General features: G+C 36.4%; 1 non-coding gene across 1 annotated transcript; it reads right to left on the reverse strand.

The window, feature by feature from the left end:
• Positions 1-63,709: 63,709 nt before the first annotated feature.
• Positions 63,710-63,813, reverse strand: LOC112719463 (small nucleolar RNA R71). Its single transcript, XR_003161765.1, has one exon. It is a non-coding gene; the product is annotated as a small nucleolar RNA R71 (small nucleolar RNA).
• Between the last annotated feature and the right edge of the window lie 80,366 nt (positions 63,814-144,179).

Here is a 144,179-nt window from a genome sequence, read left to right on the forward strand (position 1 = left end):
TGTCATAACTTAGTGTTTAGGGTTTCATTTAATTTTTCGACCCTTTTTGTTAATTCTTTTATTTCAGAATTTTCTTCTTTAATTTTTAACTTAGATAAACTTAAAGGGCTATTAATTTTGGATTCTCTTATTTGAAAATTTGATGAAACTAATTTTCTTGATGGTTCTTTTAGTAAAAGAACTGGGTTTTCAATAGCTTTATATTTTGGTATTTCTGTTTTTACAATTTTCTGAAATAATTCATCGACATAAATTCTTTCTCTGTTTTTAAATATTATACTATAATGGCTATTTGTTAAAGCATAATTTATTGCATATGTAATGGTTCATCGTCTTGTTCCATTATATTTTTTCTGTGAAATTTATAAGCCAAGCTTATAGATCTTCCAAGATTTTCAGTTGATAAAGGTATAGCATATCCAAGATGGGCATTGAATTTAACATTTACGTTTGCCAAGTTTCCATGAACAATTCCAATTATTTGATCTATTGGGTCATCAGTAATTCTTTTGTCACAGATTGCTAAGCTTATTAGTGAATTAATTCCTTTCATATATGTAGATTTGATTAAGACTTGTATAGTACTAATATGAATCCATCCAATTTTAGATCTTTTTTGTTGATCCTTAATTTTCTCAATCTGTTTACTCAATTCTTCATCATTTATCAAAGCTATTTCAAGTTCTCCATTAGCATATTTTATCTTTATAGGGGCTTCAAGTTGAATTTTTCCATAGTATATTATATTTTTTCTATTAAAAACTTCTTTTAAAAGATTTTGTTTATTAAAATTTTCATTTGATTTGAGATTTAATTCTGTTTTTAGAACAGCCTGTTTTTCATTATCTAATAAGGCAGATAATCTATAATAATCAGATTCTTCCGTTAATTCTAAACTTTCTAAATAATTCATAACTATGAGATTAAGATAAATGCGTACCTTTCTGGAGAAAAACTTCCTTTATTTAGAATATTTTACATAAGATGTTTTTATCTCCAGAGGGGAGATTGTGGATACTAACTCCAGAGGGGAGTTTAGAATTGGTTTTTCCTAAGGGAATTCTTCTTCAAACTATAGAATCGCCTCGGCCGCTTCCTCCTTGCTCTCCTAGCATATGAGTACTCTTAGCCTTCTGCTTTCTATTGTTTGATACTTCTACAATTGCCTAAGCAATCTATTTATAATGGTTGGGTCTGATGGACAATTCTCATCCTTACCCTTCTTATGACATTATTGCTTACGTCATTGTTTATTATCTTGCACCAGCTACATTGTTGGTGCTCTATGACCTAAGCGCTTACGTCATTATGCAATAATGTCGAGAGATACTTCAGATGCGCTGTCCTCTTCTTTTATGTGGGTGGATGAGCTGTCTTCTTTTTGTGGGTGGATCCCATTTCATTATTGCCTTCTTCAGATATTTCTGAGACACACAGCTGGCACTTGTGGTCTTCTCTATTTTTTATCAAATAGCAGAGATTCCTTTTTATCCCTTCAGGGAATTTTTCTAAGAGCCCGGATAGATTGTAGAATGCAGATTCAAACTCTACCAAGAGTCTCATCTCTCTTTCTTCAATTTCATTTCTTTTACTGGACACAAGCAGAGTATTTCTGCTTTTATAATTGATTCTTGTGTGAGATTCCCTTGTTATCTTTTGAGTTCTTTCGAAGACCCTTGCTAGTGTGCTGGCTAGTCTTCCTTCATGACTGTAAATTGTTAAGTCTTGCATCTGATCAATTGGTTGAAAATTTCCTGAAAAGACGGACATGAATATTACATAATATTTTTTATCTTGGGTGGATTTTTTAATGATTTCAGCAATTGTTTTGTTTTCTAAAATTTTTTCTTCACCTGATTTGTCCACCACGCTTAGCTGGCTGAACTCTGATGGTTTTGCTTGTTGTGTTGATTTCATTGCTTCAATGGCCTTCTTGAGGGATTGGATCTGTGTCCTTATTTGCTGACAATGCTTGCATTTTTCGAGTTCTTGTTCATATTTTTGAATTTCTTGATCTAATGCGTTGTAGACGAACTCCATTCTCTCGTTAATGTATCTGCAATAACATTTTTGTCACCCTTAATATATTCAATTTTTATTGGATATTGTAACAAAAATAATTGCCATCTTACCAATCGTCCATGATTATAATCAACTTTTAAATTATATCGTATAAAACCTGTTAGGTAACTTGAATCTGTCCTTAATGTAAATTCTCTGGGTAGTAAATTAATTTTTCATTTCTTAAGAGATTTAATTGCTGCTAGAGTTTCCTTTTCATGAGTGGTATACCTCTGTTCTATTGGAGTAAAAGTTCCTGAAATATACCTGCAAAGTAATTCCTTTGGGGAATATTTAGAATCTAGTGATTCTTTTTCTTGTTCCAAGCTTTTTATAGCTTTCTTGGCTTTTAGACATCCTGACCAAGTTATGTCTGAGGCATCTGTTTCTACTATTAAGTAGTCATTTTTTCTGGAATATAAAGTTCTGGAAGTTTTTCACATAATTTTTTAATTCTTTGAATTTGCATACTATCTTTTTCATCCCATTTCCATTCTTTTTTAGTACTTATTTTTGGAAATAAGCTTTTAGTATATTCTGTTATATTCTTTAAAAATCCTTGATCAGAAATATAATTTATACACCCCAAAAATCTTTGTAATTGTTTTCTATCTTCTATTTTATTAGGAAATAAATTTACTTTTTCTAGAACATTTGGTTGAAATTTTAGCTTTCCTTGGGTGGATAGAATTAATCCAAGAAACTCTATTTCTTGTTTTGCTATTCTTGCTTTCTTTTTGCTAAGAACTAATTCTTTTTCTTTACATCTTTCTAAAACTATTAATAATTTTTGAAGATGATCTTCTTTATCTTGTTTTGTAAAAATTAGTATATCATCAATGTACACTAAAACAAATTCATTTAACTCTTTTAGATTTTCTTCCATAAATCTTTGATAAATACCTGGGGCTTGTTTTAATCCGAATGGTAATACATTCCATTCATAAAGCAACACACTTGTTGATTCTTTTTTTGGGCAAGTAAAAGCAGTTAATTTCTTTGTTTCTTCGTCTAAACGAAGTTGCCAATATCCTGATTTTGCATCAAGAGATGAAAACCAAGTTGCTCCTTTGATTTTTTCTAAAATAGAATCTTTTCTTGGAAGCTTATGAGCATCACCAATAGTTGCTTCATTCATCTTTTTATAGTTAATAACCATTCTTCGTTTTCCCCTTTTAATTTCATTATTGTTTTCGACATAAAAGGCTGGAGCCGCATGAGGACTTTTACTTAATCTTATAATTCCTTTTTCCAAAAGATCTCTACATTCTAATGAGAATTCTTCTCTATCTCTTGCAGAATAAGAAATTTTATTTGGAACATTTATCTCTTTTGTAAGGTCTTTTAATTTAATACTTACTAATTCGTTATTTGTATTTTTAATATCTAAAGGATTTTCAGCACAAATTTCATCCAGAAGTTCTTCTATCTTTGTTTCAAGATTATTTTTTGGAATTTTTATCTGAAAGTATAAATTTAAATAACATGTCTCTAATATAGAAAATATTTTAAATTTTAAAATCTTATCTATAGTAGTGGTTGGTATTTTTATACGTTTCGATTTTTGATTTATTGAAAAATCGTGTAGAGCTTTTAAAACTATATATGTTAATTCTTGAATGAATGGATGATATAGCTTTAAAAAGTTATTTCCTATGATAAAATCCATTCCAGAATCTAACATATATATAGATGGAACAATGAACCTATAATTTTGAATAAAAATTTCAGTCATCTCTGCTTTTTGGTCAATTTTATGTATTGATTTGTCAGCTATTCTAACTCTTAATGGTTTCTTTAATTTTTTCCAATCAAGTTTTATGTTTGAACTAGCAAAGCATTGTGTTGCTCCAGAATCTATGAAAGCATTTATAAACTTTTCTGTTATTTTTATAGTAATAAATATGGCATTATTACTCAATCTCTGAGTCTGTTTCTGAGACATATTCAAAAATATAGTCTAAGTTACCATCAGATTCCTCTAATGGTTCCATGAAACAAGACTTAGCGATTTCTATTTGTTTAGTAAGATTCTTTTTATCCTTCTTTTTCGGACATTCATTTGCATAGTGTCCTTCTTCTTGGCAATACCAACACTTACAGTTTTCTTTTTTATTCGGGCAATAGTCACTTTTTTGTCTTTTGTTTTTATTGTTATTTCTTTTTCTAAAATACCTCTTTTTTCTCCAGTTTGGATAGTATTTTCTTTTTCTAAATTGGTATTTTCTTTTTCTTTGAAAATTTTTATTAAACCCATATTTTTGGGGTATCTCTTCATTATCCTGACAGCAAATTCTAATTATATTTGCAAATCTTTTTTGAGTTGCTTCTTGCATACAACGTTCTTTTATTTCCTCTCTTATTGCAGAGGTTGCTCCACCAAAATTATTTTCAATTGTCCCTCTATTTATTTCTCTTATAAATCTTCCCATTATAAATTCATTAGCAGGATATGGAAGTTTTGTTATATACATACTAAGATAATGATTTTTATCTTCTTCTTTTAATTTGTAATAATGTATTCTATATTCACATATATAAGACTCTACATTACATAGATCATATAGACTAGATGATTTTTTGCTTCTTGATATTCTTTATTATAGACTTCTTGTCTATGATCTAAAATATTTTTTCCAAAAAATTCTTTATATAGAATCATCATTATATATAATATCTTATCGTAAGCTGTTGTTTTTGTTGCTAAATCTTCTATTATTTGGTTTTTTATTGATGTCAGATAATCTCTTATAGTTCCTTTAGTATGAAACCCTATGTAATTCCAAATATCTCTTTCAGACAATTCACTAAGCTTTGGATTAGTAAAAGCTTCTAATAAAAAGGAATTCAACCAATTTTCGAAAATTTCTTTTTCATTCTTTTTACAGTCTAAGTCGAGCATTCTTTCTCCTTCCATTTCCTGGATTTTAGGAACGTATTTTGATGGTATTTTTGTATATTTTGAATCTTTATTTATAAACCCTTTTTTAAAGGCATAATTATCAAAACCTGTTCCCATTTAAATTGAGATTGATTATCCTTAGATGTTCCAGCTTCATTTTTTACTTGTATTGGAATTGCTGGTTCTTCGTCACTTGAATAATCTAGAATGTGTTCTTTATTTTCTATGTTTTCAAAATTTACTAATTCTTCTTCTATTTGAAAACCATGTTCCATAATATTATTTTCTTGAGCCATTTTTAATTGTTTAAAAAGCATTGTAACTTCTTCTAATTTTTCTTCAATATTCATAATTTTAATGGTGGTTTTACTTTTAAGTCTGTTATGTTGATTATATTTTTAAAATTTTCTTCTTTGGGATTCTCTTTTTCCTTATTTCTTTGAAATTTTATGGATACTAATATTTCTTCAAGCATATCTACTATAGAATTTAATTGTGGGTTGAAGGTATGATAAAGATGCGGGGAGTCATTTCCATGGTAACATTTTTTAGAAATTCCGTGTGAAAAATAAGTTTTTTCAGGTTTTTGAAGTCCTTCAATAAAACTTATAGTAAAATAAAGATTTTGAAAAAAATCATTTTGTATTGATTTTAAGAATTCGGTGTCATTACAATTAACATTAGTTAAAATCATTAATTTTTGATCTATTAATTTTGATAACTTAATTATTTCTTCTCTTAAATCTTCTAATTTACTTTTTTTCATTAGGTGACGCTTTTCTTTGTGAAGAGTTACAGTTTTAAGTGAAAAGTGTAGTTTTAAGATGTGTGGTTTAGATTTTACCACATCTTTAAATCTTTAAATCTGTACAGATTTAGATCTGTACCATATAATTTTTTTTTTGATAATGATTACATGTCACGTCACTAATGTGGTTTTCACATGCATTTGAGCATACTACACTGTACAAAATGACAATATAACAAGATTTTCTTCTGCCCATATAACTTAAAACTGTATAACTAAGTATCTTTTTAATATTATCTTTTATTTAGTTTTTAGAAAAAAAAATAAAAAACAAATAATTTTTTTAACTTTTTGAACAATTAGTACCTAAAAGTGGATATTTAAATTAAATAATAATAAATCTTTAAAAAGATTGATTAAAGGTCGAAAGTTAAAGGATAATTAGCATTTTTAAACTTCAAATTAGCATGAAAATAAATTTCCGTATTGGTCTCAAATTATTTGATTTAATGGGTCAATACATTGTGGTTGTTATCGAGCCGTGATATAATATTTTAAAGAAAATGGAAAATAAATCCTTAATCTTTTATGTTAAATACAAATGAATTTTTTAAGTTTTGTAAATAAGGGATATATAGATTTCTCTGTATTGAATTCAAACCATCTGATAGAAAAATCTGTGTCTTCTATTTATTTAAGTCAGATATTTACTTGTATTTTAGTTTGATAAGTGATTTATTTGTCTTCTATTTGTATTTTTATACTATAGAATCTAACATAAATCACACTCATTTCATGTGTCACACGCCAATCAATAATCAATCCATTCTTTTCACGATATATATATATATATATATATATATATATATATATATATATATATATATATAGAGGATTAATAATCAAATTTATTTATAAAATATCACTCATTTTTTAAATTAGTTCTCAAATAATTTTTTTAGTCATATTAGTCCTTAAAAGATAAAACATAAGTCAAATTAGTCTTTCTATTAGTTAGATAATGACGTGTCACATTAAGTGCCACGTGTCATCAGATGATTAGTTGACGTGTGACATCTAGCACACCACGTGTCACTTGACATGTAAAAAAGTTATTTATAATCAAAATAATCCTTGAAAGTTCATAATAAGTCATTTTCATTCCTAAAATATTAAAAATTAATCAAATTAGTCCTTAAATATTTTTTTCATAATATTAAATTTAAAATATTTTTTGATAGTATTAATTTTAATATTATTTTTAGACCTTAATAAACAAAATACCCTTTACGTAAAATAATAAAAATAATTAAATTATTATAAAGTTATTTTGTCATTTATATTTTAAAATTTTATCTTTTTAAATTGTAATTTTTTTAGTCAAATTTTTTATTTAAACAAATTTATCAAATTATTGTTGATTATATATTTAAAAATTTAATATTTTAAATCTCATTAAATAATATAATAGTTATTTTAAAATTTAAATCTTTTAAAATTTTAAAATTATCATTTTTATTATTGTTTAATTTATATGGTAGAACTCAATAATTAAAAAACCGATTTGTCGAATCACTTATTGAATCTTAATATTTTAATATAAAATATTTATATGATAGAATTCAAATTATTGTTGAATCTTAATAATTAGTATAACTAGTATATACTAAAAGTTTTAATATTTTAGATTACATTAAATAAATATAGTAGTTATTTTAAATATTTTAATCTTTTATTCAACAAGTGATCCCACAAATTGGTTTTTAAATTATTGAGTTCTATCATATAAATTAAACAATAACATAAATTATAATTTTAAAATTTAAAAGATTTAAATTTTAAAGTAACTACTATATTATTTAGTGAGATTTAAAATATTAAATTTTTAAATACATACTCAATAATAATTTGATAAACTCATTTAAATAAAAAAAAATTTACTATAAAAAAAACTTACAATTTAAAAATATAAAACTAAAATACAAATGACAAAATAATTTTATAATAATTTAATTATTTTTATTATTTTATGTAAAGAGTATTTTATTTATTAAGGTCTAAAAATAATATTAAAATTAGTACTATTAAAAAATATTTTAAATTTAATATTATGAAGAAAAAATAAAAAAAAATTATATAAGGACTAATTTGATTCATTTTTAAAATTTTAGGGATGAAAATGAGTTACGTCTGAACTTCCAGAAACTATTTTAATTATAAATAACTTTTTTACATGTCAAGTGACATGTGGCGTACTAGGTGTCACTGACCTGACACGTTAACCAATCATCTGATGACATGTGGCACTTAACATGATACATCATCATCTAACTAACGAAAGAATTAATTTGATTTACGTTTTATCTTTCAAGAACTAATATGACTAAATATCATTTAAAGACTAATTTTAAAAATTGGTAATCTTTTAGGGATGAATTTAACTATTAACCCTATATATATACTCACCTAATGCTCAATCAAAAACCCACATCAATACATTAGATAGACTTTTCAGATTTTTTTTTCTAAACTTTATTAAAAAAAATTTTAATTTAAAAAAAATATTCTATCTTTAATTCCCTTAATCCATTTTTTTTTGTTTAGGAGAAGTTCGCCTAACCCTCAAACTTCACATAATGCATGAAATTCGCTTAATTTTCGACAAATTTTATCACACTCATTCAATTAAATACACGTTATAAATAAAAAGATGATATCTTTTATAAATAAAAATATCATCTACTTTTATCAAATATCTATAATAATTTTTTTTTATTTTTCACGTGTGTTATTGATCATTGATGTATACTATAAAATTCTTTTAACTGTACTCTTAACTATATTTTATCTTTTTTATTATGTTTACGCTTATTTTTTTGTTATTCTCATTAATATATTTTATTATAGTATAATAGATATTTAAATATAGTGTAAAATAAAAGAATAACAGTGAACATAATAAAAAATATAATTAAGAGTCGGGTTAAAGAATTTTATAGTATATGCCAATGGTCAATAACACACGTAAAAAAGTGAAAAAAAATTATTATAAATATTTAATGGAGGTAAATAATATTTTGTTTACAAAAAATATCATTTTTTTTATAACATGTATTTAATTAAACGAGTATGATAAAGTTCGGCAAGGGTTAGGTGAATTTCACGCATTATATAAAATTTGCCAATAGTTAAGGAACTTCTTCTAAACCAAAAAAATAAAAATAAAAATTGAATTCTAAAACTTAAAGATAGAGTTTGAAAAAAAAAAGAAAAATTTGAAAAATAATGTTGAATTATTCTGAATCATATAAATAACAAATGGAAGTCTTATACAAATAAAAGATTGTGGGCAAAATGTTTTTCACGTTTTTGCATTGAGCGCCATATGAAACTCTGCACTTTTGAGGGATATTCAGATGCCAAATAGATGACCAAACCTTGTCATATGAATTAGCAAGAGAATTGGTTCCTTCAATTATGTTAGTGTGATTATTCATAATCATATTGAATTATTGACGTACATACTGTATTCTCCATTTCTTGACCATTGCCAGCAGAAGACATCCTCCTTATTGAGAGATGAGATATTGATAGAGCAAAGATTTATCTTTTCTCAAATTGTAGGAAATTTTTCATCACCAAATTTTGATCCCAATAGGATCTATTAAGTATTAATTGATTTCTATTGAGGGCCAGATTGTGCAATATGTAAAACAAAATAGTAAAAAGAAGATATAGAGAAAGAGCAGTGTAGTAAAACTATATGATCATATAGCTAAATGCATTAGCTCAATACAAGTTATGACCCTCCAAAGCTAATATGGTACGACACTCCAAATTCTGAAAAAATACAAGACATAAAAAAAACTGATAAATGTTCATATCAATAGATTTAAGCGTTTTGAAATATGAACATTGTAGTTTCAGGAAAAGTGTTGTCAAAAGGTGTAAAAAAATTATTAAAGAACTTCATTTCGCATTTATACTTAGGTTATAATCAAACACAGTTTAAATTATACTTCAAAATACGGTTATAATCAAATCCGCTAAGAATAATAATCAAATTCAAAAATCTAAATCAAAGCAAAAAAATCAAATTATAATCAAATTCACTTCAAATCATAATTTAAAATTTAACTATAATCAAACACTAAGACCTAAATCAAAGTTCAAACTCATGTTAATCAAACACATAATAAAGAATTGTAGATTATAACCATTAAAATAAATTAGCTCCAAATAAACCATGAAAAATTCTAAACCAATTAAATAAGTAGTATTATTAAATGCAACTTTTTTCGCTTAGTTTTAAGATTATTTGTGATATGCGATTAAATTCCCATACCTCTATGCTCCCACACCCCTCAAACTTGAAGTAATCTAATGTGTGTTTGATATGAAACAAGATTAGGCCAAATTTAAAATGTTAAAAATTAAAAACATAAGAAAAAAAAGACATATCATTATTTAAGTATTTTCACAAGTAAGTGGTTCTCAAGTGTAATGAGACACTCACAATAACCAGTATAATTATTAGTGTTATCATTTTTCTTTAGGTTATTCTAAATATTACGGGTGATGTTTATTTTGTAACTTATATAGCCCATTGTACACATTGTACAAATAAGTTATTGTCTCCCTAGCTGAACTCATACAAAATATATATTTTTAGGGTCTCTTTTTTGAATCGAAACATTAACATACAACTTATAAAAAATAAAATTTTACATTTTTATTTTTTTAATTCTAACTATATCCCTAATTAATCTAACTCTAATTTCTTTTCTCTTATCTTCTCTATTTTGTATTTATAACCCCAAATTCTTTTAACCTCCATATTCCTTCTTCCATCCTTCTTCTTTTATGACCATGTCTCTCCTTCACACCACTGTTGTAGTCATTGTCTCTCTTATCTTTCTCATCTTTTTTTTTCTTCTTCTCTTTGCATCGCTACATCTATCACCTCTGCTTCCCCCTCCAATGTTGTGTCCTTTCACACCGCGCGCTACCGTCGACCGCTACTATTGACGCCTCTTTCCTTTTCTTCATCCTCTTTTCTCTTTCTCTCTTCTCACCGTTGCGCCAATCACTACCATTGGTCATCATTTTCTATTATATTTATTTATTCTTTTTCATTTATTTCAACATGTTTCAGTTTTTTTTAAAGAAAAAATTGAATTATTAAACTGATGAATAAATAAAATTTGAAGATATTATTTTGTGATAAAGTTAAAAAAATTACCGGTAATGGTGATAGTGATAGAAAGTTATAGTGGTGGAAACATTAGTATTGGTGGTAGATGATAGTAAAAAATAAATAAGAATAAAATAGACATTTAAATTAAATTATTGTGTCTTAAACACAATTTTTAAGTACGTTTAAAAATTTGTGTCTATTTATATTTATGTCTAAAAAGCATGTGAGAATACGTGTAGGAGTGAGACTAAGATTGATTTTTGAGTTCTTTGAAAATTATGAAATATATTTATACTTTTATATTTGTGATTGATTTGACTGTACATCTAATATTTTTTTTTACAAGTCTATGGTCTATCCACTCACCAAAAGTTAAAGCAATGAGCATACATTTTGCTACAATGAGAAGTTAGAACTTAGAATTTTAATACTAATAACTCAGTTAGATAACCAACAAGAGGTGGAATTAATTTTAGCTAACTCCTATTTAGACTGTACCCAAGGCTCATGAAAAAAAAATCTACAATATACCAAAAAAAAATCAAATTATAAAAAGTCAAATTATATGAAAAAAATTCAAACCACATCGAAGAAAAAATTTAAAATCATATTAAATTTATTCTCAAGAATTGTGGTTGTTTTTTATCTGTAATTATAAAAGAAATATCCACATCCTAAACATCAATACATTTTCAACTAAATGACGAAAATACAACCAAATTATATAAAAAATATCTAAATTATATTGAAAAAAACATTCACTTTACATAGAAAAAATAAATAGAAAAAATATCCAAATCACGTTAAAAAAGTCCAAATCACATTAAATTGATTATGGATGTTTTGTTGTTCGTAATTGAATGTGTTATTTGTAATTGAATGTTTCTTTCTTTATAAAAGAAATATCTACATTCTAAACTCCAATATATTTTCTACTAAGGGACAAAAAAACATCCATAATATATCAAAAAAATATCTAAATTATATTAAAAATTCAAATTATATGAAAAAAAATCTAAATCACATCAAAAAAATTCAAATCACAACAGAAGAAGAAGAAACAAGCAGCAGAGAGAGGATGGCGACGCCCCACTGTGGCCCGATGGAGGAGTGGGGACACGATCACGTTACTTGTGCGACTTCTCCCTACAGCAGCGACGTGAACGGAGTGAAGGACCGCACACGTAACTCGCGCAAGGACGGTGACGTAGAAACAACAGCTCGATAGAAGAAGAAGTGGCAGCGGAGGGAGGATGACGACGCGAGGGAGGACGGGCCCACTGTGGCATGATGGAAGATAGGGGCGTGATCGCGTCACTCACATGACTTCTCCCCCGCAGTGACGACGTGAACGGCGTGTAGGACCACACACGCAACTCGCACGAGGATGGCGACGTAGCAACAACAGCTTTGGAGGGGGGTAGCACGATTGCGTCACTTGCCGACTTCTCCTTGCAGAAGCGACGCACGCGGCATACAGCGAAGGTGGAGATACGACAGTTTGCGCGAAGAAGGTTGACGTGAGGAGAGGGAAGGTTGCAATGAGAGGCTGTATTTAAAAGAGGTAATTTGCCTAATCTTAATTTAAAGGAGGCCACTCAGATAAAGATGTTTAAAATGGCTTTTTTTTAAAGATGTTTTCATGTTGTATTTTAATTGGTTTCTGTATAATTTATTCGATATTCCTCATCACATATTATTAAATTCCTCAAAAGATTTTCTTTCCAAAAATAATAAAAAACATTTAATTTGGACTAAAAAAAAGGTAATAGATTAACTATTAGATTTTTTTAAAAAGATTATTTACATAAAAAAATATATCACATTCGTCAAAATATATATATATATAACAAGCTCAAGTCTCTTAAAATTTTTATAAATAAAGAAATAATTAATTTATATTCGTACAATATATAAAATAATTACTATATTATTATTATATTATAGATTAAGATTCACTAATTTAATTTTTTTATTTTTAATATAAGCATTAGAAATAAATAAAATTTTTATAACTAAATATAGTGTAACAAAATATATATAATATTAATTAGTTCTTAAAAAATTCTAAAAAAATATTTTCTTTCATTTTAGTAAAATAACTATTTATTAAAGTAGACAAATTAATTATTTTCTTCTCATATACTTTTTTTAAGACATAAAAGTAATTAATTAAGACATTAGTTAAGATAATTAAAGTCACTATTTCATTAAATTTTTAATTTAAAGAAAAATCCTAGTTAATTTTGGTATAAAAATTTCGAATTTGAAAACATTGATAAAAATTATATTGCATTTTGATTTATTTGATTTTTATTTAAATTAATCATTACATAAGTTAAAGTTCTGTTTTGAAGTTATATTCGAGCTTTAATCTGATTTTTAAAGTTTTAATTTATTTAGTTTTATTTTTTAACTTAGGTATCCGTGACTCATATTAGGGTTTTAAGTGTTTAGTTGAAAAAAAAGGTAAAAAATTTTAATTGTCACATCAAATAGTCGCTAGAATGTATAATATAGTAGTCGTTAGTCCATCTCAGCATGTCGTTAACGATTTTGTGAGACAGTGACAAAAATAAGATTAGGAACCAATGTGAGTCATAACTATTAAGTTGGGAGACTAAATTGAGTAAATCGAAATTTTTGAAATTAGATTGAAACATAGTTGTTAGAACCGAACTAGTGATCGAACCGGTCAAGCTACTGGTTCACTGGTTTATTAGTTCAACCGATAAATCACTGGTTGAACCGATAAAACCGATCTCACGTAAATATAAAATATAAAATAGTTAAAAACTTAAAATTAAATTTGAAATACATATCTTCACTAACATTTTATGAAGAATCAAGTCTCAACTTCTAAAAATAACTAATATAAAAAGACCATAAAATTTTAATACTACAATAGTATCTTATTTTGACACAATAAAAAAGAATTAATTTACAAAGCCTATCATCTAACTATAATATCAGTAGATTTTAACACTAACATCAAAACAAATAACCTTAATCACAATTCTAGCAATAAAATAGAACAAGTAAATTAATAAATTTTTAGTGAAATTTATATTTATATTAATAATGGTATATAATTAAAATATAATTAATTTTAAAAATAGAAAAAACAAAAATTAAATTAAATTAGATATTTATGTATACTATATAATTAGTATTTGTCAAATATAGTACTTAGAAGTGCAATGGCAAAGTGGCAAGTAAAGGTTGCTTTTGCTCCAAGGTTCTTGGTTTGAGACCTTGTGGAGACATTTTAAAAAATTTTTCAAGCAGACCAGTTCCGTTAGACTGGTTTGCACCGGTTCACACTAGTTTTATTCCTTAAACGGTCCAAAGAGTAAACCGAACCGGACTAGGATCCAATTCTAGTCCGGTTCACTAGTTTTTCGGTCGAATCATCCGATCCAGTTCGATTTTTATAACTATGGATTGAAATACGAACATAATTTCAGAGACCAATAAGTATTATCTCTTTGTTGATAATTAAGTTGTTTTAATGGTAATTAAGATCTAATAATGGTTTATAATAAAAGAAGCATTCTTTTACAACAATAAACCTATAGTAGTAGTTAGGGGTGTTCATAGATTAGATCATATCTATATAAATCCACAGTATTTATCCGTATCTAATCTGTAATTTGAGGATATGATCTGATCTATAAGATGATCGGATCCACACTCTAATAAGATAGAAGTAAATATGTTTAAAAAAGTAAACAAAAAAATTATTGACTTTTTTTATAAAAATAAATTTTTTTAATATTTTTTATTTTATGGATATATTTTATATCTGATCCAAACATAAAAAGTGCGAATATCGAATTTGATCTAATGAGTTTAGTGCGGATTGGATCGAAATTTCAGTCATATCCCATCTGTAAACACCCTAGCAATAATAACTAAAAAATTATAATGATTATATTTTTAACTAAGAGGAAGTGCAAAAAAAAGGACTAAATACAAGAACATTTAATCAAATATTAAAAGAAAATTTTACTTTAAAACAGTTGGATTTTTTTCTCATATATATAATAATAATAATAATAATAATAATAATAATAATAATAATAATAATAATAATATGATAATTATTTTATATATCACACAAATATAAACGTTTTTTTCTATAATTTTAAGAAAGGTTTTGTAAATCCCTAACCTTGTTATCGATTTTTGTAGTATTAGCCCTCAAATTATCAATTTGATTCATATATAATTCAAATGATAAATTATTTGGTGATGTGCTTCCTTTTTTACTGTGATATACTTGTTTATTATTATTATTATTATTATTATTATTATTATTATTATTATTATTATTATTATTATTATTATTATTATTATTATTATTATTATTATTAAAAAATAATAGGCTAAATTATTGCCATAACATAATAGAAGTATGGAAGTTTATCATTCTTCTCTAATGGAGGAAATAAAATTCTTTTCAATAGTTTATTTAACGTTTAGTAGAATAAAAATAAATTTTATTAGAATAAATTTTAGTACAAGTTTAATATTTTTATTCATCATAAAATATTTATAGAATTACTCGTAGATAAATTTTAGAAAAAAGAAAAAAAACATGATTTTTAAATAAACTTTATTTTTAATTTTAAAATTAATTTTATTTTTATTTTTTAATAATATTAATTTTTTACCTTATATAATTATTCAATTATTTTTTAATCATATATAAATAAATTACTCTTAATAAGACTTTTTTGTGTTATTCAATTATATTTTTTAAAAAATAATTAATTATTAAAATAATTAAACTTTTCACAACAAAAATAATAAAAAAATTATGAACGAAAAAAATTAACTATCCTGATATTTTTTTGTATTTTTATTCATATTTTAATTATAAACATAAATATAATTTAATTATATTATTTATGAAATATGACTATAAATGTAGATAAAATTTAGTTATATGACTTATATATAGTTTCATTGTATTGTATTGCTTATAATATAAAGTTAGATTATAATTATGACAATAGAATTGTTCTTGTATTTTTATATGTGTGACTAATTGGTGGTGTTAAAATATTACTCTTAATTATAAATAAGGTTTATAATTTAAAAAATTAAAGACTCAATTAAAAAGATATGAAAAAATGACGATAAAATATTCGAAATTCAATTAAAAATTATTTAAAATTTAAACTCAATAAAAATTTATATTCAATGTGTTTTATATTAAATATATTTAATAACCTATTATATCATATTGGTTGAAATTAGTTTTTATAATGTTAATTTTTTAATAACACTTTATTAGAAAAAATCATCTTTTCAAAAATTTTTAAAAACTAATTAATATTATATATATTTTGTTACATTACAAATTGTTATAAAAAATTTATTTATTTCTAATGCTTATATTAAAAATAAAAACAAAATATAAATTAGTAAATTGTAATCTATAATCTAATAATAACATAGTAATTGTTTTATATATTATACGAAAAAAAATTAATTATTTTTTTATTTATAAAAATTTTAAGAGCTTGTTTTATATATATATATATATATATATATATATATATATTTTGATGAATATGATATATTTTTTTATGTAAATAATATTTTTAAAAAAATTTAATAGTTAATCTATTAATTTTTTGTTTTAGTCCAAATTAAATATTTTTATTATTTTTAGAAAGAAAATCTTTTGAGGAATTTAATAATATGTTATGAGGAATACTGAATAAATTATACAGAAATCAATTAAAACACAACATAAAAATATCTTTAAAAAAAGATGTGTTAGGCATCTTTATCTGAGTGGCCTCCTAATTTAAAATCTAGTTAATCTTATTTATTCAAATTTTAATTTTTTAAAAAAAATTTAAAATAATTATTAAAAGAGTTGTTTAAGTTGGATGGTTTACTTGTTGACTCCTTGTACTTTCTTTTATACTAAAAACCACACGAAATGACAAACGATAATTCTACGCTAAAAATTTATTACATCCATATAAAAAATATTGGAAGCAGCATGGCAGGCTAACCTGTTTGCTATCTCGAGAGTTCATTGGGTCAATTGCATCAATTCTCATTAGTAAACCTATTGTTAATATCATGGGTTTAATTCTTTTGAAATGTTAATTTGAAGGGAGAGAATGAATGCTTTAAAAGTATTGAAAGTCAAAGTCCTATTTAAAAACTACATAACTAGATTTAGATACAAAGAGATTAAGTTGTAGATAAATGTTATTTAGTACTTCCTCCATTTTGTATTAATGGTTTCTTTTTAGTTTTGTATAAATATTAAAATAATTATTAAATTTTATTAATATCAAAAGAAAAAGACAAAAATATCTTTATATTATTTTTTTTCTCTTTATTAATTATTTATTCTTCTAACTTTTTCCTTCAATTTAATAATAGAAGACATAAGAGGTAAAATTTAATTATTGATTTTTTGAAATTAAAAAATGATATTTAATTTACAACAAAATTAAAAATGAAAAGAGATACTTAATATGAAGTAGAAGGAGTGCTGAGCAAGGTTTTGAAAATCGAACCGGACCGGCCGGTCGAACCGGTTCAACCGGGAACCGGCAATGCAAGCGATCCGATTCTCCCCTTATAACCGTTCGCAGGAAAATCGCTGGAAAATCGTCGAACCGGCTAAGAACTGGTCGGTTGGGCCGGACCGATAACTGGCCGGTTCAGAGAAAACGACGCCGTTTTAAAATTGCTAAAAAAAAAAACACGCGTGACCCAACCCCTCCCCCCTCCCCTCTTCCCCCAATCATTTCATTCATGTACTGGAGAACAGAGAACTCTGATCGAAGAAACCCTAGCTGCCTAGCCCTCCATTGTCGTCGGCTAACCCAGGTCCTCAGGCCCGCTAGCGTCCCAGGTCCCAGCACCGCCGCTTCTTCCTCTTCCCCATGTCCGGAACCCAGTAACTCGGTAGGTCCTCTTCGGCTCTTCATCTTCGCTGGCTTCTCGGCACGGACCCAGGTTAGTGGCTTCTCGTCTTCATCTTCACTGAATGTTTGGTCTTCTTCTTCAATTTTTTGGTTCTTCTTCTTCTTCTCTGAACCCTAGTCTGCTTCGGTCTTGGTTTCAACTGTTTCAAGTTTGGTTTTGAAGGTTGGTTCTTCAATTCTTCTTTTGGTTCTGTCTTGTATTTGCTGGTTGCTAATGGTGGAAATTTTTAAATTTGCAAATTTTTATGTATGGTTCTGGTCGTATGGTTCTGATGGCAGTTGCTGATAGTGTTTTACTGATTCTGATGGCAGTTGCTAATAGTGTTTTACCAGTTTTGATGGCAGTTGCTGATAGTGTTTTACTGGTTCTGATGGCTCCTAATTTGTTTGTTGCAATATTGTTGAATGCTGTAGGCATAATTCAGATATGGTCTTGTTGAGGATTTTTTTATTTTTCATTGTGATTAGTGACTTGTTAAGCTGCTGTTGTTGTTATGCTGCAAGAAAAAGGATACCAAAATATAGAGGGTGAGCTCTATTATTAATGATTTTGAAAGAGGAGTAAGACCAAGAAGATTCTCTTATGAAGAAATTGTCTTTGCTATCAATGATCTTTCCCCAAACAGGAAGTTAGGCCAAGGTGGATTTGGTGTAGTGTATAGAGGCTACTTTGCTGATCTAGATTTGGTTGTTGCTGTTAAGAAGATATCAAGTGGATCAAGACAAGGGAAAAGAGAGTATGTAATTAAAGCCAAAGTCATCAGCAAGTTAAGGCATATGAATCTTGTGCAACTCATAGGTTGGTGCCATGATCAAGGTGAGTTCCTTCTTGTTTATGAGTATATGCCAAATGGTAGTCTTCATGAAGAAAGGGAACAATGTGTTGTTCATAGAATATCAAACCAAGCAATGTGATGTTGGATTCTAGTTTTGAATTTGGAATTTGTGATTAATGACTTGTTAAGCTGCTATTGTTGTTATGCTGCTGTTTTGTTATGTCAATGTTGTTATGCTGCTGTTTTGTAATGGTTGTTGCTGAATGCTAAAAATGGAAATCAAATCAAATGCTGATTGTTACTGAATGAGTAGGGTAGCTACCTGCCAATGCCATATATAAATAAATTGATGAATGATGATTATGGTAGTGGAAGGAGAGTCAAAGTGTATAGGTAGTTGGTGATATCTTATGCTTTCTTATTCAATGACTACTTGTTATGTTGATACCTCAACTTGGAAACAACACTAGATTCCGATTATGGCTTACTCAGCAAGAAGAATCTGTTGCTAAGAGATCTCTCTTACAACAGATGAACGCAACGCTGCCTAAGATTAAACCAAAAAGGTCATCTTGCAAGGTTCAGGTTCATGTTCAGTTAGCATAATACCACAGAATGATCAACATTTTCTAACTGAACTAGCTCAACATTCTTTCGAAATTGATAATCATTTGTCTCCTGACATTTCTAAATTAGAATCTGAGGTGTTAAGTGATCCTGTTAACCCTCAAAGTCAAAATTTAATATTTAGTTATTTTTTTTACTATTTAACTTTTGAGTTTGTATTTTGATAAGATCATATGAATTTGGTTGATGATTTTTTGTGTAGTGTTTTAAATTTGGAAGATATTTTAGGATGTTTATTTATAACTTATTTATTATTTTATTCTAAAACAGTTTTTTTGGTTGAACCACTGGTTGGACCGGTTAGACTAATGAACCAATAAACCAGTGACTAGAACGGTTTGATAACCGGTCCGGTTTTCAAAACCTTGGTACCGAGTAACTTACTAAATGTGTTCAATATTTTCGCTAATTACTCCTATATGCCTAAAAGTTATATCGATAATATTAAATAACTTTAACGATTTTATTGATTCTTATAGTTTTATTAAATTTTTAATTAGATCTTTATATTTTTATTTTTTTAAATAATTTTTTATATTATTTTTAATTTTTTAATTATATTTTTTCAATATAAAAATATTAAAATTAATTAAATATTTTTTGTAAATTAAAAATATCTAAAATTAAGAATAAAATTAAATTTTTTATTATATATTTTTTAAAAAATATTTTATTAATTTTAATATTTTGTATATAAAATAAATTTAATTACAAAATTAAAAACTACATAGTGATTGAATTAAAAAATATATATAAAAATTTAATTATAAATTCGATAAAAGGACAAAAGATCAAGGGGGAGAAAGAGTGAGAACAAAGTAACACTTGAATTTAAATAAGATTTCAGTGAGTAGGTATTTGTTCAACTATAATCCATTATCAAAAACAAATAAATAAATAAATTAGAATGAGCACGTGCACTGACTTATTCCTTCTTTATTAATTAAGTTTAGACTTAATTGGTCAATGAGTCAACAGTTTCGGCTGATTGTGACGCGTGTCTCTATCTACAGCTAAAAGAAAGGGTTTACGTAACTTAATTCTACTCGTATATTACTGTATACATATACGGTATACGGTATACACGGTATATAATGTCACAAGGAATCGCCGCTTTTGGCTTAGTGCTTTATTGATTTGCTAACTTTATAGTGTTATCCACTTTGGACACATAATTTCAACTCTTAATCCAACTTAATTAATTACTTATATGTCTCCAAAGTAGTCAAAGGAGTGCTGTCTAAGCTAATGTAGTAATAATAAAAAAAAATATAAATAAATAATACAAATATTAAATAATATAAATAATAGATATATTAAATATTTAATTTATTAAATATATAAATAGTTATTCTAATATTAAAATTAAGTAATAATTAAAAAAAATAATGTATTTTATTTAAATTGAATCAATTTTAAAATTTATTATTCATATTGTTAAAAAAAATTATTAATTACCCAACATAATCTTAATCAAAATCTAATATGATATCTCATAGGACGGGTAATGATATGTTCCGGGGTGAATGGTAATGAAAAAGCAATGAGTTTTCTTCGTACTTAATTAGTAAGATGTCTTTACAAAGAAAACACGTGTATAACAAAAGGTTTTGTAAAAGTAAATTTTATTATATCTTCATATCTTGTGGCCGCAAAATGATGAAGTCAAATTAATTATGATCGGGCATTATTAGTTAGTTCCTTTAATTAATTAGATAATTATTTTTCAACACATTAAGAATTTAGTTTTAACACATCAAAATATCTAGAGTCATCTAACTATATATTGCTATCATATCATTATCCAAAATTCACATGTATGATAGGATCATTAGGATTTGAGCACAATTGGTAAAACAGTATAGCATTTTTAATTTAATTATTTTACTAGCTAATTAACAACAGAGAAAATAATAATTTTTTCTAGAGATGTCTAAATAAAATTTTTTTATTTTTAAAAAATTTTTTTAAATAAATAAAATAAATATTTTATTTATAAATATAAATAATTAGTAGCATTTTTATGAATTTATATTATTACTTATAACAATGTATATATCTTATTTACATTGTAAAAAAAATAAGACATAATATGTGAACAACGGGTTGAGACCTCCGTCCTTGTCAGATGCAAGTGCCAAACCAAACACGCAAGCAGGAATAAATTCACGATCTTATCACACACGCGAGACAAATTTCTGACCTTACCAATCCAGTCATTCAAGCCACAATCAATCAACATCAATGTCTTTAACCAATATCACAAGTTATTATATTTATTAACCACAATACTTTATCAATTTATCAAACTAAGATTCATTCATCTCAATTCTTTATTAAGTAATTAATTTATTTTCTTATGAACGGGATAATACCACCGTCCTCACTGTGGGTGGGACAACGACACCATCCCCACATAACCCAGAGCAAATGAGACGGAGCCATGATCTTTGCATCTTACCGAGGTGCTTCAAATTCCAACCCGAAACAAATGAGACAAACCACAATCCTTTGCATCTTACCTAGGTGCCTCAAATCCTAACCCAAAGTAAGTGGGACAAACCACCATCGTTTGCATCTTACCCAGGTAGGTGTTTAAAATCTTAACCTGGAGCAAGTGGGACAACCCACAATTCTTGCATTTTACCTAGGTAATTAATCAATAATAATTAACTTTAATGAATTTCATAACTTATTAGATTCATTAAACCCATTCATTCATTAACAATCAACTTCATTATTTCGTGAGTAGGGTGAACTAGCGTTTTTACTGCGGGAGGAACAAAGCCACCATCCTCGTAATATTTCATCCGGTTAACTAAGTATAGTTCAATTTAATTTGCCATATCACTCCCCAGCGTATTCAAGGCTTAATTATCTGTTATTCAACTCCATACAGAGTTTAAAGGGGTTACAACATCACCCAAAAGGCAAAACTGTCAAAATAGGGTTCGTGCATGCGTACGCATCATGTGTGCATACGCACAAGTGTGCAAACTTCTCTTGGTGTGCGTACACACACTCTTGTGCGTATACACGAGTAGGAATACTCATTTTGAGTGGTGTGTACGCACAGCCCTATGTGCGCGCACGCAGGCCAAATTTCTAGTTTTTCTGCATAATATCAGAATTCAGTTTTTTATACTAGTTTTTAAATGTTCATAATTTTTTCTATAAAATTATGTTTTTCTCTGTTGTTAGACAATTTTAAAGTTTTCTTCACTAGCTCTAATTCAAGATAAATTTTTTTATAATTTCAAGCTTTGAGCACTAAGTTATGCCCCATTGAAGTTGGTCAAAAATCTATTTTTACAAAAAGTTCATTTAAGTGTCGATTTCTTAAATTCTCTTTTCATTTCCCTTCAAAACCACCTCAAGCCATTCCTAGGCATCCTCAACACTCAATTAACTATTCTCAATCACTTTCTACCCATTCAAAGCCTAATCAATCAAATTCCTCATTATTAATATCAATCAACAACACCCATTTTAATTTCACAATCCATCACACATATACATCCACAAAAATTACCACATACAATTCAATCTTTCAATACTTTAATTGAGGTTTATACTTACCAAAATGGAGATACCTCACCCAATCATAGCCTCAGGCCCAAATTCTCATATCATAGCCTTTCATAGGTAATCAAGCATAATTTTTATATCCAATTTCATATATATATATATATATATATATATATATATATATATATATATATTTATGGCTCATCAATACTTCATTTCACACAATCATGGCAATTCATATTATTTCATACAAGCATTCACACTAATTAATTACCATCAACAACAACCCATTATCCAACACTATCTTAAAGACAATTAACCTAGAATTTCACATAATCTTACTGGTGCGAGCTAAACATCAGTTTAGAATTTCTCAAAAAGAATTGTTTCGTCAGTAGTATAGTTCCAAACCAACAAATGACCCAAATCAGAGTTTAATTTATTTGTCACGAATGCAAACCAATAAAAACCGAGAATATTTGATCTCAAGTTGTCTTTCAAAAAAATTACAGTGAGGCGTGCGTATAATCAATTATGAGACTAAGGGGTTGAAGAACAAGGACAAGAAAATAAATTGCAAGAAAGTAAATATAACAACCAAAGGAAGATAAACGCTAAAAAGACACTCCTGGCAAGGATTGAGAATCAAAGCTTCCTAACCAAGTAATTGACCACAAACATGGCGATTACCTAGAGTTCATCTTATTTCGTCATCCCCAACATCAACAGAAAGTCAAATAGGCATGGTCAATCGTAATCCATAGGTCTTACTCGTCAATGGAAACAAGAATAACTAACAACCCTAAATTAACGACTCTTGTGTCACTAACCACGATATGACAATTACAAGAGTAAACCAATTAGTCAACCTCTAATGGTGAGATAAGTCAACTGGGCTTAATCAATCTTAACTCATAGGTCTTACCCGTGAATAGAAATGAGATTAATTAAAATCTCTAAATTATCAATTAATTCGGACATTAGTGACTCAAAGTCATTTCAACTACTCAATTCTAAGCCAAGAGTGTAAAAATCCACCCTGAAACTAAAAGAAGCATTTTCACAAACACTTGGAAGGCATAAAAGTAAAACATGGTAAAATTGCAATAACAATAAAATTTAAAACTACAAAATGCAAGAAAGTAATTGCAACAATTAAAAGGAGCAACAATAAGCATGAAAACATAAATTACATTAAAGAAAATAAAAATTCAACAATAGTTCATAAACATGAAAGTAACAAAATAGAGAAATAAACAAATAAAACTAAGAAAATTAAGACACTAAAATAAGAAACTATAAGGAGAATTAAACTAGATCAAGAATTAAAACCTAAACTAAGGGAAAAAACTAAATCTAAAATCCTAATTTCTAGAGAGTAGAGAAAGCTTTTCTCTTTAGAATTCTAACCTAAAACATGGCATAAAACTATCCTAATTGCTCCCCCCTTGATTTTCCTTGAGTTTGGCTTGAAATACTTCATAAATGAGTTGGAATTACACTTGAAAAGGCCCTGAAATCGCCAGACACGTGTTTTCTTAAGTGAACCACGTGCTGTTACTCATGCATATGCATAAGGCATGCGTACGCACAAGCTGGGCGAAATGCTCAAAAACTCTATTTCTTCATGAATTCTCCACTTTGCACGCTTTTTCCTCATTTTTTCAATCCAATCTTTGCCTTCTTAACCTAAGATTACTTAACAAACATATCAAGGCATCAAATAAAATCATGGTAAATTGAATTTAGCAATTTAAAGGCCGAAAAATATGTTTTTAATCATTAAGCACAATTAGAAAAAATTCACAAAATCATGCTATTTCAGTAAATAAATGCAAGATAAGTTGATAAAATCTACTCATTTCAATCCAAAATTTTACCATAAAATATCAATCTCCGAACACTTAAACAATAGCATGTCCTCATACTAAACATCAAGAAAGACAAAAAAAGGGTATCAACATTTATTCGATGCAAGCTATCTAAATACAATCTATCTAATTCATGCAATGAATCTACCTAATACTACCTACCTCTATCAGCTTCATTTACTTCTATCTACTGGTCACAATAAGTCAATTTCCAAGAAAGCATGTAAATACTCAAGGGCTAATGACAATAGCAACCAATTCAAATCCAACAATTGATTAGAGTCATTGAAAAGAATTTATAACTTGCAAGATAAGAGATAATACTAGCTGAAAACATAGAATTGAGCAATCGAAACCCTCACCAGATGTGTATACTCTCTAATTACTTAAGTGTATAGGGTTCATTCATTCAATTCTCTTCTAATCTTGCTTTTTAAGACTTGTTTTTCATCTAATAATCAACAATTATTCAATTTATGCGTACATGTATCATGAGGACTTTTCCAAAGACTGTAACGGGGCTAGGGTAAAAGTAAAGATGCATATAGTCAAATGAGCTTGAAATTTGAATATTTGATTAACTTAAACTCTCACCTAATCATATAAAAACTTATTCAACTCTAATACAAAGCCTAGCTACCCATTATTCACTTTTTCTTCCACACACTCATGCATTCTTTTCAATCACAACACATATGTATTGTTATTATTACCTTCCTTTAGGAAATTTTTGTCCCCTTTTTATTCTTTTTCTTTCTTTTCTTTTCTTTTTTTAAGTGAAATATATACAACAAGTGTCAATGCATATGGTTTACACAATTAATACATGAGTATGTACCTAATTTTTAATATTTTCAATAAAAATACAAAACTTTCATCAACCAATGTTCACAAATTTTCTCACACTTAGATATTACACACTCTCACTAGCCTAAGCTAATCAAAGATCCAAATGAAGGATATTTATTATTTTTTACTTAAGCTTAATAATGTGATGAAATTAAGAACAAAAGGAAATTAATAAGGCTCAAAGTTAGCTAACAAAAGTAGATGAAATGATAAGGCTATATGGGTAAGTGAGCTACAACGGAATAACAATCTCAATCACATAAATGTATTCATATACTAAATAATGGACATAAAGAATCAAACAAATTAAAGATTACAATTATAAAAAGAGCATAACACAAAAAAATAAAATAGTAGTTAATATGATGTAACCACACATTAAGGCTCAAAAACTCACAACGTTGTGTGTTTTAGCTCTAAACCTATGTTCCACAATATTTTTCAAGCAAGTTCAATGAAAAAGATAAACTCTAATATGATTGGATGAAAAATCATCAAAATGCCTAAGTTCATTTGCTATTCTCAATCAAAACAAAATCATCAAATGCATATAGGAAACTAAATTAGGTGCAATTATCACATTATCTAATCATAACCAAAAACTAAAGACTAAAGACATATAGAAAAGCCAAAATAAAAGTGCAACAAACTATAAAGATACTAGTTATGTAGAACCCAAACTAATAAAAGGGCAATAAACTAAAACATATACAAAATATCAAAATGCTAACAGAATATCTAAAAAGCATAATAAAAACTAAAAATGAAGTGTTTGGAATAGAATATATATCACCAAAATTCACCGATTTAGTTGGATGATATCTCCACACATAAAATCCAACACTGTTTTCGGTGCTCATGAAATCATATGGAGTGGAAGTAGTCATCAAAATCTCCACCTTCATCTAGTGGAACCTGCTTCTCCTCTTCGCTGTGCTCTGAGGGGGGGTATCCAACTCCTCTATCCTCTAGTCCGAAGCCAGGTTCTATCTCTTGATGTTCTCATATCATTACTTGGAGCGACGCTCCAAACGAGCTATGTCCTTAACGAGCCAGTGGAGTAGACGATAGAGCGGTAGCTGTGATGATGATGATGGTGCTGTTGGAGCTGATGGCGGCTCTGCTGGTGCCATTGATGCTGAGGGACTTACCTCTGAAGCAGATGCCGCCCAACGTCTGCCTCTGTGTCTGGATGTCGGCTAAGGCCCGTACCAGTCACCATGTGGTGTCACCTCTTCCTTCCTGTGACAGTCAATCTCTCATCAGTGGCCAGCCAGACAACTCCAGCCTCCGTAGCTAGCTCAGTAATCAAACACAGGAAGGCCAAGTTGCCAATATAGTGATCCCGCCCTATGTGCTTTCTGATGAGCCTTGGAAGGTACAACTGCTTACCTTCCAGGACACACTAAATCAAGACCACCATGTCAGTAATAATGTAGGTCTCATGGGTGCTTAGCATCACGTAATTGGCTAAGATCTGCTGCCAAATCCAAGTCTCAATAGTCAAAGTGTGGACTGAGATAGTGATGATTAGATTTTTGACGGTTTAGAATTTCACTAATGAAATCTCGTTGTAAAGTATAGTCTCTAAACCAACAATAATCCTTTCATACAAAAATTTGTTTGTCACAAGTACAAACCCCTAAAATCTATAAACCGAAGTATTTAAACCTCGGGTCGTCTCTCAAAGGACTTGCAGGGTAGTGTTTTTGTTATTGGTTATGGACTTGTTTATTTTGGAGTTTTGGATAAGAAATATGAATAGTAAATGGTAAGAAAACTTTATTAACAAAATGGTCTTGGCAAGGTTTGGTTGTCAAGGGTCTTCATCATTATCACTAGCCACAAGTATGGTAGTTGCAAGGATTAATCCCACTTAGTCATCCTTAAATCAATTAACAAAGGAAAGTCAAGTGAGTTATATCAATCCTAGTCCATAAATCCTAGCTTTCCACTAATTGGATTAATGAAGGCTAGAGTTAATGGCTATCAACTATCAATCAATTGGACACTAGTGACTCAAGAAATCCTAAGTTACCTTCTCAAGCCAAGAACATAAAATTCTAGTCTAACATTCTTCCAAGCATTTAATCAAACACTTGGAAGGTAATGAAACAAAGCATTTTTATTTGTAAGAATAAAAGGAATCAACAACTAACAATTACAAAGAATTAACAAAACAACAATCAACAATATCACAATCACATGAATTATCTCAAATTGCATTATTAAAAGAAAACAAAAGAACAAAAATATCTCAATTACAAAACCTAGAAACAAAATAAGAGAAATTACAACAAGAGAATAGAGATAGAGAGAAGAACCAAAGTGTAGCAATCACCAATTGAAGGTAGAAGTAGAAGGAGACTTGAATTAAACCTAGAACTATGAGATCCTAATCTAACCCTAATTCCTAATCCTAATTCTAGGGAGAAGAGAGAGCTTCTCTCTCTAGAAACTACTTCTAAACTATGATTAATGATCAAAAGTGTGAAAAGTATCTAAAGTATCTTGATTCCCCTTCAATCCTTGGCTTAAATAGCATCAGAAATGAGTTGGATCAAGGCTTCTAAAATCGCTGGCCACGTGTTGCATTAAGTGGGTCATGTGCCACCATCGGCGCGTCCGCGTACCGTGCGCGTGCGCGCCCCTATGCGCGATGCAACTATGACAAATCTTATATCATTTCGAAGCCCCGGATGTTAGCTTTCTAACCCAACTGGAACGGCATCATTTGGACCTCTGTAGCTCAAGTTATGGTCAATTAAGTGCGAAGAGGTCAGGCTTGACAGCTTTTTGGTTCCATCATTTCTTCATGAGTTCTCCAACTTTACATGCTTTTTCTTCATTCCCTTGATCCAATCTTTGCCTCCTAAACCTTAAATCACTTAACAAACATATCAAGGCATCTAATAGAGTCAAGGTGAATTAAATTTATCTATTTTGAGTCCTAAAAAGCATGTTTTCACTCTTAAGCACAATTAAAGGAGAATATACAAAACCATGCTATTTTATTGAATAAATGTGGGTGAAAGGTGATAAAATCCCCTAAAATCAATACAAGATAAACCCTACAAATGGGGTTTGTCAGATAGCCCTGGAAGCCATCTTGTCTGCTTTATAGATCCATGAACTCCCAAGCCTAGCAATTACTGCCATCACCTTATCGCAAGCACATATTCAACTTTACACATATGCATTATGCTAAAATGAGTGATTTAAAGGTACGTGTAGATCATATATTCAACAATTAAGGCTGAGCACATCATTAAAGCACAAGCACATCAAGTGGTGATGAAATAATCAAGAATAATGTTGAACAAGGCAAGTATAACACTTCAAACAACAAAATGCCTTACAATACTAAATTCACAAGATTGAAGTAGGAAATGGAAAATTTATGCCCCATGTAACTTAAGTTAGTTAAGCATGATGAAACTGAATAAAACTAGTTACATAGGTTAAAATACTTTAACCTTGTGAATATAGGTTGGTGGACGAAATTGTGATCTTTAATTAATGGCTCCTTGGCATGTGCCAAGGAGAACTAATTTAACTAACTGATTAGAGAAGCTCACAAATCCGTTCAACTGACCAGCAAGTGTACTGGGTCGTCCAAGTAATACCTTACGTGAGTAAGGGTCGAATCCACAGAGATTATTGGTTTGAAGCAATCAATATTTATTTTATTAATCTTAGTTAGGATGTCAATAGGATTATTTGGATTAAAAGTGAAATTACTGGAATTGATAAAAGAGGGAACAATGTTACTTTGATTTGCAGTACTGGGGAATATGTTGGAGTTTTGGAGATGCTTTGTCCTTTGACTTCAACTCTTCCTTGAGATCCTCTTCTCACACGCAGGTTCCTTCCATGGCAAGCTCTATGTAGGGTGTCACCATTGTCAGTGGCTACTTCCCATCCTCGCAGTGAAAACTATGCTCACGCACTCTGTCACAGTACGGCTAATCACCGGTTGGTTCCCGCTCCTACTGGAATAGAATCACTCTTTTGCGTCTGTCACTAACGCCCAGCAGGTTAAAGTTTGAAGCACGTCACAGTCATTCAATCCCGGAATCCTACTCGGAATACCACAGACAAGGTTTAGACTTTCCGGATTCTCATGAATGCTGCCATCAATCCGGCTTATACCACGAAGATTCTGTTGGGGAATCTAAGAGATATTCATTCAATCTGATGTAGAACGGAGGTGGTTGTCAGGCACACGTTCATGGGTTGAGGAAGGTGATGAGTGTCACGGATCATCACCTTCTCACAGTTAAGCGCGAATAAACATCTTAGATAAGAACAAGCGTGTTTAAATGGAAAACAAAGGAATTGTATTAAATCATCGAGACGCTGCAGAGCTCCTCACCCCCAACAATGGAGTTTAGAGACTCATGCCGTCACAAAGTATGTAATTCAGATCTGAAAATGTCATGAGGTACAAGGAATGTCTGTAAAAGTTGTTTAAATAGTCAACTAGTAACCTAGGTTTACAGAAAATGAATAAACTAAGATAATTGGTGCAGAAATCCACTTCTGGGGCCCACTTGGTGTGCGCTGGGGCTGAGACTAAAGCTCTCCACGTGTAGAGGCCTTTCTTGGCGTCAAACTTCAGGTTATGACGTGTTTTGGGCGTTCAACTCCGGATAATGACGTTTTTCTGGCGTTTAACTCCAGACAGCAGCATGAACTTGGCGTTTAACGCCAAGTTACGTCGTCTATTCTTGCGCAAAGTATGGACTATTATATATTGCTGGAAAGCCCTGGATGTCTACTTTCCAACGCCGTTGAGAGCGCGCCAATTGAACTCCTGTAGCTCCAGAAAATCCATTTCGAGTGTAGGGAGGTCAGGATCCAACAACATCAGCAGTCCTTTTTCAGCCTAAGTCAGATTTTTGCTCAGCTCCCTCAATTTCAGCCAGAAAATACCTGAAATCACAGAAAAACACACAAACTCATAGTAAAGTCCAGAAATATGATTTTTTCCTAAAAACTAATATTATTTTACTAAAAACTAACTGAAACATGCTAAAATCTACATGAAATTACCCCCAAAAAGCGTATAAAATATCCGCTCATCACAACACCAAACTTAAACTGTTGCTTGTCCTCAAGCAACTAGATGAATAAAATAGGTTCTAACAGAAATAAAGAAATAATAATATTCTCGAGTTTTAAATGAGGCTCAGATTCGTATTAGATGAGCGGGGCTTGTAGCTTTTTGTCTCTGAATAGTTTTGGCATCTCCCTGTATCTTTAAATTTTCTGAATGATTGGCATCCTTAGGAACTCAGAATTCAGATAGTATTGTTGACTCTCCTAGTGTAGTATGTTGATTCTTGAACACAGTTATTTTATGAGTCTTGGCTGTGGCCCTAAGCACTTTGTCTTCCAGTATTACCACCAGATACATAAATGCCACAGACACATAACTGGGTGAACCTTTTCAGATTATGACTCAGCTTTGCTAGAGTCCCCAGTCAGTGGTGTCCAGAGCTCTTAAGCACACTCTTTTGCTTTGGATCACGACTTTAACCACTCAGTCTCAAGCTTCTCACTTGGACCTTCATGACACAAGCACATGGTTAGGGACAGCTTGGTTTAGCCGCTTAGGCCTGGATTTTATTTCCTTGGGCCCTCCTATCCATTGATGCTCAAAGCCTTGGATCCTTTTTATTCTTGGCTAGTGCCCATGGCTTGTGAATATTGTGTTTTTTTTTTTTTTTTTGAACTGCTTTTTCTTGCTTCAAGAATCAATTTCATGATTTTTCAGATCATCAACAATATTTTTCGTGTTCCTCATTCTTTCAGGAGCCAATATTCATCAAATTCAAAGTACATATTATGCACTGTTCAAGCATTCATTCAGAGAACAAAAAGTATTGCCACCACATATAATTAATTATAAATTTTATTATTAAGAACTCGAAAAATATAAATTACTTCTTTATTCTAAAAGAAAATCTACTACTTTATTCATGTCTAATGATGATGAGAAAAATAAATTATAGCTTAATTGGAAATAAAATCAAAATAGACATCCTAATTACTACTAAATATCTTCTAAGGTCAATTTCTAAAATAATACTATCACAGAGTTAAAGCTGGAATTAGAACTTAACAACCTGTATTTTGGGAAGTAGATGTTCCTCTAGTCTGTGGGGTGTCTTCAAGAATTAATTTCTGACGCTTCAGCTCCCTTAAGTTCACATCCTTGCTCTTCCTGTTCTCTTAGGTGCCATGGTCTTAATGAGGTTTAGCTCAGTGATCATGGCAAATCACACCAAACTTAGAGGTTTGCTTGTCCTCAAGCAAAAGAAAGGAAAGGAGAGGAGTAGAAGGAAAGGCATTGTCAAATAAAGATAAGATGAGTTGAAAAAGATTTGAAAAAGATTTTAAAAAGATAATTGAGTTTTTAAAACAAACTTAAAAGAGTTTGATTGGATTGAAAATTAATTTGTTTTTATGGATTAAGATACATGTGATAATTTTTGAAAAAGGGATTTTAGAAATTAGGATTTTTAGAACACTAATTTGATTTGAGGGATGATAATTTGAAACATGTTTATGCAAGAAAACATGAATTGAAACATAAAAAAATTAGAAAATTTGTAAAGAGAGACGAATTTTACCTCCTCCCCACCATCCTGGCGTTAAACGCCCAAACGATGCATGTTTTGGGCGTTTAACGCCCAAATGCTGCTTCTCCTGGGCGTTCAACGCCCATGTGATGCTTCTTCCTGGCGTTGAACGCCAGGAGGTCCTTCTTTACTGGGCGTTTTTCTAAACGCCCAGAATGCTAGCAGATTGGCGTTTTAACGCCCAGAAGGCTACCCTTACTGGCGTTGAACGCCCAGTGGGTGCTTCTTTTGGGCGTTTAACGCCCAAAGTATTTCTTACTGGCTTTTTCATGCCAGTGAGCTTCCAAATTTCTCTGTAACTCTTGGGACTGCAATCAATTACTAATTCACCTTTGAAGATACTTGGACTCAAACCTGTAAAGAAAAGAAAATTTATTTAATCAGTAAATAAACTTTGTAAATGGCTGGGTTGCCTCCCAGCAAGCGCTTCTTTAATGTCATTAGCTGGACTGACACTGATATTCAATGTAATCTCAGTCTTGAGCATTCTTGCTCGAAATTATCTTCAAGATAGTTTTTAACTCTTTGTCCATTGACAATGAACTTTTTGTTAGAGTCACTATCCTGAAGTTCTATGTATCCATATGGTGATACACTTGTGATCACATATGGACCTCTCCACCGGGATTTTAACTTCCCAGGGAATAATCTGAGCCTAGAGTTGAATAGCAGAACTTTTTGTCCTGGTTTAAAGACTCTGGATGACAATTTCTTATCATGCCATCTTTTTGCTTTTTCCTTGTAGATTTTCGCATTTTCAAAAGCATTGAGTCTAAACTCCTCTAGCTCATTTAACTGGAGCAATCATTTTTCTCCAGCTAATTTGGCATCAAGATTCAGGAATCTGGTTGCCCAGTAGGCCTTGTGTTCCAGTTCCACTGGCAAGTGACATGCCTTTCCATACACAAGCTGGTATGGAGAGGTCCCTATAGGGGTCTTAAATGCTGTTCTGTATGCCCACAGAGCATCATCCAAGCTTCTTGCCCAATCCTTTCTACGGTTAATTACAGTCCGTTCCAGGATTCTTTTAAGTTCTCTATTTGAGACTTCAGCCTGCCCATTAGTTTGTGGGTGATATGGAGTAGCCACCCTGTGGTTGACTCCATAACGTACTAGAGCAGAGTAGAGCTGTTTATTACAGAAATGAGTACCCCCATCACTGATTAACACTCTAGGGATACCAAATCTGCTAAAGATATGTTTCTGGAGGAATTTTAACACTGTTTTAGTGTCATTAGTGGGTGTTGCAATAGCCTCCACCCATTTGGATACATAATCCACTGCCACCAGAATATAGGTGTTTGAGTATGATGGTGGGAAAGGTCCCATGAAGTCAATGCCCCATACATCAAACAACTCAATTTCCAAGATTCCTTGTTGAGGCATAGCATAGCTGTGAGGCAGGTTGCCTGATCTCTGGCAACTATCACAGTTAAGCACAAATACTCGGGAATCTTTATAGAGAGTAGGCCAGTAGAAGCCACTCTGGAGGACTCTTGTGGCTGTTCGTTCACTTCCAAAATGTCCTCCATACTGTGATCCATGGCAATGCCAAAGGATTTTCTGTGCTTCTTCTTTAGGCACACATCTACGGATCACTCCGTCTGCACATCTCTTAAAGAGATATGGTTCATCCCAAAGATAGTATTTTGCATCTGTGATTAATTTCTTTGATTGCACCTTACTGTACTCTTTGGGTATGAATCTCACTGCCTTGTAGTTTGCAATGTCTGCAAACCATGGCACTTCCTGGACGGCTAGTAATTGCTCATCCGGAAAGGTTTCAGAAATTTCAGTGAGAGGGAGGGACGCCCCTTCCACTAGTTCTATTCGGGACAGGTGATCTGCTACTTGATTTTCTGTCCCTTTTCTGTCTCTTATTTCTATATCAAACTCTTGCAGAAGCAGCACCCATCTGATGAGTCTGGGTTTTGAATCCTGCTTTGTGAGTAGATATTTAAGAGCAGCATGATCAGTGTACACAATCACTTTTGATCCTACTAAGTAGGATCTAAATTTGTCAATGGCGTAAACCACTGCAAGTAGCTCTTTTTCTGTGGTTGTGTAATTCTTCTGTGCATCATTTAGCACACGGCTGGCATAGTAAATGACATGCAGAAGCTTGTCATGCCTTTGTCCCAACACTGCACCAATGGCATGGTCACTGGCATCACACATTAGTTCAAATGGTAATGTCCAGTCTGGTGCAGAGATGATTGGTGCTGTAACCAATTTAGCTTTCAGAGTTTCAAATGCCTGCAGACACTCTTCATTAAAGATGAATGGCGTGTCTGCAGCTAGCAGGTTGCTCAGAGGTTTGGCGATTTTTGAAAAATCCTTTATCAACCTCCTATAGAACCCTGCATGTCCCAGAAAGCTTCTGATTGCCTTAACATTAGCAGGTGGTGGTAATTTTTCAATTACTTCCACCTTAGCTTGGTCCACCTCTATCCCCTTGTTCGAAATTTTGTGCCCAAGGACAATTCCTTCAGTCACCATAAAGTGACATTTTTCCCAGTTTAAAACCAGGTTAGTCTCTTGGCATCTTTTCAGAACAAGTGCTAAATGGTTAAGGCAGGAGCTGAATGAGTCTCCAAATACTGAAAAGTCATCCATGAAGACTTCCAGAAATTTTTCCACCATATCAGAGAAAATAGAGAGCATGCACCTTTGAAAAGTTGCAGGTGCATTGCACAGGCCAAATGGCATCCTTCTGTATGCAAATACTCCAGATGGACATGTGAAGGCCGTTTTCTCCTGATCCTGGGGATCTACTGCAATTTGATTATAACCTGAATATCCATCCAGGAAGCAGTAGTATTCATGACCTGCTAGTCTTTCTAGCATCTGGTCTATGAATGGTAAAGGAAAATGATCCTTTCTGGTGGCTGTATTGAGTCTTCTGTAATCAATGCACATACGCCACCCTGTAACTGTCCTTGTAGGAACCAGTTCATTTTTTTCATTATGAACCACTGTCATGCCACCCTTCTTAGGGACAACTTGAACAGGGCTCACCCAGGGGCTGTCTGATATAGGATAAATAATCCCAGCCTCTAGTAATTTAGTGACCTCTTTTTGCACCACTTCTTTCATAGCTGGGTTCAGCCGCCTTTGTGGTTGAACCACTGGCTTGGCGTCATCCTCCAACAAGATTTTGTGCATGCATCTGGCTGGGCTAATGCCCTTAAGATCACTAATGGACCACCCAAGAGCTGTCTTGTGCGTCCTTAGCACTTGAATTAGTGCTTCCTCTTCCTGTGGCTCTAAGGTAGAGCTTATAATTACAGGAAAGGTTTCACCTTCTCCCAGAAATGCATATTTCAGGGATGGTGGCAATGGTTTGAGCTCGGGTTTTGGAGGTTTCTCCTCTTCTTGAGGGATTTTCAGAGGTTCTATTATCTTCTCTGATTCCTCCAAATCAGGCTGAACATCTTTAAAGATGTCCTCCAGCTCTGATTCGAGACTCTCAGCCATATTGACCTCTCTTACCAGAGAATCAATAAGATCAACACTCATGCAGTCATTTGGGGTGTCTGGATGTTGCATGGCTTTAACAACATTCAACTTGAACTCCTCCTCATTGACTCTTAAGGTTACTTCCCCTTTTTGGACATCAATGAGGGTTCGGCCAGTTGCTAGGAAAGGTCTTCCTAGAATGAGAGTTGCACTCTTGTGCTCCTCCATTTCCAGCACCACAAAGTCAGTAGGAAAGGCAAATGGCCCAACCTTGACAATCATGTCTTCAATCACGCCTGATGGGTATTTAATGGAGCCATCAGCAAGTTGAAGACATATCCTGGTTGGTTTGATTTCTTCAGTCAAACCAAGCTTTCTGATAGTAGATGCAGGTATTAGGTTGATACTTGCCCCAAGATCGCATAAAGCTTGCTTGGTACAAACACCTTCTAATGTGCATGGTATCATAAAGCTCCCAGGATCTTTAAGCTTCTCAGGTAAGCTTTTTAGAATGACTGCACTGCATTCTTCAGTGAGGTAAACTGTTTCAGTTTTCCTCCAATCCTTCTTATGACTTAAGATCTCTTTCATGAACTTAGCATAAGAAGGTATTTGCTCAAGTGCTTCTGCAAACGGAATCTTTATTTCAAGAGTTCTGAGATAGTCTGCAAAGCGGGCAAATTGCTTATCCTGTTCCGCTTGGCGGAGTTTTTGAGGATAAGGCATTTTGGCTTTGTATTCCTCAACTTTAGTTGCTGCAGGTTTATTACCTACAGAAGTGGGTTGGGAAGCCTTTTTAGAAGGATTGTTATCAGCACTTGTATGTGACTGATCACCCACTGGCGTTTGAATATCAGGGGTGGAAGCTGGGGTGGCGTTAAACGCCACCTCCCTGCTTGTTTCTGGCGTTTGAACGCCAGAACCATGTTTCTTTTGGGCGTTCAACGCCAGATCCATGCTTGTTTCTGGCGTTGAACGCCAGGAATGAGCATGGGTTGGGCGTTCAGCGCCAGCTTTATCCCTCTCTGGGCTCTGCTTGTCCTTAGAGGGATTTTGAGTAGCTATTTGTTCATTTCCTGTCTTCTTGCTGCTTTGAAGTGAGGTATTTAATGTTTTCCCACTTCTTAATTGAACTGCTTGGCATTCATCTGCTATCTGTTTTGACAGTTGCTTTTCTGTCTGTTTTAATTGCACTTCCATGTTCCTGTTAGCCATTCTTGTTTCCTGTAACATTTCCTTGAATTCGGCTAGCTGCTGAGTTAGAAAGTCTAATTGCTGATTAAATTCATTAGCCTGATCCACCGGACTGAGTTCTGCAGTTACTGTTTTAGCTTCTTCTTTCATGGACGATTCACTGTTCAGATACAGATGCTGATTTCTGGCAACTGTATCAATAAGCTCTTGAGCTTCTTCAATTGTTTTTCTCATGTGTATAGATCCACCAGCTGAGTGGTCTAGAGAAATCTGAGCTTTTTCTGTAAGCCCATAGTAAAAGATGTCTAATTGCACCCATTCTGAAAACATTTCAGAGGGGCATTTTCTTAGCATCTCTCTGTATCTCTCCCAAGCATCATAAAGGGATTCATTATCTCCTTGTTTGAAGCCTTGGATGCTTAGCCTTAGCTGTGTCATCCGTTTGGGAGGGAAATAGTGATTCAGGAATTTTTCTGACAGCTGTTTCCATGTTTTTATGCTGTTCTTAGGCTGGTTGTTTAACCACCTCTTAGCTTGATCTTTTACAGCAAATGGAAACAGTAGTAATCTGTAGACATCCTGATCCACTTCCTTATCATGTACTGTATCAGCAATTTGCAGAAATTGTGCCAGAAATTCTGTAGGTTCTTCATGTGGAAGACCAGAGTACTGGCAGTTTTGCTGCACCATGATAATGAGCTGAGGATTCAGCTCAAAGCTACTAACTCCAATGGAAGGTATACAGATACTACTTCCATATGAAGCATTAGTGGGGTTAGCATATGACCCCAAAGTCCTCTTGGACTGTTCATTCCTACTTGCTTCCATTATTGAATACAAGTTGAGAATTTATAGTAATGGAATAAATAAAAAGAAGTTAAAAATATTTTTTTTTCGAAAGAAAAATGAAATTAAAATCTAAAAATTAAAAAAAATTCGAAAAAGTAGTTGGAGAATATAAAATTTTTGAATTTTGAATTTTATGATGAAAGAGAAAACATGCAAAAGACACAAGACTTAAAATTTTTAGATCTAATGCTCCTTATTTTCGAAAATTTTTGGAGGGAAAACACCAAGGAACACCAAACTTAAAAATTTTAAGATCAAGACACAAGAAAAACTCAAGAACACTTTGAAGATTCACAAGAACACCAAGAACAAAAGAAAGAACACCAAACTTAAAATTTTTAGAAAACTTTAATAAAATTTTCGAAAATTATAAAAATTAACAATAAAACACCAAACTTGGAGTTTGGCACAAGATTAAATCAAGAAAAATTATTTTTGAAAAAGATTTTCAAAAGTACTGGTGCTCCCTTATCAAGAATATAAGCCAATGCTTTAGCCAATTGGGAATAAATATGACACTTGATGCAGATGTTCTTGAAAAGAAACTATCCTATCAAAATTTAATGACTCTATAACAATAAAAATAAAAATAAAAATAAAAATAAATTATTCCTAATCTAAGAAATAAAATAAGCCTTCAATTGTCCAAACTCAATAATCCCCGGCAACGGCGCCAAAAACTTGGTGGACGAAATTGTGATCTTTAATTAATGGCTTCTTGGCATGTGCCAAGGAGAACTAATTTAACTAACTGATTAGAGAAGCTCACAAATCCGTTCAACTGACCAGCAAGTGTACTGGGTCGTCCAAGTAATACCTTACGTGAGTAAGGGTCGAATCCACAGAGATTATTGGTTTGAAGCAATCAATATTTATTTTATTAATCTTAGTTAGGATGTCAATAGGATTATTTGGATTAAAAGTGAAATTACTGGAATTGATAAAAGAGGGAACAATGTTACTTTGATTTGCAGTACTGGGGAATATGTTGGAGTTTTGGAGATGCTTTGTCCTTTGACTTCAACTCTTCCTTGAGATCCTCTTCTCACACGCAGGTTCCTTCCATGGCAAGCTCTATGTAGGGTGTCACCGTTGTCAGTGGCTACTTCCCATCCTCGCAGTGAAAACTATGCTCACGCACTCTGTCACAGTACAGCTAATCACCGGTTGGTTCCCGCTCCTACTGGAATAGAATCACTCTTTTGCGTCTGTCACTAACGCCCAGCAGGTTAAAGTTTGAAGCACGTCACAGTCATTCAATCCCGGAATCCTACTCGGAATACCACAGACAAGGTTTAGACTTTCCGGATTCTCATGAATGCTGCCATCAATCCGGCTTATACCACGAAGATTCTGTTGGGGAATCTAAGAGATATTCATTCAATCTGATGTAGAACGGAGGTGGTTGTCAGGCACACGTTCATGGGTTGAGGAAGGTGATGAGTGTCACGGATCATCACCTTCTCACAGTTAAGCGCGAATAAACATCTTAGATAAGAACAAGCGTGTTTGAATGGAAAACAAAGGAATTGTATTAAATCATCGAGACGCTGCAGAGCTCCTCACCCCCAACAATGGAGTTTAGAGACTCATGCCGTCACAAAGTATGTAATTCAGATCTGAAAATGTCATGAGGTACAAGGAATGTCTGTAAAAGTTGTTTAAATAGTCAACTAGTAACCTAGGTTTACAGAAAATGAATAAACTAAGATAATTGGTGCAGAAATCCACTTCTGGGGCCCACTTGGTGTGCGCTGGGGCTGAGACTAAAGCTCTCCACGTGTAGAGGCCTTTCTTGGCGTCAAACTTCAGGTTATGACGTGTTTTGGGCGTTCAACTCCGGATAATGACGTTTTTCTGGCGTTTAACTCCAGACAGCAGCATGAACTTGGCGTTTAACGCCAAGTTACGTCGTCTATTCTTGCGCAAAGTATGGACTATTATATATTGCTGGAAAGCCCTGGATGTCTACTTTCCAACGCCGTTGAGAGCGCGACAATTGAACTCCTGTAGCTCCAGAAAATCCATTTCGAGTGTAGGGAGGTCAGGATCCAACAGCATCAGCAGTTCTTTTTCAGCCTAAGTCAGATTTTTGCTCAGCTCCCTCAATTTCAGCCAGAAAATACCTGAAATCACAGAAAAACACACAAACTCATAGTAAAGTCCAGAAATATGATTTTTGCCTAAAAACTAATATTATTTTACTAAAAACTAACTGAAACATGCTAAAATCTACATGAAATTACCCCCAAAAAGCGTATAAAATATCCGCTCATCATAGGTAGAAGAAACTTCAATCAAGAAAAACATCCAAATCTTGGTCAATTTTGAAATCGATTCAATCTGTTGAATGTATATGAATAAATCAAAATGAAAACAAGAAAAGAACTATAAGGTATTAACCAAAATTGGCAGTAAAGCTCCTTTGAGACAAAGTTTCCTTGAATATCATTGGAATGTCTGGCCTCGTTGACACAGAAATTTGTCAATAAGATCTTGCATTACTAATTGATGGACATGCAGATCGGTGAAACAAAATAGCAAGAAATTCAACAAACAATAAATCCAAATAAGTCCAGCACAGTGTAAACAATTGTGCAAAAATTCAGTAGCAATCACACAAGAATATAACATTTCACTCAATCAAATAATATTTCCCATATAAGCTCAACGTTAATTAGTTTTCAATTCATCAGAATCAAACAAACAAATGCAATTGAGTGAAGTAGCAAATTCACAATTCAATCAAGAAAACGGTAAAACCATCATCATTCAATTAATTACAAATTAATCCAAACACAATTGGTAAAAAATTTCCAGACTTAGAATTCACTACAAACTAGGTTCAATCTACCTAACAACCTAAGAATCCACTAAAACATGCATTCTAACTAATCTAACTAAACAATATTAACTAACTACCAAAATGAAATTAACAGAAACACAAATAAAGAAATGAAAGAAAACCTGGCAATAGACAAAGAAGAACAGAGAAGAGAAGGGAAGGCTACAGATGTTTAGCCATGGCAGTAATGGAAGGATAAGAAAATAGGGAATACCCTGCTCTGACTGCCTCAGAGACGGAAAGAAATGGAGTAGAGTTATGCGAGACTGTGAGAGAGGCAGTGAGAGTGAGTGGAAGAAGGAGTAGCGTGGACGATTATAATGGCACCACAGAGCTACTGCGATGATGGCCGGCCAAGGGAGGCGGCGTCGGCAGGGTGAAGCAGGGGCAGTGAAAGGGGAAAGAGAGAAGAGAAAGAGAAGAGAAAGAAAAAGAATAATCAGGAGAAGGGAAGGAGAAGAGGGGTTGATACCGGCTGTGGAGGTCGACGATGGTGCTGGAGTGGTGGGATGAAGGTTAAGGTTGGCAATGGTGATTAGGAGTTAAAGAGAACCAAAGATGAAGAAGAAGAAAGGTTGGGGGGTTTGTGCGGGTGTGAATTGGGCTTCACACAAAAGGGGTTGGCCTTTTGAATTTGCACGTACGTGATGCGGATTTTATAAACCACAAAACACTGGCAAGTGCATTGGGTCATACCAAGTAATAAACTCAGGTGAGTGAGTGTCGATCCTACGAGGATTAACGGATTAAGCAAACAATGGTGAATTAATTACTCTAGTCAGACAATAAAAAATAAGGGTTTCAATGACAATTGCATATAAAGACAGCGAATTGAACAAAAGCAAGTCATAAGTAATTGAGAAAAAATATGATTCAAGAGAGTTAAGGTTTCAGAGGTGTTGAAGCTTCCGGAAAAATACTTTTTCACTTTCCACCTTGAATAAACAGTGATGTTTCTATGGCAAATCATAAGTAATTAAACTCTAATTCCTTGGTAATTCAATTTCTCTAATCTTAATCAATTATCAATTCCTTGATTAATTAATTGTGACAAGAGGTTAAGGATGTTCACTGGTTTAAAAACCACACCATTCTAAAAAACTTAATTCAATTTCTCTAATCTTAATCAATTATCAATTCCTTGATTAATTAATTGTGACAAGAGGTTAAGGACGTTCACTGGTTTAAAAACCACACCATTCTAAAGAACCAAATTTAGTTGATTCAATGCCACTTATCAAGTCCAAACTCAAAATTTAAGAATCATGAGTAGAAATTTTCAAGCTCAATTCAATTTTTTTTAAGATATTAAAAGAATTCAAATCAAAAGAGAATTATTTTTCAACGCATTCAAAGCCTTGGGATGAAGAATAAAAACTTTTTCTTAAGAAAAATTCAATGAATTAATCAAGATAGAAAAGTTATAACATTAATCCACAGGAATCAACCGAGCTCCTAACCTTAACTTAGGAGATTAGTGACTCATGCTTCAAAATAAAAAACAAAGTATGAAAAATGGCAAGGGTTCCGAAGGTGTCTCAAAGTGTTTTTAGGACCCTTATATACTAAAGAAAACAAAACCTAATTATTAAATTAAAACTTAAATTCAAAACAAGACAAATTAAATATAATCCTCTGCATTAATTCTTTAACTTTGTATCTTTTGTGGTCCTAAGTTTTTCATCTTGAATGGGCTTGAAGAGAGGCCAACGTGGCTTGTGGGAGTTGGGCTAAAAAATTAAGTGGAATGCCACACTTTGCATGCAAAAGACCACACTTTCCTTAAGCACATTCCTCTGGCATTTGAAACTCCATGCATCAACATGTAAAATGCCAAGCTTTCTTCACTGGGAGTGCTCCCTTTTCTTGGCGTGTGGAACGCCCATATGTGGCATTAAACGCCCATCTTCTATGGTCCCTGGAACTCTTCTTTCCTTAATGTGTGACACGCCCTTGTTGTGGCGTATAGAACGCCCAATTGGGTTTTTAAAATGGTCTTCTGAAAACTTAGCCCTGCGTGTAATGCCGAGATTCGTCATGTGGAATGCCACTCAATGTACAAGATCCTGGGAGTGTGGTATTTGGCATGTGACATGCCAATAAATGGCGTTTAACGCCCATGCAACTTTGCTTCATTTAGGTTGTTGAAGACTTTTCAATCCTTAAAACCCATATAACTTGGCGTTTGGAATGCCAACCATTCATGGGGTCATGCGTACACATGAAGCATGTGTACGCATGACTATGACAAAAAAATTTTCATCGCGCATACGCATGCATCATGTGTACGCATGAGCCCTCATTTTTTCAGCTTTTGTGCGTACGCATGCAGCATACATACACATGAATCCAAATTTTTTAGATTTTACGCATACGCATGAGGCATGCGTACGCACGAGTCCCATATTGAAGGCGTTTCTATTCTACACGCCCATTCTCCTTGGTGTGTAAAATGCCATGCATGCACATGTCCAGGGGGTCTTCTTTTCATGGCGTGTGACGCACCACTTCCTTGGCGTGTTGTACACCTATTTCTTGCTCAAATTGCCTTGTATCTAATCCTCTAGAAAGTTAGCCCAGCGTGCAACATTGTGTCTTAGTGTATTGCACGCCAGGTTCTACAGTGGGCGTTTGAAATGCCGATTTCTCAACGTGTCAAATGCCAATATAAGAAACTACTAGGAGTGGATCTTTAGGGGTGTTTGAAACGCCATGAATGGCATGTGAAACGCCCACGCATGCACCTTCTCTGGAACTTTGGCCTGGCGTGTAACGCCCGTCCTCTGCTTTTGATTCATGGGTGTGCTGCACACCCCTTGTCTAACATGTAAAACGCCAGCCCTCTGCCTTCTGTCGGATGCTTTTCTAGTTGCTTTCTTTTGTTTGTATTTTGCTCCTCTTTTTCTATTATTCCCGTATTGAATCAAAGATCAATGGACTCAATCTACTAGTAAAATTTCATATAAAAGAATATGATACATAAGTGAAAAATCATAAGTTCTATCTAGAAATATCCAAGAAAAGTACTTAAGATGCTCATGCATCAGTATGCTTAAGGCATGCGTACGTGTGAGTTGTTGTGCAGAAAGGGTTGTCTGCGTATGCATGGTGTATGCACAGCACCATTTTGGTTCTGGAAATGGGGTCATATGTACGCGGAAAGGATACGTACGCATGAGTAAATTGGTTTTTTTAGAGTGTGCGCACGCACAGCACAAACAATGCATGTTTATTTCATAAAGGGTGTCATGCGTATGCATGATTTGGTGAACTTTTGGGAATCATGCGTACGCATGAGGCATGCGTACGCATGATCTAGTGCCTCTGTTTCTCAAAACTTTTCAACTCCTTGCACCAAACCAAGCATTTCAAATGCCCGACAAGACACCAAAACAATATCAAACCTTATTAAACAAGCTAAACTCCCAATTAAACTAAACATACCTAACTAAAAATAGAAATTCAACTTAATCACCAATATGTAGAAAAGAGAAAATAGAAAGAATTTACCATGGTGGGGTGTCTCATAACTAGCACTTTTAGTTAAACTCCTTAAGTTGGATATTTTGGTGAGCTTTTTGTCAAGGTGGCTTGTACTTGAATTCATCCTTGAACTTCCACCAATGCTTGGATTTTCAATATGCTCTAGAATTCTAAATTAATTGCACTAAGCTTTGATGAAGCTGTGAACAAGTTAGGAGCTCCCAAAATTGATCCTCTTGTATGTCGGGATCCTAAATCTTGTTCCTGCACCCATCTTCTAATTGATCATCATGATTCTATCTGGTGGTAAGTATTCAGAATTTTCACTTAAGCACCAAAACATACTTCTAAACCCACTCAATTGAGCTGTATGCCAACCATTCAACTTAAACCTTAAAGATTCAACCTTAATGAACCTAGAATAGTGTTTTCAACCACTACACAACTCTCTCTTACTCTTCAATCCACAAAGAATCCTAAGTTGACCATCCGTCTCTAGCAAATCGTATTCAAGTGGAATAAGAAAGTTAAGGATATTAGTTTTACCCACTTGAATGATATAATAGATGATGGTGACTTAGGACGATACGTTTCCAACGGTCTTGACAAAGTAATTTCTGCTCCTTTTCTACCTTCGTGAAGGACTTTCACCTCTCGACAAGATCGCTCGTATTTAGTTTCTTCCTCACCATCTTCTTTGAACTCTTTCCCATTACTCAAGTTATATCTCAGAGGTTGCGTAAAGTCTACGTCAATATCCATTTCAAATTTAATGGAGGAATGTTCATCCAACTCAAAGAAATTATTGGTTAGTGTGAAACTATCGTTAATAATGAAACTTGTCGCTTGCTCATCTTCTACTACTTTAGAATCCACCTCTTGCTCAGCTTCTCCTAAATCTTCAACTACTTTCTCATCTTCAAGGATCTCAACTTCCTCCACTTGTTTCAATACATACATCCACTATGCGTTCTCCAACGGAGATTCTAACCTCTCTTTCATACTACACTTTTCGGTTGATTCTCCTCGTTCGTCAACGGGAGTGCCTTGATTGCGTGAACGATGTAAATTCCCAATTAAACAAAAATTAAATAAATAATAAATTAATTATGGGCTGACGAGGGTAGAAAATTTTGAATCATAATTAGGAAATATAAATGTGATATGTGGATTCAGAGAATTTTTCTGAGTGGAAAAATATACTTTTCTGCAAAAAAATGACTAAAAATGCGTACTGGTATTGTAGCCAATTGTACTGGCTTAAATCTGTCCGTTACTATGAGTGAGACAATTAATTATGAGTGACAAGGGTTAAAAAATTGAAATTTATAATTTGGGGAGGTGAAAATAATTTTTTTTATTTACAGAGGTGAAAATAATTAGAACATAAATTAAACACTAATCTTAAAGGTTTTGGCCTAAAGTTAGTCCAACGGGCTAAATCGAGTGAATTGAGACCAAGTGAGCCCAAGCCCACATATATAAGGCTTCAACTAAAGCCATTACAGCATCATTCATCCCTCCTTTCATTGTGTTCCATGCTGAAATGAGAAGAGAGTGAGGAAGAAGAACACAAACCCTAACTCCATAATCTTTAATCTTCCAAAACTTTTAATCCAAAGCTCTGATTGATAAGTCATTTGCAACCACGGGAAGCCCAACTTATCCTCTTCGATTCTAACTAAACAAAATGGTGAGTAATTTGAAACCTATACCCCAGTTCTCTTCCCTAACAGAATTCACATTTTTGGCTTTAGGTTATTGAGTTTTTTATGATTTTGATGGTTTAGGAGTGCTCTAGTATGAACTATAATTAGGTTTTATCAATAATTTTCATGGGTTAAGATAAGAAACCTCTAAAATCTTGTGGTTTATCAAATTTTATGAACCTTAGATTGATATATGTGTGAATTGGTTATATTAAAATTGTTGGGTGATTTTGGTACACGTTGGGAGCTTAAATTTGGCTTGCAGAGCTTTTGGGTGAACCTTGGTAGCTTGTTTGGAGCTTGGGTATCATTGGGGTGGAAAATCCATGTGTTGGAGGTGAACTACCATCATCAACGCACGGTTAAAGTTTCATTTAAATACCATGTAATGTGATATAAAGTCCTAGGCTAGATGATCCTAGGATATTGTTGAATTTTGATGTGGCTGGTTGTTATTGGTTTAGTGTGAATCTTAAGATGGAATGTATGTTATTGATTGAATTTTGTAGATGATTTACTATAATGATAATGTTGATAATTATGAATTAGGTATTGAAAGAGATTATGTCGGAGGCCATGAACAGGTGAGTCTGGGTACGTTTTGACGGTATGAAATAAGTGAATTGATGTAGTTGTAAATGGTGTGATTATGATTATGATTGTGACAGTGAATTTAGAGTGATTAATGTTTGGAAATTGTGTTTAATGTTTGAGATGTGTTTGAATTGGAAAAGTGTCGAGAAAGATAATTAATAAATAATATGGTGTTGTGTGGATTAGATATGGTTTGATTTGAGTATGGTATTGAAAAGAGATAATGGTTTTGGGTGTCAAATACAAGGGGATTGAGAATTGGTATAAAATTGAAAGTGCAGAGTTTTTGGTAAGAAAAAAGATTTTTAGCCAACTTCGGCGGGCTGTAACTCGGTCCTCGGAGTTTGGAATTTAATGAAAATAGATTTTGTAAAAGTTTATTCAACAATCTTTTCAATGGTTCAAGAATGGTTGAAAAATAATTTTTTGTGAAAAAATTATGATATCAGAGTAATTTGTCCTCATGAGCCTGAGGGATGGACTGCTTATGCTTTGATGCATACTCTGAGTCTGTGCTTGTTTGGTATGGATAGGACCCGAATAGAAACTCATAGACATGGTCGAACCCGTATTCAGAGAGAAAATGAGGAAGGTGCATTATTGGACAACCAGACTATGCTCTTAGCTGCTATGGCCACTCTTGTGAACGATATGTGGTGCGGATTTTCAAACCCACAAACTAACTGGAGAGTGCACTGAGTCGTACCATGAAATACCTCAAGTGAGTGAGGGTCGATCCTGCGAGGATTGATGGACCAAGCAACAATAGTTAAGTGATTCACTTAGTCAAACAAGTAGAAAAGAGTATTTTATGTTCAAAAGCATTAAGTAGAAATTCAGGAATTAAGAAAGCAAATCGTAGATTTGGTGTGAAAGATATATGAGAGAAACATTAAGGTTTCAGAGATATTTATTTTTCTGGATTAATGGTTCCTACCAAATACTTTAATCATGCAAGATTCAATTCATGAAAAACTTTAATTGATTAAACCCTAATTCCTTAGTGATTTAATCTCTTCTAACCTAATCAACCGCCAATGCCATGGTTACTTGAATTAGGTTAAAGGTTTAGGTCCAATTCTAGTTTGTTAGCCAGATAAACCCTAATTACCCAAATATAAGATGATTATATGTCATGTATCATGATAAGTCCAGGTAATTAGAGATTTAGGAGGAATTACTTTCAAGATGTTATTCAAGTGAGTTAACTTTTCCAAGAATCAATAAGAATCCATGTAGAAAAAGAGCTATCTTCCAATATACTCAAATTCATAAGATGAAGAACAAAAGTAATTCTTGAACATAAATCAGTACATTAATCGAAAGTATAATGATAATAATATTAATCCATAGAATAAACAAAGCTCCTAACCTTAACAATGGAGGTTTAGTTGCTTATGGAGAAAATAAACCCTAGCAAAGAAAAGTGTAAAATGCGGAAGAGGAGAAGAAGGAAACCCTAGGCCAAGATCTCTTCTCCTTTTATATCTAATCCTAATTAATGTAAAATATATTTTCTAACGACTAAATGATATCCTTTTATAGACGTGTGGACCACTCTGGATCCTGGAGCTGGCACTAAACTTGAGCTACATCAAGTTTGGCACTGTGGTGGCCGAGAAAATTGGGAACCAAGTGATGATCCTGGCGCCAAATTGAAACTTCACCAAGTTTGGCGCCACGTTGTACGTAACTCTGCACGCATTCCAATCCTCTCGTCACCAAAAGCTAGTGATGCGGCATTTGGCGCCACCATAGCCGTATGGAATTGTTCTTCATGTGTTGATGCCAAACTTGGAGTTCCCAAGTTTGGCGCCACCTTCGGCATGCAAGTGGTTTTGTTTTTCCTTTCTGAACTCTGTCAAATCCGTCCAAACGCTACCTGAAATAATTCAAATTGCACACAACTCAAAGTAGAATTCATAGTGGCTTAAATTTCCTAAATCTTAATTAAACTTAACAAATTAAAATAAATTTCACTAAGAAAAGATAGGAAAGATGCTAACACATCAATATGTATGCAAATACTATGGCAACTAACCAAGCCATGGAGAGAATAAATGGGAATGGCAATGGACTGGGGAACCATCACACTAATGGAGGTCCGATGACTTTGGTGACCTTTTTGAAGGTTAATCCCTCAATCTTCAAGGGTTCAACTAATCCAATGAAAGCCGATAATTAGTTGCATGAGATAAAATAGGTAATGCAAGCACAACATGTACCTAAGGATCAATTGGTGGAATTCGCTGCCTACCTGTTGGAGGGTGGTGCGGATTTCAAAGTCCACAAACTAAACCGACAAGTGCACTAAGACGTACCAAGAAATACCCCAGGTGACTGAGGGTCTATCCCACGAGGATTGATGGACTAAGCAATAATAGTCGAATGACTCACTTAGTAAGGGAAGCAGAAGGTGATGTTTTAGGATTCAAAAGCATTAAACAATAATTTATCGAGTAGAGAATGCAAACAGTGGAATTTGTGTGAAATATATATGAGAAAACAGTTAAGGTTTCAAAGTTATTTATTTAGTTGGATTAAGTTTTCTTACCAACTATCTTAATCATGCAAGATTCATTTCATGGCAAATTGTGAGTAACTAAACCTTAATTCCTTAGTGATTTAGTCTCCTCTAACCTAATCAACCACCAATGTCTTGGTCACTTAATTTCAATTAGAGAGTTAGGTTCAATTCTAGTTTATTCGCCACAAAACCCCTAATTACCCAGATATAAGAGGATTATATGTCATGTATCCCGTTAAGTCCAAGTAATTAGCAATTTAGGAGGAATTTACTTTCAAGAAGGTGTTCAAATGAGGTAACTCTTCCGAGAATCACATGAACGCAAATAGAATAAGGGTTAATTTTTCGATCTACCCAGATTCATAAGATGAAGAACGAAAGTAATCCTTGAAACTGAATCAATATATTAATTAAAATAGAACAATAATAGTCTTTGTCCATAGAAATAAACAGAGCTCCTAACCTTAACCGAGGAGGTTTAGTGGCTCATGACTCGGAGAGAAAACTCGGGTTCAGAAAATATGAAAGTGCAAAAGTGAGAAGATCCCCCCCGGAGGGCTGAATCTTTTTCCTTTTATATCTAACCTAATTTGATTTGAAACTAAAATACAAATAATAAATTCTAAACCTAAAAGATTTTTTTTGTAATTAAAAATAACTAAAATAAAATAAAATAGAGTAATTAAAAGCTAAATCCAATTAAGGATGCTTCATTAGTGAGAATGTGGTCTGGATCATTGGCGCTAAACGCCAGATCTAGCAGTTAGCGCCCTTGTGGGCAGAAAGCTCCCATTCGTCTCAGGCTTGCTGGCACTAAACGCTAGGATTGGCGTTTAACGCCCTAGTGGGTAGAAAGCTCCCTAACGTAGCTGAGTTGCTAAGGTCCGCGTTTAGGACCAGCTTGGCAGATTCAAATTCTTCTTCTCTTCTTGCACACAAACTCTGCCAAACTAATCTGAACATCACCTAAAATAATTAAAACACCAAAGTAACTCAAAGTAGCATCTAAAGAGGTTTCAAACACTAAAATAAGATTAAAACTCATTAAATTATAATTTAAAATAAACAAAAAATAAGGAAAAGATGCTCATGCATCACAACACCTAACTTGAATTGTTGTTTGTCCTCAAGCATCTAAGAACAGTATAGGACTGAGAAGAGTAATTGCCTAAGACTTGAGTGTTCATTTAATCTCCTATCTAATTACTGAGTGGGGTTAATTACACTGTGATTCTGAATAGGTTTGGCATCTCACTATCCTTTGAAGTTCAGAAATATTGATATCCCTCAGAACTAGAAATCGGATGATATTATGGATTCTCTTTCTTTTTAAGCTCTGATTGATCCTTAAACACAGTGTTTTCGTTTCTTTTTTTTTGGTGCTTTACACCTTGAGTCTAGTCATGACTCTAAGTGACTTGTCTCAATCTTAGCTTGACACAAAAACACCACAAGCACTTAACTGAGGAACTCTTTGAGTTCTAATTCTTTTCTTTTGATTCCTCCCAGTCAGTGGTGCTCAGAGCATTTGGCATACTCTACAATTGCACTTGGTCTCAACTCTTAGTGCTCTCTCTCAAGGATTACTTGACACATTCACACCACAAGCATATGGTTAGGAAAATAACTCTTTGAGATTTTAATCATATTTGACCTTCTTAACCATTGATACTCAGAGTTTTGGACCTTGCTTTTTATATTTCTTTTTCCTGTTTGTTTTGCTTCAAGGATCAGTTTCTTACTCAATTTGGAGAATCCATAATATTTTTCTAAGTTCTCGTACCTCAGGAATCAATATTCTAAACTTTAATATCAATTATGCACTGTTCACTTCATACATTCAGAATCATTGATAATACCACCACATCAAAGTAACCAGAATAACTCAACATATAACTCAAGTCTCATGTATTTTCCTACTTCTTTTTTTTTCTTTTTGATTTTTCAAACTCAGTAAACAATACATGAGAAGATTTTCAAAGTAAACATAAATACTAAATTAAACAACTAAGCTAGAAAAGCAATAAATACTACTAGCAATCATGCAAAGGCTTTCAAATAGATAACAGGAAACAAGACATAATATACTGAAAAATAGAAAATTAAAAAAGCAGCAGATAATGAAACTCAACCACCTTAGTCTTGGTGGATGCTCCCTCTTGGGAATCCCCTCCAGCACCTCAACTCCTCCAGCTCTCGTCTTTGGCTCTACTGTTCCTCCACTAGCTGATGGAAGGCAGAGTAGTCTTGACGCTCTATCCTCAACTGATCAACAGAAGACGTCAGCTCCCGAATAGATGTGGTCAACTAATCCCAATAGTCGTGAAGAGGGAAATAATATCCCTGAGGCATCTCAGGTTGCTCCTGCTGAGGAGGGGAAACTGGCTCCTGAGGGGATGCTTATCCAAGCTCCTTGGCGTATTCCATACCCCTCCTAGTAATCAGTCTGTCAACATCAATAGGGATATTGCCATCAATGCGGACTCGGGCGGCCTCATACAGATGGAAGATGGGGTGAGGGAAGGCCAATCTAGCAAAGGTGGAGGCCTTCGCAGCTATGCTGTACAGCTCCTGAGGAATCACACGTTGTACCTCCACCTTATTACCAAGTATGATGCAGTGAATAATCACAGCTCGTTCAACGGTAACCTCAGACCATTTAATCGTAGGGATAATGGAGCGATGAACGAACTCCAACTATCCTCGAGCAACCGGCTTCAGATCATGCCTTCCCAGCTGGTACGGTTGACCTATAGCATCTCTCCTCCACTGTGGTCTGGGAAGGCATATGTTAGTAAGAACCTGATCTAGTCTATGTTCAGTATTGACCCTCTGAGTATTAGAGTGAAGGTTGACTCTAGATGTTGGCAACTACAGTACATCCCTCACCCTTTCTAGGTCAAACTCTAAGATCTTCGCAAAGTACGCCAGTTCTTTGGGTCGAGGTTCATGCCTTTGACATGCTTGTAAGTCACCCAAGCATTGGCATAGAAACTCTCTGACCATCAGCACACCCACATCAGTCACGGGTTGCATAGAACTTGCCAACCCTCCTCAGAATTTATTCCCGGATCTCCAGATACTCGTCCGACTGCAGATCAAAGCGGGCCTCCGGGATCACTTTCGTTTTGCATCCAATCTCATTAAAGTGATTCTCGTAGGTCGAAAAGAACTGGATAAAGTCAAATGAACCGGCACTATAAAAAAATGGAACATTTGTAACAAAAATTTTGTAACAAATTTAAAATTGTTACAAAAAATTACTTTTTTGCAACAAAAATTAGTGATTGTTACATAATAATAATGTTTTGTAACAACAATATAATTTGTTACAAAACGTTTTGTTATTTTGTAACGATTTGATTTTTTGTTACAAATTATGTTGGCTTTTGTAATGAACCGATATTTTGTTGAAAAATTTTATAATATTTTGTAACAAAAGATGAAGTTATTGCAAAAGTTCAAAATATTTTGTAACAAAATATTCATTTGTTTCAAAAACTCTAATTATTTTGAAACAAAAAATTAATTTGTCACAATTCAATATTGTTTGTAACAAGTTATTTGTTTGTAACAAAATACAAGAATTTTTGTAACTAAAAAAATATTTTAAAATATTAAAATATTTAAGATAATTTTATTTTTGTTTTAAAAATTTAATTTTTTAAAATATTATTTGTATTAATTAATTATTTTTTATAAAAAAATTAAAGGTTAAATAATTAATTTTTAAAAATGGTATATATTATTTTATATTTTTTAAAAACTAATATATAATTTTCACTAATAATCAACTCTTAAATGTTAACTAAAAATCACTTTTTTAAATTAAAAAAATTAATTGTTAAACATAAATAAAAATAGTTAAAATTGAAAAATTAAAATAAATATAAAAAGTAAAATCCTAATTCTTACACTCACTTTCACTCTTCATTCTACTGTTCGCTGCCCTCGTCCACTCTCACTATCTTTACGGCTCCACTTCTTACACTCAAGGTAAGGAAAAACCACTCGTTGGGTCACTCTCCTTCTCTTATTTAAAATAAATTTATAACAAATATTATTTTTTATTTCATTACCACTCTAAAATTTAACGTATTTTTACATTTAAATAAATTTTTGAAAAGCTTTTTTAAAAACAAAATATAGAATTCTAGTTTTTTCCTTCTTTCTACTAAAATCCTAAACCCACCATAACCCAACACTCATTATTAAGCCTTTAAAATTCTTGGTTGTTAAAAAATAAATAATAAATTATTTGTGATTTATTATAGTTATTCATGATTTTATTTTTAAAAAATTATTTATCAAAAAATAATTAAATTAAAGTGATGAGATTTTGAGTTTAAAATTAATTAAAACTTATATAATTTTCATAAATACTTAATACTTTATACCCTAATTTAATTAAAATTACTAAATCTCAATTTATCTAAAAATATCTAATTTTACATTTTTTTTCCAAAAACAAATCCTAATCCTAATTTTACACTAACCCTACTGATGAGCGGATAATTTATACGCTTTTTGGCATTGTTTTTAGGTAGTTTTTAGTATGATTATTTAGTTTTTAGTATATAATTATTAGTTTTTATGCAAAAATAACAATTCTAGACTTTACTATGAGTTTGTGTATTTTTCTGTGATTTCAGGTATTTTCTGGTTGAAATTGAGGGACCTGAGCAAAAATCTAATTCAGAGGCTGAAAAAGGACTACAGATGCTGTTGGATTCTGATCTCCCTGCACTCGAAGTGGATTTTCTGGAGATACAAAAGCCCAATTGGCGCGCTCTTAAATGCGTTGGAAAGTAGACATCTTGGGCTTTTTAGCAATGTATAATAATTCATACTTTACTCGAGATTTGATGGCCGAAATTGGCGTTCCAATTCACCATAAAAATTCCGGCATAAAACACCCAAACTGGCATAAAAGCTGGAGTTAAATGCCCAAACTGGCACTAGAGCTGGCGTTTAACTCCAAGAGAGGCCTATGCACGTGAAAGCTTCAATGCTCAGCCCAAGTACACACCAAGTGGGCCCCGAAAGTAGATTTTTGTATCATTTACTTATTTCTATAAACCCTAGGTTACTAGTTCTCTATAAATAGGACCTTTTACTATTGTATTTTCATCTTTTTGATCATCTGTGATCTTTTGATCATCTTTGATCTTGGGATCAGGTCTTTGAACCCTTCTTCGATTGTTTCATGTTAGTTGGGATGCCTAGACCATGTTCTTATGTATTTTCAACGGTGGAGTTTCTACACATCATAGATTAAGGTGTGGAGCTCTGCTGTTCCTCATGAATTAATGCAATTACTACTGTTTTCTATTCAATTCAAGCTTATTCTTGTTTTAAGATATTCACTCGTACTTCAACCTGATGGATGTGATGATCCGTGACACTCATCATTATCCTCCCCTATGAACGTGTGCCTGACAACCACCTCCGTTCTATCTGTGAGAGCTTGAGTGTGTATTTCTTGACCTCCTGGTTCACGATGCATGGTTGCCTCTCCTGACAACAGAGCTTCCATTCCGTGCGATCAGAGTCTTTGTGGTATATGCTAGAATCAATTGGCAGCATTCTTGATATCTGAAAAGTTTAAACCTTGTCTGTGGTATTCCGAGTAGGATTTGGGATGGGATGACTGTGACGAGCTTCAAACTTGCGACTGTGGGGCGCAGTGACAGTGCGCAAAAGGATCAATGGATCTTATTTTGACACGATCAAGAACCGACAGTTGATTAGCCATGCGGGAAATCGTAGAGGACTATTTTCATTGAGAGGATGGATGGTAGCCATTGAAAACGGTGATGCACCTATATACAGCTTGCCATGGAAAGGAGTATGAATGATTGGATGAAGGCAATAGGAAAGCAGAGGCTCAGAGGGAACAAAGCATCTTCATACGCTTATCTGAAATTCCCACCAGTGAATTGCATAAGTATTTCTATCCTATTTTATGTTCTATTTCGTTCTTTTAATTATAAAAAGCCCTATAACCATTTGAATCTGCCTGACTGAGATTTACAAGATGACCATAGCTTGCTTCAAGCCAACAATCTCTATGGGATCGACCCTTACTCACGTAAGGTATTACTTGGACGACCCAGTGCACTTGCTGGTCAGCCGCCCAAATGCACACTAACATCACAAACACACACAGCAAGAGAAAGGGAAGAATAGAGAGGAAAAGAAAGAAAATGAGAGGGGAAAGCTGGAATCAAAGAGCAAGAGAAGGAGAGGGAAAAGAGGGAGGACGGCGCTAGCGGGCATCACTACCACCATGCCATCGTGTCGCCGTCAGGAAGGGGAAAGACGTTGAGCGAAAGGAAGAGTTGCGCGAGGAAGGAGCCGATGTGCCTCCATCGCCGCCGTCAGTTTGCGTTTTACTTTCGCTGAGGGAAGTTGCCGCTGTAGTCATCTTCATCACGAGCAGGTCGTTGCCAACTTCCACCGCCGAAGCATCTCCCATCACGAACGATGCTGAGGACGTGCAGGAGAGACAGATGTGTGGAGGAAGGAAGACCGAAGAAGAAGGAGGAGGCGCTGTTCGCACTGCTGCGCCCAATCGCCGTTCGTGGATTCACCATCGTCGCCGCTGTTAGGGGTTGCGGCACTGAGCCCCTGTCACCGAAAACAGCACTGCCTCATCGGAATCCACTACCGGTAAGGGCATTCTCCTCTGATTTCAATTTCCTTTAATTTCTGGGAATATTGTTGTCATTGATTTTTGTTACAACCGTGTCATTGCATCTCTGGTCTTCGGAAATCCATTACCGCAGCTTTTGGTAGCTGTCGTCATTCATGGCCCTGTGCCAGCCGTGATACTTCGTCGTTCTCAGTCCCTGGGCCCCATGGTTGCATCTTTCAATGGAGTCTCAGGTATCACTTGTTCATTCCTTGTTATGATTTCTTGTTTATTATGATTTTTAAAATTTTCAAGCCTTAGGTTTTTATTTATTTTACTCTGTTTGTAAATTGTGTTTACTTGCTAAAACTTGCAAATTCTTTGTTCTGATTTCTTAGGATTTTTTTAGGTTTGTTTGTAAATTCTATTTTATTTGTTGGAATTCGTTTTTATGGTTCTAATTTTGAAAACAATGCAAATATTGAGGCACGGGCCCTGTTATCCTACTTTGAAAATTGAGATTAAAATAAGTTAATGATATTTCAAACAAGTTTCTGCACATGTTATAAGTTAGAAATTTCTTTGATTTCCATTTTAAAGGTTAGTTAGGCCAAGAGGGTAATGATTATCCAATATAACTTAGTTTCAATGTCTATTAATCACATATTTCAAGCCTATGTTGGATTATAACTATCTTTTTGTTAAGTGGTGTTCGTTATGGTACTTAATGAAATAAGTAAATTAAAATTTGAAACAGAGGAAGTAGCAGAAAATAGAAAAAATGTATAGTATTGTTGTTTTCTTCAAAAAAAATGATTGGTACAATAGCTATATATAGAACTTGCTATTAGTATTCACAAAATATGAATGGTACTAACAAAAAGATACAAGGAGATTTGGAGAAGATTCTGGAATGGTCTTACTGGCATATGCTGGATATGCATTTCATCTTAAAATTTTGCATGAAAGGGGACTTAATCTGTTAAACAAGGAAGGTATGGGCTTCCACTACTTATATAAATTTGATGACTTATTGGAAATCTCACTTCAATCCTACTTATCAAACCATTTAACATGCAGCAGGAAATGATCAAGCAAAGTGTGTTCATTCTACTAACAAGAAACTTTTTATTCATAGTCAACATGCAAGCTTGATCAGTAGTTTACAAAGTCATCACCTAAATTAGAAGATACATTAACTTGTTTGGTAGATACAATAAACTGAATTTATTTATTGAATTTTTTAGTTGAATTTTGCTTGTGTAATAGATGTGCTCAAAGAAAAACTTGAAGAGAAACAAACACGGCAAGAGAAAGAATTAACTCGAGTGAAAGCTTAATTGGAAGCTCAACAAGCCATTGTGAACTCTTTCATAGTGCGCTTTGACAATGAAAGAAACTAGACAATTAAAGGTACTTCTAAAATTGCTTATGATTTTAATACATATTCATAGATGATTCATATATTATTAGTATAGTTTAATTGTATATGAATCTATTTATTACATTTTACTTGTGTCATGGTTGATAAATGACAAATGTCCTATTATTTAGTTTAATAAATTTGGTTGTGTATTAGCTGTAAAATAAGTAATGAATTGGTTGTTATTGATGGAACCGTAGACAATAAAAATATCCAAGTTTTAGGGGAGGTTCTGTAAAAGAATTTCTAAAAATTTTAAATAAAAGTTAATGGAAAAAATTGTAATTGGTGTTATATGTTGTTTCTAATTTTTTTGTTTCGATTTTTCTCATTTATAGGAGTGCTAAAATGGTGACAACATGCTACCTAAAGGACTCAAAAATATTTTGATTCATAGAGACACTAATCTATGTTAGACTTTTAACTTTTGGTTGAACTTGTGTAAAAAATATAACTTGTAGAACTAATTATGTAAACATTAATGTTATTTTATTTTAAAACAATTGTAGTTAAATGAAACATATTTGAGTTATCTATGTTTTTATATATTATATAAATGTTGATTTGTTCAGTAAAGTAGTTAATATATCAATTAATTAAAAAATAATATTAAATTATGTATTAAATTTGTATTAAAAAAAGTTTGTTACAAAATAAATATTGTGCTTTTGTAAGTAAAGAAAACAAAATGTTACGAAATCAAGTTATATTTTGCAACAAAATTTCATGATAGGAAAAAATATATTTTCACAAAAAATATTTTGAAGATCAAAATTTGTTATCACTTTTGTAACAAATTCTGATTTTTGTATAAAAAAATTGTTACAAAATATTACTTTGAATTGTAACAGTTTTATTTTTTTTACTGCGGGACATACTACAACAGCCTTTTTTTGTTACAAATATTGCTTTTTCTTGTAGTGCGGTTGCAGGAGCTTTTTCCTTTCTCTTCCTTGAAGATGATTCACCAGTTTTGGGTACCATGTGGAATATGAAAAAAAATCAAAGCGGAGAGTCGTAACACTTAACTTAAAGGGTTTGCTCATCTTCGAGTAAAGAAAATGAGAAATAGTAGAGAGAATGAGGTAAAAGAGTTATAGAAAATGCGGATGTATGAAGAGAGAAGAACAAGGACGAAGAAGTTGTGGTTGAGGGGATTTAGAAAGAACCAAATATGGTGGAGATAGAGGGGGAATGGGTTCGGTTATTTGGTGGAAAGTGGTAAAAATTTAAAAAATATTAGTGGATGTAGAGAGGGGAGCGGCCTTTGGTTAGGAAAGAATTAAGAGGAAGGGGAAGAATGGATAAAGAGAGGAAGGGTAATGTAAGATGGTGAAATGTAATGTGGTGTAGTGAAAGTGATGATGGTTGGGATTTCATAGTGGAGAGGGGTGGATTACAGGTTGGAGGGATGGGATGAAATAAAATGAATTGGGGTTGAATGGGGGAGGAGGTATGACCATTGGCAAAGAGAGAGGGAGGGAGAAAGAGAGAGAGAGAGAGAGAGAGAGAGAGAGAGAGAGAGAGAGATTAATGGGAGATGATTGGGTGATATAAAAAGTAGTTGGTATAGGGGTGAATGAATGAGAATAGAAAAGTGGGTAAGGGGTAAGAGAGAGTAGGGTTGAATGGTGAAAGGGGAGGGGGGAAAATTAACCGTTAGTAATGGTGAAACTTCTTTTTCAAATTCGAAATCTGCGTTGCTGGCATTAAATGACAGCCTCAGTGTTTAGCGCCACAATGCTATGTGACATGTGCCATCTAGGGCGTTAAACGCCCTCCCTGCCGTTTAACGCCAGTAATGTAAAATATTTTTTTGGGGACGAGGCCTGGCGCTAAATGCCTAGGTGGCATTTAGCGCCCTATGAGGCATGGGTTGTCTTGAACTTGGTGCCATTCAGGGCGTAAAACGCCTTCCCTGGTGTTTAACGCCAGCACCTTAGTTGCCAATCCTGGTGCTAAACGCCCAACCTAGTGTTTAGCACCATCCTTTCAGCGAGCTCCTTGAGAATTGTGCCATCTCTGGCGCTGAATGCCCATTCTGGCGTTTAGCGCCAAGGAACTCGAGTAAAATGCTCTCCAGGATGTTCTGTTTCTCTTCCAGATTCTTCCTATCCCTGTTTTACACACTTTGCATGACCAAAAACATAAGCAAACCAAGGAAAACTATGAATGTAAATCATAAATAAATGAAAATCAAACTGAAAGAAAAACCAAAGGATACCCGGGGTTGGGTTGCCTCCCAACAAGCGCTTCTTTACCGTCACTAGCTTGACGGTCAGCTCTGCTAAAGAGAGGGGTGGTCATACGGCCTTAGCTCATCGCCTCTCACTGTGAATCCTTTTCCTGTGCTCTCATGAATTAACTCTATATGTTCAAGAGAGAGGATCTTGTTCAGTGTATATGGCATGATTGTACTTCTAGTAAATACCACCTTCATTCCTAGTGAGAAATCGTCAGTGGGGATTTTCTTGTTCTTCCAACCCTTGGGTACCTTCTTCTTGGGGCACCCCTCCTTGGTGGATGATGCACACCCAACACCAAATTTAGGTTTGATGTCAATAGAAATTGTATTGGTTTCCTTTAAAGAAGGTTTGAGCTGTGAACTTTGCTTTACTTTAGTCAGGCATCCTTGGCAGCTTGGGTTAGTGAGCTCACTCTTCATGCAAGTGCTTCCTTTACTAGAGTGATGTAAGGGTCTAAAAACCTTGAATACCAAGTAATCCTCATGCATCCTCAAAACTAATTCCTTTTTCTCCACATCTATCAGAGCTCTCTCAGTGGCTAGGAATGGTATTCCCCAGATTATAGAGTCATTTTCATTCTCCCCCGTGTCAAAAAACACAAAATCTGCAAGAAGAAAGAATTTTTCAACCTTAAACAAGATATTTTCCACTATCCCATGTACATGTTTCAGATACTTGTCTGCCATTTGTAAGGCTATCCTTGTTGGTTGTTGATGAGCGGATAATTTATACGCTTTTTGGCATTGTTTTTATATAGTTTTTAGTAAGTTCAAGCTACTTTTAGAGATGTTTTCACTAGTTTTTATGTTAAATTCACATTTCTGGACTTTACTATGAGTTTGTGTATTTTTCTGTGATTTCAGGTAAATTCTGACTGAAATTGAGGGATTTGAGCAAAACTCTGAAGAAGGCTGACAAAAGGACTGCTGATGCTGTTGGAATCTGACCTCCCTGCACTCGAAATGGATTTTCCGGAGCTGCAGAAATCCAATTGGTGCGCTCTCAACGGCGTTGGAAAGTAGACATCCAGGGCTTTCCAGCAATATATAATAGTCCATACTTTATTCGAATATTGACGACGTAACTTGGCGTTGAACGCCAAGTACACGCTGCTGTCGGGAGTTAAATGCCAGAAAAACGTCATGATCCGGAGTTGAACGCCCAAAACACGTCATAACTCGGAGTTCAACTCCAGGAAATGCCTCAGCTCGTGGATTAATCAAGCTCAACCCAAGCATACACCAAGTGGGCCCCGGAAGTGGATTTATGCATCAATTACTTACTCATGTAAACCCTAGTAGCTAATCTAGTATAAATAGAACATTTATCTAATGTATTAGATATCTTTTGACCACTTTAAGTCTTTTATCATTCGGTCGCTTGATCATGGAGAGGGCTGGCCATTCGGCCATGCCTGAACCTTCCACTTATGTATTTTCAACGGTGGAGTTTCTGCACACCATAGATTAAGGGTGTGGAGCTCTGCTGTACCTCAAGTATTAATGCAATTCTATTATCTTTTATTCAATTCTCTCTTATTCTTATTCCAAGATATTCATTCGTACCCAAGAACATGATGAATGTGATGATAAGTAACCCTCATTATCATTCTCAATTATGAACGCGCGTGATTGACAACCACTTCCGTTCTACATGCAACAGAGCTTGAATGCGTATCTCTTAGATTCCCCAACAGAATCTTCGTGGTATAAGCTAGATAGATGGCGGCATTTATGAGGATCCGGAAAGTCTCACCTTGTCTGTGGTATTCCGAGTAGGATCCTGGGAATCCGGAAAGTCTAACCTTGTCTGTGGTGTTCCGAGTAGGATTCCGGTAATGAATGACTGTGACGTGCTTCAAACTTGCAACCTGCTGGGCGTTAGTGACAGACGCAAAAGAATCAAGGGATTCTATTCCAGTAGGAGCGGGAACCAACCGGTGATTAGCCGTACTGTGACAGAGTGCGTGAGCATTAGTTTTCACTGCGAGGATGGGATGTAGCCATCAACCATGGGTGATGCCTCCAGACGATTAGCCGTGCGACTGACAACCGCATAGGATCATTTTCCCGAGAGGATTGAAAGTAGCCACAGCTGATGGTGAACCCCTATACAAAGCTTGCCATGGAAAGGAGTAAGAAGGATTGAGTAGAAGCAGTAGGAGAGCAGGCGTCCTTGAGCCATGCAGCATCTCCATTCGCTTACCTGAAATTCCTACCAATGAATCTGCATAAGTCTTCTATCTCGTTTATTATTTCTATTTTCTTATTTATATTTTCGAAAACCCATAAACCATTTTAATCTGCCTAACTGAGATTTGCAAGGTGACCATAGCTTGCTTCATACCAACAATCTCTGTGGGATCGACCCTTACTCACGTAAGGTTTATTACTTGGACGACCCAGTACACTTGCTGGTTAGTTGAACGGAGTTGTGAGCTTCTCTAACAATGCCTGAAACTCTTTTATCACAATTTCGTCCACCAAGTTTTTGGCGCCGTTGCCGGGGATTGTTCGAGTATGAACAACTGACGGTTCATCTTGTTGCTCAGATTAGGTAACTTTCTTTTCAAAAACTTTTTCAAAAATTTTTCTTTTATTTTTCATTTTTTTTCAAAAATGTTTTTCGAAAAAATCAATAAAAATACAAAAAAATTAGAAAATCATAAAAATAAAAAATATTCTGTGTTTCTTGTTTGAGTCTTGTGTTAATCTTTAAGTTTGGTGTCAATTGCATGCTTTTAAAATTTTTCTTGCATTTTTTCGAAAATCTCATGCATTCATAGTGTTCTTCATGATCTCCAAGTTGTTCTTGACAAGTCTTCTTGTTTGATCTTGATGATTTCTTGTTTTGTGTTGTTTGTTGTTTTTCATGTGCATTTTTGCATTCATATTTTCCATGCATTAAAGATTTTTAAGTTTGGTGTCTTGCATGTTTTATTTGCATTAAAAAAATTTTTCAAAATTATGTTCTTGATGTTCATCATGATCTTCAAAGTGTTCTTGGTGTTCATCTTGACATTCATAGCATTCTTGCATGCATTCATTGTTTTGATCTAAAAATTTCATGCATTGAGTATTTTTGTTGTTTTTCTCTTTCATCATTAAAAATTCAAAAAAAAATCAAAAAAATATCTTTTCCTTATTTTCCTCCAAATTTTCGAAATTTTGGGTTGACTTGGTCAAAAATTTTTAAAATTAGTTGTTTCTTACAAGTCAAGTCAAAATTTCAATTTTAAAAATCTTATCTTTTCAAAATCTTTTTCAAAAATCATATCTTTTTCATTTTTTTTTATAAATTTCGAAAATTTCAAAAATCTTTTTCAAAATATTTTCAAAATCTTTTTCTTATCTTTATATTAAATTTTCGAAAATTAGCTAACAATTAATGTGATTGGTTCAAAAATTTGAAGTTGTTACTTTCTTGTTAAGAAAGGTTCAATCTTTAAGTTCTAGAATCTTATCTTGTAGTTTCTTGTTAGTTAAATAATTTTTAAAATTAAATCTTTTTCAAAATATCTTTTTCAAATATATCTTTTTATCTTTTATCTTATCTTTTTCAAAAATTTTATCTTTTTCAAAATTTGATTTCAAAATATCTTATCTAACCCCTTATCTTCTTATCTTTTTTAAAATTTTGATTTCAAATCTTTTTCAATCAACTAACTAACTTTTTGTTTGTTTCTTATCTTTTTCAAAACCACCTAACTACATTTCCCTCTCTAATTTTCGAAAATTCTCCCTCTCTTTTTCAAAAATTCTTTTTGTTTTAAATTTTAATTTCAATTACATTTATCTTTAATTTTCGAAAATCACTAACCCCTTTTTAAAATTATTTTCGAAAATTCTCTTCTCTTCTCTTATTCTATTTAATTATTTAATTACTAACACTTCTCTTCACCTCTCTTCATCTAAGAATCCGAATCCATCCTTCTTCTTTCTTCTACCCCTTTCTTCTTCTACTAACATAAAGGAATCTCTATACTGTGACATAGAGGATTCCTCTTTCTTTTCTTGTTTTCTTCTCTTTCATATGAGCAGGAACAGGGAAAAGGGCACTCTTGTTGAAGTTGATCCAGAACCTGAAAGGACTCTGAAGAGAAAATTAAGAGAAGCTAAATTACAACAATCCCGAAATAACCTTTCAGAAATTTTCGAACAAGAGAAGGAGATGGCAGCTGAAAATAATAATAATAATAATAATGCAAGGAGAATGCTTGGTGACTTCACAAAGCCAACGTCCAAGTTTGATGGAAGAAGCATCTCCATTCCTGCCATTGGAGCCAATAACTTTGAGCTTAAGCCTCAACTAGTTGCTTTAATGCAACAAAACTGCAAGTTTTATGGACTTCCATCTGAAGATCCTTATCAGTTCTTAACTGAGTTCTTGCAGATCTGTGAGACTGTAAAGATGAATGGAGTTGATCCTGAAGTCTACAGACTCATGCTTTTCCTTTTTGCTGTAAGAGACAGAGCTAGAATATGGTTGGATTCACAACCTAAGGATAGCCTGGACTCCTGGGATAATCTGGTCACTGCCTTCTTGGATAAATTCTTTCCTCCTCAAAAGCTGAGCAAGCTGAGAGTGGATGTTCAAACCTTCAAACAAAAAGATGGTGAATCCCTCTATGAAGCTTGGGAAAGATACAAGCAGTTGACCAAAAGATGTCCATCTGACATGTTTTCAGAATGGACCATGTTAGATATATTCTATTATGGTCTCTCTGAATTTTCGAAAATGTCACTGGACCATTCTGCAGGTGGATCTATTCACCTGAAGAAAACGCCTGAAGAGGCACAAGAACTCATTGACATGGTTGCAAACAACCAGTTCATGTATACCTCTGAGAGGAATTCTGTGAATAATGGGATATCTCAGAAGAAAGGAGTTCTTGAAATTGATGCTCTGAATGCCATATTGGCTCAGAACAAAGTGTTGACTCAACAGGTCAACATGATCTCTCAAAATCTGAATGGATTGCAACATGCATCCAACAGTACTAGAGAGGCAGCTTCTGAAGAAGCTTATGATCCTGAAAACCCTGCCATGGCAGAGGTTAATTACATGGGTGAACCTTATGGAAACACCTATAACCCATCATGGAGAAATCATCCAAATTTCTCTTGGAAGGATCAACAAAAGCCTCAACAAGGCTTTAACAATGGTGGACGCAACAGGCTAAGCAATAGTAAGCCATATCCATCATCTTCTCAGCAACAGACAGAGAATTCTGAACAAAACACCTCTAATTTAGCCAATATAGTTTCTGATCTGTCAAAAGCCACTTTCAGTTTCATGAATGAAATAAGATCCTCCATCAGAAACTTGGAGGCACAAGTGGGCCAGCTGAGTAAGAAAGTCATTGAAACTCCTCCCAGTATTCTCCCAAGTAATACAGAAGAGAATCCAAAAGGAGAGTGCAAGGCCATTGATTTAATCAAAGTGGCCGAATGCACTAGGGAGGAGGAGGACGAAAATCCTAGTGAGGAAGACCTCCTGGGACGTCCTTCAAGCAAGAAGGAGTTTCCTATCAAGGATCCAGAGGAATCTGAAGCTCATACAGAAACCATAGAGATTCCACTAAACCTCCTTCTGCCATTCATGAGCTCTGAAGACTATTCATCCTCTGAAGAGGATGAAGATGTGACTGGAGAGCAAGTTGCTCAATACTTAGGAGCTATCATGAAGCTGAATGCCAAGCTGTTTGGTAATGAGACTTGGGAAAGTGAACCTCCCTTGCTCATTAGTGAACTAGATACTTGGATTCAGAAAACTCTACCTCAAAAGAAATAAGATCCTGGCAAGTTCTTAATACCTTGCACCATTGGCACCATGAGCTTTGAAAAAGCTCTATGTGATCTGGGGTCAGGGATAAATCTTGTGCCACTCTCTGTAATGGAGAAGCTAGGGATCATTGAGGTACAACCTGCCTTGTTCTCATTACAATTGGCAGACAAGTCCATGAGACAAGCTTATGGAATAGTAGAGGACGTGCTAGTAAAGGTTGAAGGCCTTTACATCCCTGCTGATTTCATAATCCTAGACACTAGGAAGGAAGATGATGAATGCATCATCCTAGGAAGACCTTTCCTAGCCACAACAGAAGCTGTGATAGATGTCAACAGAGGAGAATTAGTCCTTCAATTGAATGGGGACTACCTTGTGTTTCAGGCACATGGCCATCCCTCTGTGACAAAAGAGAGTAAGCATGCAGAGCTTCTCTCAGTTCAGAGTCAAGAAGAACCCACACAGTCAAACTCTAAGTTTGGTGTTAGGCCACAACCAAACTCTAAGTTTGGTGTTGAGATCCCATCTCCAAACTCTAAGTTTGGTGTGGACAACTATACAACATTGACCTGATCACCTTGTGGCTCCATGAGAGCCACTGTCAAGCTATTGACATTAAAGAAGCGCTTGTTGGGAGGCAACCCAATTTTATTTATCTAATTTTATTTTATTTTGTTTCTTTGTTATTTTTGTGTTTAATTAGGTGCATGATCATGAGGAGTCACGAAAAAAATAAAAAAAAATAAAAACAGAGGCAAAAACAGAAGAAAAAATTTTTCACCCTGGAGGCAGCACAGACTGGCGTTCAACGCCAGTAAGATGCATCTGGCTGGCGTTCAACGCCAGAACAGAGCACCATTCTGGCGCTGAACGCCAGAAACAAGCAACAACCTGGCGTTTAACGCCAGGATGTGCACACAGAGGACAATCTGGCGCTGAACGCCAGAAACAAGCATGAAACTGGCGTTCAACGCCAGAAACATGCATTACATGGGCGTTTAACGCCCAGAACATGCACCAATGGGCGTTTGAACGCCAGAATGATGCATGGAGGCATCTTACATGCCTATATGGTGAAGGAATGGTATTTCTTTTCACCTCAGGATCTGTGGACCCCACAGGATCCCCACCTCAGGATCTGTGGACCCCACAGGATCCCCACCTACCTTTTCTTTTAATCCTAATCACACTCTCCTAATCTAAATCCCATTTTCACTCTTCCTCATGTCACTCTTCCCAAAAACCTTCACCAATCACCTCAATTCCTCTTCCCAATTACCCCATACACCATTCACATCAACCTCCTCTTCCCCATAAACCCCACCTACCTCCATAAAATTCAAATTCATTTTCCCACCCATTCCCACCCAAATTGGCCGAACTCCCACCCTCCCTCTCCCTATAAATACCCTTCTTTTCTTCTTCATTTTCACACAACACAAACCCCTTCTTCTCTCCTATAGCCGAACTCACTCCTCTCCCTCTCTTCCAAATTCTCTTCTTCTTCTTCTACTCTTCTTTTCTTTTTTTGCTCGAGGGCGAGCAAAATTTTAAGTTTGGTGTGGAAAAAGCCTAAGCTTTTTGTTTTTTTTATTCACCATCAATGGCACCTAAGACCGGAGTATCCTCAAGAAAAGGGAAAGGGAAGACAAAAGCTTCCACCTCCGAGTCATGGGAGAAGGAGAGATTCATCTCCAAGAGCCATCAAGACCACTTCTATGATGTTGTGGCAAAGAAGAAGGTGATCCCCGAGGTCCCTTTCAAGCTCAAAAAGAATGAGTATCCGGAAATCCGACATGAAATCCAAAGAAGAGGTTGGGAAGTCATAACCAACCCCATGCAACAAGTCGGAATATTGATGGTTCAAGAGTTCTATGCCAATGCATGGATCACTAGGAACCATGATCAAAGTATGAACCCGAATCCAAAAAACTATCTCACAATGGTTCGGGGGAAATACTTAGATTTTAGTCCGGAAAATGTGAGGTTGGCGTTTCACTTACCCATGATGCAAGGTGATGAACGCCCCTACACAAGAAGGGTCAACTTTAAGCAAAGGTTGGACCAAGTCCTTACGGACATATGTGTGGAAGGCTCCCAATGGAGAATAGACTCCAAAGGCAAGCCAGTCCAACTAAGAAGACTGGATCTCAAGCCTGTGGCTAGAGGATGGTTGGAGTTCATTCAAAGATCCATTATCCCTACTAGCAACCGATCTGAAGTTACTGTGGATCGGGCCATCATGATCCATAGCATCATGATTGGAGAGGAAGTAGAGGTTCATGAAGTCATCTCCAATGAACTCTACAAAATAGCCGACAAGTCCTCACCCATGGCACGGCTAGCCTTCCCTCATCTTATTTGCCATCTATGTTACTCAGCTGGAGTTATCATAGATGGAGATGTCTCCATGGAAGAAGACAAGCCCATCACCAAGAAAAGGATGGAGCAAACAAGAGAAGTTCCTCACGGCCCTCAAGAAGAACATGAGGAAGTTCATCATCAACAAATGCCTCAAGGAATGCACTTTCCTCCCAACAACTATTGGGAGCAACTCAATACCTCTTTAGAAGATTTGAGTCATAATGTTGAACAATTAAGGGTGGAACATCATGAGCACTCCATCATTCTCCAAGAAATAAGAGAAGATCAAAGAGCAATGAGGGAGGAGCAACAAAGGCAAGGAAGGGACATAGAAGAGCTCAAGGACATTGTTGGTTCTTCAAGAAGAAGACGCCACTAAGAGGTGGATTCATTCCTTGTTCTTTATTTCTTTCTGTTTTCGGTTTTTAATTATTGTGTTTATCTATGTTTTGTGTCTCTACTTCATGATCATTAGTATGTAACCATGCCTTAAAGCTATGAATAAAATCCATTAATCCTTCACTTCTCTTAAATGAAAAATGTTTTAATTCAAAAGAACAAGAAGTACATGAATTTCGAATTTATCCTTGAATTTAATTTAATTATATTGATGTGGTGGCAATACTTTTTGTTTTCTGAATGAATGCTTGAACAGTGCATATTTTTGATCTTGTTGTTTATGAGTGTTAAAATTGTTGGCTCTTGAAAGAATGATGAACAAAGAGAAATGTTATTGATGAACTGAAAAATTCATGAATTGATTCTTGAAGCAAGAAAAAGCAGTGAAAAGCAAAAGCTTGTGCGAAAAAAGAAATGGCGAAAAAATAGAAAGAAAAAGCAAGCAGAAAAAGCCAATAGCCCTTAAAACCAAAAGGCAAGGGTAGCAAGGATCCAAGGCTTTGAGCATCAATGGATAGGAGGGCCCAAGGAAGTTAAATCCAGGCCTAAGCGGCTAAATCAAGTTGTCCCTAACCATGTGCTTGTGTCATGAAGGTCCAAGTGAAAAGCTTGAGACTGAGTGGTTAAAGTCGTGATCCAAAAGAGTGTGCTTAAGAGCTCTGGACACCACTAACTGGGGACTCTAGCAAAGCTGAGTCACAATCTGAAAAGGTTCACCCAGTCATGTGTCTGTGGCATTTGTGTATCCGGTGGTAATACTGGAAGACAAAGTGCTTAGGGCCACGGCCAAGACTCATAAGTAGCTGTGTTCAAGAATCAACATGCTTAACTAGGAAAGTCAATAACACTATCCGAAATTCTAAGTTCCTAGAGAAGCCAATCACTCTAAACTTCAAAGGAAAAAGTGAGATGCCAAAACTGTTCAGAAGCAAAAAGCTACAAGTCCCGCTCATCTAATTAAATTAATATTCATTGATATTCTGGAATTTATAGTATATTCTCTTCTTTTATCCTATTTGATTTTTAGTTGCTTGGGGACAAGCAACAATTTAAGTTTGGTGTTGTGATGAGCGGATAATTTATACGCTTTTTGGCATTGTTTTTATATAGTCTTTAGTAAGTTCAAGCTACTTTTAGGGATGTTTTCACCAGTTTTTATGTTAAATTCACATTTCTGGATTTTACTATGAGTTTGTGTGTTTTTCTGTGATTTCAGGTAAATTCTGACTGAAATTGAGGGATTTGAGCAAAACTCTGAAGAAGGCCGACAAAAGGACTGCTGATGCTGTTGGAATCTGACCTCCCTGCACTCGAAATGGATTTTCCGAAGCTGCAGAACTCCAATTGGCGCGCTCTCAACGGCGTTGGAAAGTAGACATCCAGGGCTTTCCAGCAATATATAATAGTCCATACTTTATTCGAATATTGACGACGTAACTTGGCGTTGAACGCCAAGTACACGCTGCTGTCGGGAGTTAAATGCCAGAAAAACGTCATGATCCGGAGTTGAACGCCCAAAACACGTCATAACTCGAAGTTCAACTCCAGGAAATGCCTCAGCTCGTGGATTAATCAAGCTCAGCCCAAGCATACACCAAGTGGGCCCCGGAAGTGGATTTATGCATCAATTACTTACTCATGTAAACCCTAGTAGCTAATCTAGTATAAATAGAACATTTATCTAATGTATTAGATATCTTTTGACCACTTTAAGTCTTTTATCATTCGGTCGCTTGATCATGGAGAGGGCTGGCCATTCGGCCATGCCTGAACTTTCCACTTATGTATTTTCAACGGTGGAGTTTCTGCACACCATAGATTAAGGGTGTGGAGCTCTGCTGTACCTCAAGTATTAATGCAATTCTATTATCTTTTATTCAATTCTCTCTTATTCTTATTCCAAGATATTCATTCGTACCCAAGAACATGATGAATGTGATGATAAGTAACCCTCATTATCATTCTCAATTATGAACGCGCGTGATTGACAACCACTTCCGTTCTACATGCAACAGAGCTTGAATGCGTATCTCTTAGATTCCCCAACAGAATCTTCGTGGTATAGGCTAGATAGATGGCGGCATTTATGAGGATCCGGAAAGTCTCACCTTGTCTGTGGTATTCCGAGTAGGATCCTGGGAATCCGGAAAGTCTAACCTTGTCTGTGGTGTTCCGAGTAGGATTCCGGTAATGAATGACTGTGACGTGCTTCAAACTTGCAACCTGCTGGGCGTTAGTGACAGACGCAAAAGAATCAAGGGATTCTATTCCAGTAGGAGCGGGAACCAACCGGTGATTAGCCGTACTGTGACAGAGTGCGTGAGCATTAGTTTTCACTGCGAGGATGGGATGTAGCCATCAACCATGGGTGATGCCTCCAGACGATTAGCCGTGCGACTGACAACCGCATAGGATCATTTTCCCAAGAGGATTGAAAGTAGCCACAGCTGATGGTGAACCCCTATACAAAGCTTGCCATGGAAAGGAGTAAGAAGGATTGAGTAGAAGCAGTAGGAGAGCAGGCGTCCTTGAGCCATGCAGCATCTCCATTCGCTTACCTGAAATTCCTACCAATGAATCTGCATAAGTCTTCTATCTCGTTTATTATTTCTATTTTCTTATTTATATTTTCGAAAACCCATAAACCATTTTAATCTGCCTAACTGAGATTTGCAAGGTGACCATAGCTTGCTTCATACCAACAATCTCTGTGGGATCGACCCTTACCCACGTAAGGTTTATTACTTGGACGACCCAGTACACTTGCTGGTTAGTTGAACGGAGTTGTGAGCTTCTCTAACAATGCCTGAAACTCTTTTATCACAATTTCGTCCACCAGTTGTGCCTCTTGAATTTGTAGCTTCTTCATCACAAACAAGGGAATTAAATCAATTCTTGCACCAACATCACATAGGGCTTTGTCAAATGTGATACTCCCAATAGTGTATAGAATCTGAAAGCTCCCTAGATCTGGCATCTTCCTTGGAAATTTTCTCTGAATTATTGCACTGCATTCCTTGGTTAGGACCAATGCTTTATCCCCCTTTTAAGGTCTTCTTCTTTGAGAGTAAGCCCTTCATAAACTTGACATAGGGAGTCAGTTGCTGCAAAACCTCAACAAAAGAAATACTGATTTGCAACTTTCTAAAGATTTTCAAGAACTGTGAGAATTACTCGTCCTTGGTCTCCTTTTGGAGTTACTGAGGGTATGGCATTTTCGTCTTGTGCTCAGGTGCCTTAGGTGGGCGTGAACTATGGTACCCTCAGTCTTTTCTGGAGCTTCTATTTTCTCTGATTCTTCAGCAACCTGTACTTTCTCCTCTGCCACTAGTTCACTTACCAATGTGATAGCCATGAACTCTTCTCTTGAATTAAGTACTGTGTCACTAGGAAGAGTGTTAGGGGGTCTCTCAAGTATTTTCTTACTCAACTGACCCACTTGTATCTCCATGTTCCGAAGTAAAGCTCTGGTCTCCTGCATAAAATTGTGACTGTTATTGGAGAGTTCTGCAACTATAGAGGCTAAGTTAGGAGTCCTCTGAGACTGAGTAGTGAGTAGATGCTAGCTGTAGTTGAGAGGCTTGAAATTGACAGTCGTTGAAATTATTTTGATTAAAACCACCCTGAAAATTATTGAAGTTTGGTTGCCTCTGAGATTGGTCTCTCCACCCAAAATTAGGACGATTCCTCCACCTCTGATTAAATGACTTAGAATAGGGATCATTATTGGAATTTCTGTAGGAATTGCCCACGAAATTAACCTGCTCAGGAGCATACTGGCTATAGTCATAAGTCTCACCTTGGGAAAAGCTACCACTCATATAATAAGAAGTATCTTGAGTACTGAAGCGGGCAGAAATTGGCGAATTAAAAATTATTAAAATATATACGTTGCAAGTATAGTTTTTAACTCACCAGAAATCCACTTATCAATTTAGAAAGGTGTCATAGAAATTTAAAATTAAAATACTGGGAGTATGAATCCCAGGTCGTCTCCCAACGAGTTGCAGAAAAGTGTGCTATTTTATTAATCAGATGTTTTCAAAAAGGTTTGAGTTGAGTAAACAGGAAATTAAATTGGAGAATTTGAATAATGTAAATAAAAGCCTTGACTGGGAGTTGATTAGTTGGAAGCCCCATTATTGTTGGATTACTCTCTAGATTAATTTATAATTAAAGGTTATCCTGTTTAGTTATCTCTTACTAGGTAAGGGAAAGTCAAACAAGTTGGAATGCTACGTCCGTTCACAAATTGCAACCCACTTAATTAAAAGGGATTGGTGTTAGTGACTAGAGGGCAATCCAACAATAAACCCAATTACAATCTTTCTTTTAAGCTTTCCAACTCAAGGGTTCCTTTCAATCAACTCCCCCATCAAGTTAGGGAACTACTCGCTCATTGTGAATGTAAAATTCATAACATATGAAAAGGAATTAAAGAAAGACATTGTAAATAAAAATCAAAATAATCAATTAAAAATAAAAGTAATCCTTGTATTAAATAATCCTAAAAATATTCCAATGGTAAAATTAAATAAAGCAAAGGACATGGAAGAGTAAAGCCAAGTAAAGAAAACGAACTAGAATGACGAAGTCTTGATGAGGTAATAACTCTTCTCAGTATCCCAATGCAAAAAGTGGTAGAAAAATAAAATCCTAAGAACTATGAATGTGTAGAGAGAAAAACCTAGAGGAGGAGTAAAAACTAGATCTAAAACTAAAACTGTGTAGAATGAATGTTGTCCCTGGTTTCTGCATGTTCTCTGGCTCTAATCTGCTGTTCTGGGCCGAAAACTGGGTCAAAATAGGGTCCAAAATCGCCCCCAGCGAATTCTGCAGATTATGCAGATCGCGCACGTCACGCGATCGCGTGATCCATGCGGACGCGTCATTCGCGTTTTTTCCTGCCACGCGTTCGCGTCGTCCACGCTTCTGCATCACTTGTGCTTTTCCAATCCGTGCGGTCGCGTGAGCCATGCGGCCGCGTCACTGCGATTTCTCCTCTTTGCGCGAACGCGTGAGCCATGCGGACGCGTCACTTCTCGCTGGTTATCTCCTCAATTTCTTGTGTTTCTTCCATTTTTGCTAGCTTCCTTTCCAATCTCCAACTCATTCATGCCCTATAAAGCATGAAACACTTAACACACAGATTACGACATCGAATAGAATAAAAGAGAATTAAAATACATAATTAAAAGTCTCTAGGAAGCAGTTTTCAATCATGTAATAATTTCAGGAAGGAAATATAAATGCATGCTAAATTAATGAATAAGTGGGTAAGGATCATGATAAAACCACACAATTAAACACAATATAAACCATAAAATAGTGGTTTATCAACCTCCCCACACTTAAACATTAGCATGTCCTCATGCTTAACTGAAGGAGATAAGATAAATAAGTATGAACATGTAGAAACTCGTGCAATGCAATGCAACCTATATATATGAATGCAACTATATGATTCTTGCCCACTTGATCAAAAGTAAATAAGCTCTTCAAAACAATTACAAATCAAATTCCACTAATTCTATCATTATACAGTAAGACAGATAAAAGTGCAAGAAGATAGCTCATGAAAGTAGGGAACATGGAAATTCAAGCATTGAACCCTCACTGATGATGTATGTACGCTCTAATCTCTCTAGTCTATAGGGTAATCACTCTATCCTTCTCTAATCATGCTCTCTAACTTTTGTTCTTCTCCTAACCAATCAACAACAGTTAATATACCAATGCAAACATCATGAGGTCTTTTCAAGGTTGTAATGGGGCCAAGGTAAGGGTAGGGATACATATATGGTTAAGCGAGCTTATAAATTGAATCTTTAATTAACCCAAGCTTTAACCCAACCTATATATTTTATATAACCTTAGAATTCATACCTAGCTACCCAGAATTCCCTTTTACATTCCATACTCATGTATCAATTTTTTTTTAATTTTATCATATGTGCATTGATCTTTGAATTCTTAATTCAGCATTGGGGTAATTTTGTCCCCTTATTTATTTATTGATGTTTTTTAATATAGACATAAAAATAAACATAGCTTATCAATGCACATAGATTTTTAATTCTTATAGTTTCACATGAGTAGGTATCCAAATTCCCATTGTATTATCATGACACATTCCCTTAATAACTTTTGTTCCCACAATTTCCCATACTTAACTAGCATACACAATTCTATCTTAAGCTAACAAAAGATTCAATTTGGGATATACAATTGTTTTTCCACTTAAGGCTAGTAATGTGGTAAAATATAGAACAAATGGGATTTAAAGGCTCAAAGTGGTTAACAAAGGTAATTGAAAAGGGTAGGCTTAATTTGGATAAGTGAGTTTAAACAAATAATGGCTTCAATCATATGCAAGCATACAAACATAATAAATATTGGACATATAGGATGAAACAAAATATAGATTACAATCATAGAGAAGTAAACACACAAGAATAAAATAATTATGGTTAAATAATGTAACCATGCATAAAGGCTCAAATCTTCACAAGTTATGTGTTCTTTAGCTCAAAAATCATGTTCCAAATACAACTTCAAGCAGATTTATCATAAATTTTTTTAATTAAAATTAGTGAAATTTTGTTCCAAAGATAGAGTCTTAGAAGAAACTTATTGTCTTTTCAATCAAGTAGAACATGCATGCAACTAACCTATTATTATGCAATTTATCCTATTATATAAAAGAAAGAAAATCTAACTAAAATATCCTAATTTATTGGTGCTAGGGAAGAGAAATTACCTCCGGAAGTCAGGTACTGACCGACCTCCCCACACTTAAGGCTTTGCACCGTCCCCGGTGCCATCTGTCAGGAACAGGGGTGGGCTGGTAGCAGTATCTCCACAGTCGGGACCATCATGGCTCCTTGTGCTAGTAAAAAAAGGATTCCGGGGTGTCTGAGTCTCTGCAATCTCCCCTAAGTAGCTCCCTGAGGTGTTTGAATCGGCGGTTGTTACGGCGCTCTCTTAATTTCACTTTCTGTTCTTGCCGATCCAACCTTTCGATTATCTGCTGGAGCAGTTCGTCTGTTGTAGGTGCTTGTGGTGTTGAAGAAGGAATATCTTCAACCAGTGCAGTAGGAAGGCTTGTAGTGGCTGCTGGAAGTCTGAGGTATTTCCCGTTAGGGACATACTGATCATCCCGTGGAAGCATGGCTTTGGTGTCCCCAGCTCTGTAGGAGACTCCGGCTGCTGAGACAAGATCTGAGACCAAGGTGGGAAAAGGTAAGTTGCCCACAATTTGTACGTGTCCCATGGCATTCCGGATATGTCTTGGTAGATTCAGAGGTTGGTCTGTAAGGATGCACCATAGTAGAACAGCCATGTCCGCAGTGAAGGAGGACTCGTGAGTGCTCGAAAAGACGTAATGGGACATGATCTGTGCCCATACGCGAGCCTCCAAGGTAAGTGCTGAAGCCGATATTCCCTTAGGGCGGGTACGATGGTATCCGTAGATCCAACAGCTGCCAGGTAATGTGATAACTCTGAGAATGGCATCCCAGTCAAATTGGTACTTCTGGCGCTTGAGTGTGGCTTCTTGAAAGGCATCCATTCCTTCTAGAATAGGGGGAAGACCTAGAGCTTGTTGAATGGCCTCTTCTGTAATGGGGACTTTGATAAACAACTATTTTATGGTTTATCTTGTGCTCAATTGAGTGGTTTCTATCTACTCTTTACCCACGTATTCATACTATTTGCATGGTTTTACATTTGCCTTCCTAATTATGTGCTTTAATTGAAAATATACTTCTTTGATCTTATATTTGCTTATTATTAATCCTCTCTTATTACCATTAGATGCCTTGATATGTGTGTTAAGTGTTTTCAGATATTATAAGGCAGGAATGGCTTGGAGGATGGGAAGAAAGCATGCAAAAGTGGAAGGAATGCAAGAAGTTGGAGAAATTGCTAAGCTGTCTGGTGCACAAAATTGCAATCACACTTTGCAATCCCGCACAACTAACCAGCAAGTGCACTGGGTCGTCCAAGTAATACCTTACGTGAGTAAGGGTCGATCCCACGGAGATTGTCGGCTTGAAGCAAGCTATGGTTACCTTGTAACTCTTAGTCAGGATATCAAAGATTATCAAGATTGATTGTAAAAAGCAAAAGAACATAAAACAGGTACTTGAATTGCAGTGATGAGAATAGGTTGAGGTTTTGGAGATGCTCTGTCTTCTGAACCTCTACTTTCCTACTGTCTTCTTCTTCAAACACGCAAGGCTCTTTCCATGGCAAGCTGTATGCAAGGGTTTCACCGTTGTCAGTGGCTACCTCCCATCCTCTCAGTGGAAATGTTCAACGCACCCTGTCACGGCACGGCTATCCATCTGTCGGTTCTCAATCAGGCCGGAATAGAATCCAGTGATTCTTTTGCGTCTGTCACTAACGCCCAGCCCTCAGGAGTTTGAAGCTCGTCACAGTCATTCAATCATTGAATCCTACTTAGAATACCACAGACAAGGTTTAGACCTTCCGGATTCTCTTGAATGCCGCCATCAGTTCTAGCTTATACCACGAAGATTCTAATTAAAGAATCCAAGAGATATCTACTTAATCTAAGGTAGAACAGAGGTGGTTGTCAGGCACACGTACATAGTTGAGAATGATGATGAGTGTCACGGATCATCACATTCATCCGGTTTAAGAACAAGTAATATCTTAGAATGGAAGCAAGCATGATTGAATGGAAAACAGTAGTAATTGCATTAATCCATCAAGACACAGCAGAGCTCCTCACCCCCAACCATGGGGTTTAGAGACTCATGCCGTAGAAGGTACACAAAGAAACGTGTAAAGTGTCATGAGGTACAGATACAGTGTCAAAAGATCCTATTAATAGTGAACTAGTAACCTAGGGTATACAGAAATGAGTAAATGACATAAAAATCCACTTCCGGGCCCACTTGGTGTGTGCTTGGGCTGAGCATTGAAGCATTTTCGTGTAGAGACTCTTTCTGGAGTTAAACGCCAGCTTTGGTGCCAGTTTGGGCGTTTAACTCCAATTTTTATGCCAGTTCCGGCGTTTAACGCTGGAAATTCTGAGGGTGACTTTGAACGCCGGTTTGGGCCATCAAATCTTGGGCAAAGTATGGACTATCATATATTGCTGGAACGCCCAGGATGTCTACTTTCCAATGTCGTTGAGAGCGCGCCAATTGGGCTTCTGTAGCTCCAGAAAATCCACTTCGAGTGCAGGGAGGTCAGAATCCAACAGCATCTGCAGTCCTTTTTAGTCTCTGAATCAGATTTTTGCTCAGGTCCCTCAATTTCAGCCAGAAAATACCTGAAATCACAGAAAAACACACAAACTCATAGTAAAGTCCAGAAAAGTGAATTTTAACTAAAAACTAACAAAAATATACTAAAAACCAACTAGATCATACTAAAAACATACTAAAAACAGTGCCAAAAAGCGTACAAATTATCCGCTCATCACAACACCAAACTTAAATTGTTGCTTGTCCCCAAGCAACTGAAAATCAATTAGGATAAAAAGAAGAGAATATACTATAGACTCCAAAATATCAAGGAAACTCAGCTCCAATTAGATGAGCGGGACTAGTAGCTTTTTGCTTCCGAACAGTTTTGGCACCTCACTCTATCCTTTGAAGTTCAGAATGATTGGCATCTATAGGAACTCAGAACTCAGATAGTGTTATTGATTCTCCTAGTTAAGTATAATGATTCTTGAACATAGCTATGTCATGAGTCTTGGCTGTGGCCCAAAGGACTCTGTCATCCAGTATTACCACCGGATACATACATGCCACAGACATATACTTGGGTGAACCTTTTCAGATTATGACCCAGCTTTGCTAGAGTCCCCAATTAGAGGTGTCCAGGGTTCTTAAGCACACTCTTTTTGCCTTGGATCACAACTTTATTTCCTTCTTTTTCTTCTATTTCTTCTCCTTTTTTTTCGTTTTTTTTTTGTATTCACTGCTTTTTCTTGCTTCAAGAATCACTTTGATGATTTTTCAGATCCTCAATAACAGTTCTCTTTTTCCATCATTCTTTCAAGAGCCAACAATTTTAACATTCTCAAAACAACAAATTCAAAAGACATATGCACTGTTCAAGCATTCATTCGGAAAACAAAAAGTATTGTCACCACATCAAACTAATTCAACTGGTTTCAAGGATAAATTCGAAATCCTGTACTTCTTGTTCTTTTGTGATTAAAGCATTTTTCATTTAAGAGAGGTGATGGATTCATAAGACATTCATAGCTTTAAGGCATAGACACTAAGATACTAATGATCATGTAATAAGACATAAACATGGATAAACATAAGCATAAAGATTCGAAAAATAGAAAATAAAGAACAAGGAGATTAAAGAACGGGTCCACCTTAGTGATGGTGGCTCGTTCTTCCTCTTGAAGATCTTATGGAGTGCTTGAGCTCCTCAATGTCTCTTCCTTGCCTTTGTTGCTCCTCTCTCATGATTCTATGATCTTCTTTAATTTCATGGAGGAGGACGGAATGTTCTTGGTGCTCCACCCTTAGTTGTCCCATGTTGGAACTCAATTCTCCTAGGGAGGTGTTGATTTGCTCCCAATAGTTTTGTGGAGGAAAGTGCATCCCTTGAGATGAATCTCTCCATCTCCCATGGCTCGGAGGTGGAAGCTTTTGCCTTCCCCTTCCTCCTTCCAGAGGTTTCTCCGGCCTTAGGTGCCATAAATGGTTATGGAGAAACAAAAAGCAACGCTTTTACCACACCAAACTTAGAAGGTTTGCTCGTCCTCGAGAAAAAGAAGAAAGAAGAGAGAGTGGTGGGGTAGGTGGGGATCCTGTGGGGTCCACAGATCCTGAGGTGTCAAGGATAATTCATCCCTGCACCAAGTGGCAAGCAAAAATGCTCCTCCTGCCAATCCTGGCGTTAAACGCCGGGCTGGTGCCCATTTCTGGCGTTTAACGCCAGCTTGGTGCCCATTCCTGGCGTTTAACGCCAGTCTGGTGCCCTTTTCTGGCGTTAAACGCCCAGAATGGTGCCAGACTGGGCGTTAAACGCCCATTTGCTGCCCTTACTGGCGTTTAAACGCCAGCAAGTTTTCCTCCAGGGTGTGCTGTTTTTCTTTCTATTTTTCATTCTGTTTCTGCTTTTTCAATTGATTTTGTGACTTTCCATGATCATCAACCTATAGAAAACATAAAATAACAAAGGAAAAATAATAAATATAACATTGGGTTGCCTCCCAACAAGCGCTTCTTTAATGTCAGTAGCTTGACAGTGGGCTCTCATGGAGCCTCACAGATGTTCAGAGCAATGTTGGAACCTCCCAACACCAAACTTAGAGTTTGAATGTGGGGTTCAACACCAAACTTAGAAGTTGGTGGTGGCCTCCCAACACCAAACTTATAGTTTGACTGTGGGGGCTCTGTTTGACTCTGTTTTGAGAGAAACTCTTCATGCTTCCTCTCCATGGTTACAGAAGGAGAACCTTGAGTCTTATAGTTTGCACTGTCTGCAAGCCACGGAGCTTCCTGAATAGCAAATAATTGCTCATCCGGAAAGGTTTCAGAGATCTCAGTAGGATGGAGGGATGCTCCTGCTACTGGTTCTATCCTTGACAGGTGATCAGCTACTTGATTCTCTGTCCCTTTTCTGTCTCTTATTTCTATATCAAACTCTTGCAGAAGCAACACCCATCTTATGAGCCTGGGTTTTGAATCCTGCTTTGTGAGTAGATATTTAAGAGCAGCATGGTCAGTGTACACAATCACTTTTGATCCTACTAAATAAGATCTGAACTTGTCAATGGCATAAACCACTGCAAGTAACTCCTTTTCTGTGGTTGTGTAGTTCTTCTGTGCATCATTTAGAATACGGCTGCCATAATAAATGACGTGCAGAAACTTATTATGCCTCTGTCCCAACACTGTACCAATGGCATGGTCACTGGCATCACACATTAGTTCGAATGGCAATGTCCAGTCTGGTGCAGAGATGACTGGTGCTGTGACTAGCTTGGCTTTCAGGGTCTCAAATGCCTGCAGACACTGTGTGTCAAACACAAATGGTGTGTCAGCAGCTAGCAGATTACTCAGAGGTTGGCAATTTTTGAAAAATCCTTTATAAACCTTCTGTAGAATCATGCATGCCCCAGAAAGCTTCTGATTGCCTTAACATTGGTAGGTGGTGGTAATTTTTCAATTACTTCAACTTTAGCTTGATCCACCTCTATTCCCTTGTTTGAAATTTTATGCCCAAGGACAATCCCTTCAGTCACCATAAAGTGACATTTTTCTCAGTTTAAAACTAGGTTGGTCTCTTGGCATCTTTTCAGAACAAGTGCTAGATGGTTAAGGCAGGAGCTGAATGAGTCTCCAAATACTGAAAAGTCATCCATGAAGACTTCCAGAAATTTCTCTACCATATCTGAGAAGATAGAGAGCATGCACCTCTGAAATGTTGCAGGTGTATTGCACAGACCAAAAGGCATCCTTCTGTAGGCAAATACTCCAGAAGGACATGTAAATGCTGTTTTCTCTTGGTCCTGAGGATTTACTGCAATTTGGTTGTAACTTGAGTAGCCGTCCAAAAAGCAGTAGTATTCATGACCTGCTAGTCTCTCTAGCATCTGGTCTATGAATGGTAAAGGAAAATGATCCTTTCTGGTGACTGTATTGAGCCTTCTGTAGTCAATACACATGCGCCACCCTGTAACTGTTCTTGTAGGAACGAGTTCATTCTTTTCATTATGAACCACTGTCATGCCTCCCTTCTTAGGGACAACGTGGACAGGGCTCACCCAGGGGCTATCAGAAATAGGATAAATAATCCCAGCCTCTAGTAACTTAGTGACCTCTTTCTGCACCACCTCCTTCATGGCTGGATTTAGCCGCCTTTGTGGTTGAACCACTGGCTTAGCATCATCCTCCAATAGGATCTTGTGCATGCATCTTGCTGGGCTAATGCCCTTAAGATCACTTATGGACCACCCAAGAGCTGTCTTGTGTGTCCTTAGCACTTGTATTAGTGCTTCCTCTTCCTGTGGATTTAAAGCAGAGCTTATGATCACTGGAAAAGTGTCACCTTCTCCCAGAAATGCATATTTCAGGGATGGTGGTAGTGGCTTGAGCTCTGGTTTAGGAGGCTTATCTTCTTCCTGAGGAATTTTCAGAATTTCTTTTATTTCCTTTAGTTCCTCCAGATCAGGCTGAACATCTTTAAAGATGTCATCTAGCTCTGATTCAAGACTTTTAGTCATATTGACCTCCTCCACCAAAGAGTCAATAATATCAGTGCTCATGCAGTCATTTGATGTGTCTGGATGCTGCATAGCTTTGACAACATTCAACTTGAACTCATCCTCATTGACTCTCAGGGTTAATTCCCCTTTTTGGACATCAATGAGGGTCCGTCCAGTTGCTAGGAAAGGTCTTCCTAGAATGAGAGTTGCACTCTTGTGCTCCTCCATTTCCAGCACTACAAAGTCAGTGGGAAAGGCAAATGGCCCAACCTTGACAATGATGTCCTCAATTATGCCTGATGGGTATTTAATGGAGCCATCAGCAAGTTGGAGACATATCCTGGTTGGTTTGACTTCTTCAGTCAAGCCAAGCTTTCTGATAGTGGACGCAGGTATTAGGTTAATACTTGCCCCAAGATCACATAGAGCTTTCTTGGTACAATTACCCTCTAATGTGCATGGTATCATAAAGCTTCCAGGATCTTTAAGCTTCTCTGGTAAGCTCTTTAATATGACTGCACTGCATTCTTCAGTGAGAAAAACTTTTTCAGTTTCTCTCCAATCCTTCTTATGACTTAAGATCTCTTTCATGAACTTAGCATAAGAAGGTATTTGCTCAAGTGCCTCTGCAAACGGAATCTTTATTTCAAGAGTCCTTAGATAGTCTGCAAAGCGGGAAAATTGCTTATCCTGTTCCGCTTGGCGGAGTTTCTGAGGATAAGGCATCTTGGCTCTATATTCTTCAACCTTAATTGCTGCAGGTTTATTCCTTACAGAAGTGGTTGGAGAAGTCTTTTTAGAGGGGTTACTATCAGCACTCTCAGGTGTCTGGTTCCCCTTTTGCGTTTGAACGCCAGGATTGGGTGAAAAATGGGCGTTTAACGCCAACTTTTCCCCCTTTTCTGGCGTTTGAACGCCAGAACTGGGCAGGGAATGGGCGGTTAACGCCAGCTTTCCCTCCTTTTCTGGCGTTTGAACGCCAATAGTATTCCTCTCTGGGCTCTTACTGTCCTCAGAGGGATTTTGGATAGTGGTTTGGCTATCCTCCATCAATTGTTCCTTTACTGACGTTTTGCTACTTTGAGCAGTGTTATTCAGTGTCTTCCCACTCCTCAGTTGAACTGCTTGGCATTCTTCTGTTATCTGTTTAGATAGCTGCTGTTTTGCCTGATTCAACTGTGATTCCATGTTCTTGTTAGCAATTTTAGTCTCTTGGAGCATCTCTTTAAATTCTGCTAACTGTTTTGTCATCAGGTATAATTGCTGATTAAGCTCAACCATCTGTTCTTGAGGATTAGGATCAGTGGCTACTGCCATAACTTCTTCTTTCGTAGAGAACTCATTGCTAGAGTACAAATATTGATTTCTAGCAACAGTATCTATAAGCTCTTGAGCCTCCTCAATCGTCTTCCTCATATGTATAGATCCATCAGCTGAGTGGTCTAGAGACATCTGAGCTTTTTCTGTAAGCCTATAATAGAAGATGTCTAACTGTACCCACTCGGAAAATATTTCAGAGGGGCATTTTCTTAGCATACCTCTATACCTCTCCCAGGCATTATAAAGGGATTCATTATCCTCTTGTTTAAAGCCTTGGATGTCCAGCCTTAGCTGTGTCATCCTTTTTGGAGGGTAAAATTGACTCAGGAATTTGTCTGATAACTGTTTCCATGTCTTTATGCTTGCTGTAGGTGGTTATTTAACCACCTCTTAGCTTGATCTTTTACAGCAAATGGAAACAGTAATAATCTGTAGACATCCTGATCCACCTCTTTATCACGTACTGTGTCAGCAAGTTGTAAGAATTGTGCCAGAAACTCAGTAGGTTCTTCCTCTGGAAGACCGAAATACTGGCAATTTTGCTGCACTATGATAATGAGTTGAGGATTTAGCTCAAAACTGCTTGCTTTAATGGGAGGTATACAGATGCTACTCCCATATGCAGCTGTAATGGGGTTAGCATATGACCCCAGAGTCCTTCTGGATTGTTCAATTCCACTTAGGTCCATGATGGAGAAAGGGAATATGATATGGATTCACAAGTAAAGTTTTTTTATTTTAATTAAAAGTGACCGAAAATAATAAAAGAAAATAAATGGAAAATAAAATAAAATTTCGAAAAATAAAATCAAAGCAAATTGAAAACTAAATTAATTAATTAATTAAAAAGATATGATTGAGAATTATTTTGAAAAAGATATGATTGAGAAGATATGTTTGCAAATAAAAATGATTGAAAAGATATGATTTTGAAAATCCTTGACTAATTTAATGCAAAATTTCGAAAATTATGAGTAAAACAAGGAAAGAATATTTTTTTATTTTTAAATTTTAATGAGGAAAGAGAAAAACAACAGAACGACACTAAACTTAGAAATTTTAGATCAAAACAAAGAGAACAAACAAGAAAACTTTGAATGTCAAGATGAACACCAAGAACACTTTGAGGATCAAGATGAACACCAAGAACAAATTTTTGAAAAAATTTTAAGTGAATAAAAGCACAAAAGACACCAAACTTAAAATTTTTAGAAAATCAAACACAAACTTTCGAAAACTTAAAGGAAAACACAAGGAAGACACCAAACTTAAAATATAAAACTAAACTCAAATAAAAGACTCTAAACCAACAAAAATAAAACAGTCCTAATCTAAGCAACAAGATAAACCGTCAGTTGTCCAAACTCGAACAATCCCCGGCAACGGCGCCAAAAACTTGGTGCACGAAATTGCAATCACACTTTGCAATCCCGCACAACTAACCAGCAAGTGCACTGGGTCGTCCAAGTAATACCTTACGTGAGTAAGGGTCGATCCCACGGAGATTGTCGGCTTGAAGCAAGCTATGGTTACCTTGTAACTCTTAGTCAGGATATCAAAGATTATCAGGATTGATTGTAAAAAGCAAAAGAACATAAAACAGGTACTTGAATTGCAGTGATGAGAATAGGTTGAGGTTTTGGAGATGCTCTGTCTTCTGAACCTCTACTTTCCTACTGTCTTCTTCTTCAAACACGCAAGGCTCTTTCCATGGCAAGCTGTATGCAAGGGTTTCACCGTTGTCAGTGGCTACCTCCCATCCTCTCAGTGGAAATGTTCAACGCACCCTGTCACGGCACGGCTATCCATCTGTCGGTTCTTAATCAGGCCGGAATAGAATCCAGTGATTCTTTTGCGTCTGCACTAACGCCCAGCCCTCAGGAGTTTGAAGCTCGTCACAGTCATTCAATCATTGAATCCTACTTAGAATACCACAGACAAGGTTTAGACCTTCCGGATTCTCTTGAATGCCGCCATCAGTTCTAGCTTATACCACGAAGATTCTGATTAAAGAATCCAAGAGATATCTACTTAATCTAAGGTAGAACGGAGGTGGTTGTCAGGCACACGTTCATAGTTGAGAATGATGATGAGTGTCACGGATCATCACATTCATCCGGTTTAAGAACAAGTAATATCTTAGAATGGAAGCAAGCATGATTGAATGGAAAACAGTAGTAATTGCATTAATCCATCAAGACACAGCAGAGCTCCTCACCCCCAACCATGGGGTTTAGAGACTCATGCCGTAGAAGGTACACAAAGAAACATGTAAAGTGTCATGAGGTACAGATACAATGTCAAAAGATACTATTAATAGTGAACTAGTAACCTAGGGTATACAGAAATGAGTAAATGACATAAAAATCCACTTCCGGGCCCACTTGGTGTGTGCTTGGGCTGAGCATTGAAGCATTTTCGTGTAGAGACTCTTTTTGGAGTTAAACGCCAGCTTTGGTGCCAGTTTGGGTGTTTAACTCCAATTTTTATGCCAGTTCCGGCGTTTAACGCTGGAAATTCTGAGGGTGACGTTGAACGCCGGTTTGGGCCATCAAATCTTGGGCAAAGTATGGACTATCATATATTGCTGGAAAGCCCAGGATGTCTACTTTCCAACGCCGTTGAGAGCGCGCCAATTGGGCTTCTGTACCTCCAGAAAATCCACTTCGAGTGCAGGGAGGTCAGAATCCAACAGCATCTGCAGTCCTTTTTAGTCTCTGAATCAGATTTTTGCTCAGGTCCCTCAATTTCAGTCAGAAAATACCTGAAATCACAGAAAAACACACAAACTCATAGTAAAGTCCAGAAAAGTGAATTTTAACTAAAAACTAACAAAAATATACTAAAAACCAACTAGATCATACTAAAAACATACTAAAAATAGTGCCAAAAAGCGTACAAATTATCCGCTCATCACTGTCCAGCCTGACCTCTCTGCACTCAAACGGCTATAACTTTAGCTACAAGGGTCCAAACGACGCGGTTTTAGTTGCGTTGGAAAGCTAACATCCGGGGCTTCGATTTGATATATAATATTATATAGTTCCTCTGACGCTAGGCGACGCGACCGCGTGATCCATGCGGCCGCGTCGCAGTGACGGAAATCCAGCGTGGCAAAATTCGAAACCAGCGAATTCTGGACTGTTTTTGACCCAGTTTGCGGCCCAGAAAACACAGATTAGAGGCTATAAAGTGGGAGAATACATCCATTCAAAAGAGGCTCTCATAATTCACTTTTCATGTTTTAGATGTAGTTTTTAGAGAGAGAGGTTCTCTCCTCTCTCTTAGTATTAGGATTTAGGATTTCTCTTAGTTTTAGGAGTGACTCTCAATCACAGGTTCAATGTTCTTTTTTATTTATTTTCTCAATTTAATTTATGAATGTCTATGTCAGATTTAAGTTCTTTTGTTAATGCAATTCAAGGTATTTTCAGATTTAATTTTGCTTTGCTTTATTTATATTGATGCTTTTTAATTTAGATATTTTCTTCCTTTTGGTTTTGGTTAAGTAATTGGTGATGCTTGAGCTGTCAATAAAGCAGTGATTGAAATTAGAAGTTGCTCCAATAACTCTAGTCTTTCCATAGGAATTGACTAGGACCTAAGGATTAAGCTAATTAATCCACTTGATCTACCTTCATAGTTAGATGTTAACAAAGTGAGATTAAAATCCAAATTTCATCACAATTGATAAGGATAGGATCTCTAGTTCTAATACCTTACCAAGAGTTTATTTTATTATTATTATTTTATTTTTCTTATCATTCAACATACTGCTTCCCTACTTTCTAAAACCCTACATTACAAGACTCATAACCAATAATAAGAACATACCTCCCTACAATTCCTTGAGAAGACGACACGAGGTTTGAATACTCGGTTATCAATTTCAAAGGGATTTGTTACTTGTGACAACCAAAACGTTTGTATGAAAGGACTTTTGAAGGTTTAGAAACTATACTTGCAACGAGGATTTATCCGCAAATTTCTAGACCACGCAAAAGTTCTCTCATCAAAATGGCGCCATTGCCGGGGAATTGCAAACGTGTGCCTTATTATTGGTTATTGTAAATATTTGCTTTTTGATTTGTTTTTATTTTTATTTTTATTTGCTTTTTCGTAAATTAAGAGGTTATTGATTTTTATTTTAAAATTTTTATCTTATCTTATCTTATTTCAAAAATCAAATTTAAAAATTTTCAATTTTCAAATTTCAAAAAAAAAATTCAAATTTCAAAAATTAAAAATTCAAATTTCAAAATTTAAAATTCAAATTTCAAAATTTAATTTTCAAATTCAAAATTTAAATAACCTTTTAATTTCAATTTGTTTTTATTTTTGTTTTTAATTTTTATTTGCTATCATGAACTCTCACCCCTTTGGCTATGAGTCTAGTTACAATAATGTTGCAGGAAGAAGAAATTACAATGAGAACAGGCATCAAGGTTGGAACAATCAAAGATGGGAGGAGCCACAAGGACTTGATCAATCCTCATGGCAACAACCACCTCCAATGGACTATCAACAACCACCACCATATGCCTATGAACCCTTTCCTCAACATAACTTTGGACCACCAAACTCACAAGCCCCTTTCTGCCATTCACCTCCATATGACCCTAACCCTCAACCACCATACCAACCATCTTATGAGCCATATGAACCATATATAGAACCACCCCAATTCTAACCCAATTACTCCCAAGAACAACCAATTCAATATTCATCATCTCCATATCCATCAATCCAAGAGCACTATGATCCTACTTATGAAAGCCGAGTACATCAAGAGACAAAGGATCGTTTCAAGGAAACAGTGGATCGATTTCAGGCAACCATTCAACAACTGGAGCAAGTAGTAATTCAATGGGTTTCTAGGCGCTCAAATATACAAGGATCAGCCACAGCTCCATGTGGACAGTCTACTGAAGAGCGTAGGATGACGGAGATACCAGAAACCCCAGTGGACAAGACAGAGAATGAATTTGTACTAGAATAAGTAGAAGACGCTGTCATTGTTCAAGAAGAAGAAGAAGTGGTTAAAGACTTAGGAGATGCAGAACCTCCATGGAAAAGTCAAGACATAGAGCCTCCTTCCAAGACGGTTGAAATTGATGCTGAGGAGGGTGTACAACCTCCAAAGCATATCATAGTTGAAGACTTGGAAGAGGTTGATCAAGAGATGGAGATTCAAGAAGAAGAAGCACAACCTACCATGCCCTTGGAAAGCAATGAAGAGGAGATTGAATTGAAAGAGAGCTACCAAAAGGAAGAGGTTGAAATTGAAGAAGCATGCAAAGAGGTGGTAATTATCAGAGAGGAGCACAAGGGAGTGGAGCTTGCAATTTCATTAAAAATACCTCCCCCTAAGTTGCCATCATCCTTCACAACATTCAAGTGGGTAAAATTCATATCCCTTAGCTTTCTAATCCCACTTGAATATGGGCTACTGGAGACGGATGGTCAACTTAGAGCTCTTTGTGGCATTAAGAGTAAGAGGAAGATGGCTAGTGATAAGAATTGTCAAGCAAGGTTCATCATGGTTGGAAGCTTTAAGTTTAAACGCAAAGGTTGGTATAAAGCTCAACTAAATGGGTCTAGGAAGCTATTTGGTCACTGCAGTGAGAATTCAGATCACCTTTCACCCGGCTGGAAAAATGCAGATCGAGACAAAAACGGGTGTAAAAGTAAAGTTTGGGATCCTGGAATCTGTTCTGACAATTGTCACCCCGGGAGCCTAAGAATCTGTTTGAAGCTTCTTAAGGGCTTTACATGCTTAGTTTAGGATCCCGGAGGACACTGGAATCACAAACATTGGTGGAGATTCCTGGATGAGTTCAAGCACAAGCCACCATAACAGGAAGCTCACCAAATGTCCAACTTAAGGACTTTAACTAAAAGTGCTAGGTGGGAGACAACCCACCATGGTACGATCGTTCATTTTTCATTTTTATTTAGTTTTATTTGTTTTCTAGTTTTATTTTATTTTATTATATTGAACCTGGAGTTTTGTGTCACATTCATATTAACACTGCATTCTTCATTTTTCAAAAAAAAAAGGGATTTACGCACGCGACGCGGCAGCGTCGCTGATGCGTCCGCGTCGTATGTGCGTTAGGAGGAAAAGAAATTGAACAGAGAGTTACGCAGGAGCAGGGCTGGAGGCGTGCCAAGGGCACAAATCGTCCCACGCGACCGCATCGCTGATGCGGCCGCGTCATTTGCAAAATGGCTTCCCCACGCGTCCGCGTCACCCACGCGACCGCGTGGCCCTGGATTTCGACGTAACAAGGTGTATGGCTGAAAGTTGAGCTGGAATTGGGATGGACTCGTGCTGGAAGCCCAAGCCCTACCACGCAACTGCGTGCCCCACGCGGCCGCGTCATTTTAAGAAAAAGGCCACCCGCGCGATCGCGTCGACCACGCGACCGCGTCACCCTGGATTTTGGCAATACTAAGTTTTGAATAGAGAGTTGTGCGACCGCGAGGCTGCACTCGCGCCACTAGCACAAATCAAGTCACGCGATCGCGTGCCCCACGCGTCCGCGTCGCCTAACCTTATTGCGCACCACGCAACCGCGTCACCCACGCGACCGCGTCGCCAGCGTCGCACAACCTCTCCAGATTAGTGCCAATTTTCTTATCTTTTCTTCTCCGAATCCTTATTCTTCTTATCTTTTCTTATTTCTTTCTTCTTCCTTTCTTATTTTCTCTCACTTCCATTCTATTTTATTTAATTTATTTGCATACTTTCATTCATTGCATTTTTTTATTTTGTGCATATTTTTATTTTCTTTTCTAAATTTGTTATTTTGGTGTTAAAAATTTAATTGGGAAATTATTTTCTTGTAAATTATTATGAAATTGTTTGACAATTATATATTACTTTTTGAAGGGTTGCTTGCATGTTCAATTTAATACTTTCAATAGCTTATTTACCATACATGCTATGTGTTTGTGAAAAAGCCATATGGCATTATGCACTTCTCTATTATACTTTATACTATTCAATGCTTGCTTTTCATAAACTCCCTTTACTATTTTATTAATTGAATATAATTGTCAATACAAACATGGTGATTTATTACAAGTGATGCTTGGTCTATGCTACTCATGCCCTTTGCCGGCATGCCAATAAACACCTTGCATTCACTTGTCCTTATATGCACTAGCTATTTTCAATTGATGGCTTTTCACATGTACTCGCGAGCATGTGTTAATGTCAATTACATCCTACTGTGCATCCATCACCACTCTTCCGTTCTCTTCCTTGCTATATATCTATTTAATTTAATTTACTTTCTCTTCCCTTCTTCAGGATGGCCACCAAGGAAGGAAAGGAGAAAGCTACTCCAAAACCGCCGGCAAAGAAAGGAACAAAAAGAGCTCAGCTGAGAAACCACAACCCCCATCCACTTGCACATCTCAGCATGCACCGAGGACGGTGCAATCTTTAAGTGTGGGAAGGTCGATACCGATCTCCATGGGTTAGTTATTTCTTGACTCAACACCAAAAATTTTTTATTTTATTTGTTTGTTCATTGTTGCATTTGCATAATTGATTGCATATTTGTTTGATTTTTTGCATATTTTACCACTTGGTTGAAGTAATATTTTCTTTTCCAAGAAACCTTTTATAGTATTTCACTAATTTGAATAAAATTTTTTGTTACACTTGTTTGAAGAAATATTATATTGGAACATGGTTTAGAGCTCGAACACACAAAATCTGTGAGATTTTTGAGCCTATTTAATTGGTTGCATTTTATCAACCAATATTTTATTTTTGGTGTGTATTTTTCTCTCTAAAATTGTGATCTTTGTCTTGCTTGATTCTATATTTCCATAGTTTGATGTATGCATACACTTACATGATTGAGGCTTTTGTTTCATTGAATTCACATACCCATATGGCCTTATCTTTCATTATCCTTTGCAAACCAATTTGAGCCTATTATATCCCTTTGTTCTTTACTTTAGCACATCATTAACTCTAAGCGAAAAACAATAATGTCCTTAATTTGAATCCTTGGTTAGCTTAGACTAGTGAGAGTGCTCATGAATTAAGTGTGGGGAAAAGTGGGTTTGGAAACATTTGGTTTGAGAATTGAGTATGTTAGAATTTTTTGAAAATGTGAAAGAATGTTAAGAATATGTTCATGCATTCAATACTTTAATCATATGCATTGAGAAAAACAAAAGAAAAAAAATATATATATAAAAAAATAAAAAAATAAAAAAAATAAAGGAGAAAAAGAAAAGAAAAAGAGCAAAAAAAAGGGGACAAAATGCCCCAAGGTAAGTAGTGAAAGCAATGCATATGAGTTGTACTTGAAATTAGAATGCATGAATATGTGGAAAACATGGTTAATGGATAGTTAGATGTGGTATTATGATTCCATGGATTGTCTAAAGTTAGGTGGAAAGTTTAAGATTAATTAAGGATTCAGATTTTAGTCCACTTGACCAAATACAATCCTACCTTGACCCTAACCCCATTACAACCCTTAAAAGACCTCTTGATATGTGTATTTGTGCATCAAATTTATGTTGATTGTTAGATGAAGAGAAAGCTTTAGAAAGCAAGGATAGTAGAGAATTGAGAGAATCAAACCTTAAACACATGAGTGTTTAGAGTGTATAAACTTCCAGTGAGGGTTTGATGCTCAATTTCTTGTTCTCCGCTTTCATGAGCTATTTTCTTCTTGCAAGTCTTTTTGTACTTCATTTTTATGATTTGAATTAGTGAAATCCATTTCATATTTATTCTTGGAGAACTTATTTACTCTTAACTAAGTAAGTAAAAGCATTTAGCATGTAGTTGCATTCATAGGTTGCATTTCATGCATTCTACCATTCCTCTTCATCTTTATAGTTTCTCTTGAGCTTAGCATGAGGACATGCTTTTGTTTAAGTGTGAGGAGGTTGATAAACCACTATTTTATGGTTTATCTTGTGCTCAATTGAGTGGTTTCTATCTACTCTTTACCCACTTATTCATACTATTTGCATGGTTTTACATTTACCTTCCTAATTATGTGCTTTGATTGAAAACATGCTTCTTTGATCTTATATTTGCTTATTATTAATCCTCTCTTATTACCATTAGATGCCTTGATATGTGTGTTAAGTGTTTTCAGATATTATAAGGCAGGAATGGCTTGGAGGATGGGAAGAAAGCATGCAAAAGTGGAAGGAATGCAAGAAGTTGGAGAAATTGCTAAGCTGTCCAGCCTGACCTCTCTGCACTCAAACGGCTATAACTTTAGCTACAGAGGTCCAAACGATGCGGTTCTAGTTGTGTTGGAAAGCTAACGTCTGGGGTTTCGATTTGATATATAATATGATATAGTTTCTCTGAGGCTAGGCGACGCGACCGCGTGATCCATGCGGCCGCGTCGCAGTGACGAAAATCCAGCGTGGCAAAATTCGAAACCAGCGAATTCTGGACTGTTTTTGACCCAGTTTGCGGCCCAGAAAACACAGATTAGAGGCTATAAAGTGGGGGAATACATCCATTCAAAAGAGGCTCTCATAATTCACTTTTCATGTTTTAGATGTAGTTTTTAGAGAGAGAGGTTCTCTCCTCTCTCTTAGTATTAGGATTTAGGATTTCTCTTAGTTTTAGGAGTGACTCTCAATCCCAGGTTCAATGTTCTTTTTTATTTATTTTCTCAATTTAATTTATGAATGTCTATGTCAGATTTAAGTTCTTTTGTTAATGCAATTCAAGGTATTTTCAGATTTAATTTTGCTTTGCTTTATTTATATTGATGCTTTTTAATTTAGATATTTTCTTCCTTTTGGTTTTGGTTAAGTAATTGGTAACGCTTGAGCTGTCAATAAAGCAGTAATTGAAATTGGAAGTTGCTCCAATAACTCTAGTCTTTCCATAGGAATTGACTAGGACCTGAGGATTAAGCTAATTAATCCACTTGATCTACCTTCATAGTTAGAGGTTAACAAAGTGAGATTAAAATCCAAATTTCATCACAATTGATAAGGATAGGATCTCTAGTTCTAATACCTTACCAAGAGTTTATTTTATTATTATTATTTTATTTTTCTTATCATTCAACATACTGCTTCCCTACTTTCTAAAACCCCTACATTACAAGACTCATAACCAATAATAAGAACATACCTCCATGCAATTCCTTGAGAAGACGACCCGAGGTTTGAATACTCGGTTATCAATTTCAAAGGGGTTTGTTACTTGTGACAACCAAAACGTTTGTATGAAAGGGCTTTTGAAGGTTTAGAAACTATACTTGCAACGAGGATTTATCCGCAAATTTCTAGACCACGCAAAAGTTCTCTCATCAGACTTGCTTCTGACGGACATAGACAGACTGCAGGGTTGGCAGGTAGAAGTTAGAGTAGAACTCGACTACCTAAGAAAGATTGACCTGCCTTGGCTGTCTCTGTAGGAAACCCCATTGTCTTCGTTCAATTTGCGGCTCAACAAAGGTAGCAATATTGGGCGGGAGGATAAGAAGATATTCGTTGTTATAGCTCCTTTCTGGCAGGATAGGGAACATCTGCTCACAGTAGCGATTAGGAAATCGCAGTGTCCTTTGCTGGAAAGGCTTTCTCCTTTTCATCAACCTTTATGATCCTCTTAACTCTTTTTGTTGAGGGCTTGACTACAGTTGAAGAAGGTTCTGCCACTAATGCTCTTTTAGTTCCTCTTCTTGCTGGGGGTTTGGGAGTAGCTTTCTCCTTACCTTTCTTGGTGGCCATCCTGAAAAAGGGAAGAGAAAGTAATTTAAATTCAAACAGATATAGCAAGGAAGGGAACGGAAAAGGTGGTGATGGATGCACATTAAGATGTAACTAACATTAACACATGCTCATGAGTACATGTGAAAAATCATCGATGGAAAATAGCTAGTGCATATAATGACAAGTGAATACAAGGTGTTTATTGGCATGCCGGAAAAGGGCGTGAGTAGCATAGACCAAGCATTACTTATAATAAATCACCATGTTGTATTGACAATTAAATTCAATTAATACAATAGTAAAGGGAGTTTATGAAAAGCAAGCATTGAATAGTAGAAAGTATAATAGAGAAGTGCATAATGCCATATGGGCTTTTTCACAAACACATAGCATATGGTAAATAAGGTATAGAAAGTATTAAAGTAAACATGCAAGCAACCCTTTAAAGAAAATAATATATAATTGCCAAACAATTTGCAACAATCCACAAGCATATAATGAGGAATAATGACTCAAATAAATTTCTAACACCATGTAAAAAGGAAAGAAGAAGAAAAAATATGGATAATGAAAAGAAAAAGAAAAGAAAAGAAAATAACATATAAAATAAGAAGAATGATAGAAAAGGAAGGAGGGAAGAAGAAAATAAAACCTTGTTAATGGAGGTGAGAGAAAGAGAGTGAAAAGTGAGATAGAAGGAAGAAGGGAGAAGGAAGAAATAAGGAGGGAAAAGAAAAATTAGGATTTGGAGAAGAGAAAGATAAGATATTTTGGCAATTTAGGTTGAGCTGTGCGGCGTAAGCGTTTGCGTGATTGCGCTTTAATTCAGTTGACGCAGTCGCGTGGGCGCGAGTGCAGCCTCGCGCTTGCACAACTCTCTGTTCGAATTTATATATTTGCCAAATTTGGGGTGACGCGATCGCGAGGGGCATGCAATCGCGTGAGTGGGCTTCAGAAAGGAATGACGCGGACGCATCGGCGATGCGGTCGTGTGATAAGGTTTGTGCGTCCAGCACCAATCCAGCACCACTCTCGCACAATAATTCGTGTGCACCCTTTTTACGTCAAAAATCAGGGCATGCGGCCGCGTGGGGTACGCGGTCGCGTGGGTGGTCATTATTCCCATGTGACGCGGACGCGGTCGCGTGGGACGATTTGTTCCCCTGGCACACCTCCAGCCACGCTCCAGCGTGACTCTCTGATCGTTTTTATTTTCTCCCCTCTCCTTTCGATGCGGACGCGTCGCTGATGCAGTCGCGTCACGTGGCATTTTTTTTCCAGAGAAATAAAAGTATGTAAATGCAGATGCACGAAAGTACTGATAAAGAGAAGAGTTATTGAATAGGAAAAACTAAAAATAAAGAAAATAACGATCATACCATGGTGGGTTGTCTCCCACCTAGCACTTTGCTTTAACGTTCGTAAGTTGGATGCTCCACTCGCTCAATCTTCTGCTATGTGGGGATCTTCCAAGAGGAAGATCTCAAGCTCTTTGTTTTTCTGCATCTTCTCGCCATGGTACAGCTTCAGACGTTGTCCATTAACTTTGATAAGTTCAGAGCTTGAAGGATGACTTAGGTGATAAACTCCGTATGGTTCGGCCTTCTCTACTCTGTATGGACCTTCCCATCTTGATCTCAACTTGCCTGGCATGAGCCTCAGTTGAGATTTGTAAAGGAGGAATAAATCCCCAGGTTGGAACTCTTTTCTCTTGATGTGCTGATCATGTACAGCCTTCATCTTCTCCTTGTATATTCTTGAGTTCTCATAAGCTTCTAGGCAAAGGCTCTCCAGTTCTTGCAGTTGCAATTTCCTTTCAGCTCCGGCTTTCTCAATTCCCATGTTGCACTCCTTGACTGCCCAAAAGGCTCTGTGCTCTACTTCAACTGGGATATGACAAGCTTTTCCATAAACTAAGCGGAAAGGACTCATCCCAATGGGTGTTTTATATGCTGTCCTATATGCCCATAGTGCATCTTGTAGCCTGGTGCTCCAGTCTTTTCTATGAGGTTTGACTATCTTCTGCAAGATACGCTTTATCTCTCTGTTTGACACCTCGGCTTGCCCATTGGTCTGAGGATGGTATGTTGTTGCAACCTTATGAATTATCCCATGCTTCTTCATTAATCCTGTTAGTCTCCTGTTACAAAAATGGGTGCCTTGATCGCTCACGATTGCTCGTGGTGATCCAAAGCGGCAAATAATATGGTTTCTCACAAAGGAAACAACAGTGTTAGCATCATCAGTGCGGTTAGGAATTGCTTCCACCCATTTGGAAACGTAATCCATAGCTAACAATATATAAAAATAACCATTAGAATTTGGAAATGGACCCATGAAGTCAATGCCCCAAACATCAAAAATTTCACAGAAAAGCATAATTTGTTGAGGCATCTCATCCCTCCTGGATATATTACCAAATTTTTGGCATGGGAGACAAGATTTACAAAACTCAGCAGCATCTCTAAAAAGAGTAGGCCACCAGAATCCACAGTCTAAGATCTTTCTAGCTGTTCTTTGAGGGTCAAAATGTCCTCCACTCTCAGATGAGTGACAGGCCTCTAAAATGGACTGGAATTCTAATTGAGGCACACAATGTCTAATTACCTGATCAGTGCCACATCTCTATAAATATGGGTCATCCCATATATAATATCTAGACTCGCTTTTCAGCTTGTCTCTTTGATGCTTAGAAAAATGTGGAGGAAATATGCGGCTAACTAGATGATTAGCTACAGGTGCGTACCAAGGGACTACCTCAGATACTTCTTGCAGGTTATCAAATGGAAAATTATCATCTATAGGAGTAGAATCATCCTTAATGTGCTCAAGGCGACTCAAGTGGTCTGCCACTAGATTCTGGTTACCACTCCTATCCTTTATTTCTAAATCAAATTCTTGTAATAGCAGTATCCAATGTATGAGCCTTGGTTTGGACTCCTTTTTAGCTAATAGATACTTTAAAGCTGCATGGTCCGAATACACTACTACTCTAGTACCAAGTAAATAAGCTCGGAATTTATCCAGAGCAAAAACAATAGCAAGAAGCTCTTTCTCAGTAGTAGTATAATTGGACTGGGCAGTGTCTAAAGTCTTAGACGCATAAGCAATAACAAAAGGATCCTTACCTTCACGCTGAGCCAGCGCTGCTCCTACTGCATGGTTGGAAGCATCGCACATGATTTCAAACGGCTGGCTCCAGTCTGGTCCTCTCACAATTGGAGCTTGAGTCAGGTCAGTCTTCAGCTTATCAAACGCATGTTTGCAATCCTCACTGAACTCGAACTCAATATCCTTCTACAGTAATCTAGATAAGGGAGTGCTACCTTACTAAAGTCCTTAATAAATCTCCTGTAAAAACCTGCATGGCCAAGGAACGAACGGACTTCCCTCACAGAGGAGGGGTAAGGTAAACTAGAAATAACATTCACCTTTGCTGGGTCTACAGAAATGTCATTATTAGATACAACATGTCCTAGTACAATCCCTTGTTTTACCATAAAGTGACATTTTTCAAAATTTAATACAAGGTTTGTATTGACACATCTATCTAATACTCTAGATAATCCATCTAAGAAAAGGCTAAAAGAATCACCATAAACGCTAAAATCGTCCATAAAAACCTCCATACAGTCCTCAATAAGATCAGAGAAAAGACTCATCATGCACCTCTGGAAGGTAGCTGGTGCATTGCATAGGCCAAAGGGCATTCTCTTGTAAGCATAAGTTCCAAAAGGACATGTAAAGGTAGTCTTTTCCTGATCCTTAGGAGCTATATGAATCTGGAAATAGCCTGTGTAACCATCTAAAAAGCAATAATGTGATTTACCTGACAGGCGATCCAGCATTTGATTAATGAATGGAAGAGGGTAGTGATCCTTACGAGTAGCTTGGTTGAGACGCCTGTAATCAATGCAGACCCTCCAGGCGTTCTATACTCTGGTTGCTATGAGCTCTCTATGCTCATTCTTCACTGTAGTTACTCCAGACTTCTTGTGCACCACTTGTACTGGGCTCACCCCTTCACTGTCTGAGATGGGGTAGATAATACCTGCCTCTAATAGTCTGGTCACTTCCTTCTTGACAACCTCTAAAATAGTGGGGTTCAATCTTCTTTGGGGTTGACGAACAGGTCTTGCTCCTTCTTCTAAAAATATCATGTGCTCACAAACTTGAGGATTGATGCCTACTATGTCTGCTAAACTCCACCCAATTGCTTTCTTGTGCCTCTTCAGCACACTAAGTAATTGCTCTTCTTGCTGAGAAGTGAGGTCCTATGCAATGACAACTGGAAACTTCTGCTTGTCCTCGAGGTAACCATATTTGAGGTGTGGAGGGAGGGGTTTCAATTCTAACTTCTGGTCATGGTCTGGCTCTGAATTATCTGGAACTGGTAGCAGTGGTAGAGTTCCTGCATTGTCCTCGGAATTCCCCACACTTAGACCTTGTCCTATGTACTTATCTTTAAACTCTTCCTAGAGAACTTCAGCTACGGTTTCATCTATGATGTCACACTGGAAGATAGAATGATCTTATGGAGGGTGCTTCATAACTTCATTCAGATTGAAGCTTACTACTCGGCCGTCTATTTCAAAAGAGTATGTGCCTGCAAAAGCATCTAATTTGAACTTCGAGGTCTTCAAGAAAGGTCTTCCGAGTAGGATTGATGATGGCTTCTCTGAGTCATTTTGGGGCATCTCCAGGATGTAAAAATCAATGGGAAAAGTGAGACCTTTAATGCCCACCAATACATCTTCAGCAACTCCAACCACTGTAATAATACTTTTATCTGCTAACACAAAACGAGCTGCCGACCTCTTTAAGGGAGGGAGCCTCAAAACATCATATACAGATAAAGGCATTATACTAACACATGCTCCTAAATCATACATGCAGTCAGAAAATATCACACCTCCAATGGTACAGTTAACCATGCATGGACCTGGATCACTACATTTTTCAGGTATATTTCCCATTGAAGCAGATATAGAACTTCCTAAAGGGATAGTTTCTAATTCATTAATTTTGTCTTTATGTATGCACAAATCTTTTAGAAACTTTGCATATTTAGGTACCTGTTGAATGACATCAAAAAGGGAAACAGTTACCTCAACCTTTTTGAAAATTTCTACCATTTTGGGATCAGGTTCCAGCTGCTTCCTGGGCTTCCTTGCAAGTTGTGGAAATGGAATAGGAACGACGTTCTCTATAGTGTCTGCGCCCTTTGGTGCTTCTTCCTGTGATTTGGCATCTTCTTCTTTAGCCATGTCTTGCATGCTCTTTTCTTCTTCAACATCTTCTATTTCCACTACCTCTTCAGCCGAGGTGTGTTCAGATGGAGTTAGCTCTTCCTGATTCCTCTCTTGCAATGTGGTTCCGGACCTTAGGGTGATGGCATTAATACCACCCTTTGGGTTGGGTAATGGTTGAGAGGGGAGTCCACCAGAGCTTGAGGACTGGTTGTTGGAGTTGTTCATTGATCCAATCTGTGAGACAAGGGCTTGCAAAGTAGAATTCAAACCATTCAGAGTAGAAGTAAGGTTGTTTTCCATGGCCTGTTGTCTCCGATCAATGGCATGTAATAATTCATCATTAGAAGATGAAGAGGGGTAAGTGATCTGAGAGGTCTGCTGAGATGCTTGAGGCTGTCTTAAATGAGGTGCTCTGTAGGACTGATTCTGATTCTGCTGCCTGAAGTTGTTATTGTTATTCCACCTCTGATTTCCATTATTATCTCTGCCTCCTCTGTTATAATTGTCCTTCCAACCCTGGTTAGAATTGTCTCTCCAACCTTGGTTAGAGTTATCCTGCCATCCTTGGTTATAGTTGCCACCTTGATTGTACCCTTGATTGGGGCGGTCATGAAAGTTATGACTGACTGCTACAGTGTTGTCTTCTGGTTAGAGTTGCGGATACTCATCGGTATAGTGACTGTAATCTGCATAGATTTTGCATACTCTTTGTGGAACCAACTGCTGGCTATGCTGTGGTGGAGAAAGCTGAACTTGCTAAGGCTGTTGTTGATTCAGTTGCATCTGCTTCAGCAAGTTAGTCATTTCACATAAGCTCTGAGCTATAACAGCAATCTCTTTACTAGTGGATACCTCTGTAACAGCTCTTGACCGACTTTGTCTCTGCCTATGATTCCTAGTAGAGTTAGCTAAGTCGCTGATCAATTGCCATGCTTCTTCCGTAGTCTTGTACTTTTTCATAGAACCATTGCTAGCACCTTCCAGTGGGGTCCTATCTTGAGATTTCAAACCCTGTGTAAAGTAACCGAGCAACACTATCTTGTCAATCATATAATGAGGGCATGCATCTCGAAGATTATTGAAGCATTCTAAGTATTCATAGAGGGTCTCAGATTCATCTTGAACGATCATAGACATGTCCTTCCTCAGCTTATCGGCAACTTCAGCTGGAAAGAATTTATCCAGAAACTCTCTCCTAAGTGTATCCCAATTGGAAACAGTTGTTACGGGTTGAGTGTAGTACCACTCTCTTGTCTTTCCCTCCAGAGAAAACGGGAAGGCTTTCAACAGAATGGAGATTTCACCAGTGCCATCACACTTAATAGTAGAACAAGCAGTCTGAAAATCCCTAAGATGCTTGATAGGCTCTTGAGCAGGTAAGCCATGAAATTAAACTTGGGCATCAAGTTGAGTAGTGAAGACTTTATTTCAAAATCTACAGCTACTGCTGGGTGGTGTGCATGGAATGGTTGGAGCGTAAAATCAGGGACTCCTTCCTCCTGGATAGTGACTCTTCTGGGCGCTGCCATATCACCTGCACGTAAATGAACTGGATCAGTAGAGAGGGAGCTTGTTTCTTCCTTAGATGATGGTTCAGGTTCATCCTCAAAGAGGAGTCGCCGACGCCGAGCTTGCCTTATACGTGAAAGAGTTTTTTCAATTTCAGTGTCAAATACAGGCAAGCTTGGATCAGGAAGTGAACGCGTCATTTAACGAAAGAAATGTATAGCTCATAGTGATAGAATGAAAAGAAAAATTGCAATAAAAATAAATACCAATCAATAAATTAGCACACTGTTGCAACTTCCCGGCAACGGCGCCAAAAATTGATGTGGGCAGAAATTGGCGAATTAAATATTATTAAAATATATACGTTGCAAGTATAGTTCTTAACTCGCCAGAAATCCACTTATCAATTTAGAAAGGTGTCACAGAAATTTAAAATTAAAATACTGGGAATATGAATCCCAGGTCGTCTCCCAACGAGTTGCAGAAAAGTGTGCTATTTTATTAATCAGATGTTTTCAAAAAGGTTTGAGTTGAGTAAATAGGAAATTAAATTGGAGAATTTGAATAATGTAAATAAAAGCCTTGATTGGGAGTTGATTAGTTGGAAGCCCCATTATTGTTGGATTACTCTCTAGATTAATTGATAATTAAAGGTTATCCTGTTTACTTATCTCTTACTAGGTAAGGAAAAGTCAAACAAGTTGGAATGATACGTCCGTTCACAAATTGCAACCCACTTAATTAAAAGGGATTGGTGTTAGTGACTAGAGGGCAATCCAACAATAAACCCAATTACAATCTTTCTTTTAAGCTTTCCAACTCAAGGGTTCCTTTCAATCAACTCCCCATCAAGTTAGGGAACTACTCACTCATTGTGAATGTAAAATTCATAACATATGAAAAGGAATTAAAGAAAGACATTGTAAATAAAAATCAAAATAATCAATTAAAAATAAAAGTAATCCTTGTATTAAATACTCCTAAAAATATTCCAATGGTAAAATTAAATAAAGCAAAGGACATGGAAGAGTAAAGCCAAGTAAAGAAAATGAACTAGAATGACGAAGTCTTTATGAGGTAATAACTCTTCTCAGTATCCCAATGCAAAAAGTGGTAGAAAAATAAAATCCTAAGAACTATGAATGTGTAGAGAGAAAAACATAGAGGAGGAGTAAAAACTAGATCTAAAACTAAAACTGTGTAGAATGAATGTTGTCCCTGGTTTCTGCATGTTCTCTGGCTCTAGTCTGCTGTTCTGGGCCAAAAACTGGGTCAAAATAGGGTCCAAAATCACCCCCAGCAAATTCTACAGATTATGCAGATCGCGCACGTCACGCGATCGCGTCGTCCATGCGGACGCGTCATTCACGTTTTTCCCTGCCACGCGTTCGCGTCGTCCACGCTTCCACGTCACTTGTGCTTTTCCAATCCGCGCGGTCGCGTGAGCCATGCGGCCGCGTCACTGCGATTTCTTCCTTTTCGCACGAACGCGTGAGCCATGCGGCCGCGTCACTTCTCGCTGGTTATCTCCTCAATTTCTCGTGTTCCTTCCATTTTTGCTAGCTTCCTTTCCAATCTCTAACTCATTCATGTCCTATAAAGCCTGAAACACTTAACATACGGATTACGGCATCGAATGGAATAAAGAAGAATTAAAATGCATAATTAAAAGTCTCTAGGAAGCAGTTTTCAATCATGTAATAATTTCAGGAAGGAAATATAAATGCATGCTAAATTAATGAATAAGTGGGTAAGGATCATGATAAAACTACACAATTAAACACAATATAAACCATAAAATAGTGGTTTATCAAGTACTAACAGCGGAGACTTGCATTCCACTCAGGTGCTGTGTAATAGCATTGATTTACTGAGACATAGCCTTATTCTATACAAGAATAGCATCCAATGTATCCAACTGCATGATTCTTTTCTTCGCAGAGGTCATCTCAAAAGATTATCAATGATGGTGTTTTTGTGGAAAAACAAATTTCCAACACACAAATCCAACCGGCAAGTCTACCGGGTCGCATCAAGTAATAATAACTCACTTAGAGTGAGGTCGATCCCACAGGGATTGATGGATCAAGCAATTTTAGTGGGTGATTAGTTTAGTCAAGCTAATATTGGTGAGTGAGATTTGTTGCAGCAGAATGTAAATAGCAGTGAACTTAAATTGCAGAAAGTAAAGTGGCAGGAAACTTAAAGAGCAAGAAAAGTAAATTGGCAAAATCTTAAATGACAAGAAATGTAAATTGCATCAAATGTAAAGGGGATTGGGTTCAGGGAATTTAAAATTCAACAAGAAAATGTAAAGAGCAATCAAACAAAGGAGTAAAAGATGAAATAAGTGTAGCAGATTTAAACAGAAATGGAAAATTGCTTGAAGAAGCAGCACAGAATGTAATTAAGCTCATTGTGAAATTTAAAGAGACAAGTGAGGATCTCAGGGAATTAATGAAACTAGAAAACAAGTCTAGATCTCAATTCCTTCCTTGATCCAACAGAGAAGCAATTTGAAAAAGAAACTGAGATGGAAGCAGTAAAGAAAACTCAGATTTAATGCAGAAGAAGAACAAAGAGATTTCAGATCAAGTGAAATAGAATTCCTTCAATTCTTGATCCAAAATTCAAATAGAAATGAAAACTAAGACGAGAGAACTCTCAATTCCTAATACTCCCTAATGTGCTAGCCTCTTTCTAATGGAGCTCCTCTTTTGAAATGAGAGTGATGCCTTTATATAGGCTTTTCAAAGTGAAAATGAAATTAAAACAAATTACAATTAAAATAAAAATCCTAATCTAATTTATCCATGTGCCTTTGAGTGATGATGTGCGCTTTGCTTGCTTTGGATTTGAGGAGAGATGGGTCTTGGATGGCCTTGGTTTAATTGGTGAAGATTTGGGTTCAAAGGGAATTTGAGTTGAATTTTGACCCATGGGTTCCCAGGAGGCTGCCCTGCCCTTGTGGAGGGCAGGGCAGGATTTGGTGCGTGCGTCCTTGGTGCGAGCGTGGTGTGGGCTTGGAGTGTGAAGATGCTGCCCTGCCCTTGCGGAGGGCAGGGCAGAAAAATCTGGTGCGCCAATTTGGTGCTTGTGCGTGCTGCTGGTGCTGCCGAAGCCTTCCTTGGTGCGCCAATCTGGTGCGTGTGTGTGCACCACAAAATGCTGCCCTGCCCTCGCGGAGGGCAGGGCAGTGTTTCCAAAAGATGAAGTTCCAAGTTCGAAACTTGGTGGATGCACACGCTACTCCTTTTCCTTGGTTTATTTTTGCTTATTTTTGGCCCTTAAAGATGCCTCTCGTTCCTGCCTCAATTGTTTGCCAAATATGGATTGCTATATATCGTTGGAAAGCTCTGAATGTCAGCTTTCCAACGCAACTGGAAGCACATCAATTGGATGTCTGTAGCTCAAGTTATAGCCCTTTAAAGGAGGCATGGTCATGCTGTGAGCGCCCAGATTTTACCTTAGCGAAATTCTTGCTTCCAATCCTCAATGTGCATCACGATTCTGCCCTGCCCTTGGCAAGGGCAGGGCAGTGTGCGTGCTAGCTGCTTCCTTCCTTGATTTGGTCATGGGCCACGCTTTTAAAAGCGTGGCCTAAGGCTCCAAAGTGTACCCCAACTTCAAAGTGTACCCCAAAGCTCTTTTTTTCTCCTTTTTTTGTGCTTCTTTGCTTCTTTTTCTTCTTATTTCCTACAAGATTTATAAAATTAAAATATCAAGAAAATATATCATTTAAGTACAAAAAGCATTCAATATTTATGCACAAATCATCAATTTCTTGTATGAAAAAGCATAGAAAATGGGTATATGATGACATGTCATCACAACACCAAACTTAAATCTTGCTTGTCCCCAAGCAAGAAAAGAATCATGCAATAAAGATTGATAATCCAAGGTAAGAAGAATAGCAACTCAATGTTCATGGCAAGCTAGTTTTCTATGCATGCTACAATTACAAAAGAGATGTAAATGATTGATGCTTCTATCTAGCTTATTTTATGAAATCTTTTTCTTATAATTCTTCCTTGAAACAAGCTTTTGATTTTTTTTCTCCTTTTGGGTGCTTTGCCCCATGAGTTAATAACAAAGCTACGACTTCTAAATGCTTTGTTTTCAAGTATTACCACTTGATACATAAGCACCACAAGCATTTAATTAGAGGACTTCATTAAGCTCATTTTTCTTTTCTTTTCTTGACTCTCTAATCATTGATGCTCAGAGCCTTGAGCTTTGAGGGAGTGCTTTTGCACTTGAGCCTAGCCTTGACTTCTAAGTGTTTTGTTTTCAAGCATTTGGCTTGATACATAAACACCACAAGCACTTAGCAAATAAATTACCATTGGTACTCAGAGCCTTCAGCTTTCTCATTCTTTCCCTTTTTCTTTTCTTGCTTTAATTGTATTTGCTTCTTCAAGGTTTTCATGATTTCAAAAGATTTCACAAAATATACTAGATGAAAAACTTCAATTAAATAAAATCCAATGCAATTGAGCAACAATCAATCACACTAGCTTTCCAATACTTGTATGCACATGCTAAAATCTTCTTTAATGCCTTGTTTGTTTATGATCATGATGCTTTACTGCTTTTGAACTCACAGAATTCAAGTTGGTAGTTATAATGCCACAGCAACATATTACAAATCAAGATTCAAGCTATGCTTTATTCATACACACATGTAAACAGAGAAGATGAAGACAATCATGCAATTTAAGTGCTGGAAACAAATAAGAAGAAAAGGAACTCTACAACCTTGTAGTTCATCTTCATTATTGTTGTCCTTTTTCCTCTATTCTTCCTCTTTCCCTTGCCAAACTCAGTATGCTTGTTCATCCTCAAGCAATAATTAGAACAGTGGCTATAGGGCTAAGATAGATCATGAATGTCTTACATAATGAAATGTTAGCATTACATGTGTTGCAAGCAGGCAAAAATGAAAAATAACAATCAAGGCACAAGAGACAGCGACATTTTGATTGCAAGCATAAGAAGGTGTGCACAATACTTTGCATAAAGAATAAGGGGCACACCAAACTTAGTGTGACACTTTCACTTGGAATTGATGCAAGTATCTAATAGATATTGGAACCAAATTTTGTTGCATAGCAACACCAAACTTAGAATGCAATTATATGTCAATTTTATTTAAAACAAAACTAAATGAAACTGTTGTATGTTAAAGACAATCACCAAGCCAATAATCTGTCATGAATAAAGCTCTCTTGGTAATGTATTAACAAACACAGTAAATAAGCAAACTAAAATGAAAGCATTAAAAACAAAGAATTAACTAAAGTAAACAGAATAACAAAATATCAAACCAAAAGAAAATTAACACTGCAAAGACATTATAGTTATGCAGACAAGTGATGTTGCTTGAATGAATTGCATAGAAAATAAGTAGCACACCAAACTTAAAATCTTGGTGTGTCACTTTCATTTTGATTTGATGCAATCATCCAAAAAGATTGAAAACAATTTGTTGCAAGGCAACACCAAACTTAGAATGTAACCATATGCCAATTTATTGAATTTAAACAAAGCATAAAAAGAAATGTACCTACAGTTGGGTTACCTCCCAACAAGTGCTCTTTTAGTGTCATTAGCTTGACATGTTGCTCTTCACTTTCTTCCTCTTCTTCCAGTTTGTTAAGAGGAATGACCTCAAATGGGGAGAAGATTCAGCTACTGTCCCTTGCCTTGGCCTTTCCTCAGCAAGCTTCCTTTTGCAAATGGCTTGATTGATCTTGCTTGCTGGATTAGGGACAGAATTGGTGCTCTTGTTAGTTGCCTTCACTTCTTTGAATTCAAGACTTGTTTGCTGTGTGATTATTGGAGTTTTGTATTCATCCAGGGCCTTTTGAATTGGTGGCTCCATGAGCTTTTCCTCTATGTACTTCTCTGCTTCACTTGAGTTTGGAATGACTTCCTCACTTTCTTGCTCCTCCACTTCCTCCCTTGCACCCAACATTTGACTTAATAGTCCTTTTATGGAGGAGGTTTGTTGTTCTTCCCAAGATTTCTTCATCTCCTCTTCATATTTTTCGATCACAGATTCAAGGGAAGTTTGTGAGGGTTGTGAATGTTCATGTTCCCTTTTCATCTCAAGTGCAGTTTCATTTTCAACCACCTCATTCTTCATTGAAAGTTCACTTGATGCAGTAGCCTCCTTATCTTGCCCTTCCTCTTTATCCTTCAGAAATTTGTCTTCATCCTCACTGTTGGATGGTTCTAAGTTCCTCCTTGTTTGCTCTGAGAACTCATTCATCTTCTTGAATATGATTTCTGTCCATGATTGGGGTTGTGTGTATCTTTCCACGAGTTTTCTATGTATTTCAATGGCTTGAAGGTAATCCCAATCTGTTAGTTCAAGAGATGAAGGTTGAGAGTAATCATAATCAAGTGATGAAGAACTTTCAAATGAGAAACTGGGACGTGAGGGTGGATGCTCTTCCATTCTTTGGTGATACTTCCATCCACCATGAGGATAATGATATGAATCATTTTGTGGTGGTGGTTGGTATCCCATATGATTTTCTTGCTCATCTTGTGTCTCTGAAGCAAATCTCCATGAATTTGAGTGCTCAGAATGTGTATTCTCTTGGTGATATTCCCAGCCACCATTAGAGATTGGTGATGGTGGGTAATATCCCATAAAATTTGTTTGATCATAAGATGAGTTGAACTCCATTTGAATTTTGTAAAACACAACACCAAGGGAAATTGAAATTCATATCTCAAAGATGAATTTCTTAGTGAGGCAATAACTCAAACACCTTGGTTTCAACTTAGAACAGAGAACAAAAATAAAGAAAATGCTTGATCTAGACTTCTCACCCACTTAATCATTGTTGATCTAAATCAATCCCCGGCAACGGCGCCAAAAACTTGATGGTGTTTTTGTGGAAAAACAAATTTCCAACACACAAATCCAACCGGCAAGTATACCGGGTCGCATCAAGTAATAATAACTCACTTAGAGTGAGGTCGATCCTACAGGGATTGATGGATCAAGCAATTTTAGTGGGTGATTAGTTTAGTCAAGCTAATATTGGTGAGTGAGATTTGTTGCAGCAGAATGTAAATAGCAGTGAACTTAAATTGCAGAAAGTAAAGTGGCAGGAAACTTAAAGAGCAAGAAAAGTAAATTGGCAAAATCTTAAATGACAAGAAATGTAAATTGCATCAAATGTAAAGGGGATTGGGTTCAGGGAATTTAAAATTCAACAAGAAAATGTAAAGAGCAATCAAACAAAGGAGTAAAAGATGAAATAAGTGTAGCAGATTTAAACAGAAATGGAAAATTGCTTGAAGAAGCAGCACAGAATGTAATTAAGCTCAATTGTGAAATTTAAAGAGACAAGTGAGGATCTCAGGGAATTAATGAAACTAGAAAACAAGTCTAGATCTCAATTCCTTCCTTGATCCAACAGAGAAGCAATTTGAAAAAGAAAATGAGATGGAAGCAGTAAAGAAAACTCAGATTCAATGCAGAAGAAGAACAAAGAGATTTCAGATCAAGTGAAACAGAATTCCTTCAATTCTTGATCCAAAATTCAAACAGAAATGAAAACTAAGACGAGAGAACTCTCAATTCCTAATACTCCCTAATGTACTAGCCTCTTTCTAATGGAGCTCCTCTTTTGAAATGAGAGTGATGCCTTTATATAGGCTTTTCAAAGTGAAAATGAAATTAAAACAAATTACAATTAAAATAAAAATCCTAATCTAATTTATCCATGTGCCTTTGAGTGATGATGTGGGCTTTGCTTGCTTTGGATTTGAGGAGAGATGGGTCTTGGATGGCCTTGGTTTAATTGGTGAAGATTTGGGTTCAAAGGGAATTTGAGTTGAATTTTGACCCATGGGTTCCCAGGAGGCTGCCCTGCCCTTGTGGAGGGTAGGGCAGGATTTGGTGCGTGCGTCCTTGGTGCGAGCGTGGTGTGGGCTTGGAGTGTGAAGATGCTGCCCTGCCCTTGCGGAGGGCAGGGCAGAAAAATCTGGTGCGCCAATTTGGTGCTTGTGCGTGCTGCTGGTGCTGCCGAAGCCTTCCTTGGTGCGCCAATCTGGTGCGTGTGTGTGCACCACAAAATGATGCCCTGCCCTCGCGGAGGGCAGGGCAGTGTTTCCAAAAGATGAAGTTCCAAGTTCGAAACTTGGTGGATGCACACGCTACTCCTTTTCCTTGGTTTATTTTTGCTTATTTTTGGCCCTTAAAGATGCCTCTCGTTCCTGCCTCAATTGTTTGCCAAATATGGATTGCTATATATCGTTGGAAAGCTCTGAATGTCAGCTTTCCAACGCAACTGAAAGCACATCAATTGGACGTCTGTAGCTCAAGTTATAGCCCTTTGAAGGAGGCATGGTCATGCTGTGAGCGCCCAGATTTTACCTTAGCGAAATTCTTGCTTCCAATCCTCAATGTGCATCACGATTCTGCCCTGCCCTTGGCAAGGGCAGGGCAGTGTGCGTGCTAGCTGCTTCCTTCCTTGATTTGGTCATGGGCCACGCTTTTAAAAGTGTGGCCTAAGGCTCCAAAGTGTACCCCAACTTCAAAGTGTACCCCAAAGCTCTTTTTTTCTCCTTTTTTTGTGCTTCTTTGCTTCTTTTTCTTCTTATTTCCTACAAGATTTATAAAATTAAAATATCAAGAAAATATATCATTTAAGTACAAAAGGCATTCAATATTTATGCACAAATCATCAATTTCTTGTATGAAAAAGCATAGAAAATGGGTATATGATGACATGTCATCAATCAATATTGGTTGTTAGCAACCATTTCAATCAGCTCCATGGCCTCATCAAGGGTCTTTTTCATGTGGAGTGATCCTCTAGCAGAATTATCCAAGGACATCATGGTAGTCTCAGAAACTCCATCATAGAATATTTGCAACTGAATTCAGTATGAAAACATATCAGGGGGACACTTCCTGAGCATCAACTTATACCTTTTTCAGGCTTCATAGAGAGACTCACCATCTCCCTGCCTAAAGATCTAAACATCTATCCTCAACTTAATTAGCTTTTGAGGAGGAAAGAACTTGGTCAGAAACCTGTTAACCACCTTATTCCATGTGTCCAAGCTCTCCTTAGGCTGAGTGACAAGCCACTGTTTAGCTTAGTCCCTTACAGCAAAGGAGAAGAAAAGTAGCTTGTAGACATCTGGATGGACTCCATTAGTCTCTACAGTGTCACAGATCTGCAGAAAATTAGAAATAAACATGTTGGAATCTTCCTGTGGGAGTTTGTGAAACTGGCAATTTTGCTACACCAAAGAAATTAACTGAGGCTTCAACTCAAAGTTATTAGCAGAAACAGGTTGTACAACAATGTTATTCCCATAGAAATCCAGGCTAGGAGCAGTATAAGAGCCAAGTGTTCTCTTAGGTTGTGCAAGCATATTAGGAGGATTAACAACATTGGCATTCACCGCATTGTTGTTGTTGTTGACCTCCATAGTGGACTCTTCATTTTCCTTCTAAGAGTTAACTTTGATATTTTCAACAGCTTTTTAAGCTCTAGCTTGTTGCAGGCATCTTTTTGCAGTTCTTTCAATTCCACGATCAAAGTCTAGAAGGCGTCTGTTCCTGCTCATAAAGAATAGAAAATAAAAAAGAAGCGAAAATCTTTACGTCATATTGTAGAGAATTACCAATGAGGTATCATGTGTAAAAGAAATAAAATAAAATAAACTAAACAAATAACACCAAATAAACGATAAATTCGAAAATAGCTGAAAAGAATATTAATCAAGAAAATTAAAATAAAATCACTAAAAGGAACACCAAACTTAATTTCATAAATTAAGAAAAAAATTTTAACTAAAATAAAGCTAAAATTTCAAAAATTTAAAAAACAAGACAAATAAAGACTAAAAGTTAAAAAGGCCTAATCTAAGAAATCAGACAACGGTTAGTTGTCAATCACAGTCAATCTCCGACAACAGCACCAAAAATTTGGTGTGGATTTCAAAGTCCACAAACTATATCGGCAAGTGTACCGGGTCATACCAAGTAATACCTCAGGTGAGTGAGGGTTGATCCCATGAGGATTGATGGACTGAGCAACAATAGTCAAATGTCTAACTTAGTCAGGCAAGCAGAAAGTGATGTTTTGGGTTTAAAAAGTATTAAACAATAATTCAGAGAGTAGAGGACGCAAACAGTAAAATTGGTGTGAAATATACATGAGAAAACTGTTAAGCTTTCGGAGTTATTTATTCGTCTGGATTAAGTTTTCTTACCAACTATCTTAATCATGTAAGATTCATTTCATGGCAAAATGTGAGTAACTAAACCCTAATTCCTTAGTGATTTAGGCTCCTCTAACCTAATCAACCGCCAATGTCTTAGTCACTTAATTTCGATTAGAGGGTTAGGTTCAATTCTAGTTTATTGGCCGCAAAAACCCTAATTACCCAGATATAAGAGGATTATATGACATGTATCCCGTTAAGTCCAAGTAATTAGTAATTTAGGAAGAATTTATTTTCAAGCTGTTCAAGTGAGATAAATCTTCCGACAATCACAAGATTGTAAAGAGAATAAGGATTATTCTTCATATCTACCCAGATTCATAAGATGAAGAACGAAAGTAATCATTGAAACTGAATCAATATATTAATTAAAATAGAACAATAATAGTCTTAATCTATAGAAATAAACAGAGCTCATAACCTTAACCGAGGAGGTTTAATGGCTCATGACTCAGATAGAAAACTCGGATTCAAAAAATATGAAAGTGCAGAAGTGAGAAGATCCCCCCCGAAGGGCTGAATCTTTTTCCTTTTATATCTAACCTAATTTGATTTGAAACTAAAATACAAATAATAAATTCTAAACCAAAAAGATTTTGTTTGTAATTAAAAATAACTAAAATAAAATAACATAGAGTAATTAAAAGTTAAATCCAACTAAAGATGCTTCATTAATGAAAATGTGATCTGGATCATTGGCACTAATGTCAAATCCAGCATTTAGCGCTCTTGTGGGTAGAAAGCTCTCATTCGTCTCTGGTTTGCTGGCGCTAAATGCTAGGATTGGCGTTTAGCGCCTTAGTGGGCAGAAAGCTCCCTAGCACTACTGAGTTGTTGGTGCTAAATGCCCAGGTCCGCGTTTAGTGCCAGTTTAGTATATTCAAATTCTTCTTCTCTTCTTGCACATAAACTCTGCCAAACTGATCTGAACTTTACCTAAAATAATTAAAACACCAAAGCACCTCAAAGTAGCATCTAAAGAGGTTTCAAACACTAAAATAAGATTAAAACACATTAAGTTATAACTTAAAATAAACAGAAAATAAGGGAAAGATGATCATGCATCAGAGGGGGAAGAACAACATTGGTGGAAAGGAGCTCTTCGTTTACTGCTGTTGAGAATGGGAATAAGACAATCAACTGGGAGATGTTCAAAGGAGAATTTTACAAGAAGTACTTCCCAAACTCTGCAAGGCAAGCTAAACCAACATTACAGCAAAAAATCAAGAAAACCAATTCAACAAATCCAATCAACAAACAAAAATACTCAACCTTCTCAATCAATCAATAAATCAATCAGGCAAATAATTACATTCATCTAAAGCAACTCAGTTAAATCTATAAGACTCACGTAATCATAAAGTATATTTTTCATATCAATATCGATTGTGACAATTCTGGGTAATAAAACAGTTTTAAGAAAAATCCCCTACTTCGAAAATTCAAAACCTATAAGCTACAAAACGTGTCAAGACTCTTTTCTCCCAGCCTGCAACAACAACAGCCACAACCACAGCTCCATACTACTTTCGCAGCAATGGCAGCAACTTTAATTGTGACATGCAATAACCAAAAATCAACCCTATGGCAATAACACCAAAAAAATCTTAGAAACATATAACAGAATAGTAACTAAAAGGGTTTTCAAAGCAAAACAATTTACTACATAAAAGAAACCAAGAACAAAGCAGCTCAGGCAATGATTTTGACAACCACAGTATCGGTCCCAGCAGTCAAAAGTGCGGCAATAACCATGGCAGAGGCTCAGGGAAAGCTCCATTGTATTTCTCTCTCTCTCTTCGCGGTTGTCTCCCTCTCGACGTGTCACAACAGCGACGACGGACCTAATGGCAACACTGGAATGACAGTGACGGAACTGGCTTGACGGCGTCGTATGGTGACTACGATGATAGCATTAAGGAGCACGGTGGCACGAGCTCTGTCTTTCCCCACGTTACGTCGTCCTCTTCTCCTCTCTACATCAATGTCAACAGCGGCTTGCCAACAATGGAGCTTTGGCAACGAGGCGTGGCAGCGGCAGCACCTTCCTCCATTTCTCTTTTCTCTCTCGACTGTTGCCGATAATGGAGCTTTGGCGACGAGGCGTGGCGGCAGCAGCACCTTCCTCAGTTTCTCTTTTTTCTCTCAACTGTGTGTGTGTGTGTGTGTGTGTGTGTGTGTGTGTGTGTGTGTGTGTGTGTGTGTGTGTGTGTTGTGTGTGTGTTTGTATATATGGTATGAGTTTTGGAAGAAAGGAGAATGGCGGTTGAAGAGAAGAAAAGGAAGAGTGACGGAATGTATCACTTAGGTTAGGATTTGGTAAGGGGAAAAAGGGCTAGGGATAAGGCTAGTGTAGGTATTTTTAATAAAAATATGGATAATGTGGTGATTGAAAACCAATCTAATCAAAGGCTAATTATATATAAAAATACTATTTAGTTGTCACTTACAAATTATTTTTAAATAAATACTCTAATTCATCAATTAGGAAAATCAAATTAATTTTTTTTATTCATAAAATAAGGTTCAAAATCTAAATATTTAAATTAAAGAATATAAAATTCTCATTATTTTTTAATTATTAAAGTTTTAAATTATAAATAAGAAAATACTCATTACTATGAAAATTATATGAGCGGTAACTGATTTAAAACTCAAAACCTCATAAATTTATGTTTAATTACCTTTTGAAAAGATAATTTTCTACAATATAAATCATAAATAAATATTAATAATTTCAATTAATTCATAATTTAATTTCTAAAATCCGGGGTCTTACATCGGCGGGGCGAGGTAGGCTTCCCTGGCGGGCCAAGCATTATTTTGGTCAGGACCATTTTTTTACAAATTTCTATAATGTTATTGATATACAAGGGGATGAAGATGATAATGGAAGATGTTCTAAGTTATATTTTGTATTATGTTTTATATTTGATTGATTATAAACTTGAAGATGTTTAATTATATGTTTGGACAATGTTTATTTTGCTTTGGCCAATGTTGGTTTTATTATTTTGTTTCAAAAAACTTGGTTATGATTATGTTTATCAAATACTTATAACTATAAAGATTTTAATGTTTGTGAATTTAGAAATTATGATTTTCTTATGTCTTTAGAAATTATAATTTTTTTGAAATATTTGTGAAATTATATATATTGTTTAATATTTAATGATTTATAAAAATAAAAATTTGGCGGGCTTGGCTCGCCAGGCCGTCATTAGGCGGGACGGGAGAGAAATTCAGGATTGCCTCACTAGGCATGCAGAGTGGGCCAGACCAATAGATGGTGGGTTTTTGGTGGTGTAGACGGGCTTTCCTATTTGCCACCCCTAGCCGCGAATTTCATGTCTCATTTCAAATATGTCGAGGGTAAGCGATATCTCATAAATGCTACTTATAGTCCAAACAAGGCAGGGTATTGGTACATGCATGCATTGAGAGGTTTGTCACGTGAGATGGCAGATTGGGCTGGTAGATTCAACAAAAAAATATGGTTACAATACTGTGACAGCAGTCGCCAAGGTTGATCTCACGGTTTATTCCGTGTTCGGTTAGAGCCTTTCGAAGGTTGGTCTCAAGATTCATTCCATGTTCGGTTGAGTGCAGACACGTGTGACTGTGGCCTCTTCCAGTCACTCCATTCACCATGTCGCCATGCACTTGCTGATGAGCAGAATTTTATACGCTTTTCGGCATCATTTTAATATTGTTTTAGTTATGTTTTGTTTAAGTTTCATTATATTTTCATAGGTTTTAGTGGAAAATTCACATTTTTAGATTCTAATTTATTGTTGTGTTTTATGATGATTTCAAGTAATTTTTGGCTGAAATTGAGGAGCTTTGGCAAAGTCTGATTCAGAGACAAGGAAAGCGTAGCAGATGCTGTCAGATTCTGACCTCCATGCATTCAAATGAGCATTTCTGGAGCTACAGAGATTTAAATGACGTGTTCTTAATAGCATTGGAAAGCTAACTTTCATATCTTTCCAGCAATATATAAGAGTATATACTTTTCTTCGAAGAAACCTGCCCATATTGGGCATTGAACGCCAAGGAGCTACCCCCTTGCTGGCGTTCAACGTCCCAAGGAGACAAGTCAGCGTTGAACGCCCAAGAACCACCCCTTTTGGAGCGTCCAACGCCCACCAAGAAGCAAGGCAGTGCCAATCACCTCCCAATGGGCGTCCAACGCCCATTCCTCAAGGTGGACACCAAACTCAACCCAAGTACTCAACCAAAGTGGGCCCAAGGATAGATTTTCGCACCTCTAGTCTAGTTTATCATACTTTTTGTACTTCTTAATTTTTAGGTTATTATATATAGAACAAAGATCACCACTGTTATAGATCTTTGTCCATTCGTACATTTCACCATTGTTTTCTAAAAAGCATGAGCTACTAAACCTCCTAAGTTAGGGTTAGGAGCTCTGCTAATTCTCATAGATTAATAATATTACTATTTCTATTTCAATACACGTTTGATTCCATTTTCTTGTGTATTCTCGTTCTTTATCTCATGAATCAAGGATGACCCGTGATAATCATCCTTATTCTACGTGGGTTTTGTGTGAGTCCTGACCCAAATAGTATTAAACCACAGCTAGATAATGCATTGTGGATTCCAAGAGAGTGCCTAGGAGACTTTGGATAAGTGACATAAAATCTCATTGACCGTGGGTTGCTGAGGTCTCTGTGGTGTTAAGGCTAGAGTCTGAGAAGCAACGTTCCCTGATCTGGAAGACCCGACCTTGTCTGTGGCATTTTGAGTAGGATCGTGAAGGAGAGTGGATTGCTTAGGTCTTCACCTTCGGCTATAGTGGGAAGCTGGTGCACGAAATTGCAATCACACTTTTGCAACTCCGCACAACTAACCAGCAAGTGTACTGGGTCGTCCAAGTAATACCTTGCGTGAGCAAGGGTCGATCCCACAGAGATTGTCGGCTTGAAGCAAGCTATGGTTATCTTGTAAATCTTAGTCAGGATATCAGAAATTATCAGGATTGATTGTGAAGAGCAAAAGAACATGAAATGATTACTTGTTTTGCAGTAATGGAGAATAGGTTGAGGTTTGGAGATGCTCCATCTTCTGAATCTCTGCTTTCCTACTGTCTTCTTCTTCAAACACGCAAGTCTCCTTCCATGGCAAACTGTATGTAGGGTTTCACCGTTGTCAATGGCTACCTCCCATCCTCTCATTGGAACGATTCCTAATGCCCTGTCACGGCACGGCATTCCATCTGTCGGTTCTCAATCAGGCCGGAATAGAATCCAGTGATTCTTTTGCGTCTGTCACTAACGCCCCGCCTTCAGGAGATTGAAGCACGTCACAGTCATTCAGTCATTGAATCCTACTCAGAATACCACAGACAAGGTTTAGACCTTCCGGATTCTCTTGAATGCCGCCATCAGTCTAGCTTATACCACGAAGATTCCGGTTAAAGAACCCAAGAGATAACTACTTAATCTAAGGTAGAACGGAGGTGGTTGTCAGTCACACGTTCATGGTTGAGAATGATGATGATTGTCACGGATCATCACATTCATCCGGATTAAGAACAAGTATTATCTTAGAATGGAAGCAAGCATGATTGAATGAGAAACAGTAGTAATTGCATTAATCCATCAAGGCACAGCAGAGCTCCTCACCCCCAACCATGGGGTTTAGAGACTCATGCTGTGGAAGAAAACGTGTAAAAATGTCATAAGGTCATCAAAAGTTGCATAAGGGTTCTGATACAATGTCAAAAGATCCTATAAATAGTAAACTAGTGTCCTAAGGTTTACAGAAATGAGTAAATGACAGAAAAATTCACTTCCGGGCCCACTTGGTGTGTGCTTGGGCTGAGCAATGAAGGAATTTCGTGTAGAGACCTTTTCTGGAGTTAAACGCCAGTTCTCATGCCCGTTTGGGCGTTTAACTCCAAATTTTATGCCAGTTCCGGCGTTTAACGCTGGAATTTCTGTAGGTGACTTTGCGCGCCGGTTTGGGCCATCAAATCTTGGGCAAAGTATGGACTATTATATATTGCTGGAAAGCCCAGGATGTCTACTTTCCAATGCCGTTGAGAGCGCGCCAATTGGGCTTCTGTAGCTCCAGAAAATCCGCTTCGAGTGCAGGGAGGTCAGAATCCAACAGCATCTGCAGTCCTTTTTGGTCTCGGAATCAGATTTTTGCTCAGGACCCTCAATTTCAGCCAGAAAATACCTGAAATCACAGAAAAACACACAAACTCATAGTAAAGTCCAGAAAAGTGAATTTTAACTAAAAACTAATAAAAATATACTAAAAACTAACTAAATCATACTAAAAACATACTAAAAACAATGCCAAAAAGCATACAAATTATCCGCTCATCACAACACCAAACTTAAATTGTTGCTTGTCCCCAAGCAACTGAAAATCAAAATAGGATAAAAAGAAGAGAATATACTATATACTCCAAAATATCAAGGAAACATAGCTCCAATTAGATGAGCGGGACTAGTAGCTTTTTGCCTCCGAACAGTTTTGGCATCTCACTCTATCCCTTGAGGTTCAGAATGATTGGCATCTATAAGAACTCAGAACTCAGATAGTGTTATTGATTCTCTTAGTTAAGCATAATGATTCTTGAACATAGCTAGTGTATGAGTCTTGGCTGTGGCCCAAAGCACTCTGTCTTCCAGTATTACCACCGGATACATACATGCCACAGACACATAATTGGGTGAACCTTTTCAGATTGTGACCCAGCTTTGCTAAAGTCCCCAATTAGAGGTGTCCAAGGTTCTTAAGCACACTCTTGTTGCCTTGGATCACAACTTTATTTCTTTTCTTTTTCTTTTTCTTTTCTTCTTCTCTTTTCCTTTTTTTTCGAAATTTTTTTTTTTTTGTATCCACTGCTTTTTCTTGCTTCAAGAATCAATTTAATGATTTTTAGATCCTCAATAACAGTTCTCTTTCTCCTCATTCTTTCAAGAGCCAACAATTTTTAACATCCTCAAAAACAACAAATTCAAGAGACATATGCACTGTTCAAGCATTCATTCAGAAAGCAAGAAGTATTGTCACCACATCAAGCTAATTCAACTAGTTTCAATGATAAATTTTGAAATCCTGTACTTCTTGTTCTTTTGTGATTAAAGCATTTTTCATTTAAGAGAGGTGATGGATTCATAGGACATTCATATCTTTAAGGCATAAAATTTTTAATTTTATTTATTATGAATTAAAACAAGATTCAAAAATAGATATAGAATGAGACTAGAAAAACGAAAAATAAAAATAAAACAAAAGAAAACAAAACGCAAACATAGGCTCCTAATGATAGAGGTTTTCACAGAGTTAGGACTCAACAACCTTGATTTTGAGAAGTGGATGCTCCCTCAGCTTGAGAGGAGAGCTTTTGGCGTTTCAACTCTTGGAGTTCACGCCCCTGCTTCTCTTGTTCCTTCAGCAATTTGCAGAGCATGCAGTTCTGATTCTGCTGTTCTTCCTTCAGTTGCTCCATAGTTTCTTGCAGCTTGTTAATAGATGCTTCTAGGCTGGTCCAATAGTCAATTCTTGGGAACTCAGGGAGGAATTCCTGCGCCCTCCTCTTGATGGAGTTGTCTTGCACTTGTCCTTCCATTGACTTCTTGGTGATTGGGTGTTCAATGGGTATGAACTCATCTACTCCCATCTTCACCCCAGCCTCTTTGCAGAGCAAGGAAATCAAGCTTGGGTAAGCCAGTTTGGCCTCAGTGGAATTCTTATTTGCAATTGTGTAAATCTCACAAGCAATCACATGATGAACCTCCACTTCTTTTCCAAGCATGATGCAATGAATCATCACTGCTCTCTTGATAGTGACCTCAGAACGGTTGCTAGTGGGCAATATGGAACGCCCAATAAAGTCTAGCCAACCTCTTGCAATTGGCTTGAGGTCTCCCCTCTTGAGTTGGTTTGGGACACCCTTTGAATTGGATATCCACTTAGTCCCAGGGAGGCAAATGTCCTCTAGAACTTGATCCAACCCTTTATCTACTCTCACCATCCTCCTATTGAAGGAGTCAGGATCATCTTGTAGTTGAGGTAGTTTGAAGATTTCTCTTATTTTGTCCATATGAAAGTACATAACTTTCCCTCTGACCATGGTTCTGTAGGTATGGTAAGCAGTTCCAGTCATTCTCTGCTTATCTGTCAACCACAGATTAGAGTAGAATTCCTGAACCATGTTCCTTCCAACCTTTATTTCAGGATTGGTCAGAACTTCCCATCCTCTGTTTCGAATTTGCTCTTGGATCTCCGGATTTTCATCTTCTTTCAGATCAAATTTAACTTCCGGGATCACTGACCTCAGACCCATTATTTTGTGATAATGGTCTTCATGTTCTTTGGTTAAGAACTTCTCTTGATTCCAAAGATTCTTTGGATTAATCTCTTTCTTTCCTCTTGAGTTGGTTTGTTTTCCCTTGGGAGCCATGATCTTGATGAATCTTGGCTTAGTGATCACGGAAAAGCACACCAAACTTAGAGGTTTTGCTTGTCCTCAAGCAAAAAGAGAAGAAAGAAGAGGAGAGAGAGAGAGAGAGGAAGAGGAAATTCGAATGGTGTGGGTAAAGGGTGTTCCAAACATGAATTTATAATGGTGGGGGAGAAGAGATTTCGAAAAAAATAAAAATTTGAAAGGAGATTTGAGAAGATATGAAAAGAAAATTGAGAAAAGGGTGAGTTTTTGAAGAAGATTTGGGATTATTTTGAAATAGATTTGAAGAATGGTTTTGATTTGTGAAGATTTGAAAGTGAATGATGAAAGGTTGAAGTGCATTTATGTAGAAGAGTATGGGTAAAAAGAGGAAAGTTTGAAAAAAATTGAGTTGAAAACAAAAGTGTGGTCCCCCCACCTTTCTGGCGTTAAACGCCCAGAATGGCACCCATTCTGGCGTTTAACGCCCACTTGGCACCCTTTTTGGGCGTTTAACGCCCAGCCAGGTACCCTGGCTGGCGTTAAACGCCAGAAAACCTTCCTCACTGGGCGTTTTTCTGAACGCCCAGTGATGCTGCACACCTGGCGTTAAACGCCCAGAATGGTGCCCATTCTGGCGTTTAACGCCCAAAATGGCACCATTCCTGGCGTTAAACGCCCAGAATGGTACCCATTCTGGCGTTTAACGCCCAAAATGCACCTTACTGGCGTTTTTTCGCCAGTAAGCTCATTTTCTCTGCTTTTTGAGCTGAATCCTTCTGTAACTCTGTGAATTCCTTCATTTTTGATATTTGCCTCTGTAAGAACAATTCATACAACCTACTAATGACTGGGTTGCCTCCCAGCAAGCGCTTCTTTACTGTCTTTAGCTGGACCTTCACTGAGAATCACTCAAGTCTCAGTTCTGAGCATTCCTGCTCAAGATTTCCTTCAAGATAATGCTTGATTCTCTGTCCATTAACAATGAACTTCTTATCAGAATCAATATCCTGAAGCTCAACATATCCATATGGTGACACTCCTGTAATCACATACGGACCCCTCCAACGGGATTTGAGTTTTCCTGGAAACAGTCTGAGCCTAGAGTTGAAGAGCAGAACTTTTTGTCCTGGCTCAAAGACTCTGGTTGACAATTTCTTGTCATGCCATTTCTTTGCCTTTTCCTTATAAATTTTTGCATTTTCAAAGGCATTGAGTCTGAACTCCTCTAGCTCATTTAGCTGGAGCAGTCTTTTTTCACCAGCTAACTGTGCATCCATGTTTAGGAATCTGGTTGCCCAGTAGGCTTTATGTTCCAGTTCCACAGGCAAATGGCAGGCCTTCCCATACACCAGTTGGTATGGAGAGGTTCCTATAGGAGTCTTGAATGCTGTTCTGTATGCCCACAGAGCATCATCCAAGCTCTTTGCCCAATCCTTTCTTCGGGCCATCACAGTCCGTTCCAGGATTCTCTTTAGCTCTCTGTTAGAGACCTCAGCTTGCCCATTTGTCTGTGGATGATACGGAGTTGCCACCTTGTGGCTGATTCCATATCTAACCATAGCAAGGTGTAGCTGTTTATTGCAGAAATGAGTGCCCCCATCACTGATTAGCACTCTGGGAACGCCAAATCTGCTGAAAATGTTCTTCTGGAGGAATTTCAGTATGGTCTTAGTATCATTGGTGGGTGTAGCAATTGCTTCTACCCACTTAGATACATAGTCCACTGCCACCAGAATGTAAGTGTTTGAGTATGATGGTGGGAATGGCCCCATGAAGTCAATTCCCCATACATCAAACAGCTCTATTTCTAATATCCCTTGTTGAGGCATGGCATATCCATGAGGCAGGTTACCAGCTCTTTGGCAACTGTCACAGTTACGCACAAACTCTCGGGAATCTTTATAGAGAGTAGGCCAGTAGAAGCCACATTGGAGGACTTTAGTGGCTGTTCGCTCACTTCCAAAATGTCCTCCATACTGTGATCCATGGCAGTGCCATAGGATCCTCTGTGCTTCTTCTCTGGGTACACACCTGCGGATCACTCCGTCAGCACATCTCTTAAAGAGATATGGTTCATCCCAGAGGTAGTACTTGGCATCTGAAATTAATTTCTTTCTCTGCATGTAACTGTACTCTTTGGGTATGAACCTCACAGCTTTAAAATTTGCAATATCTGCAAACCATGGAGCTTCCTGAATGGCAAATAGTTGCTCATCTGGGAAAGTCTCTGAGATCTCAGTAGAAGGGAGGGACGCCCCAGCTACTGGTTCTATTCGGGACAGATGATTTGCTACTTGGTTCTCTGTCCCTTTTCTGTCTCTTATTTCTATATCAAACTCTTGCAGAAGCAACACCCATCTAATGAGCCTGGGTTTTAAATCCTGCTTTGTGAGTAGATATTTAAGAGCAGCATGGTCAGTGTACACAACCACTTTGGATCCCACTAGATAGGATCTAAACTTGTCAATGGCATAGACCACTGCAAGTAACTCTTTTTCTGTTGTTGTGTAGTTCTTCTGTGCGTCATTTAGAACACGGCTGGCATAGTAGATGACGTGCAGAAGCTTGTTATGCCTCTGTCCCAACACTGCACCAATGGCATGGTCACTGGCATCACACATTAGTTCAAATGGCAATGTCCAATCTGGTGCAGAGATAACTGGTGCTGTGACCAACTTAGCTTTTAGGGTCTCAAATGCCTGCAGACACTGTGTGTCAAACACAAATGGTGTGTCAGCAGCTAGCAGGTTACTCAGAGGTTTTGCAATTTTCAAAAATCCTTTATAAACCTTCTGTAGAATCCTGCATGCCCAAGAAAGCTTCTGATTGCCTTAACATTGGCAGGTGGTGGTAATTTTTCAATTACCTCCACCTTTGCCTTATCCACCTCTATTCCCTTGCTTGAAATTTTGTGCCCAAGGACAATTCCTTCAGTCACCATAAAGTGACATTTCTCCCAGTTTAAAACCAGGTTAGTCTCTTGGCACCTTTTCAAGACAAGTGCTAGGTGATTAAGACAGGAGCTAAATGAGTCTCCATATACTGAAAAGTCATCCATGAAGACTTCCAGAAATTTCTCTACCATATCTGAGAAGATAGAGAGCATGCACCTCTGAAAGGTTGCAGGTGCATTGCACAGACCAAAAGGCATTCTCCTATAGGCAAACACGCCTGAAGGGCAGGTGAATGCTGTTTTCTCTTGGTCCTGGGGGTCTACTGCAATTTGATTGTAGCCTGAATAGCCATCCAAAAAGCAGTAATAATCATGGCCAGCTAGTCTTTCTAGCATTTGGTCTATGAATGGTAAAGGAAAATGATCCTTTCTGGTGGCTGTATTGAGCCTTCTGTAGTCTATACACATGCGCCACCCTGTGACTGTCCTTGTAGGAACCAGTTCATTTTTTTCATTATGAACCACTGTCATGCCTCCCTTTTTGGGAACAACTTGGACAGGGCTCACCCAGGGGCTATCAGAAATAGGATAAATAATCCCAGCCTCTAGTAATTTAGTGACCTCTTTCTGCACCACCTCCTTCATGGTAGGATTTAGCCTCCTCTGTGGTTGAACCACTGGTTTGGCATTATCCTCCAATAGGATCTTGTGCATGCATCTAGCTGGGCTAATACCCTTAAGATCACTTATGGACCACCCAAGAGCTGTCTTGTGTGTCCTTAGCACTTGAATCAGTGCTTCCTCTTCCTGTGGATTTAAAGCAGAGCTTATGATCACTGGAAAAGTATCACCCTCTCCCAGAAATGCATATTTCAGGGATGATGGTAGTGGTTTGAGTTCAGGCTTGGGAGGCTTATCCTCCTCCTGAGGAATTTTCGAAAATTCCTTTGCCTCCTCTAGTTCTTCTTGGTCAGGTTGGGCATCCTTAAAGATGTCCTCAAACTCTGATTCTAGGCTTTCAGCCATATTGATCTCTTCTACCAGAGAGTCAATAATGTCTGCGCCCATGCAGTCATTTAGTGTGTCTGGATGCTGCATGGCTTTTACAGCATTCAACTTGAACTCATCCTCATTGACTCTCAAGGTTACTTCCCCTTTTTGTACATCAATGAGAGTTCGTCCAGTTGCTAGGAAAGGTCTTCCTAGAATGAGAGTTGCACTCTTGTGCTCCTCCATTTCCAGCACCACAAAGTCAGTTGGAAAGGCAAATGGCCCAACCTTGACAATCATGTCCTCAATTATGCCTGATGGGTATTTAATGGAACCATCAGCAAGTTGGAGGCATATCCGGGTTGGTTTGACTTCTCCAGTCAATCCAAGCTTTCTGATAGTGGATGCAGGTATTAGATTGATGCTTGCTCCAAGATCACATAGAGCTGTCTTAGTGCAAGCACCTTCTAATGTGCATGGTATCATAAAGCTTCCTGGATCTTGAAGCTTTTCTGGTAAGCTTTTTAATATGACTGCACTGCATTCTTCAGTGAGAAACACTTTTTCAATTTCTCTCCAATCCTTCTTATGACTTAAGATTTCTTTCATGAACTTAGCATAAGAAGGTATTTGCTCAAGTGCCTCTGCAAACGGAATCTTTATTTCAAGAGTCCTTAGATAGTCTGCAAAGCGGGCAAATTGCTTATCCTGCTCCGCTTGGCGGAGTTTTTGAGGATAAGGCATCTTGGCTTTATATTCTTCAACCTTAGATGCTGCAGGTTTATTCCTTACAGAAGTGGTTGAAGAAGCCTTGTTAGAGGGATTACTGTCAGCACTCTCAGGTGTCTGATCTTCCCTTGGCGTTTGAACGCCAGGAATGGGTGAAGTTTGGGCGTTAAACGCCAACTTCTCTCCCTTTTCTGGCGTTTGAACGCCAGAACTGGGCAAGGAATGGGCGTTTAACGCCAGCTTTCCTTCCCTTTCTGGCGTTTGAACGCCAATAATATTCCTCTCTGGGCTCTTACTGTCCTCAGAGGGATTTTGCACAGTGGTTTGGTTGTCCTCTGTCAATTGTTCCTTGTTTGGCTTTTTACTCTTTTGAACAGTGTTATTCAGGGTCTTCCCACTCCTCAATTGAACTGCTTGACATTCCTCTGTTATCTGTTTAGATAATTGCTGTTTTGCTTGATTCAACTGCAGTTCTATGCTCTTGTTAGCAACTTTAGTTTCATAGAGCATCTCTTTAAAGTCTGCTAACTGTTCTGTCATCAGGAGCAATTGTTGATTAAGCTCATTTATCTGTTCTTGAGGACTAGGGTCAGTGACTACTGCCATGACCTCCTCTTTTGGAGGGAACTCATTGCTAGAATATAAATATTGGTTTCTAGCAACAGTGTCTATAAGCTCTTGAGCTTCTTCAATTGTCTTCCTCATGTGTATAGATCCACCAGCTGAGTGGTCTAAAGACATCTGAGCTTTTTCTGTAAGCCCATAGTAGAAAATGTCTAACTGTACCCACTCTGAAAACATTTCAGAGGGACATTTTCTTAGCATACCTCTATACCTCTCCCAGGCATTATAAAGGGATTCATTATCCTCTTGTTTAAAGCCTTGGATGTCCAGCCTTAGCTGTGTCATCCTTTTTGGAGGGTAAAAATGATTCAGGAATTTGTCTGACAACTGTTTCCATGTCTTTATGCTTGCTGTAGGTTGGTTATTCAACCACCTCTTAGCTTGATCTTTCACAGCAAATGGAAACAGTAATAGTCTGTAGACATCCTGATCCACCTCTTTATCATGTACTGTGTTAGCAATTTGTAAAAATTGTGCCAGAAACTCAGTAGGTTCTTCCTGTGGAAGACCGGAATACTGGCAATTTTGCTGCACTACGATAATGAGTTGAGGATTTAGTTCAAAGCTGCTTGCTTTGATGGGAGGTGTACAGATGCTACTCCCATATGCAGCTGTAATGGGGTTAGCATATGACCCCAGAGTCCTTTTGGACTGATTAATCCCACTTAAGTTCATGATGGACAAAAGGGAAATGATAATGATTGCAAAGAGATAAATTTTGTTTTTTTCTTTTTTTTTTTTTTGAATAAACGAAAAAAAATAAAATAAAACAAAGGAAAATTAAAGTAAAAATTCGAAAATCAAAAAGAAAATAAAATCAAAGCAAATTGAAAACTGAATCAATTAGTTAATTAAAAAGATTTTGAAAACAGCAATTAGAAAGATATGATTGAAAAATTTTTATGAAAAAGATTTGATTTTTAAAAAGAGGAAAGAGAAAAACACAAAAAGACACCAAACTTAAAATTTTTGAAAATCAAACACAAAATTTTCGAAAATTTTTAAGGGAAAAACACAAAGAGGACACCAAACTTAGAATTTTGTAAATCAAAAAGGGACTAAAAATATGCAAAAATCGAAAATCAAAAGAAAAACAAAAGCATGCAATTGACACCAAACTTAGAATATGAAACTAGACTCAACTAAAAGACTCTAAACCAACAAAAATAAAAAGTCCTAATCTAAGCAACAAGATAAGCCGTCAGTTGTCCAAACTCAACAATCCCCGGCAACGGCGCCAAAAACTTGGTGCACGAAATTGCAATCACACTTTTGCAACTCCGCACAACTAACCAGCAAGTGTACTGGGTCGTCCAAGTAATACCTTGCGTGAGCAAGGGTCGATCCCACAGAGATTGTCGGCTTGAAGCAAGCTATGGTTATCTTGTAAATCTTAGTCAGGATATCAGAAATTATCAGGATTGATTGTGAAGAGCAAAAGAACATGAAATGATTACTTGTTTTGCAGTAATGGAGAATAGGTTGAGGTTTGGAGATGCTCCATCTTCTGAATCTCTGCTTTCCTACTGTCTTCTTCTTCAAACACGCAAGTCTCCTTCCATGGCAAGCTGTATGTAGGGTTTCACCGTTGTCAATGGCTACCTCCCATCCTCTCATTGGAACGATTCCTAATGCCCTGTCACGGCATGGCATTCCATCTGTCGGTTCTCAATCAGGCCGGAATAGAATCCAGTGATTCTTTTGCGTCTGTCACTAACGCCCCGCCTTCAGGAGATTGAAGCACGTCACAGTCATTCAGTCATTGAATCCTACTCAGAATACCACAGACAAGGTTTAGACCTTCCGGATTCTCTTGAATGCCGCCATCAGTCTAGCTTATACCACGAAGATTCCGGTTAAAGAACCCAAGAGATAACTACTTAATCTAAGGTAGAACGGAGGTGGTTGTCAGTCACACGTTCATGGTTGAGAATGATGATGATTGTCACGGATCATCACATTCATCCGGATTAAGAACAAGTATTATCTTAGAATGGAAGCAAGCATGATTGAATGAGAAACAGTAGTAATTGCATTAATCCATCAAGGCACAGCAGAGCTCCTCACCCCCAACCATGGGGTTTAGAGACTCATGCTGTGGAAGAAAACGTGTAAAAATGTCATAAGGTCATCAAAAGTTGCATAAGGGTTCTGATACAATGTCAAAAGATCCTATAAATAGTAAACTAGTGTCCTAAGGTTTACAGAAATGAGTAAATGACAGAAAAATCCACTTCCGGGCCCACTTGGTGTGTGCTTGGGCTGAGCAATGAAGGAATTTCGTGTAGAGACCTTTTCTGGAGTTAAACGCCAGTTCTCATGCCAGTTTGGGCGTTTAACTCCAAATTTTATGCCAGTTCCGGCGTTTAACGCTGGAATTTCTGTAGGTGACTTTGAGCGCCGGTTTGGGCCATCAAATCTTGGGCAAAGTATGGACTATTATATATTGCTGGAAAGCCCAGGATGTCTACTTTCCAATGCCGTTGAGAGCGCGCCAATTGGGCTTCTGTAGCTCCAGAAAATCTGCTTCGAGTGCAGGGAGGTCAGAATCCAACAGCATCTGCAGTCCTTTTTGGTCTCGGAATCAGATTTTTGCTCAGGACCCTCAATTTCAGCCAGAAAATACCTGAAATCACAGAAAAACACACAAACTCATAGTAAAGTCCAGAAAAGTGAATTTTAACTAAAAACTAATAAAAATATACTAAAAACTAACTAAATCATACTAAAAACATACTAAAAACAATGCCAAAAAGCATACAAATTATCCGCTCATCAGAAGCCATGATTTAACTTGATGAGGATGCTACATGAGTTGCTCGGATATGGTGGACTACTATGGTTTAGAAGAAACTAGCTTGATGAGGATGCTACATGAGTTAGTCAATTACGGCTGCCGTTAAATGAATCATTCGTTATTGAAGTAGACAGTAAGAAAATTTAATCCGGAAAGAATACACATCTCCGAAGCCTTAAATGAATATCTATCATTGCTTTTACGCTAATCTGGTATTTCATTCTTTACTATTTTGTTTATACTTTCAACAAACAACCATATTTTCTAATCGCCTGAATAAGGTTTACAAGATAGCCATTGCTTACTCAATCCGACAATCTCCGATGGATTCTACCCTCAGTCACCTCAGGTATTACTTGGACGACCCAGTGCACTTGTCAGTTCAGTTGTGCAAAGTTTAATTTTGCACACCACTTGCTTCCTGTGCCACCGCAAGTATCGAGTGGGGGTAATATGTTGATCCGGTCTACATGCAAGAGGCTGTGTTCAAGGTGTATGAGGTGGAGTTTCTGCCGATATTTGATGAGAAGCTGTGGCTGAAGTGGTACGGGACACGGTTGCATCCTAATCCATCTATGCGCTGGAAAGCAATTGGCCAACCAGATTCCACGAGGTTTCGTAATGAGATAGATGAAGGAGAGTGCCAAGAGAAATACTGTGGGTTATGTAAAAAAAATGGGCACACTTGGAGAGGCTATCCCAATCATCCCATAGATGATTCTTAGCATTGTTATGTTTGTATTGTCATCTATCGTATGCACTGTTCGTGCCCTACATTTATTGTGTATCATTTGGAATTTTTTTTGTTAGTGCATTTATATGTACTTGAATACAATATCTTCCTTACTATTCAAGTCATTTTGTGAATGTAAACTTGAAATGAGTTTATAAACTAATTAATGACGATAGATAAAATTTAAATTCTAATAAGTTAAATAAAGTCTCGAGATACTGACAAAATAGCATAAATAACACAAGTTACATAACACATGCATAAATATAAATTTTATAAAAAATACAGATTGAATAATACAAAAAACAAGATAAGAACATCGTCGGTGATGATCAGGTGGGTAATGCAAGTGATGTCCGGTGCCACAGGATGGAGGCTGTGCCTACCTGGAGGGTTGGTGCACGAAATTGTGATCATACTTTTCACAACTCCGCACAACTAACCAGCAAGTGCATTGGGTCGTCCAAGTAATAAAATTTTACGCGAGTAAAGGTCGATCCCACAGAGATTGTCGGCTTGAAGCAAGCTATGGTCATCTTGTAAATCTCAGTCAGGCGGATTCAAATGGTTATGAGGTATTGATAATTAAAAGGTAAATAAAATGGAAAATAACATAGAGATACTTATGTAATTCATTGGTGGGAATTTCAGATAAGTATTTGGAGATGCTTTGTTGCTTCTGAACCTCCGCTTTCCTATTTTTTTCATCCAATCAGGCGTTGATAAACCACTATTTTATGGTTTACATTGTGTATAATTATGTGGTTTTATCATGATCCTTACCCACTTATTCATTAATTTAGCATGCATTTATATTTCCTTCCTGGAATTATTACATGGTTGAAAACTGCTTCCTAGAGACTTTTTATTATGCATTTTAGTTCTCCTTTATCCCATTCGATACCGTGATCTGTGTGTTAAGTGTTTTAGGCTTTATAGGGCATGGATGAGTTGGAGATTGGAAGGGAAGCCAGCAACAATGGAAGGAACACAAGAAATTGAGGAGACAACCAGCGAGAAGTGACGCGGCCGCATGGCTCACGCGTTCGCGCGGAAGAGGAGAAATCGCAGTGACGCGGCCGCATGGCTCATGCAACCGCGCGGAAAGGAAAAGCACAAGTGGCGCGGAGGCGTGGACGACGCGAACGCGTGGCACGGAAAAACGCGAATGACACGCGATCGCATGACATGCGCGATCTGCATAATCTGCAGATTTCGCTGGGAGTGGTTTTGGGTCCTGTTTTGACCCAGTTCTCGGCCCAGAACAGCAGACTAGAGCCAGAGAACATGCAGAAATGAAAAACAACATTCATTCTACACAGTTTTAAGTTTTTAGATCTAATTTTTTTCCTCCTCCTCTAGGTTTTCTCTCTATATAATTGATACTTTTAGAATATTATATTTCTACTACTTTTGCATTGGGATATTGAGAAGAGTTATTTCCTCATCAAGATTTCGTCATTCTAGTTCGTTCTCTTAACTTGGTTTATTTCTTCCATATTCTTTGCCTTGTTCAATTTTGTCATTGGAATACTTTTATGATTATTTAATACAAGAATTATTTCTTTAATTTTAATCCATTTTACCTTCCAATAATCATGTCTTCTTTTGATTCCCTTTCATATGTTATGGATTTATTATTTACAATGAGTGAGTAGTTCCCTAACTTGATGGGGAGTTGATTGAAGGGAACCAATTGAGTTGGAAGGCTTGAAAGAAAGATTGTAATTGGGTTTACTGTTGGATTGCCTTCTAGTCACTAACACCAATCCCTTTTAATTAAGTAGGTTGCAAATTGTGAACAAACGTAGCATTCCAACGTGTTTGACTTTCCTTTGCCTAGTAAGGGATAACCAAACAGAATAACTTTTAATTATCAATTAATCTTGAGCGTACTCCAACTATAATAGGAATTCCAACTAATCAACTCCCAGTCAAGGCTTTTATTTACATTGTTCAAATTCATCAATTTAATTTTCTGTTATTCAACGCAAACCTTTTTGAAAACATCTGATTGATAAAATAGCACACCTTTCTGCAACTCGTTGAGAGACGACCTGGGATTCATACTCCCAGTATTTAAAATTTGAATTTCTGTGACATATTTTTAAATTGATAAGTGGATTTCTGGTGAGTTAAGAACTATACTTGCAACGTACACATTTTCAGAATTTTTAATTCACCAATTTTTGTTGCATCAGGCGTCCTCTCTTCCACGGCAAGCTGTATGATCCTCTCAGTAAAAACGGTCCGGCTACAGTTTCTGTACGGCTAATCAACTATCGGATTTCTCGTCTCGGATGAAAAATACCAGGTACAGCTACCGCATGGCTAATCATCTGTCAGTTCCCACTTGTGTCGGAATAGGATCTCTCCATCCTTTTGCACACTGTAACTGCATCCAACAGTCGTGAGTTTGAAGCTCGTCACAATCATCCCGTCCTAGATCCTACTCGGAATACCACAGACAAGGTTTAGACTTTCCGGATCTCAGGATGCTACCAATTATTTCTAGCCTATACCACTAAGGTTATAACCACGCGGACTCGGTCCATGGATTAAAGATCCAAGAGATTATACTCCAGTTGTCGTCCAATGACTACGTTGAACATCATGTAGACCGCTTGTGGTTGTTAGGCACGCGGATCTTGGCTAAGCGAGTAACGAAGATAGTGGGTGATTCTCACCAGTCACCCCCTTCATTCTGACTTAACTGAATTAAGTACGAGAGTATATCATGGAGAAGAAGTAGGCGTGAATTGAAAGAGAAATAATAATACTTGCATTAGTTCATCAAGAACAGAACAGCTCCTCACCTTAATCTGTGAGGTGTAGAAACTCCACCGTAGAAAATACATAAGAGAAGAAGGTCTAGGCATGGCCGAATGGCCAGCCTCCCAAATATGCAAAATGATCTCAAGTGATCAAAAAGCTCCCAATACAATAGTAAAAGGTGCTATTTATACTAAACTACTTACTAGGGTTTACAGAAAATGAGTAACTAACTGCAGATAGTGCAGAAATTTACTTCCGGGGCGCACTTGGTGTGTGCTTGGGCTGAGCTTTAAAGCTTTCACGTGCATAGGCCATTCTTGGAGTTAAACGCCAGCTTAGATGCCAGTTTGGGCGTTTAACTCCAGTTCTGGTGCCAGTTCCGACGTTTTACGCCAGATAGGGTCTCCGGTGGGCGTTTGGACGCCAAATTAGGCCATCAAATCTCAGGAAAAGTATGAATTATTATACATTGCTGGAAAGCCCAAGATGTCTACTTTCCAACGTAATTGAGAGCGGGCCAATTGGGCTTCTGTAGCTCCAAAAAATCCACTTTGAGTGCAGGAGGTTCAGAATCCAACAGCATTTGCAGTCCTTTCTCAGCCTCTGAATCAGATTTTTGCTCAGGTCCCTCAATTTCAGCTAGAAAATAACAGAAATCACAGAAAAATACACAAACTCATAGTAAAGTCCAGAAATGTGATTTTGCATAAAAACTAATAAAAATATACTAAAAAGTAACTAAAACATACTAAAAACTACCTAAAAACAATGCCAAAAAGCGTATAAATTATCCGCTCATCACAACACCAAACTTAAATTGTTGCTTGTCCCCAAGCAACCAAAAATAGAATAGGATAAAAAGAAGAAAATATACAATAAATATAAAAATCTCAATGAAGCTTAGTTCTAATTAGATGAGCGGGGCTAGTAGCTTTTCGCTTCTGAACAGTTTTGGCATCTCACTTTATCCTTTGAAGTTTAGAATGATTGGCATCCAAAGGAACTTAGAAATCAGATAATGTTATTGACTCTCCTAGTTTAGTATGTTGATTCTTGAACACAGCTACTTATGAGTCTTGGCCGTGACCCTAAGCATCTTGTTTTCCAGTATTACCACCGGATACATAAATGCCACAGACACATAACTGGGTGAACATTTTCAGATTGTGACTCAGCTTTGCTAGAGTCCCCAGTTAGAGGTGTCCAGAGTTCTTAAGCACACTCTTTTTACTTTGGATCACGACTTTAACCACTCAGTCTCAAGCTTTTCACTTGGACCTTCATGACACAAGCATATGGTTAGGGACAACTTGATTTAGCTGCTTAGGTCAGGATTTTATTCCTTTGGGCCCTCCTATCCACTGATGCTCAAAGTCTTGGATCCTTTTTACCCTTGCCTTTTGGTTTAAAGGGCTATTGGCTTTTTCTGCTTGCTTTCTCTTTTTCTTTCTTTTTCCTTATTTTTTGCCCCTTTTTTTTTGCAAGCTTTGTGTTTTTCACTGCTTTTTCTTGCTTCAAGAATCAATTTTATGATTTTTCAGATCATCAATAACATTTCTCTTTTTTCATTATTCTTTCAAGAGCCAACAATTTTAACATTCATAAACTTTACTATAAAAAATATACACTGTTCAAGCATTCATTCAGAAAACAAAAAGTATTCCCACCATATCAAAATAATTAAACTAATTTCATGATAGAATTTGAAATTCATATACTTCTTGTTCTTTTTCAAATAGAAACATTTTTCATTTAAGAAAGGTGAAGGATTCATGGAACACTCATAGCTTTAAGACGTAGACACTAGACACTAATGATCATGTAACAAAGACACAAACATAGACAAAACATAAAGCATAAAAATAAAAAAAATAGAAAAATAAGAACAAGGAAATTAAAGAACGGGTCCACCTTAGTGACGGCGGCTAGTTCTTCCTCTTGAAGATCCTATGGAGTGCTTGAGCTCCTCAATATCTCTTCCTTACCTTTGTTGTTCCTCCCTCATGGTTCTTTGGTCCTCTCTAATTTCATGGAGGATAATGGATTGCTCTTGATGCTCCATCCTTATTTGATCCATGTTAGAACTCAAATCTCCTAAAGAGGTATTGAGTTTCTCCCAATAGTTGTATGGGGGAAATGCATCCCTTAAGGCATCTCAGGGATTTCTTGATGAGGAATTTCCTTATGCTTTTGTTGAGGTCCATGAGTGGGCTCTCTTGTTTGCTCCATCCTCTTTTTAGTGATGGGCTTGTCCTCTTCAATGAGGATGTCTTCCTCTATGACAATTCCAGCTGAATTGCATAGGTGACAGATGAGATGAGGAAAGGCTAACCTTGCCAAAGTGGAAGGCTTGTCTGCCACCTTGCATAGTTCTAGAGGTATGATCTCATGAACTTCCACTTCATCTCCAATCATGATACTATGGATCATGATAGCCTGGTCCATAGTTACTTCAGACCGGTTGCTAGTGGGAATGATAGAGCGCTGGATGAACTCTAGCCATCCTTTAGCCATGGGTTTGAGGTCAAGCCTTCTCAGTTGAACTGGCTTGCCTTTGGAGTCTCTCTTCCATTGGGCTCCTTCCACACAGATATCCATGAGGAGTTGGTCCAACCTTTGATCAAAGTTGACCCTTCTTGTGAAAGGATGAAGATCTCCTTGCATCATTGGTAAGTTGAATGCCAACCTCACGGTTTTTGGACTGAAATCTAAGTATTTCTCCCGAACCACTGTGAGCCAATTCTTTGGGTTCAGATTCACATTTTGATCATGATTCTTATTGATCCATGCATTAGCATAGAACTCTTGAACCATTAAGATTCCAACTTATTAGATAGGGTTGGTGAGAGCTTCCCAACCTCTTCTCCGAACCTCTCATCGGATCTCCAGATATTCGCTCTTTTTGAGCTTGAAGGGGACCTCAGGGATCACCTTTTTCTTGGCCACAACTTCATAGAAGTGGTCTTGATGGACCTTTGAGATGAATCTCTCCATATTCCATGACTCGAAGGTGGAAGCAATTGCCTTCTCTTTCCTCTTTCTAGAGGTTTCTCCAGTCTTAGGTGTCATTAATGGTTATGAAAAAACAAAAAGCAACGCTTTTTCCCACACCAAACTTAAAAGGTTTGCTCATCCTCAAGCAAAAGAAAGAAATGAGGAGAAGAAGAAGAATTAGAGGACATGGAGGTGTGTTAAGGGTTCGGCCAAGGGGGGTGTATGAAGTGTTTGTGATGTGTGAAAGTAGCGGAGTAATGAGGGGTATTTATAGGTAAGGGAGAGAGGGAATCCGTGTGAGAAGGGGTGGGTTTGGGAGGGAATTGGTTTTGAATTTGAATGGTGAGATAGGTGGGGTTTATTTTGGGAAATAGTGGATGGATGTGAGTAGTAGAGAGATTATGGGGAAGAAGGAAGGATTTGATAGGTGAATGGTGTTTGGAGAAGAGTGTTACGGAAAGGTGTGAAGAAGGAAGAGAGTGAGTTGGGATAGGTAGGGATCCTATGAGGTCCACAGATCCTGAGGTGTCAAGGATTTCTCATCCCTGCACCTTTCTGGTGTTTAAACGCCCTCTGTGTACCAATTCTGGCGTTAAACGCCAGTTTGCTGCCTTTCCTGGCGTTAAACGGCAGTCAGGCTGCCAATTCTGGCGTTTAATGCCCAGAATGCTGCCAGACTGGGCGTTAAACGCCCATTCTGCTACCCTTACTGGTGTTTAACGCCAGCCAGACACCAGACACCCTTTTTTGGCATTAAACGCCAGTCTGGGTGCCATTTCTGGCATTTAACGCCCAGAATGCATCCAGACTGGGCATTAAACGCCCATTTTGCTATCCATCTATCGGTTTCCACTTGTGTCGGAATAGGATCTCTCTATCCTTTTGCACACTGTCACTGCGCCCAACAGTCATGAGTTTGAAGCTCGTCACAGTCATCCCGTCCTAGATCCTACTCGGAATACCACAGACAAGGTTTAGACTTTCCGGATCTCAGGAATGCTGCCAATTGTTTCTAGCCTATACCACGAAGGTTCTAACCATGCGAACTCGGTCCATGGATTAGAGACCCAAGCGATTATACTCCAGCTGTCGTTCAATGACTACGTTGAACATCATGTAGACCGCTTGTGGTTGTCAGGCACGCGGATCTTGGCTAAGCGAGTAACGAAGATAGTGGGTGATTATCACAGGTCACCCCCTCCATTCTAACTTAACTGAATTAAGTACGAGAGTATATCTTGGAGAAGAAGTATGCGTGAATTAAAAGAGAAACAATAATACTTGCATTAGTTCATGAAGAACAGTAGAGCTCCTCACCTTAATCTATGAGGTGTAGAAACTCCACCGTAGAAAATATATAAGAGAAGAAGGTCTAGGCATGGCCGAATGGCCAGCCTCCCAAATGTGCAAAATGATCTCAAGTGATCAAAAAGTTCCCAATACAATAGTAAAAGGTGCTATTTATACTAAACTACTTACTAGGGTTTACAAAAAATGAGTAACTAAGTGCAGATAGTGCAGAAATCCACTTCCGTGGCCCACTTGGTGTGTGCTTGGGCTGAGATTTGAAGCTTTCACGTTCATAGGCCATTCTTAGAGTTGAACGCCAGCTTGGATGCCAGTTTGGGCGTTTAACTCCAGTTCTGGTGCCAGTTCCGGTGTTTTATGCCAGAATAGGGTCTCTGGTGGGTGTTTGGACGCCAGATTGGGCCATTAAATCTCAAGCAAAGTATGGTTTATTATACATTACTGGAAAGCCCAAGATGTCTACTTTCCAACGCAATTGAGAGCATTCCAATTGGGCTTTTTTAGCTCCATAAAATTCACTTCGAGTGCAGGAGGGTCAGAATCCAACATCATTTGTAGTCCTTTCTCAGTCTCTGAATCAGATTTTTGCTCAAGTCCCTCAATTTCAGCCAGAAAATACCTGAAATCATAGAAAAACACAAACTCATAGTAAAGTCCAGAAATGTGATTTTTTCATAAAAACTAATAAAAATATACTAAAAAGTAACTAAAACATACTAAAAACTACCTAAAAACAATGCCAAAAAGCGTATAAATTATCCGCTCATCAAGGGTCTGCTAGGTCGTGGATCCAGAGGTGGCTGTGCATGTGGAGGGGGATCCTGTGAGTGCAGTGGAGGTAGTGGGTGATGTGGGGCAAGGTGAGTGTTGTAATACTACGCTTGAGGATATGACTGGTTTTGATACTAAGGTTGTCCAAGTGGAAACATGGTGGTGCAGGCATCGACTAGGATGCAATCATCAACCTCCGTAGTCGATGGATGAAGGTGTCACATACTGAGCACTGGGGTAGACATTTGTGCTGTATAAGGTGCTAGGCTCTGGTGTCAAGTACGGTACCCAAACTGAGGTAAATACGGGAGTAAACAAATGATAATGACCCAATCCAAGAGTCTAATCTCTGCCCGTGCAAAACTGCTCCACGATATGCTGCATGTTCTGCTGGTCAGTGGTATGAATCTGGAATGCCTTGTTGAACTGGATCTCATTGACCATCAAGGCCTCGTGACAACTGCTTGATGCCCCAAGATCCACCCAACCAGGTGGGACCGTGTCCCAATCATCCCAGACTAGCTATGACTAAGACCCCGGTGTTGGTGGTGGTGGTGGTAGTGGTGGATGAGAAGGGGGTGGAGGTGGTGAGTGACGTTAGAATTTTTGCTAGTAAAGAATTTTATAAAATATAGTCGCGTTGTGAGTATAGATTCTAAACCAACAGAAAATCCCTTCGTACAAATGTTTTGGTTGTCACAAGTAACAAACCCCAAAATAAATTGATAACCGAGTAATTAAACCTCGGGTCGTCTTCTCAAGGAATTAGGGAGGTATGTTCTTATTATTGGTTATGCAAAGGTATATTTTGGGGGTTTCAAAAGGGTTGAACAAGTAATATAAAATAACAAGTCATCAAAATAATAACTAGTAAAGCTCTTGGCAAGGTATGAGAATTGGAAGTCCTATCCCAGTTATCCTTATCAATTGTGATGAGAATTGGATTCTTCTCCCACTAAGTCAACCTCTAACTATGAAGGTCAGTTGAGTGGATGAATTAATTTTAATTCCTCAAGTCCTAGTCTTTCCTTGGGAAAGGCTAGAGTTAGTGGAACTCGAATTAATTCTTGAAGAATTCCAATTTTCGGTCAACAATGAGTTTGAAAACTCAAGAGTCACCAATTAATCAACCAGAGCCAAAAGGTAGAAAATCTAAATTATCTATAAATAAAGGAAAGCAATCATAAATCTGAAATACTTCAAATTATATTAAATAGAAAGTTAGATTGAACATAGAAATCCATAAGCCAAATTGGCAACATCAAATAATCAACTAAAGTAATAAATAAGAGTAGAAAATAAATTAAAAGAACACTGAACCTGTGATGAAGAAGTTGAAATCCTAATCCTAATCCTAATCCTAAATCGTAAGAGAGATGAGAGAACCTCTCTCTCTAAAAACTACATCTAAAACCTAAAATTGAATTATGATCTCATATGAATTGATGTCCTGAGTCTCTGCATGTTCCCGGACTTTAATCTGTGTTTTTGGGCCGAAAACTAGGTTGAAATGCGGCCCAGAATCTGTGCCAGTGACTTCTGTAATTCTGCAGATCGCGCTCGTCACGCGTCCGCTTCGTCCACACGTTCGCGTCACTCAGCATTTCTCGTACCACGCGTGCGCGTCGTCCACGCTTTCACGTCGTTCGTGCAGCTTCCAATACGCATGGTCGCGTCAGGCACGCGAGCGCGTCACGCTAATTCCTTCTATTTCGTGCGGTCGCGTGAGCCATGCGACCGCGTGACTTCTCGCTGGTCATCTCCTCAATTCCTTGTGTTCCTTCCATTTTTGCATGCTTCCTCTTCATTCCTTACGCCATTCCTGCCCTATGAAGCCTGAAACATTTAACATACAGATCACGGCATCGAATGGTACGAAAGAAGATAAAAATATACAACAAAAAGGTCCTTAGGAAGCAAGTTATTAATCATAGGATATTTTTAGGAAGGAATTGTAAATACCTGCAAATCATATGAATAAGTGGGTGAAAAGCTTGATAAAACCACTCAATAAAATACAATATAAACCATAAAATAGTGGTTTATCAGTGAGTCGTCGTAGCCGAATGGTATGACATCGTGCCCCTCCTATTAGTGATAATCAGCCTTTTTCTCAGACTCCACATCCAGCCTCTCCCTATGAGGCCTGGCCCTCTCCCTCCAGGGTCTTGCAACTCTTATGCAGTCCCTGGCATCCCTCTCTCTCCTGGTCAGCCTCTGAGTGTTCAGTCGAACCTCTCTGGCACGCCGACAATAATTAGGGACATCCCGGGAAGGTCAAGCACATCCCCAGGCTAGCTGGTAGTAGGCTGGGTGTCATTCGGTAGCTCCAACAGTCTGGGATCATCAAGCACCTCCTGGCCAGAAAGATGTCTAACACGGCAAGCCTGTTGGTACCAGGCCCAGTACTTCTGCGTAGGTCGGAAGTCTGTGAATGGCTAAATAGAGATCTGATTGCCATCCTAAAATTGATCCCTTTATCCATCATACCTCAACTGATGACGAGTAGGCAACCACACGTCCTCATCCCATCCTGTGGTGGTCAAGAACCTGTCGACATTGACCGTGGCCCTAGTTACTGGCTACTCGCCACTGAACTAACGTTTCACCAGATCGACATGGTAAAACTCAACAATGTTAAAACAGATGAGGGGACAATAGATATCCATGTCCCCCACTCTGCCTACTCTCTTAACCAATTCAGGCATAGTGCCTACCATGCCAGGTCATCATACAACGTCTAAAGGAACTACCACATACGGTGTGATATAATCATTAGTAACAGTTAATTACATCAGAGATCTAATTTATTTATTTTAATCCAAATAAAGGGATTTCGCTTATCTCTGTAATTGTAACCGATCCAACAACAAATGCCATCGGAGGACTTTCTAGTCGTACTAGTCTCTACTCTACTGGGCCATACCTATCAACTTGTGGACATATAGAACAATAAAAATGTCTCAATTTATGCAAGATGATGTTCAATTACATAAATAAAAAGAGAAAACCATAAGTAGTAATAGTTATCATGGGATACGTCAGAGCCTGTCTCTCGGATGGACACCACTGCAAAAATCTATGGTATATCTAAGAGAATAAAAGCAGAGTGCATCCAACAATGTCTGTGGTATCACAATGTGCTATAGAACATAAGGAGTGGTACGTCGATGCAAGCATAGCTTATCCCCAGGACAGACTTCGACATCTCTGAAAGTCATCTAATCGTGGCAGTCACATGAGATGGACCTGATTGTTTGACTTGTCGGTCATCAGGTAACCCCCAATCAGCAACGGTATGTAACACCTAGTGTACTGTCGAAGGGTGGCTGCATCAGTGGTATTGGGCATATGCCGGACTCGAGCAAACATAATTCCCATTAAAACATTGAATAACAGTTAGAAACCGCTATAAATTACCTATATTCATAAATCAAATATTTATTTTATTTATTTAAAAAATTCTAAAAAAGTTATCTACCATAATCAAAATTAAAATTAAAATTATAGATTTCACATTAAAGACATCACAAAATGCAATAAATATGTACTAGTTAAATTAATTTGACTAATAAGTTAAATCATACCTATCAATTAACACTTACTAACAATACATCCTACTACCTAACATATATTATATCTATAAAAGTACCCTTGCTATGACTATAACTTTATACTTAGAATAAAGTATTGTTTTTGTCTCCAACGTTTGGGGTAAGTCCTAAAGTTGTCCCTAACGTTTCAATCGTCCTATTTAAGTCCCCAACGTTTCAAAATTGACTAAATGTTGTCCTACTGCTAGGGATTCGTTAACAGAATTGACGGTGGGACAAAATTGAGACGATTTTGAAACGTTAGGGACTTAAATAGGAAGAAAACATTAGGGACAAAAATGATACATAAAAATAAATTTTAATTTAATTTTATCTTCTAATAGTATTAATTTTTTTATTGTACATAGTATTCAATTATTTTTTAATTATATCTAAATAAATTATAATTAATCACATTACTTTTATTTTAAATAATTTTATTTTTTTATAATTTTAAACAATTTTGATACATTAGAGACAAAAGGTATAATTTATATTTTATTGTATATATATTATTTTTTCTGCAAGTTTATTTACTAGTCATTTTACAAAACATTCATGATAACTAAAAATCTTTAAGAGTAAAATTATAAAAAAATTAATTTATTTAAAATAAAAGTAATATGATTAAGTGTAATTTACTTAGATGTGATTAAAAAAGAATTGAATACTATGTATAATAAAAAATTGATATTATAGAAAAATAAAATTAAAATTTATTTCTATGTATCATTTTTGTCCCCAACGTTTTCATCCTATTTAAGTCCCTAACGTTTCAAAATCGTCTCAATTTTGTCCTGCCATTAATTCTGTTAACGGATCCCTAACGGCAGGACAACATTGAGTTAGTTTTGAAACGTTAGGGACTTAAATAGGACGATTGAAACGTTAGGGACAACTTTGGGACTTACCCCAAACGTTGCGGACAAAAATGATACTTTACTCTTATACTTATTTAACTTAAACATGAGAATAACAACACTAACCTGGAAGTCAATTGCTGCAATGATATGTCACATCGCGATCAAGCGGTTGGAGTCCTTATTCCGTGCATCTGCACACGCCATAATTTCTGAATACCTCGATAATATGAATAGAAATGACTAGAGACGGGAGAAAAGTGAAAATAGTTCAAAAGTGGCTTCAAGTCACACTGTAAACGAGTTCTATATATAGGCACGGTTATTACGTATCTCGTTTAGAGTGTAAACGAAATAACAATGTGTATATCTCGTTTACACTGTAAACGAGATAAGCACATTACACACCACGTGTGCCAACATGATACATGCACGTAGTATCGTGTCTTATCTCGTTTTACAGTGTAAACGAAATATACACATTGTTATTTTGTTTACACTGTAAACGAAATAAATAATAGAGTGTCAATGCGTAAAAATACTACAAATTACCTAAATTCATAAATAAAATATTTATTTATTTAAAAAAATCCTACTCTTAAACATCCACTCCTCCTCTCTTTGCAAAATTAAAATAATCTAAAATATCCTTCAATAATTATTATAATTATATATAAATTAGTCATAACTATTTAGTTAATAATAATAGTCAATATATTTATTAACAATAAGTTTATTTTATTTTTAATATTTTATATCATATTATAAAATATTTTAACTTGTTACAAAAATATTTAAATTAAATTTTTATATATATCATGATTAATAATAAATTACATTTATTATTATTATTATTATTATTATTATTATTATTATTATTATTATTAAAAGTATTTTGGTCAATTGAATTAAAGATTAAGTTATTTTAATTTAATTTTATCAAAAAAAGTATATATTTTATAAATAAAAAAAGGTAGCATTTAGATATTTTATAATGTCATTTTTCTCTTAAAATCATATACAATATTAAATTGCTATATAAGCTCTACATTTCATCGTCACCATCATATATATATATATATATATATATATATATATATATATATATATATATATAGTACTATTGCATGATGTAGCTTGCTATTACAAATGCATGATTCCTTCTTTTACACCTATACTACGTGTTGTATTATTGTACTGTGTCAAATGGAGGGTAAATATAAAGTAAGCAAGAAAAAGAGAATTCTATTTGTAATTAACAACATCAAATAATTCAAAGGGATTGACATATAATCATTTGGGTCTCCTCTAGAATCGACAGAAGTGGCCTTTATATAAAGACAGCTTTGCATGCATGGCTTATTGACTATGGTCCTCTAATCTCAAACTTTTCTTTTCCTTAAACACTACCACAAAAACAGGAGATAGTGGCGGATAGTTAGTAGCTGTTTTGACAATAGCCGCTATCTAATGGTTTTCCAACAAATTTAATGGTGAACGCTGAAAGAGCAGCCATTTGATTCAGTTTTGCTGCGAATTTAAAAAAATCGCTGTCAATCTATCTTGGCCGTATTTCAATCTCTCATTCTCCTAGTCCCATAATCCCATTTATCAGACACACTTTTCTCCCTCTCTCCTCTCTTTGCAAAAATATCTCCAAACCCTGCTAACCCTAATCTTCTTCTACGAGGTACCATCGGCGATAGATTTCTGCCTCCGTCACCTCCAACCTTCATCGACGCACCCGTCGCAGGTTCAGATTTGTTCTAGTTACTTTCTCATGTCTGTTTCTTCTGATTCAGATCCTCTGCCAAAGCTTCACGTCGGACGAGCCTCTCGACTTTGGAGCTGCAGATTCAGACTCCGCGTGCCTCTGTTCTAGCTTTTGCTTGCTATTGGTGCCTCTTTCCTTTTGCTCTGCTTTGGTTTGATTTAATTTGTTCTGAACTCTCTTTTTATGCATTTTGAAATTGGTTTTGCTCATTTTTTTATACCCAGTAAATGATTTGCTTCATCCATGGTAATTCAACTCGGTTGTTCAAATTTTAACACATTCCTTGTGATAACCATTCCCATTTCTGTTCCTATTCCACAATTGTGTACCTTTACTACTACCGTTTTTGAAATTATTATTATTATTATTATTATTATTATTATTATTATTATTATTATTATTATTATTATTATTTGTTTAATTTTTAACCTTCTCTTCCAAAGTATGAAGTAGGATTCTGATTGCAAAATCGGCATGGTATTATTGTGTTGTGTTGCGTTGTTGTTTCATTCTAAGCCCTACTATTAGTTAAAGAGGAATTCCCTTGGCCCCTGTTGCTGTCTCAATAGAATCTTCTTTTTTGCTCCCACCTTTTTGAGGGTACGTAACAGTATATTGAGGTAATTAATTGGATTAATGCAAATGGCACAATGCTATTTCGTATATCTCACATAATTTTTCTTCTGTTATGTGCATTGTATTCTGATGTATTCAAAACTTACTTTTCTATTGCTGATTGATATTGTAGAAGTCTACGACATAATGGCTGTTTGTGGATGTATTTGTTTTTTCTGTTTGTAGGTATGATAATGTATTTTGTTAGACTTGCTAATAGTTAAGTATTTGCTCCTTTTAAGAATAATTTTGTTGTACGATGTTCAACTCTTAAGTCTTTGATTATCATTTATGTTTATTCATTTTCAAGTAGGGATACAACAAGACCAAGGATTTAGATAATGAGGAGCTCTTGGAGTAGTTGCCTGCTTTGTAGCAGCTGCTATATAGACTTGTTGGTTGTCAGGTAATATTTTGAAACATCTTGATATCTATTGTCTTTTTGTATCATAGTCATAGAAACTGATTGTATGCTGATCTTTATGCCTCACTACTTATTTTCCCAATAAAACTAGTAGAAGAGGCTGGATCTCTTCTTATTTTTCCAATCTTAACTGTGATGTGATAGTTTCATTTGTTGTTATATACGGTTGATAATGAGATTGGAAGTTAAAATGGAAAAAATAAGAAGCTGCAAAGACTTACTAGGATTCTCGGTAGTAACTATAGATGTTCCATCAAAATCACAAGTTCCCTTCACCGTAATAACTTCCTCTTTGACTTGAAGACACCACATAGACCCTTCACCGTAATAACTTCCTCTTTGACGACTTTCCATTTTTGAAACCATAACAAAAGCATGAGTGCTGATGACTGATATGCCATTCAATTTTCAATTTTCAATAATTTATCGTATTATTATCTAAGTAAAGCATAAAGTCAGTATTTTACTTCTGTCCTTGATGGGGTTATTAATTTATAGTTTAACAATTCTCATAACTGGGAGCACTTGAGGGGTTGCCTAGTCAAATTTGAAGACTGCAATATACTTTCCAAGAAAAAGAAGGTCTATAGCAATCTATTTATTGTATTATCAGCTATCTTCTAAATAACTCTGATTATAATTTCGTTAATATTTTGCAGACTCTTAAACAATTACTGATTTTTTGTTATCTTTTTTTTTCTACTAAATTTTGCAGACTCTTAAACAATCACAGTTTCTTACCTTGTAATAGTTAGATTTATAATTATGCACTTTTAAAAAATGATAATTGCATTTAACTACTTGTCTATTACTCCATCTTTAGGCTTTGCTACAGGCTCTTGGTGATAGGAAGGGTATTAATCGGTTTGGTGACTTCTCTGCTCCACTTGATGAAGCATTAATACACATTTCACTGGTAATTTGCATACCAATTGTAGAAATGATCAGTAGGCATTAGTCAAAGTTTAAATTTAAATGGTGTGAATAGGATTTCATTATAAAACACATTGATGTTAATCCATGTATCAATCTCGTAGAGTGGGACAATGTTTAGTTATTTCTTATTATTAGGGGAGAAGGTGTGATTTTTTCCTTGCTTAGGTATATGATAATTGGAGTAGGTTTGGTATTACATTTAAAAATTCAACAATCCGATATTGTCATGTTGATTAATGTACATAAAAATAATTTGGGACTATTGAAATTAAGTTAGCTTTTGTATTAAGGCTCATGCATTCTCAAGCAATGAATGCATACAAGGCTACTGAATTGTAATTAGAAATTTCAAATGTGAATTGCATTCCCATTTGTTATAAGCTTATTTTTCTCAAATAAATTTTGCTTGTTCTTAATACTTATATCTTTCTTCCTAACCTTGTCCAGGATTTATCTGGCCGACCACATTTAAGTTATAATTTAGATATCCCTACCCGGAGGGTCGGGACATATGATGCTCAGGTAGTGCACTTTCATTTGATTATTTCATCACTCAGCTTAGAATTTTATTGAATAAGCTTTAGACTGTTGAGCCCCTAATTTTTTCAGCATAGATTTATTTTAATGTGACACTCTTATTGTATTTGTTGTTGGCTATACTTTTCCCTTTATTTGTATCTTCATTGATGAGTACTCTTGGTATCCTGTATGTAGTTAAAATTAAACACTGACTTTGCATCTATAAGGTGTCCAGAAACAACTGTCTATAGGGGCATCACGAGTGACTCTGTTGGTGAGAAATTTGAAGAAAAAATCATTGTGATCCAGGATTTTGGAGGAGGTAAGAAAATTAGTGTATTTACTGATTCTTGTGTTTTACTATGATGGGAGCTTAAAATCTAAAATAGAGATTGAGAATTTGTTTGTGTTGCACTGTCCCGAATCCTTTGAATTATAATGACT

This window comes from Arachis hypogaea, chromosome 10, assembly GCF_003086295.3.
Source record: "Arachis hypogaea cultivar Tifrunner chromosome 10, arahy.Tifrunner.gnm2.J5K5, whole genome shotgun sequence".
In the NCBI taxonomy this organism is placed as follows: domain Eukaryota; kingdom Viridiplantae; phylum Streptophyta; class Magnoliopsida; order Fabales; family Fabaceae; genus Arachis; species Arachis hypogaea.